The sequence below is a fragment of the Plecotus auritus genome, assembly GCF_963455305.1.
Source record: "Plecotus auritus genome assembly, chromosome: 9".
NCBI lineage: Eukaryota > Metazoa > Chordata > Mammalia > Chiroptera > Vespertilionidae > Plecotus > Plecotus auritus.
Window position 1 is genome coordinate 150,756,304 of NC_137783.1, and position 133,204 is coordinate 150,889,507.

Consider the following 133,204-nt stretch of genomic DNA (forward strand, 5'->3'; position numbering starts at 1 on the left):
CGTGACCCCCACTCTTGTCTGGCTAACTACAGATTTAAGGGTGCCATCACCCCCTCCTCAGGTTTGATAATTTAGTACTTAGGCTCACAAAATGCAGGCAAGTGCTTTACTTACTATTACCAGTTTATTAAAAAGGATACAACTCAGGAACAGCCAAATAGGAGAGATGCATGGGGCAAGGAATTGTTAGGGGCAGAAATAGGATATTGGGGACTATGGGTTATAAGAAATATTAATCATAAAGAAAGAAAGAGCCAAAACCGGTTTGGCTCAGTGGATAGAGGGTCCACCTGCAGACTGAAGGGTCCCAGGTTCGATTCCGGTCGGGGGCATGTACCTTGGTTGCGGGCACATCCCCAGTGGGAGGTGTGCAGGAGGCAGCTGATCGATGTTTCTAACTCTCTATCCCTCTCCCTTCCTCTCTGTGAAAAATCAATAAAAAAATTTAAAAAAAAAGAAAGAAAGAAAGCACATTCTAACCTGGCTGGGTGTTGTATGCCCTGGGACTTGGGAGTCAACCTTGGAATGTGGTCCAAACTGCCTATGATCATGGAAAGATTAACAACCTTGTTGCCCAAATAATGGAGTCCCACCTCAGCCCCCAATGCCTGTCATCTGTAACCATTATATCCATTAAAAAAATTATCACCTTTCTTCCTGTCATTTTTTATTTTTATATATTTTTTCTGTCATTTAAAAAAATAAAATATGTTGTTCTTGACTTCAGAGGGGAAGGGAGAGAGGGAGAGGGATAGAAACATCAATGAGAATCATCAATCGGCTGCCTCTGGCACGCCCCCTACTGGGGATCGAGCCTGCCATCCTGGCATCTGCCCTGACCATGATCTCCTGGTTGATAGGTTGATGCTCAACCACTGAGCCACACCAGCCGGGCTGTACCCACTTTTTATCCCTTTGCCTACTTCCCCGTGTAATCTTTGTCCTACTCCATATAAGCAGCTGGCTTATGGGGGCTGCAGAGCAGATTTTTGTGGGTGACCTGCTGCTCTCCCATGCTGCTGGCAGTATTGGAATAAACGCTCATATAATGATTCAAACCTGTCTGCTTAAATGGCTCCAGTAGTGACAGGCAGCCCGGCCCCATGGTGGTCTGGTTTCAGTATGGGGGGAGGGGTACAGCGCTTCCATGCCTCTCCAGGCCAGCCACCTCCCAGCACACCTGTGTTCACCAACCCAGAAACTCTGCTCTCCAGTTCCCGGGCCCTGCTGGAGATGGGGGGGGGGGGGTGTTTGAAAGTTCCCACACCCTCTAGATTGATCTAAGTCACTCATCAGCATAAACTCAGGTGTGGTCCAAAGGGGACTGGCTCTCCTCCTATGACTCAGGAAATTCTCAGGATTTCAGGAGCTCTGTGCCAGGAACCAGGGACAAAGACCAAACATATGCATTTTTATTATACTGCATTTGGTTATGTATGTCATTGCTCCCGGGACAGGAACCAGGTGGCTAGGAATCAGGAATAGGAGGTGACTTTTGGTTCAAAATTCAAAATGTGCAAAACTCAAATGACTGTATCACCTGTTTGAAAAATAAAAAGACTCCGTAGTCCTTGTCTTGGCTTCTAATGTCTGCAGCCTCCAGGCTTGCTTTTCTTTTTTTTTTTTTTTTCTTTTCTTTTTAAACAAACTGCACGCCATAGTGTTTTTGTGGGTTTTTAAGGTATGTTTTTTATTGATTTCAGAGAGAGGAAGTGAGATAGAAACACTGATTGTCTGCCTCCTGCACACCCCCCACTGGGGATCGAGTCCACAACCCAGGCATGTGCCCTTGACTGGAATCAAACCCAGGACCCTTCAGTCCACAGGTTGACGCTCTACCCACTGAGCCAAACCGGCTAGGGCTGTAACACATATTTGAGCTCCATCCTTTTTTTATTATTGATTTTTTTTTTAGAAGGAGAGAGCAAGAAACATCAGTTTGTTGTTCCACTTATTTATGCATTCATTGGTTGCTTCTTATATGTGTCCTGACCAGGGATCGAACCCACAACCTTGGCATATCGGGACGACGCTCCAATCAATCCAGCTACCCGGCCAGGGCTGTGCTCTACTCTTGAGGCAGTTCTAACCCCTTCTAGGGTTAGAGCATTCAAAACTCATCTTGGTACAATACCCATTTACAGATGAGGCAATGGGGGAGATTAAGTAACATGCCAAGGTCACGCAGGAACCTGGACTTTGAAGCTGCCTGGCTCAGAGACCGAGACTTAAATCACTACTCTGGGCTGTCTCTCTAAGAATCCCCTTCCTCAGAACCACCTCCCTCGCCAACCCTCATGCAAACCTGACATTGTCGCCCTAGCTGGTTTGGCTCAGTGGATAGAGCATCGGCCTGCAGACTGAAAGGTCCCAGGTTCGATTCCTGTCAAGGGCATGTACCTTTGTTGAGGGCACATCCCCAGTAGGGGGTGTACAGGAGGCAGCTGATCCATGTTTCTCTCTCATCAATGTTTCTAGCTCTCTATTCCTGTCCCTTACTCTCTGTAAAAAAATCAATAAAATATATTTAAAAAAAAAACAAACAAAAAAACCTGACATTGTCCAAGGCCAGTTCAAACGCCACCTCCTCTGGGAAGCCCTCCCTGCCCTTCATTAACAAATAGCCTTGCCGAAACCGGTTTGGCTCAGTGGATAGAGCATCGGCCTGCGGACTGAATGGTCCCGGGTTCGATTCCGGTCAAGGGCATGTACCTTGGTTGCGGGCACATCCCCAGCGGGGGGTGTGCAGGAGGCAGCTGATCGATGTTTCTCTCTCATCGATGTTTCTGACTCTCTATCCCTCTCCCTTCCTCTCTGTAAAATATCAATAAAATATATTAAAAAAAACAAACAAAAAAAACCCCACAAATAGCCTTTTCGGAGGGGGTGTCCTACCATGATCATCACATTCTACTTGACTGCAGCCCAGGGCAAGGACCTAGTCCTATTCCTCAGCAGACCTCAGACCTGCCCCGCGGGCATTTCGGGATGAGGGTAGAGCTGGGTTTCATCTGAGCTTTTTGAGCAGTAGGCTCCAGGGCTGCGCACACCTCACCTCAGCCAATGCGATCCACACGGCAGATCTCGTCTCCCACAGGGGAGGCCAGAGAGGGGAAACTGAGGCTCAGCATGACTGCCACCAGCGGCAAGGAGAAGGGCGATGACAGAACTTGTGCTCATGGGTCTCAACCACAGATCTGAACGTGCCAGACGCCTCTCTCCCCACTCCCTCCCTGCCCCACCCTGGGCCACGGAGCCAGGCCTAAGCACAGTGGACATGAGTTTATTAGAGGGGGGCAGGGTCAGAGTGGGTGCAAGTTGTAGGTTGGGAGGAGGGGCAGGGGGCTTGGGCAGCACTGCCAGCCAGTGATCAACAAGACAGGAGGCCAGGGGGCCACAGGGCAGGCAGGCCAGCTGCTCTTCACCCTGCGAGCGGTGTCCGCCCATCCATCTGTCCGTCTGCACCTAGGGCACTGGCAGCGGCTCCAGGAGGACTGGGGGAAGGAGGGAGAGAGGCTCAGAGAGGAAACTTCCCAGCTCACACAGCTCGGAGCTGGCAGAGCTGGGGCCTGCACCCAGACCTGCCGGTCCCGGCCCTTCCTCTCGTTCTGTCTCCCAGGCGCCCAAGCCCACCCCCAGCTCCTGCCCGCAACTCACTGTGAAGGGTGTAGGTGCCTGGCTCCAGAAATAGCTGGGAGGGCAGCACCACGAGAAAGCCCCCGGCCCAGGGGTCTTCAGCCCCTGAGAGACAGGCCTGGGAAGGAGAGCCGTACCACTCGGGGTTTGGGGAAGGGCTCTTGGGTAAGACAGGCAAGGGGCAGGGTTGGTGGGAGTAGTGACTATGGAGAGGGGGCGAGCCACAGAGGGAGCAGCAGGGTGGTGAGAAGCCGGGGGCCCGGGGGAGGGTGATCCCGGCCTTTGAGTAGCTCCTGTGAGCCCCGCCGTGCTGGGGGCACCGCTCCCGAGTCCAGGCCCAGTGGGATGGCTCCGTGGCCATGACCTGGCGGAGGTGGAGTAAACGGTAAATGGGGGCTGGAGGGTCCCCAGCCACTGTTTCCCACCCCGGGATGCCATCAGGGCCTCACCTTCTCACAGTGCCAGCGGCTCACTAAAGCCCGGAAGCCCATCCTGGCCCACAGCTTGTCCCTCTGACGCAGGAAGTCTGCCACCTGATTGTGCCAACCCTCGCCCAGGGCCCACGGGAAAATCATACACTTGGCTTCCTCCAGGTCCTCCTCCATATCGTTTGCAAGGTACCTGGCCACAGGGGCGGGGTGGGCAGGGGTTATAAGCATCTGCCCTGCCCACCCTACAACAAGCAAGTAGACGGGCAGAGAGTGCCCACCCCCGCCGGGCGCTCACAGTGCTAAGAACAGGTTGCTGCAGGTGTACTCGCTGAGCTTCAGGTTGGCGCGCCGGAAGTAGACCAGCACCATGGCCAGGAGATACTGCGGGCACAGCACGGGGGAGAGGTCAGAGTGGGCACGGTGGGGGGGGGGGCGGGGAGGGGAGCTGCACCAGGCCTATTTGCACCCAAGGAAGTTCTGTGGGGGTTAGAGAAACTGGGGTTAAATGGTACGGAGGGGTCTGCAGAGACATGGGCTAAAAAAGCAGGCGGGCCCTGGCTGGTTTGGCTCAGTGGATAGAGCATCAGCCTGCGGACTGAAGAGTCCCAGGTTCGATTCCGGTCAAGGGCATGTAGCTTGGTTGCGGGCTTGATCCCCAGTGGGAGGTGTGCAGGAGGCAGCTGATCGATGTTTCTCTCTCATCGATGTTTCTGACTATCTATCACTCTTCCTTCCTCTCTGTAAAAAATCAATAAAATATATTTTAAAAAAAATTAAAATAAAAAAAAAGCAGGCGGGCCCTGGCTGGTTTGGCTCAGTGGATAGAGCGTCAGCCTGCGGACTGAAGGGTCCCAGGTTCGATTCTGGTCAAGGGCACATGCCCAGGTTGCGGGCTTGATCCCCAGTAGGGGACGTGCGGGAGGCAGCCAATCAATGATTCTCTCTCATCATTGATGTTTCTATCTCTCTTTCCCTCTCCCTTCCTCTCCGAAATCAATAAAGATATTTTTTAAAAAAAGCAGGCGGTCCCTCCACCAGACCAGGGGACCCAGTGAATCAGCAGCAGGCGGTCCCCACTGAGTCAACCTTCCCCAAGTGGCCGCAACTTCGACTCGAAGTGCAGTGTCCCCTGACCTTATCTGAAATCTGGAAACAGGGATCTCTGGCGAGGAATTCCTGAAGGAAGCTGTGCTCTGCGGGTAGAGAGGAGAAAGCGTCAAGTGGGGTTACCACCCACCTCCCACAAAACAAGAGTGGCAGGAAGCTCCGAAGCCCCAGACTCCACGGAACCCACCTGCCAAACCAGGGCCACCTGGGAAGGGAGGGGCAGTGAGCCCACCTCTCAGGTCTGTTTCCAACTGGGTCCCTCCCATGCCGTCCCCCGTCTCCCGTCCCCCGTCAACTCACCCAGAAGGCGGAGGAAGGCCCGCAGCTCCAGGTGCTGGCGGGCAGGGAGCGGCCCGCTGCCCCCATCTTGACAGCTCCAGCCCCACAGCTTCACCTGCATGGCAACCTCATAGGCAGGGGCTCGGGCTTTGCTCATCTCATAGGGGGTGGGGCGGGTGGGGGGGCGGGGGGGTGACCTGTAGAGAAAGGAGCCCCAGGACTTAGCAGCTTTCCCCTTGCCCCCAGCAAGTCAAGGGAGCGGTGAGGCTGGTCTGAGAGAGGCCCTCCAGACGGTGGAGGGATGAAGATGGAGACTTGGGGGTTTGGAAGAGAAGGAAATTGGGGGGCCTGTAGGGTGGGGAGGCCAGAAGAGCAGAGATCCTAGAGGCTGCAGGTCCCCACCCCCGGCCCGGCCCCTCCAGGCTGGGCCAGAGAGTAAGAGCAGCAGCAGGCAGCACTGAGGGACCCTAAGTGCCTGGACCTGTGCTAAATGCGTTGAGGGCATCGCCTTATTCCCCCCTGGTAGGCGGCCAGAACCGAAGACCCATTTTGCAAACATGGAAACAAGTGTGAAGCTTCACGGCCACCTAAAAGTGGAGCCAGTCTGACCCCCAAAACCAAAGAGTTGGATGGTTCCCCAGGCTCCCCGAACTCATAACCACCCTCTCACCGGGCACCAAAGTGGCAAACTTTACGGAACCACTCACCCCTTATTTCACAGGGGGAAACTGAGACCCAGAAGGAGGGATGTTACACAAATGCTTGGGTTTAAGCAGGTTGAGTTGGGACCACCTCCAACTGATCAAGTTCTGCAGAGAGACGCCACCTAAAGGACTCAGGAGAAGGTGCCGCCCACCGCCCCGCGGGGAGCCTCCCCCTAGGACCCCGCGAGCAGCCCAGCCTCCTCCTTTGCTCTCCAGAAGCCTCACCTGGGCTCAGGGATGACCTACAGCGTAGCCAGCAGCCTCCAGTTACCGCCTTTATATAGCCTCACAGCGGCCCGCCCACAGCTCGCTGCCAGCCCGCCCCTTCCTGGGAGTGGGGACTTGGGCCAGCCCCACCTACCCACCTTTACCAGGAGTCAATCCAGCCTCCACCGCTCCCTCGCCAGCTGCCCAAGATACCAACTTCTCCAAAGCCTCATCACCTGCAAAGAGGGGGCCCCTCCCCACCTCTTTACAAATGCAGATCCAGGTGCAGGGCTTGAGGCCAGGACTGACGTGTGAGTTAAAATTCACCGACTGTGCCTCGCCGGGCAGGGTCGCCGGGGCAGGGTCGCCGGGGCAGGGTCTCCGGGTGTGCCTGTGTTTTCTTCAGATCCAGGAATCCCAAAACCTGGGAGCCAGAGAGGAGATGATCCTGGCGTGAGACTCCCAAGAGGCTACATCCCCTTCCCAAGCTCCTCTGAAGGAGGGCGGGGGAGCCTGACCGACGGCTCAGAGCTGGTAGCGGAAGCCTTTACCCAAAACCACTAAGCCACCCTGACCCGTTGCTCAGTGGTTAGGGCTTCTGGTTAGAACCCGGACTGAAGGGTCACGGGTTCGATTTCGGTCAAGGGCGCAGGTTCCCCAGCCCTGATAGGGCCGAGTGTGGGAGGCAACCAATCGATGTTTCTCTTTCTCTCTCTCTCTCTCTCTCTCTCTCTCTCTCTCTCTCTCTCTCTCTCTGTCTCTCTCTCTCCCCCTCTTCCCCTCCCATTCTCTCTGGAAATCAATTGAAAAAATATCCTCAGCCAAAACCAGTTTGGCTCAGTGGATAGAGCGTCGGCCTGCGGACTGAAAGGTCCCAGGTTCGATTCTGGTCAAGGGCACGTAACTTGGTTGCGGGCACATCCCCAGTAGGAGGTGTGCAGGAGGCAGCTGATCGATGTTTCTCTCTCATCGATGTTTCTAACTCTCTATCCCTCTTCCTTCCTCTCTGTAAAAAATCAATATATTAAAAAAAGAAAAAAAGAAAAAATATCCTCAGTGAGGATTAAAAAACAAAAAACAAAATCACTAAGCTACCGCTGCCCTGCCCACCCCTCCCTCACCCACCCCGTCCCCTCGGGCCAGCAGCATTAGGCCCTTTGGGCTTCAAGTCTTCACGGGCTCATTTACTGTCGACACCCCTACCTACAATCAGCTCCCACATTACTTTCCACATTTGACAGGTGACTTTTTTTTTCCCTTTTTTTGTGTGTGTGTGTGGTAAAATATACATAACAAAATTTACTACCTTAATCGTTTTTAAGTTTATTGGTTTTTGTTGTGAAATCAACCCCCACTATTCATCTCCAGAACTCTTCATCTTGCAAAACTGGATTTCCCTGCCATGAAACACTGACTCCCCAGCCCCTGGTGCCACCTATTTTCTTTCTTGTCTTTTTAAAAGAATTTCTTGCTTTTTAATTTTTATTTATTTGTTTTGGAGAAAGAGAGGAAGGAAAGGAAGAGGGGGAAGGAGGGAGGGAGAGAGAGACATCGGTTTGTTGTCCCATTTATGCATGCATTCATTGGTGGATTCTTGTATGTGCCCTGACCAGGGCTTGAACCTGAAACCTTGATATTTGGATGACATTCTAACCAACTGAGGTCCCCGGCCGGGGCCACCGTTTTATTTTCTGTCCCTATGAATTCAGCTACTCTAGATACCGCATGTCAGTGGAATCATACGACACCTGTCTTTTTGTGACTGGCTTATTTCACTTAGCACACTGTCTATTGGTTCGTTCATGCTGTAGCCTTTGTCAGAATTTTCTTCCTTTTTTAAGACTAAATAATATTGATTCTATGTATATGCCACATTTTGTCTGAGACTCTGCTTTCAATACCTTGGGTTATATACCCAGATGTGGAATTGCTGCATCATTTGGTAATTCTATTTTTAATTTTTAAGGAAATATCAAATGGTTTCCATAGCGTTTGAACCATTTTACGTTCCACAAACAATGCACAGGGTTCTTATTTTTCCACATTCTTGCCAACAGTTGTTATTTTCTGTTTTGTTGACAGTAGCTATCCTAACAAGTATGAGGTTATTGAGAGGTGACTTAAAATGTGTGTTTGGTCCTGGCCAGGAGCATCGTCCCATGCACCAAAAGGTTGTGGATTTGATTCATTCACTGGTTGATTCTTGTATGGACCCTAACCGGGGATTAAACTCCCAATCTTACGTATCTGGTGGATGCTCTAACCAACTGAGCGACTCAGTCAGGGAAAATAGCAAGGATTTAAAAGGCATGAAGAATATGGTTGCCGAAACCGGTTTGGCTCAGTGGATAGAGCGTCAGCCTGCGGACTGAAGGGTCCCGGGTTCGATTCCGGTCGAGGGCATGTACCTTGGTTGTAGGCACATCCCCAGTAGGGGGTGTGCAGGAGGCAGCTGATCGATGTTTCTCTCTCATCGATGTTTCTAGCTCTCTATCTCTCTCCCTTCCTCTCTGTAAAAAATCAATAAAATATATTTAAAAAAAAAAGAATATGGTTAACAAATATGACCTAGTGGACAAATAAGAAGCAGGGTACCCAGCATGCAGAAAAACATACATGCAAAACATTTTCCAATAAAGTCTCAAATTCTAAACCATAAAGTCACTTAACTAATTTCAAAAGATTAAAATCACTCAGGCTGTGTAGTGTTGGTTTGTTTTTTACCACAAGACAATTAAGTCAAACATTGACAACAAACAGATAAATGAGGGGTTAGGGTGGGGAAGGGGGGATCCTGCATCGAGGTGAAAAAACACACAACGTACGGTAGAAAGTAGACGCCCGGCCGGCCGGCGTGGCTCAGTGGTTGAGCATCGATCTATGAGCCAGGAGGTTGCGGTTTGATTCCCCGTCAGGCACATGCCCAGGGTGTGGGCTCCGTCCCAGTGTGGGGTGTGCAAGAGGCTGCCCATCCATAATTCTCTCTCACTATTGATGTTTCTATCTTTTTCTCCCTCTCCTTTCCTCTCTGAAATCAGTAAAAAATATTTTTTAAAAAAATAAAGTAGATAATAGATTGGTGGTGTTTTAGCTTTCAATCATAAGGAAAATATTGGATGTCAAAGTTGAGAGGCACAGCTAACAGTTCTTAGAGAGGAATTTGTTACCTCAAATGCATACAATATTGGATAATAAAAAAGATAATTCAAGCTAGTGAGCTAAGCTCTGTCTTAAAAAGTCACAAAATAGGAGCTGAGGGCCTCAAGTAGCTGAGGGCCATAGCGGCTGCCTAAGTCTCTATCTCCGTGTTTCCTTCCAAAACAAATCAGAACAAGAATGGGAAATAGCTGAAACCGGTTTGGCTCAGTGGATAGAGCGTTGGCTTGCAGACTGAAGGGTCCCGGGTTCGATTCCGGTCAAGGGCATGTACCTTGGTTGCGGGCACATCCCCAGTGGGAGGTGTGCAGGAGGCAGCTGATCGATGTTTCTCTCTCATCGATGTTTCTAGCTCTCTATCCCTCTCCCTTCCTCTCTGTAAAATATCAATAAAATATATTTAAAAAAAAAAAAAAGAATGGGAAATAAAAGTCTGCCGAAAACAGCCTCAGCAACTTGAAAGCAGAGACCGTGCGAAGTGCAGAATAATAAGTGTAAATAACAAGAAACACCGGATCCCGGTGCCGACCCCTCACGCCTCCGCCTCACCCCCACCTGCCACAAGGCTTTGTGCCAAGAAAACCGGAAGAGGGAACAGGAAAGTTGGCAGCTCGGCCCAAGGTTGATCTGATCGAGAACCTGCATCGGAAAGACGAGGTCCTTCCGCAGTCTTAAAATACCAGGAAAAGCTTAGACTACAGAGAAGGCATGTGGGATTTGAAGGGTTAGTCTTTAAAATGCATAGGTTCTGGCCCTAACCGGTTTGGCTCAGTGGATAGAGCGTCGGCCTGCGGACTGAAGGGTCCCGGGTTCGATTCTGGTCAAGGGCATGTACCTTGGTTGCGGGCACATCCCCAGTGGGGGGCGTGTAGGAGGCAGCTGATCGATGTTTCTCTCTCATGGATGTTTCTAACTATCCCTCTCCCTTCCTCTCTGTAAAAAATCAATAAAATATATTTAAAAAAAAAATGCATAGGTTCTGGGATATGGGATAAAGGCCAGAAAAGAGAGACAGAGAGGAGAGAGAGAGACAGAGTGAGGTGCACTTAGGCAATTGAGTGATGAAGGGAGGAAAAAAAAGGGGGGGGGGAAATGTAGGGTCTTGCCAGACAAAAGAGAAACAAAAAGAGTGGAAGACACAAATCCCTCCTCCCACCAAATAAACAAAAATCCACTAAAATATCTGGACTTTGCTATATTGACATCAGTGTGCTATTGGGGAAAAAAAAAGAGTGTGCTATTGAACTAGGAATATTGTAAAATGCCCCAATATCACACAAATGAACAGGAAGAAAAGTAACAGAAGCTATGATTCAAAACAAAACAAAACAAAAAAGCCCAGCCTGGGTAGCTCAGTTGGTTAGAGCAGTGGTTGGCAAACCGCAGCTCGCGAGCCACATGCAGCCCTTTGGCCCCTTGAGTGTGGCTCTTCCACAAAATACCACAGCCTGGGCGAGTCTATTTTGAAGAAGTGGCGTTAGAAGAAGTTTAAGTTTAAAAAGTTTGGCTCGCAAAAGAAATTTCAATCCTTGTACTGTTGATATTTGGCTCTGTTGACTAATGAGTTTGCTGACCACTGGGTTAGAGCATCATCCTGGTACACCAAGGTTGCGGGTTTGATCCCTGTCAGGATACATACAAGAATCAACCAAGCCCATCCAGCACAACTCAGTGGTTGAGCATTGACCTATGAACCAGGGGTCAGGGCACATGCCCAGGTTGCGGGCTCGATCCCCAGTGTGGGGCGTGTGGGAGGTAGCCAATCAATGGTTCTTTCACATCATCGATGTTTCTATCTCTCCCTCTCCCTTCTGTGTGTGTGTGCACACACACACACACACACACACATATACTAGAGGCCTGATGCACGAAGATTTGTGCAAGAATGGGCCTTCCTCTCCCTGGCTGCCAGCACCGCCTTCACTCCAGCCTGGAGCCGCCTTTCCGCCTTCCCAGGCTGCCCAGAGGCCTTGAGCAGCTGGGGCGGTGCAGAACGCCTGTGTCCCACCCGCCCCCAGCTGCTTGTGTATGTAAATTAACCCGCCATCTTTGTTGGGTTAATTTGCATACTCGCTCCTGATTGGCTGGTGGGCGTTGTGAAGGCACGTCAGTTTGCATATTACTCTTTTATTAGTGTAGATATTAAAAAGGATAAATCTTCATGTTAAAAAAAAGTGCCAATATTGAACAAAATTAGTTTTAAAAAAATAATAATAGAAGAAACTGTAATCAGAGGTGGAGATGTGGGGGAAGGGATATGGAACTCTGTATTATGTACTCAATTATTCTGTAAATCTAAACTGTACCCCAAAATCTATTACTTGTTTATTTGCATAAACTCAATGTATCTCCCCACAAGATGTTTACTAGTCACACAAAAAGAGAGTAATTTTATAGTAGAGAAACCCGGCAGATAGCATCTTATCCAGGTGATCAAAGTTCATATGACCAGAAGAAGACATACCAACATCATGTACCATGTAATGTGCTCTGAGAACACATCACTTCCTTACTATCCTTGCCCCAAATGAGTAAGCCCAAAGTAATCATTACAAAACATCAAATAAATCCAAATGGGCAGAGATAGTCTACAAATAATTGGACAGTACTCTTCATAAATGTCAAGTTCATGGGAGAAAAAAAAATCTGAGAAACCCTCCCAGATTGGAGGAGACTACGGAGATATGACAACTGTGGCAGCCAGCCTCCAAGATGGTCTCCCAGTGATCCTGGCATTCCTGGAACAGCGCTGACCTGTGTACCTACAGGATAGTGTGGAAATGACACTGATTTCGGAAGCGAGTCCTAAAAGACTTTGCAACTTCAACCTTGCTTTCTCTGGGAGAAGCCAGCTGCCATGTCATGAGGCCATTCAAGCAGCTGTCTGGGGAGACCCATGTGGGGAGGAACTGAGGGCCCCTGCCACTATGTCACCTTCAAAGCAGATTCCCCAGTCTTAAGAGGTCAGATGACCGCAGGCCTAGCTGACGTCATGAATGCAACCTCACCAGAGACCCTGAGCACGATCTACCCAGCGAAGCAGCTCCCAAATTCCTGACCCACAGACACTATGAGATAATGAATGTTTGTTGTATTAAGCTTCTAAGTTTTACGGTATTTGTGACACAACAGTGAATGACTAATATAGCAGTTACATGCAATTTGGAATTCTTACATTGGATCCTGGACCAGGAAATTAATGTTAGTGGGACCATTGGCACAGTCAAAATAAGGTCTGTAGATTAGCTAACAGTATTATAGCAATGTTAATTTCCTGGTTTTAAAACTGTCTTATGGTTGTGCAAGATGTTAGCATTAAGAAATGTTTGGTGAAGGGAGTACAGGGACTCTGCAAAGTTTTTGCAATTTTTTTGTAAATCTAAATTATTTCTAAATAAATAAATATTTTACAAAGAACAGAAAAATATACCTAATGAAAGTAGAAGGAATAAAGGAATAAAGAGCAGAAATTAACAAATTAGAAAACATATAATGGAAAGAATTTAAAAAGTAAAAATGTTTCTTCGATAATACCAATAAAATTGACAAATCTCTGGCAACATGGATTCAGATATAATTTTTTAAAAAGAAGGCACAAATTAACAATAACAGGAATGAAAGCCCTAGCTGGTTTGGCTCGGTGGATAGAGCATCAGCCTTTGGACTGAAGGGTCCCAGGTTCGACTCCAGTCAGGGGCACAGGCCCGGGTTGTGGGCCCGATCCCCAATGTGGGACCAAGCCCCAGTGAGGGGCATGTGGGAGGCTGCCGATTGATAATTCTCTCTCATCATTGATGTTTCTCTCTTTCTCTCTCCTTCCTCTCTGAAATCAATAAAAATATATTTTTAAAAAAGGAATGAAAGGGAAGATAAAACTACACCTGTTAGACAATAAAATATATGAAGATATTATGAAAAACCTCTGCCAACTTTATATTTATACTAGAGGCCCAGCGCGTGATATCAGGTGGCCCTGCCCACCCACCCACCCACAGCCCCGCCTGCCTGCCTTGCCGCACCTACCCACCCACCTGCCAGCTGCCAGCCTTGCTGCGATCAGAGCCTGTGGGCCTCAGCGAATTCATGCACGGGTGGGGTCTGGCCAGCCCACCCCAATCGGGGTTAATCAGACCAGGCTGGCCGGGAGGAGGGGCTGCAGGGCAGTTGGCCGGCTGGCCCCACCCCCTGCTCAAACTCCGGATCGAACTACTGGTTGAGCGGACAATTTGCATATTAGCCTTTTATTATATAGGATATGTAAAATATTTATTAATTTCATATGTTTATAGTTAAGGTTATCTGAAAATAGACAAGTCTCTATAGAAAAATGTAATTCAGCAAAACTAAAACAAGTAGAAATAGAAACCCTAGTTAGTCCTATAATATTAAACAAATTGAATCAGTAGACAAAAAAACTTACCACAAAAAAAACTCCAGGCCCATATGGCTCCACCAGTGAGATTATCCAAACATTCAAAGAACAAATACTGCTATCTTATACAGATCCTTCCAACTTCCCCTACACATGTCATAAAGGTAGCATGCTTGACACCAAAAGTTAACAAGGACTGCCTCTGAACAAGGAGGTCACGGTTTGATTCCCAGTCAGGGCACATGTCCAGGTTGCAGGCGTGCAGGAGGCAACCGGTCAATGATTCTCTCTCATCACTGTTTCTATTTCTCTCTCCCTCTCCCTTCCTCTCTGAAATCAATAAAAAAATATTTTTTTTTTTAAATAAGGACTGCATGAGAAAGAAATACTGCAGGCTCATAAATAAAGATGTAAATAGCCTGAACAGATCATTGCTAAACTGAATCTAGTAATGTATAAAATAAATAACACACTGTGCCCAAGTGGGATTTATTATAAAAATGCGAGGTTAGAGATAAGAAATGTAATGAATGCAATTTACTCTTTTAACAGGTTAGAGGAGAAAAGTTGTACCATCTCATTGAATCCAGAGTGCATGTTGCCATGCCCAGTCAGACAGACAGACCCAAAGGGCACATCACACCAGGAGGGGACAGGTGGCTAAGAGCAAGAGGAGAGGCCGTGGCTGGGCAGAATGTTTGAGCCAGTTGTTGAAATGGGATCTAGATACGGGCAGCTTTCTCTGCAGTGCCGTTTTGCACTGAACTATCAAATCCTTTCCCTTCTGAACTGGAACATTTTTATAAGCATAGTTATAATAAAATAACCACTGAGTTTATGAGAAAAAGAAAAGCAAGGTAATGAATTGAGAAATAGAAAATTGGGGGTGAAGTATCTTGGGGTGGGAGACAGAGAGATGTGATGGGGAGGAGGAAATAGGGAAACTTTGTGATACTGTTAATGTTCTGTTTGTCAAATCGGGGGCTTATTTAATTATTCATTCCACTATTTATGTATAATTGACATCAATTACTTCGTACATATCACATAGGTCATAATTTTAAAAAGTGGACTCAACATGCTGCCTCCAAACCTGCTATCTCTGGGGTTCTCCATCTTACAGAATAATTTCTTTTTCAAATATATATATATTTAAATATATTTTATTGATTTTTTACAGAGAGGAAGGGAGAGAGATAGTTAGAAACATCGATCAGCTGCCTCCTGCACACCTCCCACTGGGGATGTGCCTGCAACCAAGGTACATGCCCTTGACCAGAATCGAACCTGGGACCCTTCAGTTGCAGGCCAACACTCTATCCACTGAGCCAAACCAGTTAGGGCTCAAATATATTTTATTAATTTTTACAGAGAGGAAGAGAGAGTTAGAAACATCAATGAGAGAGAAACATCAATCAGCTACCTCCTGCACATTCCCTACTGGGGATGTGCTCGCAACCAAGGTACATGCCATTGACCGGAATCGAACCTGGGACCCTTGAGTACGCAGGCCAACGCTCTATCCACTGAGCCAAACCTGTTAGGGCTCTTATAGAATAACTAGAGGCCCAGTGCATGGATTCATGCACATTCAAAGGAAATTAATTAGAAGGTGGCTGGTGGGGCAGGACTGGGCGAGATGTGCTGGACATGCCCTGGAGCCAACCTTCTGCAGTCTCTCTCAGGCCAGCCGCACCTGGGGCAGTGCTGGGGCTCGAAGGGCATCTGCGGAGTGAGCCGGGTCCCTCCAGTAGTTGGGGTCCCTCAGCCTGGCCTGCAGTCAGACATCCCCCAAGGGGTCCGTCCTGAAGTGAGAGAGGGCACTCTGCAAAGCTGCTGTCACTCGGCAGCTCCTACGTTGAGTGACTGCCCCCTGGTGGTCAGTGCACGTCATACTTACTGGCTGCTCAGCCAGTCAGCCAGTTGGCTGGTCACTTAGCCCAGTGGTCGGCAAACTCATTAGTCAACAGAGCCAAATATCAACAGTACAACGATTGAAATTTCTTTTGAGAGCCGAAAACCGACTTCTGCGCATGGGCCACGAAGTTTTAATCGCACTGTACGTGCGCGCCCGCACGTGGTATTTTGTGGAAGAGCCACACTCAAGGGGCCAAAGAGCCGCATGTGGCTCGCGAGCCGCAGTTTGCCGACCACTGACTTGGCCTTTTATATATATAGATTTTATCTTCCACACAGGGCCACTCTGCTTCTCCCTTTCCCTCTCCCCCACGCTTAATCGGATACTGAATTCTGGCCCTCCACACCTTCGGCACCTCCGTGGTCCACCCTGTCCAGCCCAGCGCAGGCTGTCTTTATCCCTACATGAGCCGCTGCATCAGCTTCCCGACCGTTCCTCCTGCTCCATCTGGCACTCCCCTCCCTCCTTCAGCGCCCCCCTCTACTGAGGCCAAGGATAGTATCTCCCAACGCAGATATGCTCAGCCATCTCCTGCTTAGCCCTGGGCAGTATCTTTCCACTGACCCCAGTGTAAACCCCAGAGTGATTAAGAGGCTGTTTTCATGGGCCAGTGGATCTGGCTCACCCATCTCTTCAGACTCATTTTCTGCCATTCCCAGCCTCACTCACCAATCTTCAGTCCCCCTGGGATTGATTCTCTTTGCTTCCCAATAGACACCTAGCCTTTACATTCAGGCCAGAGGGTCTTTCCGCTGACTGATCCTATTCCTTTCTCCCTTCCACCCACCCTACCCTCTAATCATCTTCTGGTTTCATCTAAAATGTCACTTCATCATCCCACTTTTATTATTTTTTTAAATATATATTTTATTGATTTTTTACAGAGAGGGAGAGGGATAGAGAGTTAGAAACATTGATGAGAGAGAAACATTGATCAGCTGCCTCCTGCACACTCCCTACTGGGGATGTGCCTGCAACCAAAGTACATGCCCTTGACCAGAATTGAACCTGGGACACTTCAGTCTACAGGCCGAAGCTCTATCCACTGAGCCAAACCGGTTAGGACTTTTTAAAAAATTCTTCATTGCCAGGTGTAGCCTTTGAAAACCTCCCTCTCTTATGATCTACCTCACTTTTCATATCCCTGACTTCCAGCCAAATGCAGATCTCCCAGGAACTCCAAGGGCCCCTAGGAAATGGCAGAGCCACATGATAGAAAGAGCCTGGGCTCCCCAATAATCAGGTGGGAGCTTGACCTCCAGTTGTTCTCTGTCAAAGAGATGAATTAGTTGTCTATTGTGTAAAAATTACTTCAGAACTTTGTGGTTTAAATTAAAAAACACACAATTTTTTTATCTCGTTCTGTGGGTCAGGAATTCAAGGGCAACTTATCTGGGAGAGACGCACAGTCATTCATGAGGTTGCATGCAGTCAAGATGTTGGCCAGGGCTGCAGGCACCTGAAAGCTTGCTTGGCTGATATGAACATTCATGTACAAGTGTTTGTATGAACAGATGTTTTCAAATCTCTTAGATATGTATCTAGGAGTGGAATATCTGGGTCATATGGTAACTGTATGTTTAACTTCTTCAGAAACTGCCAAACTGTTTTCCAAAGCATCTGTACTATTTTATCAGAAATGTATGAGTATACCAATTTCTCAGCATTCTTCCTAAAACTTGTTATTGTATTTCGTTATAATATCCTAGTGGGTCTGAAGTGGTATCTCATTGTGGTTTTGATTTGCATAACCACGATGTGCTATTGGCCATTTTTATATCTCCTTTGAATAAGTTTCTATTCAAATCCTTTGCCCATAAAATTGGGTTACTTGTCTTTTTATTAGAGTTATAAGAGTTCCTTATATATTACAGATACAAGTCCCTTGCCAAATATATGATTTGCAAATATTTTCTCCCATCCTGTGGGTTGTCTTTTCACTTTCTGAATGGTGTCCTCTGAAGTACAACATTTTAAAAAATTTTGATAAAATCCAATGTATCTAGTTTTCCTTTTGTTGTTGTGCTTTTAAGCTGTCACATGAAAGAAACCATTATCTAGCCCAAGCTCATGAAAATTTATGCTTAAGTTTTCTTCTAATATTTTCATAACTTTACGTCTTACATTTAGGTCTCTGATCCATTTTGAGTTAATTTTCGTGTGTGGTGTAAGGTAGATGCCCCAGCAGCATTTGTTGACAAAACTATTCTTTCCTCCATTGCATTGTCTTAGCAACTGGTTGAAAATCAGTTGACCACACTGGCTGGTTTGGTTCAGTGGACAGAGCGTTGGCCTGCGGACCCCAGGTTTGATTCTGGTCAAGGGCACATACCTCAGTTGCAGGCTCCTCCCCGGCCTGGGCCCTGGTCAGGGTTTATGCAGGAGGCAACCAATCGATGTGTTTCTCTCACATTGATATTTCTCTCTGATTTTCCCTCTAAAAATCAATGGAGCCCTGACTGGTTTGGCTCAGTGGATGGAGCGTTGGCCTGCGGACTCAAGAGTCCCAGGTTCGATTCCGGTCAGGGGCATGTGCCTTGGTTGGGGGCACATCCCTGGTGAGGGGAGTGCAGGAGGCAGGTGATCGATGTTTCTAACTCTCTCTCCCTCTCCCTTCCTCTCTGTAAAAAATCAATAAAATATATTTAAAAAATAAATAAAATTAAAAAAAATAAAAATCAATGGAAAAACATCCTTGGGTGAGGATTAAAAAAAAGGAAGAAAATCAATTGACCATAAATGTGTGTTTATTTCTGGACTCTTAATTTTATTCCATTGATTTATTTGTCTATCTTAATTAGTGTGGATTTGTAGTAAGTTTTCAAATCAAGAAGTATGAATACTACAACTTTATTTAACCAAAACCTGTTTTCTCTATTCTGAATCTTGTGCATTTCAATATGAATTTTATGGAATGCTTCTCAAATTTGCATGTCATCTTTGCATAGGGACCACAATAATGTTTCTGTATCCTTCCAATTTTAGTATATGTGCTGCTGAAGCGAGCAGTCAACGTGAATTTTAGGATCACCTTGTCAATTTTTGCAATAAAGGCAGATGGGATTTTGATAGGGACTGTTGAATTTTTAGATCAAATTTGGGGAATATTGCTATTAAACAATACTAAGTCTTAGAATCTATGTATATGAGGTATTTATTTAGGTCTTTAATTTACTTCAATTATGTTTTGTAATATTCAGTGTACCAATCTTATACTTCTTTTGCTAAATTTATAAGCATTTTGCCCTGACCAGTTTGGCTCAGTGGATAGAGCGTCGGCCTGCGGACTGAAGAGTCCCAGGTTTGATTCCAGTCAAGGGCATGTACCTTGGTTGCGGGCACATCCCCAGTGGGGGGTGTGCAGGAGGCAGCTGATCGATGTTTCTCTCTCATTGATGTTTCTAACTCTATCCCTCTCCCTTCCTCTCTGTAATAAATCAATAAAATATATTAAAAAATAAAAAATAAATTTATAAGCATTTTGTGTGTGCATTATAAATGGAAATGTTTCCTTGATTTCATTTTTGGACTGTTCATTACTAGTGTATAAAAATACAATTGAGTTTTGCATATTAATCTTCTATCCTGCAACCTTATTAGACTTGTTTATTAACTCTAATAGTCGCTAGAAAGTCATAGATGGCTTCATGGGAATCAACTAAGTGACAGTTCACAAGCAAAACTGACTAGGTCAATGTTGTAGCATGTAGCAGTACTTCAATCCAGTCAACAGGTGGTGGGGAAGATGGCTGAGGCAACAGGACGGGACTCAACGCCAACCGCAGGACAGGTCTCGTTAAATCTCCGGACCTCAATTGCCTCACGTATAAAATGAAGATAGCACCACCTAGCTCATAAACTTGAATGATAGTTAAGTGAGATGACAAAATTGCAAGGCACAAAGTGGGTGCACTAGCTTCATTCTGCCAATGAACAGACTGGGTTGGCACAAACTGAAATACCGGGCAGCACGAGACGAGAGGGAGCTGCGCCTATGGCCCAGAACTGAACAATACCAGGACAGTAAAGCTGCAGGCGCGGGAGGGCAGCATGAAGTCAAGCCTTTTAACAGGACAAACCCACCCGGCATTACAGGTCTGCCTTCTCCTCAGTCCGTGGCACACCGGACCGCCCTCTCCTACAAAGTGCAGCAAACGTTCCCCCAAGGCAGACACTCACCCCCGACCCGTCCCCGACAGCGCCTTCCCCACTCTCGGCCCATTGGGGTTGGACCTAGTCCTAGGCAACGCTGCCTTCCGCCCCTAGCAACCGCTCACCTGCTTTCCTCTTCCTATAGGCCAGCACATTTCCCTTCTTTTTTTTATTGGTCCGCGTAACTACATCTCGACCAATCCGTAGCAGCCACGGGGAGCCAACTTACTCCCACACAATTTGGGGTGCTCTTGGGGGAGACGAGTTTTTCCTTTTCTGAATCCAGTTTTCCCAGAAAGCATCTTATTTGTCAAACTATTGTGACTCCCCCTGGAATTAGTTTCAAAACATTTTATGTCCTAGGCCTGTCTATCCCTTGCCTACTCCCCATTCCCAGTGGCACGGCCCCCATAATGCTCCACCTCCCAGCCACTCGGAGAGCCCGAGTCCTCCGCTAGGTAGAGGCCACTCAGCGGCAGAGACGATACCATCTGTGACTAATAAATAGGGGGACTTTAGCCACCCCCAGGGTTGCCCTATCCCGCACCGGCCACCTATTGCATCTCTTGCTCAACCGTGGGCACGAACCCCAGACATGGTGGTGGGACGACGGCTCCCGGCGCCAAGGAAGGCACGCGATGCGGGCAAGAGAAGGGTGCACTTGGTACGGCCCACGCCGCACCCCGCGCTTCCGGAAGTGAGGTGTCTCACCCTCGAAGTTCCGGCTCGCAGGGGGTGGAGGAGTGTTGTTAACCGGGACGCCTCCGCAGTCGCGGGGTTTGAGCGGGCTCGCGGCGGTGGGCTCCTGGTGAGTGCGCCGGGGTCGGGCCGGGGTGTGGTTGGAGTGGGGACCTGAACCTTCCCCTGAGGTCTCCGGGGTCGGGCGCCCCTCAGCCCGCCGCCCGCTTTCGGTCTGTCAGCTGGCGGTAGACCTCAGGCACCCGCGCGGCCGCTCTCTGTGAGGCCGGGCCCGCCTGCGACGCTCGCAGTTCCTGGTGCTTACAGGTGCGTGATCGCGGGCGACCCGGCTCCCTCCTGTCTCGCCACTGCATCCTGTCGGTCGGCCGTTTCTCAGGTGCCCCGAGTGGACACTGCCCCGAGGGTTGAGGGGCATCAGGGTTCCAGACTGACGGACCCGCCCGCTCCCTCGGGGCGCGTGTCGGAGCTGCCCACCCTGGCCGAGCTGTCACCGGCCCGGCTGCGCCCCCCAGCGCCTTGGCTTCTCCCGGTCCCGGCCGCACGTTCCCGCGGCTGGAGAGTCATGCCTTTTGCACCCCACCGTGTCATCTTCACTTTAGAGTCAGTGGTAGCAGTTCGCCCCCCTCCAGCGTTGATGCTTGTCCTCCTTCCTCCCTAGGGGCGGCGGCTTGGCAGGCAGAAAGAGCCCTAGATTTGAAACAAGACTGACCCAGGCTCCAGGGCTGGCGTCAGTGGGATCAATGAACCACTTTGAGTCTCAGTTTTCTGTTTGTAAAATGGGGGAATCTATGCTATTCTTGATGTGATGATTGTAAGGGCGGAGTGCGTTTTTATTTTCTCTCTCTTTACTGACTGGGCGTTCCAGGCACTGTCTAGATCGCACCGTATGGGCATCACACAAGTTACTCTTTCCTTTCCGCATGCAGGTGTCCAGGCCAGGGCGATGTTCCGCACCGCAGTGATGATGGCGGCCAGCCTGGCGCTGACCGGAGCAGTGGTGGCTCATGCCTACTACCTCAAGCACCAGTTCTACCCCACGGTGGTGTACTTGACCAAGTCCAGCCCCAGCATGGCAGTGAGTTGAGGGCTCAGGGAGGGAGGAACCCCTGGGAGGGAAGGAGGAGGTTGCTTGAGACAGAGGCGGGGCTAGAGGTAAGGGAGAAGTGAGGTAGCCACCAGCTGCCTAACTTTGAATAAATTGTGATGGGGATGTGGGGTGCTCCTGAATGATGCGTGTCAGGCAGAGCAAAGCCAAAAGTGACCTCAAACCATTGCCTCTTTCTACTCCTAGGTCCTGTACATCCAGGCCTTCGTTCTTGTCTTCCTTTTGGGCAAGGTGATGGGCAAGGTGTTCTTTGGACAGCTGAGGGCAGCAGAGATGGAGGTAAGATGGTTGTGGCCCCAAAGGTGAGGGCCAGGGAGCTGGGCAAGAAGAATGTCTGAGTTCTACATCATGCCCTGCCCAACCCCCAGCACCTTCTGGAACGTTCCTGGTATGCGGTCACTGAGACTTGTCTGGCCTTCACGGTCTTTCGGGACGACTTCAGCCCCCGCTTTGTTGCGCTCTTCACTCTCCTCCTCTTCCTCAAGTGTTTCCACTGGCTGGCTGAGGACCGTGTGGACTTTGTGAGTAGGGCCAGGGGTTCTCTGGAGCAGACAGAGCCAGAGAGTGGCCAGTGGGCAGGCTTGTGGACTGAGGGGGGCTGGGTTGGGGGTATGGGGTGAGTCCCAGCCTTCCTGACAGGACCCCTCTCTGCTCTGCCTCAGATGGAACGCAGCCCCAATATCTCCTGGCTCTTTCACTGCCGCATTGTCTGTGAGTGAGACCCACGCGAGGGGAGAGGAGGGGGAAGAGGCACCAGGACCTGTACTCTAGTGCACAGGCTGCCCAGCTGTACAGGAAAGATAATTTAGGAAATTAATTTGCATCATCTCTGCCCTGTTCCACTCCAGAGCCTCTCAACTGCCTGGCCCCTTAGCTCTTTGCCTCCTCACCTGGAGCTTGGGCTGCCCCAGTGCCCCACTAGGCAGAATTGGAGTTCCCAGGGGGCCAGGTTCAGTGGTATGTGCCCACCTGACTAGAGGCTGGGACCATCCATTATGGGCTTGAGGGTGGGAGCTGTCTTAGAGCATGAGATGGCTGCCAGGCCCTGGGCTGACCCCTCCAACCCCCCATGTGGGGGTCCCCACAGCCCTTATGTTCCTCCTGGGTATCCTGGACTTCCTCTTCGTCAGCCATGCCTATCACAGCATCCTGACCCGTGGGGCCTCTGTGCAGCTGGTGTTTGGCTTTGAGGTAAACTGGCTCGGGAAGTTGGGAGGACAAGCCTGAGGTGGCACTGCATGTGCCTTGAATAACCCAACAAACTTCACTGAGCACCTGCTCTGTGGCCAGCCCCATGCGGGCCACCAAGGAGCAGCCTTCAGTCAGTCCTAGCTCCCTACACACCCACTCCTAGGCGAGTGGGGAAGGAAGGCACAGAAAGAGGCACGTGTGGAGGAGGATCCTGACCTGGTCTCAGGGAAGGCTTCCTGGAAGTTGATGCCAGAAGAGCTGGCTGTTGATGGACAAAAGGAGTTAGCTTGATGGACAACTGGGGAGGTGTGTCCCTGGCAGAGGAAGAATGTGTTCATTGACAACAGCTCACTTTGTTGAATGCTTATTGCGGGCCAGGCCCTGTGCTGAGCACTTGACCTGCATCTCTTTTAAATAGCCAAGTAACATTGTTATACAGGAACAGCTAATTCTTTCATTTTACAGACAAGCAAACTGTAGTTCAGAGAGGTCTATGGGTTGCCAAAAGTCAGACCAGCTAGTGAGTGGAGGGGCTAGGAAGACCCCGGCTGTGTCCAAGCCTGTGCTTGTACTATTGTACCTGCTGTGCAGAGGCCTGGGGTGGCAGTGTGGCTGGAGCACGCAGGGGCTGCATGCTTATGCCTCCCCCCTCTCTCTCCCCTCCAGTACGCCATCCTGATGACTATGGTGCTCACCATCTTCATCAAATACGTGCTGCACTCCGTGGACCTTCAGAGCGAAAACCCCTGGGACAATAAGGCCGTGTACATGCTCTACACAGAGCTGTTTACAGGTGAAGGAGCCCGGGCCGCCCCTGACCTGGACTAGTGTCCCGAGCTGTGCCTCCCAGGCCCCGTGACCTGCTGCTCTGTGCACCTTTCCCTGCAGGCTTCATCAAGGTTCTGCTCTATCTGGCTTTCATGACCATCATGATCAAGGTGCATACCTTCCCTCTGTTTGCCATCCGGCCTATGTACCTGGCCATGAGGTGAGCCCAGCTGAGCCGGGCCCTGCCACATCCCTAACCCCTATTTGATCCCTCCCCTTCCTCTCCCAACATTCACTGAAACTGTCCTTTCAGGCAATTCAAGAAAGCTGTGACAGATGCCATCATGTCTCGCCGAGCTATCCGCAACATGAACACACTGTAAGTGGGCCTGGCCTAGGTGCTCTCCTAAGCTCTTCCTCAGCTCTGGTCTTGACATGTCCTTGGCCTGTTCTAACCAGGTACCCAGATGCCACCCCAGAGGAACTCCAGGCAATGGACAATGTATGCATCATCTGTCGAGAAGAGATGGTGACTGGTGCCAAGAAACTGCCCTGCAACCACATTTTCCATACCAGGTGGGAGGTGCCCTGGGGAGTCTGCGCATCAGGGGACAGGCTCTGGGGGGCAGGTCCCTAGGGACCTGGGAATCATTGCCTGGTCTTGACCCCCAGCTGCCTGCGCTCCTGGTTCCAGCGGCAGCAGACCTGCCCTACTTGCCGTATGGATGTCCTTCGCGCATCGCTGCCAACCCAATCACCACCACCCCCTGAACCTGCGGATCAGGGACCACCACCTGCCCCCCATCCCCCACCACTCCTGCCCCAGCCCCCCAACTGTGAGTGACCCCTCATTTGGCCATCTGACACTGTCTAGTACTTGCCTTGGGCTGGGTATGGGAAGTCAGAGTCCCTGCCCACTAGGAGCTCAGTCTGGGTGTGGTGAGGGGGGGTCATGGGAGGAGACAGAGATGGTTGCTGTCATGTGTAGTCAGTGCTGAGCTCAGAGAGGACCTGTAGGAGCAGAGGACGTAGCTCCCAGCAAGCAGCCCCTTGCCTGTGATTTGGACTTTTTCTCATTACCTCCTGTCCTCTCTCTGCAGTCCCCCAGGGCCTCCTGCCTCCCTTTCCACCAGGCATGTTCCCGCTGTGGCCCCCCATGGGCCCCTTTCCACCCGTTCCACCTCCCCCCAGCTCAGGAGAGGCTGCGGCCCCTCCATCCACCAGTGCAGGTGAGCCTTTTGGGTACTGCGACAACCAGGGCGGGCGGGAGTAGTGGAAGCACAGGCCCCTCAACACTCACCGACTTCCTGTTCTTGCTCTTCAGCAGCCCTTTCTCGGCCCAGTGGAGCAGCCACAACCACAGCTGCTTCTGCTGCCTCTGTCCCGGCACCTGGCTCTGCCCCCACCTCCGAGGCTGCTCCCACCCCGGGCTTCCCCTTCCCCCCTCCCTGGATGGGTATGCCGCTGCCGCCACCCTTTGGTAAACAGGGACTCTCGGGGTTGTTCTGGTGGGTGAGGGGTGTCAGGCCCACAACCCAGGCTGAGCCTCTACCTCTCTCCAGCCTTCCCCCCAATGCCTGTGCCCCCTGCCGGCTTTGCTGGGCTGACCCCAGAGGAGCTGCGGGCTCTGGAAGGCCACGAGCGGCAGCACCTGGAGGCTCGGCTGCAGAGCCTGCGCAACATCCACACGCTGCTAGATGCTGCCATGCTGCAGATCAACCAGTACCTCACTGTGCTCGCCTCCTTGGGGTATGTCTGCCCAGGGACCCAGGGTGGGCAGCAGAGGCATGGAGCTGCCAGAAGGCTCCCAGGATGGTTCTTGCCCTTTTTCTCGGGCCATCCTGAGATACCTGTTGATTCAGGTCACCTGGCTGTAGGCCCTCTTGGTGCCTTTTTACCCTCCACTGCAGAGGGCCTGTTTGGATCTCAGTGCAGTAGAAGTGTGGGTTATTAGAGAGCTGACTTTGAATCTTGTTACTTTATCTTTTCCTCAAGTCAAATTCCTTATAATAATTCTCAGTGTTTTAGTTCATCACCTGCACCCTCCTGACATATGGTGACACTGTGACTGGGAATCAGTGTCCCTGACCTGAGACGGCAAATAGTTACTGGGAGGCAGCCTGGCTTGCGTTCAAGTCCTGGTGCCAACACTCAGGTGCTTTGTGGCCACCATTACCTTATTTGAATGGAAGAGGATCTCATTCCTGTTCACAGGTCATACGTACAAAGTGCCTGGCACCCAACAATGACAGCCCAGGAGTGGAGGGGAGCCGAGACCTGAGTGCTGTTGTATTCAGTGGGATGTCTTAGTTGGTACCTTAGGAGGTACCCAGGGTGGAGACTCCGCAGTGTAAGTGAACAGGCCTGCAGTCCCTGCCTGCAAGCGGTTTCCAATTACTCTGTGAGGTAGTCACAAGAATTCCTGCATGCGTTCACTCGTGTCTGGTGGTCACTGAGCTGCAGAGGCACGTCGATGCTGTACTCTATTTTATTTTATATATTTTTATTGATTTCAGAGAGGCAGGAAGAGGGAGAGATAGAAATAGCAGTGATAAGAGAGAACCATTGATCGGCTGCCTCCTGCATGCCCCCCACGGGGGATTGAGCCCACAACCCAGGCATGTGCCCTTGACCAGAATCGAACCCGGGACCCTTCATTCCGCAGGCCGACCCTCTATCCACTGAGCCAAACCGGCTAGGGAAGTGCTGGACTCTATTTTGCAAGGCTTGCCAAGGACAGGAGAATCTGCCCAGTCATACCAGGATGCCAAAGCTGGGCTTACCTCTTGTCCCTTCTCTTCCTAGGCCCCCCCGGCCTGCCACCTCAGTCAACCCCACCGAGGAGACTGCCCCTACAGTTGCTGCTGCTGCCTCCTCCACCAGCATCCCCAGCTCTGAGGCCACCACCCCATCCCCAGGAGCTTCCCCACCAGCCCCAGAACCTGAAAAGCCTCCAGGTAATTGTGGTCAGCCTACAGGGGGGTAGGGTAAGGGATTTCTCTGTGTTCCACTTCTGACCTCTCTGTCCCCAGCTCCCGAGTCAGTGGGCACCGAGGAGCTGCCTGAGGATGGGGAGCCTGATGCAGCAGAGCTCCGCCGCCGCCGCCTGCAGAAGTTGGAGTCTCCCGTTGCCCATTGACACTGCTCCAGTCCTGGCCCCTGCTCCCACGCTCTTGAGCAGCCCTTGCTGGAACATGTCCTGCCACCAAGTGCCAGCTCCTCTCTGTACCAGGGAGTAGTAACCCCCACATCTGAGACAAAGGAGGTGGCATCCCCTAGGCCAGGTGGAAAGAGGCCTCAGGCCCCAGTTGACTCCAGCCCTTGGGCAGCCCAGGGGATCCTGAGTCAGGTCCAGCCTTCTCCAACCCTTCAGCCCTGTGTTCCGCTGGGGCCATGAAGGCAGAACAGCACAGCCTCTAAGAAGCCCTCTGAGCCCCACTTGCGTGTGTGGAGTCACACTGCCGTGCCGAACAGTATTAGCTCCCGTTCCTAAGTGTGGACTCACGGGTCTGGGGGCAGGCCAGGAACTTGCTCCCTGGCCCACCAAGACTGGTACTGGTGTCCATTTTTTACCCTAAACTCCCTGGAAGCCCTTCGTGGTGGTGGCTTGTGGCCCTTATGCCCTGTGACATTTCCATGTCTTACTGGCAACCACACAACTCAGGGAAAGGAGTGCCTGGGGGCAGAGAAGCAGGAGGGCAGCACTGAGGGACACTGCCTACGAGGCCCCTCTCCCTGTAGCTTGTCTGAAGTGAGACTGTCTCTGCTCTGACCCAGCAGCCACTGCCCAGCCTCACTCCAGGCTGAGGGCTTGTGTGTCTGCTCCGGAACCACTGCAAGCCCCAGGATCTACGGAAGGCCACTTCTCAACTTACAGAACGTGTCTTAAGTTTAAAGAATTGGAGTAACTTCCTTGTATTTTCTTGGGCTTAAAATTTGTCTTTGGATTTGAATGCTTGACCCCAGGGAAGAGGAGCAGGAGTGCCAGACTCCTGGTCTTCCCAGTTCAGAAAAGGCTCTGGGCAGGTAGGGAACAGGAGCCAAGGCCTGCCTGTCCCTGTCTTTTCCCCCTTGGTTTTGTGTTAAGTGAGTTGCTGGAGAGTTTCAGATGATTATTTAATTTGTAAATATTGTACAAATTTTAATAGCTTGAATTGTATATACAGCCAAATAAAAGCTTGCATTAACAATTGGTAGATACGGTGTCAGCATCAGTGAGCTGGGCTCCATTTTCTTGCTCAGGCTGCAGGCTTGAGAGTGGCCTGGAATCTTCAGGGATGAGGGTTTATTTATACAACCCAGCACTGTCCTTGGGCCCATTGTCATTAAACTATTAGGAAGATATACCCATATTACATAAAAAACAGCTCCAAAAAGGTTAAGTACCCTGCCTTAGCCCAGAGGGAGCTAGGCTCTGAACCCTGACTTAGCCAGTCTGATACTGCGGTGGGGGTGGGTTTATGGCCCTCATTACAGGACAAGTGTGAAGGTTCATTGTGTCGATGGCAGGGGCAAAAGGCCAGCACCTTCATGCCTGCAAACCCCCTGTCCAGCCTTGATACCAGGTCATCAAGTTGGGAAGCATGCCATGTGCTGGGCTGCTAAGAGCTCCCAAGCACCCCCTTGTGGGCAAATCAGCTACAGCGAATCACTAATTACTGAGCTGGAAACCCAATCAGACCTAAATCTGGTCTGGAATAGAGCAGAGGCGAGTGCGCCTGCTGCCTCACCATGGGTAGGAAAGGTGAGCTCGGGCTGACAAGGGCATGCTGTGCCCCATGCCCAGCACTGCACACGTAATTGAAGGCTTCCAGGACCCAAGTCCGTCATCTGTGTTCTCCGTAGCCTCTAGCCAGACGCTTGGGAATGTTTGCAGCCGCTAAGTCTAAGGACCAAGGAAGGAGGAAGGTTCCCAATGGTTCTGTCCTGTGCTACCCTCCCCTAAACACCAGAGGGGCAGCCAGCAACCTCCAGAATTTGAATAACTGACCCAAGGAGCTCTAATGAAGAAAAAGCAAGAATAGACCAAAATCAGGGGCAGGGGGGACAGCAACTAATGCCCCCCACTAGCTCAGCTGTTTGTAGTGGGTCTCCAATGTTAAGATAGCCCTCCCTCAGTGCTGGGATCTGTGCAGATGGTCCTGTTTCCCCTTTATGCAAGCAAGGTCTGCTCCAAAGCCCTTTAGCCCTCACTCTACCTTGCCCAAGCCCTCACCCTAGTCTGTACCCCAATCCTAGTTGCTTCAACACCCGCCTCCCTCCTGAGGTCCCCTGGACTCCAGTCCGTGGGGGATGCTGTCATGCAGGCTATTCAGCTAGGCCTCAGAAGCCCTTCTCTAAGAGCCAGGTTTTTAGTTGCTGGTCAAAGTAGCCCTTGATCCGCAGGGTACCTGTCACCTCATTGACCTGGGTGATAGGTGTCTTCCCCAGCAGTGGGCTCAGAAAATCTTCCACATCCTTCTGCAGGGCCTGGGGGAAGATGACAAATCAGGCCTGGTCAGGAGACCCGTCACCTCTAGAGGACTCCCATCCCTTCAGCCCTGAAAAGACCACAATCAGACCCTGACCCACCCACACACTTACCCAAATGTCTCCCTCCACCTTCCGGATCACAGTCATCTGACGGTTGCCATGTGTGATGTCTGTATAGACAGGGAGGTTGTGCATCCGAGAGCGCCGCACAAAGTAAGGCAGGTTGGGTGGAGGATCTGGGACAGGGAGGGATGGTGATAAGCCCAATCTTCCCAGGCTTCATCCCACCTCAGCCAAGGCCTTTCTCCTCACAGAGTCTGCAGAAGTCCACGGCAAAGCCACCTCCAGACTTCAATCAGGAGACCCGCTCTTTCCCTAAGTTTAGAGCCAGGACACTAGTAGCCCAAAGCCCAGACAGGTGCCTCAAGAAGGTGCTCAAGAAGAAATTAAGTGAGGGCCAGGCCTCCCTGGATATTCGGGTCCCCCTGTGGGACCAATCCTTGCTCTTCTCCTCTGGGTCAGGGAGACTAAAATGAATCTCTGGCACAAAGGCATGGAGATTTACAAGTACTGAACACCCACCACATGCTGGGCTCTGCACTAAGTGCTTTATGGTGCCAAGCAGATCATCTCCATTTGACTGAGACTGAGGTTGGGAGAAGCTGACCCAGAACTGCCCAACTCCCAAGCTGAGTTCTCAATTATGGTACATGGATTACTGGGGGTGGGGGTGGGGAGAGAAGGAGTCCAAGAACCTAAGTCTCTATGCTTCTTTTCCTGCATGGGAAGACCTTAAACCAGTAGTGTGGATGGATGGTTACGTAAAACAGGGCTCCATTCCTGGGCCCTTCCTTGAACACGAAACAGGTACTAGTCCTGTGAGATCTCAAAACAAGTCCTGAAACCACTGAGTTCAGTGTCAGCTGGGGCAGGCCAACCACCAAGGAGGGGTACTTCCCTGTAGCCTTCAAGCCATCCCCATTATCTAGCTCACCTCTGGGGGGCTGCCAGCCACTAGGAGTAGGATAATGTTCATGCTTCGGGGGCTCTGGAACGCTGGTGGGGGGTAATAGGCGTTCCACAAACTGGTATTCATCCACAGACTCCACGAAGCTGGGATAATTGGGAGGCTTTTGGGTCTGGCTCTGAGGCAAAAACAAAAAGCAACCATCAGCGTACTCACCACCCACCCAACAGAACAGAACTTTAGTAAGTAGTGAAAGGAAACATCACAGGTGGAGAGAATGGTATAAATAAATGGCTGGAGATAGAAAAGCACCAGACTTCAGTTTGTCAGGGTGCAGGTGGGACTGGAAAAGAAATTCAAGCATTCTGAAGGTCTGCCTCTCCTACCTCTCAGTCCCTCCTGGGACTCAAATAACAAGACAATTAACTGGAAATCTGAGCAATATGGCATAATTCAGTATGGAAAGTTTCTTTTAAATATTCTACTGAAATATTCTAGTTCTGGGTTAGGCACTTTCAACAACCCTGAGAGTTTTCCACTCACACTCATCCCACGTGATCCTCCTTTACCTGGAAGGTTTCAGCCTCATACACACACGGCCAGGCATCATATACTAAGCGCTCTACAGGTATTGTTTTCATTTAATTCTTATAATTCGGCGTATTTTATCACACCCATTTTTAATCCAAGGAAGATCAAGACATTCAGCAATCTACCCTAAAGTCACACTCCAAATTCTGTCCTCCCATCATCCTGCAGCTTTAAGATCCTTTTTGGACACTTATCCCGACAGATACCACGGAGTCCTGATAGGCGCCGGGGTGACAATGAGAACAGGGAAGCAGGATGAAGTGGCCTGTATGTCATGAGCTCTAAGTTCCCAGTAGTGTCGCCAATGATAGGGTCGATCTGTGGACGCGTTGGTTTCCCCTTCAAAAAGTTAGGCAGCGAGAATCGATGTGTAGCCCCTCCCAGTGCTGACTCACCGAGGTTGTCCTCCAATCAGGTTCTAACCCCCACACCCCGAAGCGCGCACCAGGTCCTGTCACCTCCCTTCTCAATCTTGTATCTCAGCTACAGAAAAGGTCTCCCTGATCAGATGGGAAAACTAAGGCCCAAATGGGAATGCGATTTGCAGGGCTAAAAGGAATAAGAGTGAGCCTCACACCCAGCCCTCTGCCCGCCTCTCCATGCTCAGTACTCTCACCAGCCGCCGTAGCGCGCAGCCCGGCTGGACGCCGATCCTCCAGCGCCGCAGCAAAGCCGGGAACACGGCCGCAGCCATCTTGAACTCCCCCAACTTCAGCTTTCTGCGCGCGCAACCCGCCTAGTCCCACGCTTCCTGCTCACGCCCCGCGAGACCGAAAGAACGCCTACGCGAAGCGTCAAGGGGCGGAGTTACGATGCCGTGGGCGGTACAAATAGCCGAGGTTATGGTCGGCGCGCAGCAGTGACGTTAGACGCAGCAAGCGCTTAGGACGTGTACGCTCCTCTTCCTTCCTCTTTCTCGACTCCATCTTCGCGGTAGCGGCACAGGCCACAGTTCAGGTAGAGTTGGGGGCATGGCTGAATCCGGGGGGGAGGGCTTCATAGCAGTTTGGCTGCGAGGGCAGAGGGCGCGGGAAAAAGAGAGGTGCTGTGTGGGCCGGGTTCTTGTCTCCACCCGACCTCCCTTGCAGGCAGGCCGGCCCTGTCTTACCCACGTGAGACCTGCGATCGCACCCGGCCCGCCACCGATTCCCCGACGCCCTCTCGCCCCGAGTATTACTTCTCTTACAAGCATTTCTTTTCCTCAGTCGCCGACATGCAGCTTTTTGTCCGCGCCCAGGAGCTACACACCCTCGAGGTGACCGGCCGGGAGACGGTCTCCCAGATCAAGGTAAGGCTGCGTGGTGCACCTCGGGCATCGTACTCTTGTGTTCTTGAACCTCACTCCCTGCGGGAACGCTAATGAGCCTCATTTTTGCGTGTAGGCTCATGTAGCCTCTCTGGAGGGCATCGCTCCGGAAGATCAAGTCGTGCTCCTGGCAGGCACACCCCTGGAGGATGAGGCTACCCTGGGCCAGTGTGGGGTGGAGGCTCTGACCACTCTGGAAGTAGCCGCCCGCATGCTTGGAGGTGAGTTGGGAGGACTGTCCTTTGAACTGCCTGTAAGCACATAATGAGTGGAGATCAGTGTCCTTAATCCAGGGTGGTTCTTCCCGTTTACCTCAGAATTAACTCTTTTTGTTTGTTTTGATATTTTTTCCATTGGTTTTCAGGAGAGTGGGAGGGAGGTGGGGAGGGGGAGAAAGAGAGAAACGTTGATGTGAGAAAGACACATCCACAGTATGGAACTTGCAACCCAGGTACATGCTCTTGACCGGGAATTGAACCGGTGACCCTTTTGTGTGCAGGCTTGGCGCTCTAACCACTGAGCACGCCAGCCAGGGCAGAATTAACTCTTTTTAAAAATTCTTATTGTTGTTGCCCTAGCTGATTTGGCTTAGTGGATAGAGCATCGGCCTGCGGACTGAAGGGTCCCGGGTTTGATTCCAGTCAAGGGCATGTGCCTGGGTTGTGGGCTCGATTGAGGAGGCAGCCAGTCAATGATTCTCTCTCATCATTGATGTTTCTATATCTCTCCCTCTTCCTTCCTCTCTGAAATCAATAAAAATCTATTTTTTAAAAACTGCTGTTGAAAGTATTACACGTCTCCTTCCTCCCCCCCCATTGACCTCTCCCCGCTTGTTCTCTTCCCCTCCCCGCCCCCAACACATGTCCCTGCCTCCCTGTGTCCTTTGGCAGAATTAACTCTTGGGAGGTCCCTGGAAGACTGAACTAGAGTGTAGTTCTGTTTCAGTCACTTACTAGATCCTTGCCTATTTCCCAGTTTCCTCATCAAAATTAGGTTAGGCCAGACCCCTTTCAGTTCTTATTTAAAAGTCAAGGGGCTAGAAAATCCTAAAGTGAAACCTAGAACATGCTAGACTAACATTCCTGGTCAGATGTCAAATCACTGCAATTTTGTTCTCATTTCCTGTTGAGCCCAGCTCACCTTTAAAGGCTTGAGTTGGGGGAGAAAGAATTCTGCTGGGTGGGGCCTTCTTGCTCTCCTAAGCGCTTGCTGTCCTTTTCCACCACAGGTAAAGTCCATGGTTCTCTGGCCCGTGCTGGGAAAGTAAGAGGTCAGACCCCCAAGGTAAGTGAGAGCATTACTGGTGTCTTTGGACTTAGTTTTTTACTATCACAGATAAGCTAAGACCCTTGGCTTTTGACCAGTCTTCTCCCTCCCTGGAAATGAACCTGAGGGAAGAGATGGAAGATGTCAGCCAGGGTCTGATCAGCCTTCCCTTTTCCCAGGTGGCCAAACAGGAGAAGAAGAAGAAGAAGACCGGTCGGGCCAAGCGACGGATGCAGTACAACCGGCGTTTTGTCAATGTTGTGCCCACCTTTGGCAAGAAGAAGGGCCCCAACGCCAACTCCTAAAGTGCTTTGTAATCTGGTTTTCTCTAATAAAGCCACTCAGCCCAGTCATCTCGTTTCATCTTAGTTTGCAGGGCCCCGGGGTGAGAGAAGGCTTCTAGGGCTGGTGGTATGTCCACTAGAGCAGTGAGGTCTCACTTTGGTTTCTTGGTATTGCCAAGTGAGGCAGAGGCCCTTGATGGGCAGAGGGTGGGAGGGAGGTGGTAAACTACTAGAAAAGGCTTCCCATGAAAACAGGTGCCAGTCCTTCCTTCAAATGTAGAGTTAGGGAAATTTCTGATCTCAAAATAACTTGATAATTCCCCCAAATCCTTTCTTTTTTTTGGTTTTTGTTCTTAGTCTTTTAAACAGAAGATAGGAGTCATTGCTGTGGGTGTTTTATAGAGGCAGCAATGGAAGGGAGGAGTTCTAGGAGAAAAAAATGGCAGGGAATGCCAATCCGGCCTTTTCCTGAACTTGGACCAGCTGTGGCCTAGTGGGGCTCAGTGCAGAAATTCAGTTTGCCCAGCTTCGGAAAGTGCCACTGATGATATTGGCGCCGTGGGACCTTGTTTGTGCTTCTGATTGCATGACTGGTCTTGCTAATCTAATCAGAACTCGGGCTGGTCAGCTGGTTGGTTCACTGTTCCCAAAAGGTGAGTTCTCTGGAACTGATTTAAGGTTCCCGCTAGCAACACATGCATACCCACACGTTTATTCTAAGGTTTTTGAACCTGCTGCTGCTTAGAATAAAGCCCATAGGGCAGTGGTCGGCAAACTCATCAGTCAACAGAGCCAAATATCAACAGTACAACAATTGAAATTTCTTTTGAGAGACAAATTTTTTAAACTTCTTCTAATGCCACTTCTTCAAAATAGACTCGCCCAGGCCGTGGTATTTTGTGGAAGAGCCACACTCAAGGGGCATATACACTTTTTTTTTTTTATTGCTTTCAGAGAGAGGAAGAGAGAGAAACCTGCAACCCAGGCATGTGCCCTTGACCGGAATCAAACCTGGGACCTTTCAGTTCGCAGGCCAACGCTCCATCCACTGAGCCAAACCAGCCAAGGCAAAATACATATATATTTTTAAACTAATTTCTGCCATTATCTCTGAAGAAGCCAATATTCTCACCGAGGATATTTTTTGTTCATTGATTTTTAGAGAGGGCATGGGGGGAGAGAGACACATCAATTGCTTGCCTCCTGAACTGCCCCAACCAGGACTGGGGAATGAACCCCAAGCCAGGGTACAATGTACCCTTGATCAGAAATCAAACCAGAGACTCTGAACTGAGGGCTGGCGGTCTAACCACTGGTATACACTGGCCGGGGCATCTGCTACCATCTTTTGATGCTGTGAGGATTAAAGAAAGGCTTGGATCAGCACTTGCCACATAGTAAGTACAAATATATTGGCTGTTTTTGTCTCTGAAGTTAGACCTGGCACCCTCACTTCTAGGAATTTAGATTCATGTGGAGAAAGTAAGTGTAGGGCACTGTAATGAAGGGGGTTGGGTAAACACATACTATCCTAGGAAAGGTCTCTGAAGACCTGAAACAAGGAGCTAATCAGATGGTAAGATGGTGAAAGTTCCAGCGGAAAGAACTGCAGTCAGACATGGAGTTTAGGTCCAAGTACAGTGGAGAGTCATCAAGGGCAGGGCTGGGTTTTAAGCAAGGGCCTGATGGGATCTGACTTGTGGCCTAACATTTCAACTGGCTGATTTCTGGAGGGCCGGCAAGAAAGTGAAGGTGATGTCATCCAGTTGATTGGCAAGGACCTCCGAGCACCAGTGGTGGTGGAGATGTGAAAAAATGAACAGACTTGTCTCACTGCTTCACTCTTCAACTCACTTTAAACAGACTTGAAGGTCATCAAACCCATCTAGATCTTGGAAGAGAAATATATGATTGATAATGAAATAAGTACAAGGTATTTTGAAGGCAGAACTGACGGTAGGTGGGATTGGATGTGAGAGGTGAGGGACTAAAGAACCAGAGCTTCCTATCAGGGGTGCCATGGACCAACTCCTCACTCTACCACAAACTGTAAGCTCCACTGTGATAGGGCCGCATCTCTGCTCAATGTGGTCCACTTTATAGGTGGATGAACGATAGGTTTGGAGGAGGAAATCAAACAGGAGCGCAGATGTTAAATGTTGCTTTGTTTTGAAGAGGGAACATGCCGCCAACACACACCCAGTCTAGGCGAGGTACCCCACCTTGGCCTTTCCACGCTCTCCCCTTTGTCCTCTAGTGTAATGGCTGTCCCCACAGCGCGGAGACCCGGCACAATTAATGGCCCAGAGGAGGTGCGTGGCAAAGACCTACTTCTGCCCCTGCGCGTTGTAGCGCCAAGCAGTCGCGCTGTGGCGGGTACCGCCTTCCCACCTCTCCCTGCGCAGGCCGGGCTCCTGCCTCACCACCGCCTCCTGCGCCTGCCCAACCGCGACGTGAAGGCGGGGGTTGGATTCCGAGTGTGGGCGGAAGTTGCCGAGAGTCTTCTGGGAGCTTTCACTAGGCGCTCGGTGGGCCCCACGAAGAGGCGGAAGTAACCGAGGAGCGCCGGAGGTTGCCGAGCTGCGGCCTCTGCGTTCGCGGGTGGCACGCGGCGCCAGTTGCCATGGAACCGGCCGGGCCCTGTGGTTTCTGCCCGGCCGCGGAGGCCCAGCCGGCGCGCTACATCTGCCCCCGCTGTAATGTGCCCTACTGCTCGCTGCGCTGCTACCGGGCGCATGGCACCTGCGCCGAAGACTTCTACCGGGACCAGGTGCTGGGAGAGCTCCGCGGCCGCAGTGCCTCTCCCAGCCGCCTAGCCAGCGCCCTCCGCCGGCTGCGTCAGCAACGCGAGACCGAGGACGAGCCGCAGGACGCAGGCCTCAGGCCTGGCCCGGCGCCCGGCGGCCTCTTAGGACTCTGGGAGCGGCTGGCCCCGGCCGAGAAGGCGGCCTTCGAGCAGCTGCTGAACCGTGGCGAGGCCGGGCGGCTGCTGCCCCCATGGCGGCCGTGGTGGTGGGGTAGCGGGACCCGGCCACGACTTCTGGAGGAGCTGGATGATACCCCGGGCGGTGAGGCCGCGGAGCTGGAGCCCGACCCTGCGAAGGCGCCCCCAGAACCCGTGAAGGATGCCGCTGCCGCGGAGTCCCCGGCCGCTGAGGAGGCGGTTCTTGGAGACGCCCCGGGGGTCTGCACGCCCGCCGTGCCCACCCGGATCCCCACGCTGGCCAGCCTGAGCCGCGGCAGGGTCTCGCCGCTCGTACGCTTCCAGCTGCCCAACGTGCTGTTCGCCTACGCACACACTCTTGTCCTGTATCATGGCGGCGACGATGCGCTGCTCTCCGACTTCTGTGCCACGCTGCTCGGCGTTTCGGGAGCCCTGGGTGCCCAACAAGTCTTTGCCTCTGCAGAAGAAGCCCTGCAGGCCGCAGCTCACGTGCTTGAAGCGGGCGAGCATCCACCCGGGCCCCTCGGCACACGGGGTGCCATGCGTGAGGCCGCCCGCATCCTGCTGGGCGAGGGCCCTGCCAACCAGAAGGGCTACACGCTGGCAGCACTGGGGCACTTGGTGCAGACTCTGGGCCGGGCCCGGAAACAGGCCGAGGCTACCGAAGTGCGAGACCGCCTCTACCGGGCCCGAAAGAAGTGCCAGTTCCTGATGGCTTGGACCAACGAAAATGAGGCGGCCCTCCCAGCCCTGGCTCTGGACTGTGCCAGGGCCCACCGAGCTCACACTGTAGCAGCAGAAGAGGTGGCAGCCCTCACTGGGGAGCTGGAGCGGCTTTGGGGAGGTCCTCTACCACCTGCCCCGAGGACTCTCATTGAGGAACTCCCTGGCTGAACTGTGGACTCCATGTCATCAATAAACCTGTGAATGGTCTGACCTGTTGGGAGTGCCCATTTCTCAGAGACAGCTGTTGTCCCCCCTCCCCAGATTCTTGGGCCCACAGACCTCTCAGCTTCTCCCTAATCAGGGCTGACCCAGCCAATATTTAAACACCCCTGTCCCAGAAAGGGAGAGAAGTGGTACCAAGGGTTCCAGATGTTTATCCAAGAAGTAAGAGCACCCTCTCCACTCCGTTTTTGGGTGCTGCCTTCATTTTCTCCTTGCTCCCAACCACCGCTCTGCGGCTGTCACCCCGCCTGTTGGAGCTCGGCAGGATCGAGTGCCGGCTTTTGAGTCCTAGACGTGTCCGGGCTCCTGCTGCAGGCTGTGCTGGCCGATGGGTGGCCACGTGCTTCGACCTTGGGTGGGTGGAGCCACTTCAGTAGATGTAGGGCACAATTCGGTAGGGCACACGCCGGCAATATTCATGCCAGGCCAGGCCGTACTTTTGCAGGCACTGCTGCTCGTCCCGGGCCTCACGGTGCACCAGCAGCGCAGTGAAGTAGAGGAGGTAGAAGTAGGGCAGCAGGTGGGACACCCCTGTGGGGAAGGGGACTCTGTGACCACTCAGCCAGACCCCCAGTTCACAAAGGTTTCCATACCTAATAGCTCATGGGCATTAGGGCTCACTAGTGAAAGGTCCCGGGTCTGCAGCCAGGTGCCAACAGTGCTGTCTGTCCCAGTCACATCCTGAGTCCATCTCCAGCCCCCTGACAACTCCCTCATATGAGGCGCACCCCTATTCATTCTACACGCAGACTGGGTATCCTGTGGTTTCTAATCCATCTGCCCCCCCACACATGCAGTACCTACCCAAGCTACTTACCACAGGGCAACGACCAGGCCAGAGCCATAATGAGGTCTCCAAGGTAGTTGGGATGGCGGACCATACCCCACCACCCAGACACTAACAGCTGCCTCCCCGTGGCTGTAGAGATGGTCTCAAGGCCTGGGGGAAGACAGATAGTGGGATGGGTGACCCCAGGAAGCCCAGCTGCCCCACCTCACTCATGGCAACCTAGAAACACAGCTCACCGGCCACTCTGGGGTCAGAAGGATTCTTTCGGAAGGTGTTTTTCTGGGAATTGGCTCCACGGAAGATGTAGTAACCAACAGCTGAGGGGAAGCATGAGCAGGCAGTCAGGGTTGAGGGCCACATGCTTCCGCCTGACCCTGATCATCCCCACAGAGCCCAAAACCAGCTGCCTGGACCCCAGGGCCCCGCCCCCAGCTTTAGAGAAGAGCGTGAGGCTTAGCCCCTACCTAGTGGGTGCTGAATAAACAATAAATGAGACCGGCTGGTGTGGCTCAGTGGTTGAGTGTCAACCTATGAACCAGGAGGTCACAGTTCCATTCCTGGTCAGAGCACATGCCCAGGTTGTGGACTCTATCCCCAGTGTGGGGCGTGCAGGAAGCAGGCAATCAATGATTCTCATCATTGATGTTTCTCTCTCTCTCTCCCTCTCCTTGCCTCTTTGAAATCAATAAAAATATATAAAACATAAGAAAGGGGAGGGAGAATGATGCATGCACCCAGCCTGCTGCCCGTTCCTGACTGACCATTGACAAGGCAGATGACGGAGGCCATGGGTAACTCCAGGGGCTGTGGGTGGTACAGCAGGAACTGGGCCTGTAGGCTGTAGGTGAAGGGTACCCAGGCCAGGTCCCCAAAGGCCAGCATGAAGCCAAACCCGTCGTGTGTGATGTCCATGGTGGTGAGTACAGCTTCCTGCAGGGACAGGACCCAGACACACCTGTACTCCCTACAAGGTCCTCAGGCAGTTTCCCCTGCTTCCCCTGAGCAGTCCAAGCTCACCTCGTGCCAGAGGGCATCACCCACATAGAGTAACTGGAAGCCATTGACCAGCCACATGGCCAGGGAGGGGCTCCCCCGAAGTTCTGCTTCCCGTACCAGCAGAGCCAGGTTGATGAGGACCTGGGGGTTGGGAGGAGACAGGACAGTCTGTCCCTAGCCCATCTCCACTGAGTGGGCAGCACCTGGGTAGGGCAGTGGCCAGCTTCTCCCCATCTAAGTGTCAGCCACTAACTCTCCAGCTCTTTGTCAAATGAACCCAGCCCCTGTTCCCAGAGAGCCTGCAGTGGAGGTGTTTCCAGCCGTTTCCTCTCGCCGTATCCTGCAGTGTTCCCTTTGGGAGAGCAGCATAGGGCATAGACGGGTGCTGCAGGCTTGAGAGTTAAAGCACATCTGGTTTTGAATCAGCTTCCTCACTTGGGCAAGTTGCTTACCCCCTCTAAAGCCCTCATGTGGGAAATGGAGATAATTACGGAGCTGCCTGAGGACTCACGGGAGTGATGGGTGACACACAGGAAGTGCTCACAATGGTGGCTAGCAGCCAGCCTGACTGAGCACCCCCATATGGTAGCAGTAGGCTAGGTGCTGTTCCCCCTTCCAATCCTCATAATAATCTTAGGAAGAAGATCTTTATCCCGTTCCATACATCAGGACGTAGCGTGGCACTTGGCGTTCCTCCTGCCTCTGAGTGGGGGTTCCGGGATGGCATGAGGAACCGTTGGGAAACCCTGACCACAGTCCAGCACTGATTATAACCAAGAAACACAGCTGGCATGTCAGTCAAAGACACCAGTGATGGACAGGTTGTAAGCTCAGTGCTCAGATCTAAGTTCTGCACTACTTTCACTAGCAAGCAACATAGGACCACTCTCCCGTCTCGAAATAGATTTTTGCACTTGACTGCTTCATTTAAAATTGCACCTCGCCCTGGCTGGTGGCTCAGGTGGTTGAAGCATCATCCAAAAAGTTTGGGTTTCAATTCCGGGTCAGTGCAGTTTCCATCCCTGGTCGGGGCGCAAATGGGAGGTAATGGATCAATGTTTCTCTCTCACATCAGTATTTCTCTCTTTCTCCCTTCCTCTCTCTAAAAGTCAATAGAAACATAGCCTTGGTGAGGATTAAAAAAAAAAATTGCACCTCTTCTTTCCTGCCTTGCTTTTCTCCACGGCACTCAGCACCCCTTGACATGCTATATATACTTATTTTTTTGTCTGTCTTTTCCATGAGAATGTAGGTTCCATGAGGACAGTTTTTCTTTTCTGTAATTTTTTCTTATATCCCAGTACCTAGAGCAGTTCTTAGGACACATAGTAGATTCCACAAATATTTGTGGAATGAATGAATGAATGATGTCTGGGCAATACTGCACCTGCCCTGCCCAGGAACTGCTCATCCATCCCACCCCTCCTGCTGGCGCTAGTCCCGCTTAGCCCTGCCCAGCATACCCAGCCGATGAGGCCAGGCCGCAGTTCGCAGAAATATTTGCAGTCAAAGAAACCGATGCGCGGGTTGAGCTCCCGTCCCAAGAAAAAGTCGTAAATGGGATTGCCTGGAGAACAACGGAGAGTGAAATTGCAAGCAAGCACCCCTAGCTGCCTCCATCTGTACCCCACTGGAACCCCTCTCACCTGAGTTCCCTCCAGGTGCCAGGGCAGAGGCAGGGGCCATTAGAGCCTTCAGATATAGAAGGACGCTGAAGATGAAGGCGGTGAGAGTGGCCACCGACGCCAAGGGCAGGAGCATTTCCGTGAGCATTCCCAGGGGCAGCCCAGCTGACACCCCCAGGCCCACCAACAGGGCTGTCAGCACCAGAGCCTGGAAGCCTGAACCCCAGCACAGGTTGAGTCCTGGGGACTACGCGCCCCCCCCCCCCCCATCTCCGTCCCCAAACACCCAAAACACACAAACACTGCTCAAAGCCAAGAGGTCACAGACCTCGACCCAAGCCATTAGGCTGACACCTTGGCTTTCAGATCACGTCAGCTGCTGTGGTGCAGAGCAGCAGCAAATGCTGTAGGGAAGGGTGGAGGGATAGGGGTGTGCAGGAGAGTGAGACCCCCAAGACCTGGAGCTCCACCCCACCCGCGCAACTCCAGCGAAAGGGCCCAGCCCCAGGCACCGTTAATGGGGTAGCGCAGGCGACTCTTGTCCTTCAATTCCTGGCCCTCAGCCATCTGCAGGCACAAAGGGGTCTGGTAAGGGTTGAGGGTGCCTTTCTTCTCGCTGAGCCCTACCCTCCGCCCTCCTCCCACGCGCGTCCGGAGGCAGGTCCACACCTTGCCCGCCGGCAGCAGGTAGAAGGCCGCCTGCAGGCCAAGCCAGGTGAGCCACAGCAGCAGCGCCCCCGGGCTCCACAGCGCCTCGGGTGTCGGCAGGTGCGGGGGGAGGCCCAGGAGGCGCGCCGGCCCGGAGCGAGCCACCAAGAGCAGATGGAACATGGTGGCAGGGAGCAGCAGCATCAGCGCCGCAGCGCCTGGGGAAGGGGCCGATCGCGTCAGGTGTCTGCTCCCCAACTCTCCCTGACCCCCGTCAGCATTCCCCTCGCCCTGGCCCACATCCCGTTCCCAGCCTCAGCACCTTTCTCTAACTTCCTTCTTGGTCCCCGCCTCCAGACTCCCTGGAAGACCCTCCTCCTGCTCCCCAGACTGTCCACTCCACAGACCCCACCCACTCTGCAGCCCCCAGAACGGTTCCTCCTCAGCCCCCTCTCCAGACACTCCCTCACAACCCCCTGCCCCTGGATACCCCTCAAAGCCTTCCAATTCTGCCCCATCCCCGTTCGTAGCTCCCCCCTTCTTTGCTCCATTACCCAGGGGTCCCCCGAATTCCAGCGGGGCCCGGGAGCCCTGAGGGGCCATGGTCTCTGCTCCGCCGGGAGGTGGGGTTCACGAAAATCCGTCAAGAAAACACCCTCCACCCCATCCCCCAGATGGGCTCGGCGATGCGAGGAATCCGTCCCCTGTGGCCTGCACCTGTCCCGGGCGGAGCTCGGACACAGCGCATGTCCATCGTGAGGTCTTTAAACGGGTCCGCCCCCGGCCCATCCTGGGCCCAGCCTATCAGCCAATCGGCTCTTGGGGGCGAGTCCGACGCAAGCACCTCGGAGGCTGACTTAAGCCTCAGCCTCACAACTCCACCCCCTCAAGTCCCGCCCCTGCAAGCGAGAGGGAGGAGACAGCACATCTTTTATTTTGTGGGTCTTGAGGTAAGAGGGGAAGGGCCACGGGGACAGGAGGTCCAGGGATGCGCGGATTGGAGCAGCTGGCAAGCCTGTGCATGACAATGGCCTGGCCTAGCCGCGCTCGCAGATGACCTCTACGACACTGGGTTCCATGGGCACCGGGTCCGGGCATCGCAGGGCAGCTGAGGCCACCACCTCGTCCAGCAGCAGGTGCACAAGCTCCTCGTCGGCCACGAAGCGCCACAGGTAGAGCTGCAGAAAGTGGCAGTCCACCTGCACCTGCTGCAGCCCAAAGCGCCCGAAGGTGCGCAGCCGCACACACTCCAGCAGCGTCTTCAGGCTGATCTTGATGATGCCGGTCAGCACCGACACCTGCAGGAAGGGACACGGGGATGCAACTCTCGACAGCAGGTGTTGGGGAAGGGCACCCATGTTAGGGCCAGGGAGACAATAAGATGCCAGTAGCTGTGATGGCATGGAAAGCCCAGGGAGGGAGAGACACCAGATTAGCCCCATCATCTGGAGGGAAACGGACAGGGAGTGCCAGCAATCATAGGCAGAGATGGCGTCAGCAATGACAAGGGGAGTGGGGGTTTACTGAGTCAGAACACCATGTCCCTGAGTGTGGGCTGGGCGGGGCTGGACCATGGTGTGAATAGGAAACCTGGGGAGGACCCAGGACTGCTGTGGGAAACAGCACAAGAGCCAGAGACACACTAGATCAGCACCCACACCCAGGCTGGGAGCACACCAAGGTCGGGGCAAAGGGCCATGGGATGATGATGGTGGGGCTCTGGATACTGATTCCCGGAAACGCCCCTCAGAGAAAGACTGGGGAGACAGAATGCTAGGACTCCCTGAGCCAGTGTGGGGACCCTGGAAGCGGGGGTTCACTGGGACTTCAAACCTTGTTGAACTCAACAGGGCTGAACACATCAATACGCTCAGAGAACAGCTTCTGGATGTTGCTCAAGAGGTTGGTGTCCATTGGGGCACTGGATGGGGGGTGGGGGGACAAGCATTCAGAGCCCACCCTGCACCCGTTAACCTTTGTCCATTCCCCTAGGGGCTAGTCTGACCAGCAGACCTGGGTGTATAGCTGGGTGCATAGCGTCCCTGCTGCCGGGAGCTGCTGTACACAGAGAAGGTCCTCTTGCTGGAGTCACTGCTCTGGGCCTTGCGAACACCCTCTTCGTACAGGAGCCCCACCTGGTGGTGGAAGGAGACACTGCAAAGAGGCCAGAGTACAGGGGACCTCCAGCTCACCAGGTGCCCGGGGCAAGGGCTAAGGATGCCCTAAGCTACACATTAATTTACTACAAGTCACATTTGTTACAAGAATCACAGGTAGTCCAGGCTTGGTACCTCACTGTCACCCAGTCACTATTTACAGAAGTAGTGGAGTGGGGTAAAGGTGGACACAAAGATACTGAGGCCCTGATTTTCTGGGTGACTCGGCCTCACAGAAGGAATGGGGGTGATGATGCCACAATCTGGGGCTGAGGAGGAACGAGGCCATGGATGCAGGCACCGCCTGGCCCCTGCAGTCTTAACCCTCAGAGGGTGTTTCCCAGCACCCCCTCACCCTGCACCTTCAGGGCTCCCTGGCCAGCACCTGCACGTCAATAGCCGTCGTGTCCTCCACCACCCGCTTCATGACAGCGCGCACGTTCCGGGGCTCCAGGGTACTGAGCCAGTCCCGCGTCTCCACGCTCTTGCGCAACATCTGTGATATGACCAGGCCCTGCACCTTCACATAGTGGGTCAGCAGCCGCCGTGCCGTCTCCCTGGCCTCTGCACACAGTGTGCTCACAGGTGTCACTGGAGACTGGTCCTGAGCCAGGGATGCAGAGGACAAAAAGGTAGTGGGTGCTGGGGGAAGCTCAGGGGGCACTGCCAACCAGGAGCTGGGCACAGGCTGGGCATGGGGGAGGCTGGGTTGCGCACAGGCAGCTTGGCCTGACCATGAGGGCACTGCCTAGCCTCCTGCTTTCCCAGCACCACCATCCCCTACCCTGCCGTGAGCTGGGAGTTCACCTGCACCAGAAACTGTTCATCAGTGAGGGTGAGAATGTAGGAGATGGTGGCCGTCTCATAGTCCAGGCAGAGGCGGGAGAGGAGCAGGAGCAGGGCGGGTGGCGTGGCACCCCCCTTCTCCCCAGGGCTGTCACAGAAGCTCTGAGCCGTCTGGCACATGGACCGGATGAAACCCACGATGAGGCCCTCACGGACACCCTGGCTGCAGAACTCGCCCTGTGAGGAGGAAGGGCCGGATATACAGCAGGTCCCCTCTTCCAGGCAGGGGCTGCTAGTGACCCTCTGCTGGAACCCTCAATGCCCTGGCCCTTCACCAAGGGACAGCTTCACCCTGCACTCCAGTACCCCAGAGCAGCTGCTCTGCTTAGGGAAGGGACCAGCACTGGGGACCCAGCTAGCAGATGCCCTCACACCCTTCCCCATCCCTCCAGGCTCTGCCAGTATTCCTCATGACAGCCTGAAACCACGTCTAGAGTGCCCGAGGGCAAGGACTGTGTGCCCTGGTAGCTACCAATCTGCAGAATGAATAAAAGAATGCCCGGGGAAAAAAAAGAAAGCGCCCAGGGGCAGGCCATACCCGGAAGTAGGGCTTGTTGGAGAAAGACACCTCCTTGGCGGTGAAGAGGTGTACAGCAGCCAGCGAGGCCTTGATGTGGCTCAGGATGGAGCTGGCCACATTGGCCAGCAACTCGGCCAGGCCAGGGCCTTCCTTCCCAGCCAAGCGAGGTGCAGCCAGCGCCTGCCGCACATCGGTTAGGCAGCCCAGGAAGGCCGCCCGCAGGCCCTGCAAGTGGTGGCCCAGGCGCTCCCGGGCTACTCGCTCCACGATCTCCGTGGCAGCGTCGGCCAGCCCAGCAGCCGCAAGCAGAGCCCCAGGTGCTCGCAAGCGCCGGTGGAAGCGGTCTAGTGCCCGCACCAGCAGCGAGTTGTCACTGCCACCTTGCTCCTGCGCCAGCCGCCTCTCCACCAGGGCAAAGTAGCAGCCGCCCAGCTCCTGGGCAAAGGCTGCCAGCTTCTCTGCACCTGCTGGGCCCTGGGCCGCAAACAGCTCCTGATAAGCTGCGGCCACCTGGCAGAGGCCACCCACAAAGCCGCTGCCTCCATGGTCAGTAAATTCTAACACATCAGGGGCAGGAGGGGAGGGCCCCAGCTCTGCCTCCAGGCTTCTCAGCTCTTCTTCCAGCCGCCCTCGGGCATGTGCCAGGAACTCCTCACACAGCTCCTCTGCGGGCTCGCCCAGGGCCAGCAGCAGCTCCACACACTCCGCCTGCTCAGGGGCACCGGAGCCGCCCTCCCTACCGGGAGGAAGATGGCAGGGTAGAGCAAGAAGACAGAATTTGGGGGGGGACTGGGGGAGAAGGGAACGTGCAGGGCAGGGGTAGGATGGGGGCCCAGAGGCCACACCTGAAGCGCTGCCGTAGCTGCTGGGCCAGGCGAGCTGTGATGACCTGGCAGTCATCCTGGATGGCACGGAACGAGGGCAGGTGCTGGTACTGCTGCAGCACGGCTCGCGCACGGCCCTGGTAGCGCACCGCCTGCCCATAGGCGCCCAGCTCCACGCACTTGGTGAGGCGTGAGGGCAGCTCAAAGAGGAACTGCAGCTTCCGCAGCAGAGCGTGGACCCCTGGGGGGCGAGGGCAGGTGGTGTCAGCCTCAAAGCCCCGAGGGCGGCCCACTTTAGCACCTTCACTGGGGCAGGGCCCACCTGCCAGCTTGGTGATGCGCTCGTGGCGGTCCTGCAGTGTGGCACTGATGCGCGCGCTGAAGTCTGTGATCACAGCCATGTTGGTGGCCAGCCGGTCCATCTCATCCTCCATCTTCCGGAAATCATTCTTCATCTTCCGAATGGTGTCTGCGAGGGCAAGGGCGCAGAAGAGGGAAAAGGAGATGGAGGGGCGCAGTGACAGGCGCAGCACTCAGCCTGAGGACACAGTACAGGTGCTCTCACAGCGCCCTCTTCCCAAAGGCCCTGAGCCCACTACTGCCCTGAGGCACCGAGGGCCGCGTTGATGTCTGGTGTGATGCGGCTGCAGTGGTGCTGTGCCACAGTAAGTGGGGGAGGGGTATTATGCCAAGGCAGCAGGTGTTTTCTGAGCACCGCTTGTATGTCCCTAGCCCTGGGGCAGTGGGAAGGCAGCTCACAGCTTCTGCCCTCGGGATGTGCCCAGAGCCAAAGGGGGGCACAGGGCACCTGTAGAGACCTGTCTGCTCTTTCCCAGGGGCATCCTGTGCCCAGTGCACTGCCTGGCACTGGGGAGACAATACGTACTCGTTCAGCTTTATCTCCTTCAGACTTCCCAAACCCTTTCACCCGCCTTCCAGAACACGGTCAAGCTTTGCAGAAGGGTCTTTCCCTTTTGTCCGACAGAAACCTGGCCAAGGAGGCTGTCCGTCCTTCACACCCAGGCACCTCAGGGCCTGGCCCCTTAACGCTTCCAGACAGGTTCCTCTCCTCCTCCCTGCAAGGCCCCTGCTTCTTTGAAGACCACGCCATCAAACTACTGCCCCCCCCCCTTGCTGTCCCTATGTCCTCTTTCCATGCCTCTCAGTCCCTGATCAGTCACCTCCTTGTGGACTCAAACACCCCTAGAGATGAGTCTGGCAGACATCCTTGACTCTGTTCTCTGACCGCCTCAATTCCATCCATTCTCGCCTCTGCCTCATCTGTGCCACCCTCCCCTTGTCCTCAGCAAGAACTGCCTGCCCTGACCAGGGATTGGCCATGCAACCTTGGCATATTGGAAAGACACTCTAACAGAGCTAGCCAGCCATGGCATCGTTGTGTCCCTTAATATCATACATTTTCTGTTTCTCTGCTTAATTAAGAAGATGCCCTGGCCGGTGTGACTCAGTGGTTGGACACTGACCCAGGAACCAAGAGGTTGCTGCTTCGATTCCTGGTTTCCCCAGTCGGGGCCATGCAGGAGGCAGCCGATTGGTGATGTTCCTCTCTCATCAATGTTTCTATCTCTCTATCCCTCTCCCTTCCTTTCCTGGAATTAAGGAAGGCAGGAAGGAAGGAAGGAAGGAAGGAAGGAAGGAAGGAAGGAAGGAAGGAAGGTAGAGGCAAGCCTATCCTCAAGACAGACCTGGACCAGAGAAGAAAGCTACCACTAATGAAAGGAACGAACGCTTACTAAGGCATCCTTAGTGCCAGGTATTCCAAGTACAACAGATAAATTAACTTCATTTTCTCCTTCCTCCCCCTTTGGTCCTCAAAACAACACTCTGAGAGCAGCTATTACCTCCACAGTCGCCTGACCACAGAAGCTCTGACAGAGAGAGGTGAGAGTGGGTTAGTATCAGGGCAGAGCTGGAATTTGGATCTCCTCCTCCTAAATCCACTGCTAGCTCTCCCAACTCAGGGAAGGAACGGGGCGGGGGGGGGGGGGGGGGGAGGTGGGACGGAGAGGGGCGTGTCCCAGTGGGAATCACCTGTGGCTGAGATGAATTTGTTGTAGTTCTCATAGACCAGGGTCTGCATGTCGCTGTCTAGAGCCCGGATCTGCCGCACCATGTCCGTCTCACTGTCCATCAGCTGAGCCAGGGGGCATTCTCTACGCAACTGGAGGAAACGGGGTGTTTAGTGCTCAGGTCAGAGGGTACTCGTGTCCCCAGCCCTTGCCCCTAACTGGAAGGCTTTCGGTGCAAGAAAACCCTTCTCCCACCCCTATCAGGAATCCGAAATGGAGTCTCTAAGTGGCATAGCTCAGGAGTTACTAGGTTTGGGGAACCACATTTGGGGTTTGTCAGCCTTTGAAATCCTCAGATTCATCCAAGGCCCAGTCCAGAGCCTGTCAGCGGCGGGGCCACGCCCGCCACCCGGGACCTGTCAAAACATCAGGGGACCTCAGACTCCAGGCCAAACCCGCCCACGCCCCCTTAGACTCCAGCTTTGTCCCAGCTGCCTGGCCGAGGGTCGTCTTCCTTTTACGAGCCCCTGCTTCTTTCACCTCCGTAACAGAGTCGGGGGCCTGTTCTGGGGGTGCAATATGTCGGGGCCTGGTCCCCCCCACCCCCGCATAAACTTACCTTGTCCAGATACACTTCCGGGTCGAAGTGCGCCCCGTTGAGATCTGTCGGGTCCAGGGGGTCCGACCCTGGGGTGCGCCCCGCCACCTCCCCCTCCGAGAGGCCGTAGTAAAGCTTCAGCATCCCGTGCGCCTTCCTGCGACGCTCCGGAGCCTCGGCCTCGGGCCCCTCCGGGGAGTCCCCAGGGCCAGACCCCGGGACAGGCCCCGCGGCTGCAGCCGCCATCGCGCCAACTGCAGCCCACCGGAGTGAGGCTGGGAAGGGGACTGGGAGGAGGCACTTCCGGGAATCATAAAGTTGTTGAAACGAGGTAGTCCTTCAGGAGAAACGTTCCTCCGCCGTCCTGGGTCCTTCGAGATTAGAGTTCCCCCGCATCTTTCCTCCTCGAGCGAAGAGGTTCCGAGAGAGCCCTTGGTTCCCCCAGCTTCTCAGGTGGAGGGAAGGCAGGTAGTTACTCCCAACCCTGCTCCCCCGCTTTCTCCCCCCGCGCCCCGAAGACAAGGACCTGCTTTCTGTAGAATCAGAGAGCTTGTGCCTGGCCTCCTGCCACTGCCTGGGTTCCATTGCCACCCCAATTCTTAAAATTGGGGTACATTCTTCACAGGAGAGTTGTGAGAATTAAATGCACATACCGTACGCCACACGGTGCCTCTAGTGCAGCCTCTGGAAGCCTGGTTACCTGGGGTGTGTTTTAAGATGGGGCTTCCCCCAGACCTAGCTCCTTTTTAAAAAGTCCCCAAGGAGTTCTGACGCACTTAAATATACCGTGTTTAGAAGACAGACTCAGCAGATCTTAAGTGACTGATAGGATGTGCTGAGTGAGGGGTTGAGTGGAGACTTGACCATAATTCTCAGGTTTCTGACTTGGGTACCGGTGCCGGTTCACCAAGATGAAGAGCTCAAGAGGACGGGATGACTAGGAGTTCAAACTGAGACGTGCTGAGTTTGAATGGAACTGGTGACCTTTTGGTGCAGGGAGGACGCTCTGTTGGCATAGCATCATCCCATGCACTGAGAGGCTGCAGGTTCAATTCCCAGTCAGCACTTGTGTCCAGTTTTCCGGCTTGATCCCAGTAGGGAACATGAAAGAGGCAGCCAATTGATGTTCTCTCTCTCTCTAAAATAAACAAAAGATTTCTATTTTATTTTTTTAAATATATTTTATTGATATTTTACAGAGAGGAAGGGAGAGGGATAGAGAGCTAGAAACATCGATGAGAGAGAAACATCGATCAGCTGCCTCCTGCACACCTCCCACTGGGGATGTGCCCGCAACCAAGGTACATGCCCTTGGCGGGAATCGAACCTGGGACCCTTGAGTTCGCAGGCCGACGCTCTATCCACTGAGCCAAACCAGTTTCGGCAAAGATTTATATTTTAAATGTCATTTAGCTAGGAGCCCTAACATGTAAATGTTGATTTGTAGTCAAAGGAGAACTGAGTACAAACAATTGTTTCAACAGTGGGACCATGGCTGGGCATTGGGACATCACCCCTTTAATGTGTCAGGAGAGAGCTCTGAGGGGCTGTTGTGATTAATGACACTGGGCAGCAAGCATGGATGGTGAGGTCAGGCTCTAACCCAACCCATTGGAGGCGGAAGACTTTGGGCCATGACCTGACCTAGGCCCTAATGTCTCAGGCAGACAGGCAGGTGGCAATGGGGGTGGACAAGTTCAACATTAAATCCTCCCTCTTCTACTTTAGTTGCTGGGAACTTACATGTCCCTTTACACCATTTCTGGCCATTTTTCAGGCTTATTTTGTTGACAGTCTTGGAGTGTGTTTTTTTTAGAAATATATTTTATTGATTTTTTACAGAGAGGAAGGTAGAGGGTTAGAAACATTGATGAGAAACATCGATCAGCTGCCTCCTGCACACCTCCTACTGGGGATGTGCCCGCAACCAAGGTACATGCCCTTGACCGGAACCAAACCTGGGACCTTACAGTCTGCAGGCTGACGCTCTATCCACTGAGCCAAACCGGTTAGGGCTAGGAGGTTTTTAAAAAAAATACTTTTATTGATTTCAGAGAGGAAGGGAGAGGGAGAGACAGAAACATCAATGATAAGAGAGAATCGTTGATTGGCTGCCTCCTACACTCCCCCACTAGGGGCTGAGCCCACAACCCAGGCATATGTGGAATCGAACCCATGACCTCCTGGTTCATAGGCCGATGCTCAACCACTGAGCCACGCTGGTCAGGCGAGTTTTTTTCTCTTACATGTGGGGAGGAAATGTTTTCTTCTTGGCTTCTAACTGTTCCTTCTCATTCCATAGCCGCAGGTAGAATTAGATCTTAGTCTCAGTACTGACTCTCACTCATTGGCTGTGAAAGCTTGAGCTGACAATCCCTCCCTGTACCCCAGATTCCTGTGTAAAATAGGATTTATGCCACCAGCCCCAGCTTTCTCATGGGACTCTTGGAATGAGAGACAATGGGTGTGAAAATGCTCTGAGCGCAGGAAGGTGGCAGAGGGGGAAGCTGGTCAGATCAGGTCCTTGAACATCTGGGGAGAGGATTGAAAAGCCAGTTTTTCGTAGGGTCACATCTAAGGAGGGCACGGGGAAGGTCCCAGGACAGCCATGGGGAATCTGTTGTCCCTCCCCTTCCCTTAGTTCTTCTGGTAGGTGTTGAAGCAAATACCTGGAGCTTGTGAGCCCAGGCCTCCCCTCACTTGGGACACCCCCCCACACACTTTCCTGAGCTGCAGTTCTTCACCTGTAGTGTGCCCACGCTAACTCCTCAGTGGATCTGTTGAGAGGACTCGGTGAGAAGACATGCAAAGTATAGAGGTGGGATGATGTGGAGACGCTGTCCCTTCAACACAAGACCCTACTGATCTGTACCTTTAGCCCACCACCCCTCCACAATTCAGAGCTCCCCTGGCCACCCATGAAACACTCCTCTATTGGCTGGAACCAGCCTGTGTTCTAGAATCTTGTCTCCTAAATGTCCTCCTGGTTCTAGAATCCCATTGCTATTTGAGACAGCGCACTCTAGAAGCAGAGGGGTCAGCAGCTCTTCCTGGGTGTTGTCTGCTCGCTCAAGCTCTACTGACCTTAGTCTGTGCTGCTGCCAGGATGCGGTGGCGGGACCGTATTGCGATGCTATTCTTCCCGAAAGGCATGGTGCTCACCATGGCTGCAATGCTGCTCTTCTTTATACACCTGCTCATCTTTGCCAGCGACGTGTACAACTTCTGCTTCACCTACTACTACGACCGCATGACCTTCCGCTACACAGTTGTCCTAATGGTAGGCGAGGGCAGGGGCTCAAGGGCTGGTTGGGGGAAGCCCAGGGGCTGATGGAAACCCCAGTTGTGCCAGGGGGTCACTCTCCCACTGGATGGGGCCTACAGTTCTCTAAGGTGATCAGCATCTGCTGGGCTGCCATGGGGTCACTCTACGCTGAGATGGAAGATTACAAGATTGCTCGGTGCTTTGCCCTGGTCATCCTGAGTGAGTGAGGGAATGGGGACCTTTGGAACCCTGAAAAGTGCAGGGAAGGGGCAGGGAAGGCTGATGGGGGCTCTCTCCTCCGCTCAGTGCTTAACACAGCCATGTTCTTCAACCGCCTGTCCCTGGAGTTTCTGGCCATGCAGTACCGGGAGGAGAGCCACTGAGGCTTGGGGATTGGGTTGAGAAGGGGGAAGGAAAAGGAGGCTTTGGGAATTTTAATAAAGTCTGCCATTTATTTCCACCTGTCAGCTCCTTCATGGGTTGGGGGTGGGAGGCCAGAGACCCAGGGGAAGCAGGTCAAGACAGACACTTGATCTGCAGGGAACCCAGGCCCAGCCTACAGCCTACAGCCACTCTAGTGGACTCGGCTTTGGATCTGGGATCTTAGTGTCTCAGACTTGAGAAAGAGGAGCGGCGAAAGGGCCCTCAGACCTGCCCATCTCCCCTTTTCAGGGCCCCAGGTCCTAGGCTGGCCCAGCCACGAGCAAGGGCTCAGGAGGGACCCACACGGATGTGAGGGTTCATGAGTGGGTCCAGGTTGGGATCATTGTCAGCTGCAGCCCGGCCTAGGCGAGACATGAGGGCAAGAAGGGCCAGGAAGCCCAGCAGTCCCAGCAGCAGCAGCAGCCCCGCCCGCTGGAGCAGGGTCAGCGGCCGTTTACGAGACCCGTCCCGGCTCCTGGGAGGACGAGGGGAAAGTCAGATCAGGCCCCCAGTCCCTGGTGGCCCTGTGGCCTGGAGAAGAGCCCTGATCATGACACTCATCTTCTGACCCCAGCGCCACCATTCCTGAGCCTCACTCATTTCCTCAAGTGTGCCATGGGGAAGACCATCCCCGTCCCTGCCCACTACAAGGGTGACTGTGCAGCTTGAACCAGCTGAGGCAATGACTGTTCCGGAAACTGGAATGTGTCAGGCATGGGGACAGTCATAGATTGGATGGTGTTGAAGCAGGAAGGGACCTCAAAGAGCCCGAGTCCAAACCTCATATGTAAAAGCCAAGGGACAGCCCGAGAGGGCAGACCGAAGACTTTTATTGTCAAGCTGAAGCCTCTCTACACAGCCCAACACCTGGGTACCCAGGTCAAGCCCCTTTTGTCATGAAATCGTTGTGCCCGGGGCCTCTGGCTCTCACTCCTTTCCTCCCCCTTCCTGGCATCATAACCCTGTGTACCTGAGCAGCTGCGCCAGCCAGCCCAGGGCAGGCCGGCGACGGTACTTGTCGTCATCGCAATCCCTGTGGAGGCCTGGTGCCCGATCATCATCCCGTGTGTCATACACCTTCCTTGGGGCGGAGGCTGCAAGGGCAGAGCCACGAGCATTCACAGGCTCAGGGAAACTGCCCCACAGCAGGGGGAGAGGGGAGAGTAGGAGATCCTGGCCCTTCGAAGCCTGACATTATATCTCAGAATTGTGGGTAGGTAACGTCTGAGCTTGGAGTGAGGAAGGGTCCCTCTGGTGGGTCTCTGGGGCCCTGAGCTCCCTCCACCCCACTCCACTCCCCTGGCCCGGGGAATCCCCTGGCTCACCGTGAGTCAAGGGCTCAGAACTGCCCATATGGATCACTGTGTGCTGCTCAGGTCGGTTGGGGGACGCGGGGGGCCGGGGGACTTGGCTGTAGAAGGCTGGGGCAGTAGAAGTGCTGGCTATCTCTTCTTGTGCAGGGGTACTGGCTGTGGCAGGAAGACAGCTGTCAGCAGAGCAGGGAGGCAAGGGCCCCAACAGTAGGTGGAGACCACCACTCACCATTAAAGCTGGACCAGTCAGAGAAGTCGGAAGTGTTGAGGGGCTCGGGCTCCGGGCTCACCACCTCATCGATCTGGAGGAAGGAACCTGTCTCACCAGCTGCTCAGTGCTGTCCCCACTCACTTATTTGGCCCAAGACAGATGGACGGACAGACAGAGGGACTCTCACCAGAGGAAGGCCCAGTCCTGCCCGGGCCCAGTTGACCGTGGTCAGCTTCTCTCTCAGCACAGAGGCCACAGGACCAACCAGGTTGCTTGGGGGGAAGATGGGGCCACTGCAGCTGGGACACTGGTAGCCAGCAGGTGCTGTATTTCGGGGTAGCTGGGCAGCACGTTCATTGAGGCAGGCCCAGTGGAAGAGATCTTAAGGCCGAGGAAATAGCAGGGAAGAGGCATGAGGAAGAAGACACTTTAGGCCTCTCGCCCAGCAACAGCCCCCAGCCCACTGCAGGGATCTACACACATATACGTGAGCCCAGAGCCTCCTCCTTCCCATCCTCACCCTAGGTCCATTTCATCAGTGTTCCCTAAGCCTTCAGCCTTATTGGCTGCCACCGTCTCACTAAGTCAAAACAGATGCTACAAAGCTCCTCAGCCCACTGGGGGGTGGGTGTGGGTGGGAAGAATTTGCCAATCGAGAACAGTTTCAGAAAAGCTTCCTAGACACACACAGAGACACACGTGTGCTTGTACACACCTATGGGCACAGATATACATAGGCTTATATATACATAATCAAACACAAATGCCAACTCACACATACACATCCATACATGCACTTGTTTGCTAACACTTGAGCACCCTCACCCACACATTCTCCTGCAACCCCCCAACACACTTGTAGTCACATTCACACATATTTACCCACTCACCTATAAGTACTAATGAACACACTAACACTTATGCAAAGACACAATGCACATAAAATTCATGCACATATATCCACATCCCGACATTAAACAACACTTAGTGGAGTTCACTCTTTTGCACTAGCTCCTTCAAAAAGTGGGACTAAGACCAATTGATGTGTCTCTCTCACATCGATGTTTCTCTCTCTCTGTCTCTCCCCCTACACTCTCTAAAAATCAATGGAAAAATATCCTTGGATGAGGATTAACAACAAAAAAAGTGAAACTAAGACTCTTAGACCAGAGTCAGGTCAATGTCATGACACGTCTGCTGACTTCTTTCAGCAGACTTTACTGTGGGAAACTCATTTCTTCTCTATTCAATTTTGGAATCAGCAATGGATCTTTTTTTTTTTTAATCCTCACATGAGGATTTTTAAGAGAGTGAAAGGGAGGGAGGAGGGGGGAGAGAGAGAGAAACATTGATGTGCAAGAGACACATTGAGCCCTAGCTGGTTTGGCTCAGTGGATAGAGCGTTGGCCTGCAGACGAAGGGTCCCAGGTTCAATTCCAGTGAAGGGCACATGCCTGGGGCTGTGGCTTGATCCCCAGTAGGGGGCGTGCAGGAGGCAGCCAATCAATGATCCTCTCTCATCATTGATGTTTCTATCTCTCTTTCCCTCTCCCTTCCTCTCTGAAATCAATAAATATATATACATACTTTTTAAAAAGAGACACATTGTTTGGTTGCCTCCCGCATGCACCCCAACCAGGGCCTGGGATCAAACCTGCAACCAAGCTATGTGCCCTTGACTGGGAATCGAACCCAAGATCCTTCAGTTCTCAAACCAACACTCTAATCACTGAGCCAAACCGGCCAGGGCTCAGTAATGAATCTTGAATGCCTGAAAGCCCCATGCTTTCAGCTCATGCCTGGTCTGGCCATCTACTGCTCACAGACACAAACACACCCACACGTCTGACTGATTTTCCCTCAACCCTCAAGATTGGAGGGCTAGCAGCTTCAATTTTTAGGGAAAGACACTGAGGCCTAGGAAGGGAAAATGACTTGCCTGAGTTAACACATGTAAGTAACCTAGCAAGACTGGAACTCCAGCTCCAACCTCCTTAGCTAGGCAGTCTCACTGTCCTGCTGTTTGCGGAGGGCGTGGAAACCAGCCACCAAGATGGGCCTGTCCTGAAACCCCCAGGACTCACCATAACAGACAAGGCGGGTCGTCTCTCGCGAGGCCAGCGGTGTGTTGCACAGGCGGCAATTGGAGCTGTAGTCGCTATCTTGGAGCCACTGCAGGTAAGATTGTACGATGCACTGGAGTGGGAGAGAGAGGTCTCAACTGAGCAGGGGCTCCACAACCCAGCTACCCAAGACCCAATGGTCTCTCATCGCGAAGACTTCTTACGTTTGTTCAATCAATAAACATTTACTGAGCACACACTGTGTGCCAGATTATATCGTAAGGGCTAGGGGTATAGCAATGAGTCAAATAAATGAAGTCCTTGCCCTCGTGGAGCTTCCATTCTAGCGCCTGGCCCTGCCCTCCCAGTGCCCTGCTCAGCCGCTCTTTTAAAGGCCCCACCTTGGCGTGATTGGCTACCAGGCAGTGCTCGCAGACGTTGACCCGGTGTTCGAAGCAGAATAGGTTTGTCACCTTCCTCTTGGGGCACTTGCAAAGCCCCATGGTCCACCCTGAAGAAGGGGCCTGAGTTGGTAGGGAGCCAGGTTCTGGTGGCCGCCACTAGACACTCACCATCCAAGTTCGTCTCTACTCCCCTAGACACTCTCATATCGGTCGGTGCCAGCCCCAATTTTCGGACCAGCGCCCCTCTTCACTCCGGACCACGCCCCCAGCATAAATCCCTCCTCCAAAGACCCCCCTCATTCCTCCTGAATCCCGCCCCGGCCAGGCTCCTCCATCAGCGTCCCTCAGATACCACCGGCCCCGCCCCCAGGGGCCCCTCCTGGGTCCCACCCCTCCAAGCCCCGCCCCCACTTTCTCCACAGACCCCACGCTCAGTGTTACTGATGCACCGCGGCACCGGTCCCGATGAGCGGGAGCGCTGGTCGGAGGGGTACACACGGTGCCCAGTCGACCTCGGGCTCAGCTCTTTCCAGCTCCGGCCGCCCCGACGATCCCTCCGCTGCCACGTCTCTTCCGGGTGCGGCGCGTGCTGATGACGCAAGCACGCCACTGGCCCCGCCCCTGAGACGCTTTACGTGGTGACGGGTGGAGGTGGGGAGAGGGGACCATCTTTCCCCCACCCGCCTTGCGTCACTTCCGCTTCCTCACGGGTAAGGCGGGTAGTTCGAACGTTTCTGCTTCGAAGGAGCCTTGCGGTTGGCGCGAGCCCCACCACCCGCGGTGGCGGCGCGGCGAAGGTCGAGACCAAGATATGTCCGAGAGGCGAACGCGGTCCGGCGGGGCCGCCCAGGGCTCCGGTGAGCGGAGGGCGCGCGGGAGAGATGGGGCCCAAGTGTTTGAGGGACGCAGTTTCGTGAGGGAGGCCCTCCCCCTACCGCCAAGAAGGGGCTCGGACCGGGAAGGCGCCCCCGACGGGCCTTTTTGGGAACCTTCTGTCTCTTTTTTTCCAGGGCAAAGGGCCTCACCTCCTACTCAGTCTCTGCGGAGGTCTCAGCGGAAATCAGGCTCTGATCTTCCCAACATCCTCCCTGAAATCTGGCCGAAGGTGAGCCCGGGATTCCTCAGGTCCTTCCACAGAGGCGCCTCCTTCCCCAGAGGCCCCTGGGCTAGTACAGAGCTCACGGTCACCCTCTCCTCTCCAGGCACCTCATGCGACTCCAGTCAGAAAGCCCATCGTCTTGAAGAAGATTGTGGCTCATACTGTAAAGGTGAGGGCTGAGAGAGGGGTTGTGGGTGGGGAGCAAGATTGGGGGCTGGCTATGTGATTAATTAGTGTTGTCTCCACAGATCCCATCTGTGCACTCGCCTCGAAGGAGCCCTAGGGTGAGTTCATTTTCATTTGCTTTGCTGCGTGGAATCCAGGACATTCGAGAGCTGGGAAGGGGCATAGTGTCTGCTCACATCTGCTTAGGGGGCTGTTTGCAGTATTTGGAAAGTTTGTCTTTCCATATCTGTATGCATTGCTTCCTCCTGTAGACTTACTAGGTCTTGATACCCTGGTATCCTCTACCATTTTCCTTCTAGCCCACCCCCACCCCCCACCTAGGCCTTTACCACTCTATTGTCTTTGTCCATGGGTTATGCATACAAGTTCTTTGGTTGATCTCTTCCCACCCACCCACCCTCCCCCACGTATTATCTATTTCCCTCTACTAGAATGCTCCATGGAGACGGGTTTTCTCTGTTTTATTCCCTGCTGTACTGCTCTGTTTTATTCTCCGGTCACATTTTGGAGACAGAGCTGGCAGCACCAGTAGGCGGTGGTGAGTCTTTTTGAGTTACAAAACCACACTCCTCAGAAGCAATGCCCAATTGTTCTTTTCTCCCCTTCCCCACATCTATCTTAGTCTGATTTCTCACCTAACCTGTCTCCTCTTTTCCTTTTAAACGTGTATGTCCAGTGGATCTTTCCTTCCACCCTAAATCTCCGGCTTCCTGGAAGCAATACAGCCGAGTAACAGGGAGGCATTCTCTCTTCTGTCCTGGTAGATTGCGTTTTCCTTGGAAAAAGAAAACAATCCTCCTACCAAGGAGCCTACGAAGGAGGAGCTCTTCAAGAAAAGTAGTGTCCCTGCCACTCCTGTGCACAGCCCAGATGTTGAATCAAACTCCAGTGAAGGAGACCTGGACACCAGAGACTTGGACATGTCCAAGAAAGTCAGGCGATCCTACAGCCGGCTGGACCCCCTTCACTGTGCCTCCACCTCCACCCCAGGCCGCCCATCCTGCTTTGGCTTCGAGAGGCTGCTGGGGACAGAAGACCTGGCTGGAGTCTCACCTTTGGTGTGTTCAAAGTTAACCGAGGTCCCCAGGGTCCCTGGGAATCCTTGGGTCCCAGACACGACTCTCCCTGGAATTTCCCCACCCGTGAAAGAGAAAAAAAAGAAGAAGAAGGTGCCAGAGATCCTGGTGAGTGAGGGGCAGGGGCCTTCCTCTGCTGTCATGCAGACATACTGGGAGATGCCAGGACACTTGAAGGGCTGGGGCTCAGTTCTGGTTGATTTGGGGGAAAGATGGCACCTACGTGCAGGGTGTGGGTAGTCATGCTCCAGACAACATGTCTTCTTCCCCACTCACCTGCCTCCCATTTCTCTTCCCTCAGAAATCGGAGCTGGATGAGTGGGCTGCAGCCATGAATGCTGAGTTTGAAGCTGCTGAGCAGTTTGATCTCCTGGTTGAATGAGATGAAACTGGGGTGCACCTAGCCAGACTTCCTTCCCCTGTACATAGCCTCTTCTTCCTGTGCAACAGACACTTGGGGTCCCCTTCCCTGGCCTTGTTACCTGTGCATGTGCTGTTGCTGCACGTGAGGTCTGCTCTTGAGTGTTTGTGCAGTGGCAGCAGCGGTGGCAGCTGTAGGAAATAGGGTTCGCCTGGCCGGTGTCCTGGCTATAGTCGGTGACCCACCATCATCTCCTCCCTACTTCCTGTAGTGTCATGGCCACTTTCCAGTTGGGCTACAGTCTTGGGAGGGAGAATCACTGGCCCAGCAGGAGGAGGTTACGGGGCTGAGGATTGTGGGTGAGAGCATCTCTACTGTTGTTGCGGAATGTGGCTGCCCTGTGCCAGCCCCAACAGAAATGCATCCCAGCCCAGCCCGTGTGGCTCAGTGATTGAGCATCCACCTATGAACCAGGAGGTCACAGTTCAATTCCTGGTCAAGGCACATGTCTGGGTTGCGTGTTCAATTCCCAGTGTGGGGCGTGTCGGAGGCAGCCGATCAGTGGTTCTCATCATTGATGTTTCTTTCTCCCTCTACCTCTCCCTCTCTGAAGTCAATAAAAGCATATTTAAAAAGAAAAGTAACAGGCACCCGCAGCCAGGGCAGCCTCAGGCTTTCTCTCCTGAGTTGCCTTCTGTTGGTGGCTTGGTTCCATCTATGTAAAAGGGCTTGGGTTTTCTTAGATTCTGTAGATGGTTCAGGAGAGAATTTGTGGATTTGGGACAGTTCTATCTGTGAGGAAGAAGCTGGACACTCAGGCAGTAGAATCGGGTTTAGGAGAGTGGGAAAGCCTTAGTTGGCTTCCGACCATAGGCATTTACTCCTTAGAAGCTGTATTTCATATTTCTGTGTTCTGCTGTTGAGATATTTGGTTAAAAACAAGGCCGATGGAGTGCTGGCCATGTAGGGCAAAGGGTGAGTTTGGGGGTGCAGCACCAGGTACCACAGGTTCCAGCCTCTATAGAACCTGAGGCTCGGCTGGGAAGGGGCCCATGGCAGGAGGTGACCCCTCTTGTCATGCACGTCTGTGTTTTACAAACTAAAGTTCACAGTCTATTCAGCTCTAGAACAAATACATAGGTTAAGCAGTTCTAGTCCCACTAGCATTTTGCAGCTACACACGCAAAGTTTTAGGAAGCTTTTCTCACATTCCAGAAGGGGCAGGAGTCGATAGCAGTGTTAACCTTTAGCTTCCTTGGTGCCCTGTCACAGGAGGACCCTGCCTGAGGCAGGTGCTAGGAGTTGAGCTAGGGGGCAGAGAAAGATCATCTTCCTGTCTTCAAGGAACCCTACTCCCACCATTTCTCTCTCAATGCTGGTAAAAGGTGTGCTTTCAAAGGCTGCCCAACTACACTTTGCTCCACCCGAACCTTTGCACATTGACAGGTTTGTGGAAGTAGAGGCTTGTGAATAGCAGAGTGTCAGGGAAGATATGCTTGGTTCAGTTTCCTGCACGGCACTAATGAAGCTCTTCACAAGGCCTGGGAGTCCCAGACTACCTGTTCCACGCTTCGTGCTTTGTCAGACCTTACAAACAAGCCCCTGTGTCAGGGTGGGCCAGATGTCCTTGAGCTGGACCACACCTGAAGAATCCTCACTGGCTGGTGGGCAGGACTCCTGAGAATTGTTTTAGTCCTGTAGAATCAGGAGTAGCCAGATGATGTTGAGTTGATGTCACTGCTGCAAACTTCTCTCCCTGAAAAACTTAAGAATGTGGAGTTTAAGGGAGTTTTGTTGTCTTTTTTTTTTTTAATAAACCTGGTTGAAGAGTTTGTTCCGAGATTGTGTTTCTTTCATTGGGTCAAAGGCGGAGTTGAGGGTGTGAGGCCCAGGAAGCAAAGCCTTTGGGCTGTGTCACAGGGTTGATCCCATCCCCCATGTCTTTCCAGTTGCTCACACCATTCTTCCAAGGCTGGGCTACCTGCCTCAAGGGGAGTTCCAGGGTAAGACTGCTAAAAGCTTCGTCCAGAGCCAGGGAACAAACCCTCCCCCCCATCCTGAGTCAAGCCCTTGTTTCCCTGTCCCCTGTCCCTAGGACCCCGCTCCTCTCCCCAGGACCCCGCCCCTCACGCTGGCCCAGCTGGTGCAGCAGCCCCTGGGGAACTAGTCAGGTATCCATGCATTTGCACGTGGGTGGCACAAACCAGTCTTGTCAGGTCTCTACATTTGTCCTTGCCTCCTAGACCGAGCAAATCAAGACCTTTAAATTCTTAAGTTTTTGTTTTTTTAAAAATATATTTTATTGATTTTTTACAGAGAGGAAGAGAGAGGGATAGAGAGCCAGAAACATGGATGAGAGAGAAACATCCATCAGCTGCCTCCTGCACACCTCCCATCAGGGGTGTGCCGGCAACCAAGGCACATGCCCCCGACCGGAATTGAACCTGGGACCCTTCAGTCTGCAGGCCAACGCTCTATCCACTGAGCCAAATCGGTCAGGGCAAAATTCTTAAGTTTTTACAGCCTCCCCACACCTCCCTTCTACCTCCTTACCTCACCCAGAGGAAAGCAGGTCCCTTTTTTCAAGGCCAAGCTTTCCACTTTGGCTTTTGATCCAATTCTGTCATCTGAGCCCTTGTGCCTGTCACCTACAAGTCCTAAACAGGCTTATGTTCATTTTATTAGAAACAACCACCCTGACCCAAAAAAAGTTTTGACCAGCCTACCATTATTCCTTTTGAGGTTAAGCTCCTTGAAAAAATGTTGGGAAATTGCTCACTGCTTCTGTCCCATGCACTCTAGGTGCCCTCACTCATTTACTGCTCAGTGACCACATAATCCGCAATGCTACAGACTCAGGCCTCTGCACCCTGGGCCAAGAGCACCCTTCTTGGGGCTGTGGCACTGCTGGGCCCTTTCTTTGCTTCCACTGAAATGTCAGGACACCTAGGTACAGTCCTGGACCTCTTTTTTTTCTTTTCTTTATTGATTAAGGTATTACATATGTGTCCCTATACCCCCATTGCCCCCCTTTACCCCCCCCCCCAATCATGCCCTCACCCCCCTGGTGTCTGTGTCCATTGGTTAGGCTTATATGCATGCATACAAGTCCTTTGGTTGATCTCTTCCCCTTACCCCCACCCTCCCCTACCTTCCCTCTGAGGTTTGATGGTCTGATCAATGCTTCTCTGTTTTTGTTCATCAGTTTCTGGACCCTCTTTTCAATCTGCTTGACCTCAAGCTCTCTAGGCCACCTTGTTGCCCAAGATTTGCCAGTCTTTCTCTCCCACCCATATATCTCTCCTGAAATTCAAATCAGAATCTAGAACTATATTCTAGAACTGTATCTCTACTCAGAAGTTACCTCGAACTTAGCTTATCCATCAGCTTGCCTCTTCCTGTGCTCCCTACGTCATTAGCATCACCTCGAGCTGACCCAATCACACAAGCCAGGACATTGGGGGTCATCTGCAGCGCCACACTCTCCCTCACCCCATCCCTTCAGCCCAGTCTCAACGTCCCTCCATCCCCACGGCTACTGGACAATCGCCTTGGCCTAGTGATTTTCAATCTTTTTCATCTCATGACACACCAATTACTAAAATTCTGCAGCACACCAAAAATAAATTCCTTGCCGATCTGACAAAAAAAAAAAAAAAAAAAGTGTAATTTTGATTCATCCACACCAGACAGCTATTCTGTTGGTTGTTGTCTTTTTTGTTTTTGTTAATCCTCACTCAAGGATATTTTTCCCATTGGTTTTTTAGAGAGTGGACGGGAGGGAGGTAGTGGAGAGAGAGAAAGATCATTGTGAGACACATTGATTCATTGCCTCCTGCACACGCCCTGACTAGGGCTGGGGATCAAATCAGAATCCAGGTTGTGCCCTTGACCACAAATCAAACCTGCAACCTTTCAGTTTGAGGGCCAATGAGAAACACTGGCCAGGGTGATCGTTGTCAATTTTTTTGTGTTTTTAAAAATGTATATATTTTAAAAAATAATAAAAATAAAAAAAAATAAAAATGTATATATTTTAGCCCTAGTTGGTTTGGCTCAGTGGATAGAGCGCTGGCCTGCAGACTGAAGGGTCCCAGGTTTGATTCCTGTCAAGGGCACATGCCTGCGTTGCAGGCTCGGTCCCTGGTAGGGGGCGTGCAGGAGGCAGCCGATCAATGAGTTTCTCTCATCATTGATGTTTCTATCTCTCTTTCCCTCTCCCTCTCTGACATCAGTAAAGATATATTTAACAAAAATAGAAAATACATAGATATTTTTATTGATTTCAGAGAAGGAGATAGAAACATCAATGATGAGAGAGAATCATTGATTGCTGCCTCCTGCATGCCCACATTTGGGAATCAAGCCCACAACTCAGGCATATGATCTGACCAGGAATCGAACCAGCGACCTGGTTTATAGATCGATGCTCAACCACTGGGCAACATTGACTGGGCCATTTTTTATTTTTTTTATTTTTTTTTATTTTTTTATTTTTGATAAAGTTTAAATCACTTTATTTTATTTTATTTTTTAAAAATATATTTTATTGATTTTTTACAGAGAGGAAGGGAGAGGGATAGAGAGTTAGAAACATCGATGAGAGAGAAACATCGATCAGCTGCCTCCTGCACACCCCCTACTGGGGACATGCCCGCAACCAAGGTACATGCCCTTGACCGGAATCGAACCTGGGACCCTTCGGTCCGCAGGCCGACGCTCTACCACTGAGCCAAACCGGTTTCGGCTGGGCCATTTTTTAAACTTGACAATCTAAGTTGAGGTCAATGCCCTGACTAAGTAGTCATGTGTTGCATGTTTTAAAAGTTCTTGCAGCACACCAGTGTGCCATGGCACACCAGCTGAAAATCACTGCCCCGGCCTAGTAGCTCTTCAAACCACACTGCGGCCTGAATCAGTTTCCAAGAGAAAAATATGGTGTTGTTTTCCCCCTGCTTAAAGCCTTTTAAAAAATACATACATACATATGTATTTTTTTTATTGACTTCAGAGAGAAAGGGGAGGGGAGAGAGAGAGAGAGAAACATCAATGATAAGGGAATCATTGATCAGCTGCCTCCTGCATGCCCCCTCCTGGGGATCGAGCCCACAACCCGGGCATGGGCCCTTGACTGGAATCAAACCTGGGACTCTTCAGTCTGCAGGCTGATGTTCTATCCCAGTGGTCGCCAACCGGTGGTCCATGGACCACTGGTGATCTGTGAGGTCCGAAAGGTTGGCAACCACTGCTCTATCCACTGAGCCAAACCAGCTAGGGCTGCTTAAAGCCTTTTGATACAATTCCATTTCTGGTGTAATAACCAAAAGAATTAAAAGTAGGGTCTTGAAGAAATATTTGTACATCCATGTTCATAGCATGGCTCACAATAGACAAAAAAGGTGGAAACACCATAAATATCCATTGATGGATGAATGGATAAACAAAATGCAGTATGTAGGTACAATGGAATATTATTCAGCTCTATCAATTTCAAAAGGAATGAAATTCTGATACATGCTACAACATGGATGAACCTTGAAAACACAGTGATAAAGGTAATGGGCTATACACAAAAGGACAAATATTATATGATTCCACTAATAAGAGATACTGGAAGCAGTCAAACTCATGGAGACAGAAGTAGAATGATGGTGGTTGCCAGGGGATGGAGGAGGGCGAATGGATTATTAACTAGCGGCCCGGTGCACAGGATTGGTGCGCTGGTGGGGAGCGTGGCCTGGGGAGATTGGCCCGCTGTGGGAGCAGCTGCTCCCAGTCAGCTGAGGAGCACTCCACTGACCACCAGGGGGCAGCTCCTGCATTGAGCGTCTGCCCCCTGGTGGTCAGTGTACGTCATAGCGACTGGTCGATCGGTCTGCCTTGGTCACTGGGCTTTTATTATATGGGATGAATATAGCGTTTCAGTTTGGGAAAATGAAAAAGTTCTAGAGATAGATGGTGGTGATGGCTACATGGCAATGTGAATGTATTTAATGCCAATGAACTGTCCACTTAAAAGTGGTTAAAATGGTAAATTTTATGTTATGTATTTTGTCACAATAAATTTTTTGAAAAATACCCTTTGGTGACTTTCCATTGTCCATGCAGTATCATAATGATGGTTAGTGGGTTTTGGCTGCCCAGTGTCTCTCTATAAGTGAGCTGGCTGCATGGGACATGCTTACACAAAAATTGTTCATTGTTTATCCGGCATTGAAACTTAACTAGCTCATGCTGTTTCCCAGTGGAGTGCCCCACATCTTCTACACCATCCTCCCAAGCTGTTCCTTCTGGATTGCCCTTCACTGGCCAGGATACCCCACTTGTTGAAGATCAAGCAGCACCTCCCTGATGGAGTCTGCCTGGAGCTCCTAAGCCAAGTGTGTGGCCCCCTCCTCTCGAGACCAGGGCTTTCTGTCCAGGCCTCTTTATGGCACATCTCCCTGCACTAGGATCCCCTGTGAACCTGGGCCCTCTGGCAACCCCTGAAGCTTCTCTGGGGCAGAACCAGATCACGATCATCTATCTGTATGTTCTCAGGACCCGGCCTGTGGCCTGTCCTGCAGACCTGTTGGTCATCCAGTGCTTACTGGGGACCATTAATTGCAGAGTGAATTGTATTTTATTACATTTGTACATCATAATTTATTTACCTTTTCTTATATTGTGCCCTTTAAGCCAGTTTTAGTTTTTCTTCTTGGTGTAAATCAGCCACTGTGGGCCTCTGTACAAATTTTTATTTCTTTTGGAGTCATTTCTTTAGACCTAGTTTCCAAAGCGAAGCTACCTCGGAAGCATTCTCAGGCTCAGCCCAGCTCCGGCTCCTCTGCCGACCCAGCTAGGGAATACCAGGGGAGGCAATTTTGCTCAGCAGAGAAAAGTATGGTCCGAATTCAGATTGCAGAAGGGGATGGGAATGGGGGAGGGGTGAACATTATGGGCAAGAGCATGGCACTGGAGAAGGTTTGGCATGGTGTTGGGAAGTGAGACTCCTGGCTGGTATGAGCAGAGTATGATGTGGGTTAGAACCAATGGTGTCCATAACAGAGGGTCTTGGATGCCCTATTAATTACTTCTCAGTGTCCAACTAGTAGATGATTTCTATACCAAAAATGAGAGGCATTCTCCACTTTTTACAAGTTTCTCTAGGGTTCCATTAAATAGTGCCATCCCAGCCCCCAAATCCAACTCCCATCCCTTGCGTTTGCAAGGATCTGGTTGGCTGGACAAGAATTGGTGACAGAGACTCTCCAGGCTGGAGGCTGCCCCAAGATAACCAGATGAGGCTGGAAAGGGGAGGCCCATGGGTTGATGGATGTTGTGGCTCACCAACTGGGCTTCTGTCTTCCTCAGTCTCCCCAGAGCAGACTAAGGGCCCATCCTGAGCCCATTGAGAAGCCAGTGGCGCAACCTGTTGAGCAGCAGAACCTGGAAGACCCTCAGGTCTGTGGGGAGCTGGGCACAGAGGTGGCAGGGGGGCTGGGGAAATTCTTCTTTCCCTGCTGGGAGGAGACAACTCCCAGCCAACACTCCAGGGGGTGGGAGGACCCAAGCTCTGGGGCTGCCAGCCCCGTGTCACTTTGGTCACCATGACACCTTCTCTGCCAAAGCCACCTTCTTCAGAGTCAGAGCTGGACCTGCAACCAGAACCCACGGTCAAGTTCCTGTTTACACTCCTGAGCTCGGTGGAGCCCCCTGAGCCCAAAGAACCTCAAGAGTAAGTCTGTGTGAATGTGTGAAGGGGAGGGAGGCCCATGGTGCTTCTCTCCCTACTCCCAACCCCCATGTTAACACTCAGATCTGGGTCAGGGCTCAGCCCTGGGGTGGGCAGAGGGGAAGCCCAGATAGGACTGAAGGAGCCTGGGCCTTGGGCTGCCCCAGCTCTCTGACCACCCAGTTCTCTCCCAGCCTATTGATCCTCCAGTCCTACCCTCACTGCAAACCCATCCTAGGGACTTGGAGATCCTGGAGAGCCGGTTCCTGGATAAGGAAGACTGGGGCACCCAGCAAACCTCGAAGGAAATTAACCATTTGCAGAATGCTTGCATGAGGTGAGCCAGGTCTGGGCAGGTGCAGGCAGGCAGGTAGGGTGACAGGACTTTTCCCCAAGGAGGTCATGGCCTGGGGCTTGATGGCCGCAGGCTTGCACCTTCTTGCCCCTCTTTCTTCCCTCCTTCCCTGTTCTACTCTGGAGACCTCCTTGGCCCGTAGTCTCTTTCCTCCCAAGCATCATGTCCTTGTATGTTGGTGGACCTGCCCTACAGGTATGGGGGCCACAACTCTTCCCTAGCAATTGACTGTGTGCCCACATGCCTGCCTATTGGGCAATCTCCTAATAATCAGCTTAAAAATCAATATCCCAAAAGGCAATGTTGGGGTGGTAAAACTTTGGTTCCCCTCAATAAGACTGGACTCTGGGTGAAACCCTGGTCTCAGGTGGCTGTGCCAGGTCACACAGCTCACGCACGAGGCATGGATTGGGGGTGGGGCTGCCTAGGACAAGAGCCTGGGGACTGAGGGGGCATCTCTTTCAACCCTAGGCTTCAGGAGTCCCTGAGCACTATTCAAGCAGACAATGTGGCCCTGAGGGAGAAGCTGCAAAACCTGGTGAGGCCCTCAGCCAGGACTTCCTTCCTCTTCCATACCTCCTCCCTGCCTCCCAGCCCAGCTCCCTGCTGGGGCGCCTCAGGCCATCCTGCCAAGCTCAGCTACCCACCTCTCACCCCTGCAACCCTTTGTTCTAGCCCGACTTGTTGTACAACATCCTAATGGAGGAACTGAAGGCTGTCCCGGAAGAAGGGAAGGCTGCCCAGGAGGAAGAGCAGGCCGGCCAGGAAACAGGGCTGTTCCAGGTGGACAGGCAGCCCCACGGCGAGTGGTGAGGGGGGCACACCTCTCTCCCCTTGCCAGCAACAACCCAGCGTCCAGAAGGCAGCCCTGCTCACCCTGTAGCCTGATGCTGCCCATGACCACAGAAACCAATGTCAGCCTTGAACAGCCCGAGGCCAGAGACGGGCACCTCCTCAGGAAGCCACTCCAACAGCAATAAACTTCCCTAGAGCTGAGCGGGGGCTCCCCCGTGTGTCTGTGAGACCCCGAGAAGCAGGTGGAGCAGGAAGCCACCAGCTCCAAACTGAGCTTGGTCCCTGGAAGCCCTCTGGTGTCTCCCACGTGGTTTGCTGGTGCCGAGCTTCTCCCAACCCTGAGGAGGCTCCAGGTCTGGTTAGTGTCTGCCTCAAGGCCCGTACACCTGTGATAAGCACTGGGGCAGGGCTGGAAGGGGGCCACACCCCTTTCGAGGAGGATGAAGGTACCAGGTCTAACTCCAAAGGGCAGATGCTCTAGGGAGGGGCAAGAAGAACCACTTCCCACCTTGTGACCCCACTGGATCAGTCTCTTCCCCTTTGTCAGTCATGTTATGGGGGCGGGCAGTTAGTAAGAGCTCCCCAAGGGCCCAGCACCCTTCAGGCTGGAGTTGCATCTGGAATTTGAATCCCCACTCCCACCCAACCTTCACCCTCCAGCCAGGGCTTTCTGGGGCCTCCCATGAGACCTCACTCCCTTCATCTACAGGGCTCTCCTTCTCCAGGGCCACCGGGCTGGCCCCCCCCCCCCCCCGCCTCAGGACTGGCTTCCTGAGCTCCCAGCTGTGCACTGTGTCCTGGTCACCCATGTCCACCGCCTTGCTGCCCTCAGCGCCTGTCTAGTCCTAAAGAGCCTTTCCTTCTAGGCCCAGGATTCTTGATGTAAGGAGAGAGAGAATAGGTAGAATATTCAAAAACTTAGAAATAATTCCCATACAACTAGACAAGGACTGTGCTTCCATCTTTTTGTGATTTTATTTTCAACTCCTTAAGAGAGAGAACAGCAAGATGACAAAGCTAGTTTAAATGAGGATACAAGAAACTGACACATATATGTAGTCAAGTGGGGGGAAAAAGAAGGAATCCTGAAATTTTGCTAAATTGGATACAAAATTGGTCAATACCATCCAGGGTGATTTTTTTCACAGCCCTGTAAGCCTGAGGGTGACATTACTTACTGGGCAGAAATGCTCCAGTACGTCATGAAAGGACTGGAACCATTTTTCTGCTTTATACCCCCTGCAGGGGGACACTAGCCAAGCGGATGGAAATTCAGGTTTGTGGCCCCTCCTCAGATCTGACTTAACCCAGACCCCATGACCATGCCCAGACCAGTAACTGATGCCAGACTTGATTAGTGAAGGATTGATTTGCTCACAGCTTCAGGCTGAGCTGAGCGGAGCTCTGCTTAGCAGCCCACCCCTCCCAAGACCCACCCTGCCTGCCCGATGGCTTTAGGTGCCCCAGGCATCCCTCATACCACTTCCTGACCAGTTCCGGACCACTGTTCCAGCCGACCAGTGACCCATTTTCCCGAAGGGAGTCATCTAATGCTGAGATTGAGGGAGGACAGTTGGACCAACAGCCTAACGGTTAAATAAATTTAACCACTTAAGGACCTCTAGCAACAATACATAGTCATCAGGATGGCCCCGGTAGAGCTGCTTCCTCTAGAACAGCGGTCGGCAAACTCATTAGTCAACAGAGCCAAATATCAACGGGACAACGATTGAAATTTCTTTGGAGAGCCAAATTTTTTTTTTAATATATTTTATTGATATTTCACAGAGAGGAAGGGAGAGGGATAGAGAGCTAGAAACATCGATGAGAGAGAAACATCGATCAGCTGCCTCCTGCACACCTCCCACTGAGGATGTGCCCGCAACCAAGGTACATGCCCTTGACCGGAATCGAACCCGGGACCTTTCAGTCCGCAGGCCGACGCTCTATCCACTGAGCCAAACCGGTTCGGCGAGAGCCAAATTTTTTAAACTTAAACTTCTTCTAACGCCACTTCTTCAAAATAGACTCGCCCAGGCCGTGGTATTTTGTGGAAGAGCCACACTCAAGGGGCCAAAGAGCCGCATGTGGCTCGCGAGCCGCAGTTTGCTGCCCATGGTCCTAAGTGCATCCTGGCTACTGCCCAGTGGCCCAGGGCCCCACACTGCACTGCCCTGAGTCAGTCCCTAACAGCCACTCCTGCTGACACCAAGTCCCAGCAGTGCAGCCCAGTCAGCACGGCCCTTTTCGAGGGGAGCTCCCAATGCAGCCAAGCTGCCGGGGCCCTAGGGCACTACCAGTCCTTTAACTCTCTCTCTCTCTCTCTCTCTCTCTCTCTCTCTCTCTCTCTCTCACACACATACACACACACACACACACACACACACACACACACACACACACACACTCTCTCTCTCTCTTCCCAGAACTGCTCGTCAAAGTAGGCTGCTGTGTCAGTCACAAGCTTGGCTCAGATCTTCCAGGCCTCTGTTATTAAGACATTGGGGCTGCACCCAGCTGGTGTGGCTCAGCGGTTGAGCGTCGACCTATGAACCAGAAGGTCACGGTTCGATTCCCAGTCAGGACACATGTCTGGGTTACGGGCTCAATCCCCAGTGGAGACGTGCAGGAGGAAGCCAATCAATGATTCTCTTATCATTGATGTTTCTCTCTCTCTCTCCTCCCTTCCTCTCTGAAATCAATAAAAATATACTTTTTTAAAAAAGACACTGAGGTTGTGTTAGAAAACAAAAAAGACACCAGGGCTGGGTTGGCAAACCCCTTCCTGTGTGTCCCCATGGTCCCATCTCTCTTGTGAGGCGTGGAATGGAATCCTTTCTCTTGCCTGGTGTCTGAGAGGTGGTATAGCTCCTGGATAAGGCTGCAGGAGATGTGGCCTCTCCCTGAACTCTAAGTTCAGCCGGGCGAATTGCTAGCATTCAGTGAATGTCGGCGATTTTGAGCTGACCTCCAGTGGATCCACCCCCTCCGAGAGGCCCAGTGGAAGCAGGTTGGGGTACCTGTGCTCCCTGCAAGCTCCCCATTCCTGCCCAGCCTAAAGGTCCTGCCATTCCTGCCTGAGGATGCCCGGCCCTGCAATCTGGCAGCATCACCTCCATCCCATGGCATCACCCTTCAGAAACACCTGCTCTGGAGGCCTGTGAGGTCCCACATCGTCTCATGAGGGCACCTGTGTGATGCAGAGCCCCACCCATGGCTGGCTGCAGTCGTGTTGGGATCTATTTCCCAGGGGTGTTTTTGTATCCCTGTTGTTGCCCTGGACACTCCTTAAATCCCAGACAGCTGGAGCACGAACACCCGGTGTTGAGGAGCTGAGCTGCTTCAGGTCGGCTTCTCAGCCATTCTTCGGAGACCTGGTGGGCGCCTCCTGGAGTTGGGGCCAGGATGAGCTCCAGATTTCTTTGAAGGCTCAGCCAGCAGGATTTACTGAAAGACCCAAGGTAGAATATGAGAGAAAGCAGGGTAAACGTAACACCAAGATTTTTATATAAAAAATAAAATTAAAAAAGGACAGAACTGGATTTGGCAACATGGAGCAAAGTTGACCTTTTTTAAAAATATATATATTTTATTGATTGTTTACAGAGAGGAAGGGAGAGAGATAGAGAATTAGAAACATCAATGAGAGAGAAACATCGATCAGCTGCCTCCTGCACACCTCCTACTGGGGATGTGCCCCAACCAAGGTACATGCCCTTGACCGGAATCGAACCTGGGACCTTTCAGTCTGCAGGTCGACGCTCTATCCACTGAGCCAAACCGGTTTCGGCGAAAGTTGACCTTTTTTAAAAAATGTGTTTTTATTGATTTCAGAGAGGAAGGGAGAGGGGGAGAGAGATAGAAACATCAATGGTGGGAGAGAATCATTGATCAGCTGCCTCCTGCACACCCTACACTGGGAATTGAGCCTGAAACCCGGGAATGTGCCCTGACAGGGAATTGAACCATGACCTCCTGGTTCACAGGTCGACTCTCAACCACTGAGCTATGCCAGCCGGGCAAACTTTATTGAAGTTGACCTTTTTAAGAGCAGTTTTAGTAAAATGGTGGGTAAAGCCCCAACTTGAGCAGCTCAAGAGACAACGGAGGCGAGGAATTGGAGACAAACATGGATAACTCATTGAGTTTTATCATAAAAGGGAACAGGAAATTGGAAGTTACTGGGGGAGCAAGTGGAACTGAGAGGTTTTGAAGAGATGGTGTTCAACACCATGAATGCGTGGGAGTGATCTACTGAAGAAGAAGCGGAGCAGGGCGCTTACTGGGGCCATTGTTGAGCAGTGAGGGTGGTGGGCTCTGGTGTGAGGTAGAGGTTGGTCCTAGATGGGCACAAACCATTCACCCACAGTGACAGGAGAGAGGACCAAGGAGATGGCGGGGTGAGCAACTCAAGTGGTGAAGTTCCCTCTGACTTTGTCAGTGAAATAGGGCAGCACGGGGGGAGGACGTAAGAATCAATCAAAGGACTTGTATTGCATTAAGCATAGCCAGTAGACACAGTAGGGAGTGAGGGCCTGTGCTGGGGGACGGAGGAGGGCAGGGAGAGGTCATGGGGGGGAAAAGACATGTAATACTTTCTACGATACATAATTTAAATAAAAAGAAGCAATCAATTCTGTGTGTGTGTGGTGGTGGTGGGGGGAATAAGGAAGCACAGTCACTGGCTGAGAGAGAGGGTGGAGGGGACCATGTTGGAGGCTTGAGAACAGAGGAGAGGGTGTGGCGTCACCATCTAGGAGCCTGGGAGGGAGAGTGAGTGGACCAGGAAAGATGGCAGGACGAGGGCCCGCTTGAGGTGTGGGATCATAAATTTAAAGCAAGATCAGTGGGGTCGTATGGCTCTGCAGGCACATTAAGGGTCAGGGTGCAGCTGCACAGTGACTGGTGGGTTGGATATAACCAGGTTGGGGTTTTACCCAGTGACTGTGACCAAAGCAGAGAGGATCACAAGGGGTGAGAGGCTTTGCAAGGGACTGAGTCTGGGCAAGGAGGGAGGTGAGTCCACGTGGGAGGTGAGGGAGAGTGGCAAGGAGCTGGCACAGATGGATTGGCAGTCCCGGAGAGACTGAAGAACTCAGAGTCAGCACGATCCTGGGAGAAGATAAAGGGAAATCAAATGCATTGCCTGCCTCAGGTGATCTTCATCAACACCCACAATTCAAAATGCTCAGGGAGGGGCCACACCATCCACCCAACTAAGACAGGGGAAGGGCCGAAACCGGTTTGGCTCAGTGGATAGAGCGTCGGCCTGCGGACTGAAGGATCCCGGGTTCAGTTCCGGTCAAGGGCATGTACCTTGGTTGCGGCACATCCCCAATGGGAGGTGTGCAGGAAGCAGCTGATCGATGTTTCTCTCTCATCAATGTTTCTAACTCTCTATCCCTCTCCCTTCCTCTCTGTAAAATATCAATAAAATATATATTAAAAAAAAAGACAGGGGAAGGAAGATTGATCAAATTAATGTCTGCTGCCTACAGCAGTGTAGACACCAGCTGACTCCCACAGCCTGCCCCAGAGTTCTCGGGGGTCTCTATCTCTCTCTCTCTCTCTCACACACACACACACACACACACACACACACACTACACTCAGGTGGTGTAGCCCACTCAGATGTCACATACTCTTGGTCACATACTCTTGTGCAGGTGTCGTGTTCGTAACTTCACATGTTCAAGGGACTAAATCCTTCCAGGAGGGGGGGTGGGACCATAAAGCTGTACCTTGTGGTGTCATCACCATGTCTCTGTCTCAATTATCAGCTGACCTTGGCGTCCCACTGCCTTCCTGGTGGTAACTGTCCTCCTGGGTCCTCATAAGGAATGTGTGTGCTCTCCATGCTGACAGCCTTCTGATAAGATCCAAGGTCAATAACCGGGGTGCGGATAACCACCTCGCCAAGAACGGTGGCTTCCTGGTGCATGTCCCTGAAGTCACTGATCACACTCCCCCCGTCTCCCCTCCCCCACCTCCAGTCCTCCTATGCTAACATGCAAACCTTCCTCACCAGCAGCACAGGGGAGATGCCATGGTGGGGCCTGGGGCAGGTGAGGTTGTGAGCGGAAAGGGGGCAGCTCCTAGAGGGGGCTGTGAACCTCACACACACACACACACACACACACACACACACACACACACACACACTCCACCATGGCCCAGCTCCCTCAGCTCTTCAGGCATCTTTGGGCCTGTCAATGGGCAGCAGCCTGGCTGTGCCAAGGCAGGATAACGTGGGAGGTGGGAGGAGGCGCAGCTTGAAACCCAGGGACCTTCCCAGCGCTGCTTGGCGCTCTGTGAGATGGGGAAGAGGCTCATTATTTGTGCTGAGTACATTATTTGTGTCTCCCTCTCCCTATCTCCCAGCCTTTGCACATGCTAGGCCGTCTGTACAGAGGGCCAGTCCCTTGCCCTCTCTGTGTCTAAATTCCTTCTCATCCTTGGAAGATCCCCTCCATGGTCCCTCCCAGACAGAATTCCTTGTTCTCCTCACTGGGAGCACACTGGTCCTCCTTCTGTAGGGCACTTCCCACATGGTGGAGTCCAAGGCCTGTCTGTCTCCCCTGCTGGACTTGAGTTCCTGGCCACCTTTGCTTCCTTGGGGCCTGGCATGGATCTGGCACAGAGCTGAATGCATCAATGATGCTTGCAGGTATAAGTGATGGAGAGAAAAAATGGAGAATGGATGGATGGATAGATGGACGGGTGGATAGGAAAGTGGGTTGGTAGATGGATGGATGGGTGGATATGGGTGGGTAGTGGATAAATAGGTGAATGGATGATGAACAGATGAATTAATTCTTTTTTTTAAAAAAATATGGTGTTTATTGATTTTGAGAGAGGAAGGGGGAGAGAGAGAGAAATAAAAACATCAATGAGAGAGAAACATCTATTGGCTTTCTCCTGCACAGCCCCCACTGGGGATCGAGTCCACAACCCAGGCATGTGCCCTTGGCCAGAATCGAACCTGGGACCCTTCAGTCCGCAGGCCGACGCTCTACCCACTGAGCAACACCGGCCAGGGCTGAATTCTTTTTTTTAAAAAAATATGGTGTTTATTGATTTTGAGAGAGGAAGGGAGAGAGAGAAATAAAAACATCAATGAGAGAGAAACATCTATTGGCTTTCTCCTGCACAGCCCCCACTGGGGATCGAGTCTACAACCCTGACCAGGAATTGCAACTATATCTCTTGGTGAATGAGTGGATACTCAACCACTGAGCCACACCAGCTGGGCAAATGGATTCCAAATAGGGCCAGGAGATGGAGGAGGAACCACATTGCCAAAGAAGCGTGGGCTTCCCCTCTGTCTTCTAGAACAGCCTCCCTCTCTGAGTTTCCTTTCCTCCCATAAGCGGGGACCCCTGCAGGCTAGGTACAGAGGATTCTTCTGGGTCCCCCTTCTCCCTTTAAGGGGTCAAAGGAAGCAGGAGTGGCTAAAATGTACTGAGCTTCCACTATGTGCCGGCCGCTACGCGAGCTGTTTCTATACATGAGGTCTTCTTTAATGAAAACAGAACCACCGTTTTGTGAAATAGTTTTATTATCCCCATTTTACAGGCCAGAAGAACTAAGTGAATTGCCCCAGGTCACACTGTTTATGTCTAGAAAAGGTGGGATTTATTTTACTGTTTAAAAAATATATTTTTATTGATTTCAGAGAGGAAGGGAGAGAGAAAGGAAGATAGAAACATCAATGAGAGAGAATCATGGATCCGCTGCCTCCCGCACGCCCCTTACTGGGGATCGAGTCCACAACCTGGGCATGTGCCCTGACCGGGAGCCAAACCTTGACCTTCCAGTTCATAGGTCGATGCTCAACCACTGAGCCACGCGCTGGGTGGAAGGATGGGATATATTTATTTTTTAAAATATATATATTTTATTGATTTTTTTTACAGAGAGGAAGGGAGAGGGATAGAGAGTTAGAAACATCGATGAGAGAGAAACATCGATCCGCTGCCTCCTGCACACTCCCTACTGGGGATGTGCCCGCAACCACAGTACATGCCCTTGACCGGAATCGAACCTGGGACCCCTTAGTCCGAAGGCCGATGCTCAACCACTGAGCCACACCGGTCAGGGCGAAGGATGGGATTTAAACACAAACCTGCTCAAGCAGCCCGTGCTGGATGTGCTGGGATGACAGAGGCAGGGGTGACGGGCAGCAGGCGCAGCCCGGTCCGGACATGGGCTCGGAGTCCTGGCATGGCCTCTGTTTTACTGAGCACCTGGGTCCCTCTTTGGGCCTCAGTGTCCCTGTGCGGAGGTAATGCCCCGGGAGGGGAGGTCTTTTCCAGGTGAATGATACAGACACTGGGGGAAGTGAACAGCTCCAGGCCCTCCTGCATGGTTTTCCCTCACTCCCTGAGAGCATGGAAGCCAAAGGGCAGGGCCATCCTGGGGTAATGGTTAACTAGGCCTGACACCCCATCTATAAGAAGCCACCCTAGCTGGCCAACACTCCACAGGATGCAGTGGGTGAAGGTGCTTGGGGGGGTTGCGGGGGCCGCTGCCCTCTTGGGGCTAGGGATCATCCTGGGCCACTTTGCCATCCCCAAGGGAGCCAACCCGCCAGCATCCAGTGCTTCAGCCTTCCAGGACCTGGACCCAGAGGTCCTTGAGACCGTCATGGGGCAGCTGGATGCCAGCAGGATCCGTGAGAATCTTAGGTGAGAGGCCTATCTGCCAGCCCCTTCTGTTTGCCAGAGGCCCCTCCCTGACCTTGGGCCTGCCCCCCTCTGCCCACCCTGCAGAGAGCTCTCCAGGGAGCCGCACCTGGCCTCCAGCCCCCAGGACGAGGCGCTGGTGCAGCTGCTGCTGCGGCGCTGGCAGGACCCAGAGTCAGGTCTGGACTCGGCGGAGGCATCCAGCTACGAAGTGCTGCTGTCCTTCCCCAGTCGGGAGCAGCCGAACCACGTGGCCATCGGTGAGGTCCTGCCCCACTGGCTTAGGGATGCCTGGGGGGTGGGGAGCTGTGGGGCCCCAGGGCAATGCCTCAGGCACATACCTCGGGCATGTACCTCACACCTTGGTTGCAGGCTCGATTATAAGCTCCTAACACTGCCCCCCTTCCACAGTGGGTCCCACTGGGGACATCCGCTTCTCCTGTCGCCAGAGCGAAGAGAACCTGACTGGGGAGCAGGGGGGGCCTGATGTGGTGCCACCCTATGCTGCCTACGCCCCCCCGGGAACCCCACAGGTGGGCCTAGGATACACCCTCCCACTGCCATGGCCCAGCCGCCCCGGCTCCCACCCCAGCTTCTCCCATCCTGACTCAGGGGCAGTTGAGAAAATGTCTCAACTGGGGCTCAGCTCCCCCCACCCCAGAGTTTACTCAGCTCCACACTCCATTGCTGCTTGTATCGCCCATCTCTTAGTAACTCAACAGATACTCACGGCTCCTGCTCAAGGCCGGGCCAGATCCATGGTACCTGGACACCAGATGTGACTGACCTTGGGAAGCTTACAATCGAAACCCTTTATCCTGCCACCCAGCTGCCCCCTCCTTCCCCATTCCATCTTCCCTGGGCCTGGCTCTAAGGTCACCTCCTCTTGGGACTAGGGCCTCCTCGTCTACGCCAACTGGGGCTCAGAAGAAGACTTTAAGGAGCTACAGGCTCAGGGCATCCAACTCAAAGGCACCATCGCCCTGACCCGCTACGGGGGTGTAGGACGCGGGGCCAAGGTGAGCAGCAGCCCCAGTGCAGGGTGCTGGGTGGGTGAGGGGCCCAGCAGTGGACAGGAGGAAGTGTGGGGAAGGGGAAGAAGCCATACTGAGCGGTGGGCTGAGCTGTATTTGTATTTTACCACTGATGTGCTGTGTGACCTTGGATGCCTCCCCTAACCTCTCTGAGCCGCATTAGGCAAAATTTTCAGCTTTGATATATTTTTTTAAAATATATTTTATTGATTTTTTACAGAGAGGAAGGGAGAGGGATAGAGTCAGAAACATCGATGAGAGAGAAACATCGATCAGCTGCCTCCTGCACACTCCCTACTGGGGATGTGCCCGCAACCAAGGTACGTGCCCTTGACCAGAATCGAACCTGGGACCCTTGAGTCCGCAGGCCGACGCTCTATCCACTGAGCCAAACCAGTCAGGGCTCAGCTTTGATATTTTAGGAGTCTAAGACCTCCTGTGAAGTAATTCTTCCCAACATTCAACTTAAATACCTCCAGTTGCCCTCCCCACAACCTGCTTCTTGTCACTTAAAATTTTTGACTAAATATTACATGTCTATAGTTTAAAAAGTTTAAAAATATATACAGGTATAGCGCGCGAGAGAGTGTTTAATGGATATGGAATTGCAGATTTGCAAGACGAAAAGAGTTCCAGAGATGGATGGTGGTAATAATTGCACAGTAATATGAATGTATTTAATACCACTGAGCGGTACACTTTAAAATGGTTAAGATAGCCTCGCCGGTTTGGCTCAGTGGATAGAGCATCAGCCCTGGAACTGAAGGGTCCCAGGTTCGCTTCTGGCCAAGGGCACATACCTCCACTCCAGGCTCCATCCCCGGCCCTGGTCAGGCTGCCTGCGGGAGGTAACCAATTGATGTGTCTCTCTCACATCGATGTTTCTCTCTCTGTATCTCTCCCCCTCCCTTCCACTCTCTCTAAAAATCAATTAAAAAATCCATGGGTGAGGGTTAACAATAAAATAAAATAAAGTGGTTTAGATAATAAGTTTTATGTTATGTGTACTTGATCATAGTTTTTAAAGAAGTGCCCATAATAAGAGCTGAAAAAAAGAAAAAGAAAAGGGAAGAAAAGAACAGAATAAAAGGGGGTGGGGCCAGGCATGATGGAATTTCCAGTTTAAAAAACACTGTATGAAATGAAAAGTTCTCCTGTGAGGCCATCCTCCGAAGAGGCTGCCACTCTTCCGGCTTCTGGGATATCTACCCAGCCTTGTTTTCTTTCTTTCTTTCTTTTTTTTTTTTTTTTAAATATATTTTATTGATTTTTTTACAGAGAGGAAGGGAGAGGGATAGAGAGTTAGAAACATCGATCAGCTGCCTCCTGCACACCTCCTCCTGGGGATGTGCCCGTAACCAAGGTACATGCCCTTGACCAGAATTGAACCCGGGACCCTTCAGTCCGCAGGCCGACGCTCTATCCACTGAGCCAAACCGGTTTTGGCTACCCAGCCTTTCTTTTGGAGGAAACACATAAACTCTGGTACACAAACTCTGTCCTTGTACTGCCTTTTAAAAAGGCACTGTTTTGTTTTTATTGTAGCAAAATGTACTATTTTAACCATCTTTAAGTGAACAAGGCAGTGGCATTAAGAACATTCACAAAATGGGGCAGTCACCACCACCAGCCACGCCCAGGACTCTGGCTCCATTCCAAATGAAACTGTCCTCATAAACTAACTCTCCTTTCTCCCTCTCAGCCCTGGTAGCCTCTAGTCACCTTTCTGTCTCTCTGAATTTGCCTATTCTTGGTATCTCGTATAAGAGAAATCATACGGTATTTGTTCTTTTATGTCTGCCTTATTTCCCTTGGCATAATGTTTTCAAGGTTCATCAATGTTGTATCAGAATCTCCTTCCTTTTTGAGGCTGAATGATACGTTATATACCACATTTTGCTTATTCATCCATCCGTCGATGGCCACTTGGGTTGTTTGTACCTTTTGGTGATTGTGAACAGTGCTACTGTGAACATGGGTGTGCAGAACATCCTTGTTCTTTTATACAGCTGCACAGTATTTGTGGGGCGCGGCTACAGCGTTTGGACAGGTTCAAGCCTCAGACTGACGAGAGGGCACAGTCCTCATGGCCACGTGCAAGTCCCAGCTTGGAGGGCAGAGCCTCCCAGCACAATGATAGCCAACAGCTGTAGCTGTGAGCTTGAACCTGTGGTCCGAACACGTGGCCCCACATGCCTAAGTGAGACAGGCTGCAAGGAAACAAAGCTTGACCAGGTGCATGTCACTGAGTAGGATCGAAACCCACGAGAATGTTGTAAACATCTTGACCACGCCCTTCCTTTGCCTCGTGGCATCTGCTATAAAATAAAGACACGGCTTGTAGTCCGTGGCGCTGTCTCTCGGGGAGCAGCATCTCACCGAGACCCAGCTTTCATTCTCTTGTCTGTCTTTTCTAAGCCTTTCAGCCCCCCACTCAGGGTCACTGAACCTGGCGGAGCTGGCGTAACACATAAGGCGCCCTGGGGCTGAGTATGCCATGGCCGTGCCGGCCCGCCACAAGTACTCCCTTGTGAGATGCAACCGCTTATTCAACCAGCACCACCCCCCCTATAAGCACTGGCTTGCCTATGTCCAAGCAGAACTGCAATAAATGACTTGGGTTAGCATCATCCTGCCAGTGGGAAGATAGATCTGCCCTGGCTTCCACAGCCAGAACAATAGGTGTGCATCCTCCTCACCCCTCCCCTAAACATAGCCTCCTCCTCCTCCTCCTCCTGCAGGCTGTGAACGCTGCCAAGCACGAGGTGGCTGGGGTGCTGGTGTATACGGACCCCGCAGACATCAATGACGGGCAGAGCTTGCCCAACGAGACCTTCCCTCACTCCTGGCACCTGCCTCCCTCTGGGGTGGAACGAGGCTCCTACTATGAGTATTTTGGGGACCCCCTGACTCCCTACCTTCCAGCCAACCCCTCTTCCTTTCGCCTGGACCCAGCCACTGCCTCTGGATTTCCCCCAATTCCCATTCAGCCCATTGGCTTTGAGGATGCCAAAGTCCTTCTCTGGTGAGCTTGTGCCCTGGGGTCTCCTGCCCTTCCTCCAATGGCCTCCCAATTTCTACCCGTATTTGCTCTGAAGGCTCTCCCTCTTCTCCCCAGTAACCTCCAAGGACCCTCAGCCCGGGCTGCCTGGCAGGGAGCTCTGGGCTGTGACTACAAGTTGGGCCCGGGCTTCCAGCCTCGTGGCATCTTCGCAGGCAGGTGAGCTGGGCCCCTTCTCCCTCAACTGCTCTCCCCTCCCTAGTTATGCTTCCCTGACCCTGAGTTTCCCCTCTGCCCACTTCAAGGCCTGGCCTTTCCCTTACTTCTCTCCCAAGACCTCCCTTTACTCCAAAATGTCTGTCTTGTCTTTGGGGAACCAGTGAGACAGCTGTGTGGCCCACAAGTCCCTGTGGGGTACCCCTGCTTTATCTCAGACCTCCACTCTCCAGTCACCCCCCCCTCTCTTTTTTTAATATATTTTTTTATTTTAGAGAGGAAAGGAGAGGGAGAGAGAGATAGAAACATCAATGATGAAAGAGAATCATTGATTGGCTGCCTCCTGCATGCCCCCTGCTGGGGATCAAGCCCGCAACCCAGGCATGTGCCCTTGACTGGAATCGAACCTGGGACCCTTCAGTCCTCAGGCTGACGCTCTATCCTTTGAGCCAAACCAGCTAGGGCTCTTTTTTTTTTTTTAATATATATTTTATTGATATTTCACAGAGAGGAAGGGAGAGGGACAGAGAGTTAGAAACATCAATGAGAGAGAAACATCGATCAGCTGCCTCCTGCACACCTCCCACTGGGGATGTGCCCGCAACCAAGGTACATGCCCTTGACCGGAATCGAACCCGGGACCTTTCAGTCCGCAGGCTGACGCTCTATCCACTGAGCCAAACCGGTTTCGGCCACCCCCTCTCTTGAGCACACCAAGCTCATTCCCAAATCAGGGTCTCCGCACTTGCTGTTCCCTCTGCCGGGAACACCCTTCCAGGCGCTCCTGCCATTCCTGCCAGCACTAACCTCCCTGCCACCAGGGAGCCTCTCACACGTCCACTGCAGTTGTTCGCTTCCTCATGGTCTGGCTCAGGAGAGGGAGGCCCCTAGTGGGGTGCTGGGTACACCAAGTATCTGATAAACACCGAGGGAGAGGGGAGAGAGGGAGGGATGGGGGAGGGGGGAGGGAGGGAACCAATGAAAAGGAGACCAGGAATCGGAAGAGCTGGGTCTTGCCTTACTGTCTCTCCTGGTACTTCTGGGCATGTGATCTTGCCCTGTCCTATTCCGCCCCAGCCTCAGTTTCTCTTGCAGTGGGGCAGAGAGCGGGGCCGTAGACGTGGGGGTGGGGGAGCAGGGCCAACACTCTGCCGTCCCCTTCACTCCGCAGCCAGGTGAACATGAGTGTTCACAATCGCCTGGAGCTGCGGAACTCCTCCAACGTCCTGGGGATCATCCGCGGGGCTGTGGAGCCTGGTGAGCCCCCCAGGAGCAGCCCTGCTCTGAGCCCCCTGACTGCGCCCCCTCCACGCTGCCTGGCTGACCCACCCTCTTCTCTGGTTTCTGATTGCACTCCTCCCACCAGACCGCTATGTGCTCTATGGAAACCACCGGGACAGCTGGGTGCACGGGGCCGTGGACCCCAGCAGTGGCACTGCTGTCCTCCTGGAGCTCTCTCGCGTCCTGGGGACCCTGCTAAAGAAGGGTGAGGCCCCTCCCCTGACCAGGGACTCTCCCCAGGGAGGTCGCCTCCAAACCCACTCCTTCCTAGCTCTGGACATCCTGTCCCACCTCCTGTCTCATTCTCCCGTGCCCACTTGTGCCTGAGGGCCCTGGAGGCAGACACGCGTGGACACCAGCCCTGGCCTCGAGTAGCCCAGTGGGGTACAGGGAACGGAACGGACCATTGATGAGTTCGTACAGTAGCTTCTGAGCGCCTGTTGTGCCCCTGGATGGAAGGAGGCCTAGATGCTGCTGTGAGCAAGGCCGTGTCCAGGCTCTGCCTCCGCGAGCTTCAGCCCAGTTGAGGCAGGAATGACAGTCCTTAATTCAGCAGATGTGTCTCGGTGCCACTACATGTCAGGCCGGTTCTAAGCACTGGGGGTCCCACAGTGAACCCCCCAGAGCGCCTGCATGTAATGACAATTGGGATGGGGCACAAAGAAACGTATCTGAGGGGCTTTCCAGGTGCAAGCCGGAGGGCAGTTCAGGGAAAGAAGTTAATGTACTGTCGCCAGGTGAAGACTGGGCCAGTGTTTCCTAGAATGATGGGTGGAGAAGGGAGTTGGAGGTGGAGGGTCAGGAGGCCTTCTCAAGCATGCCTCTAGCGAAGAGGGAGGCAGGGCGTCTGGGTAAGGGACCACCTGACTGAGGGATACTGGTGTTGGGGGCAATGTTGGGGGGGGGTGGTGGGGTGTCACAGCAGAGGAGGGAGCCTCTGGGAAGACTTGGCTGGAGAGGTACCAGGACCTACCTCCAGCCCTCCGTCCTCTCCACATCCCCAGCCTGTCTGTGAGTCACCCCAGGATCTGGGGGCCCCTGCCCTCTAACCCTTTACCCCTTCCCCAGGCATCTGGCGTCCCCGCAGATCGATTGTGTTTGCGAGCTGGGGAGCAGAGGAGTTTGGGCTCATAGGCTCCACAGAATTCACGGAGGTGAGTGAGCCTCCATGGTAGGCGATCAAGGGGATCCCGGGCCGGGCAGTGCCGGGCTGACGTCGCCCTCCCCGCAGGAGTTCTTCAGCAAGCTGCAGGAGCGCGCCGTGGCCTACATCAACGTGGACATCTCGGTGTTTGGTATGGGGGAGACTGGGCTGACTGAGGCGCGGGGGGAAGATAAAGGGGCTGGGGTCAGGATAGAGCCCTTCTCTGGTCCTCCCTCAGCCAACGCCACCCTGAGGGCGCAGGCGACACCCCCGGTCCAAAGCGTCATCTTCTCCGCAGCCAAACAGGTGAAGGGGGTGGGGCGGTCGGAGGCGGGGCTACAGGGGTGGGCGGGACCTGGTACTTATTGTAGGGGCCGGGGGTGGGACTGAGACTGGAGGCGGGCCTTGTAGGACCCACAGGACTGTGCGTTGGCAGGAGACTAGGGTGGGCCGGGCAGAGGACCCGTTAATTGTTGGGTCGGGGAGGGGCCAACCCCGAGACTAGATTCCCCTCTGGTCAGATCCCTGCACCAGGCCCTGGCAGCCTCAGCATCTACGACAACTGGATCCGGTATTTCAACCGTAGCAGCCCAGTGTATGGCCTGGTCCCCAGGTGAGCCCGGGGCTGGGGCTGGGGCTGGGGCTGGGGCCGGGGCCGGGGCCCCGGGGTGGGCGGGCCGGCCCAGCAGCCTCTAGCCCATCCATCTTCCTTCCCACAGCTTGGGCTCTCTGGGTGCTGGCAGCGACTATGCACCCTTCATTCACTTCCTGGGCATCTCCTCCATGGACATCGCCTACACCTATGACCGGGTGAGCGGCACCGCTCCGTCTCCCAGCTCTATACTTTGCTCCACTCGACAGCCCCCTCCTCTCCTGGCTTCTCTAGAGCAGCCTGAATCGGGCTCCATCACTCAGCAGCTGTGCTACCTCGGCCAACTTTCTTCTCTGAGAATCTGCTTATGCTAATCTAACTTACCAAATTTAAGATACTATTGACTGTAAGATGCACTATTATGATATGCACTATTCAGGAGGGGGGGGGACTGCACTGCCAATTAGGTGTAGAATAACACTGACTGTAAGCATCTTGATTCCAGAATCCTTAAAATATGAAAAAAAGTTTATCTCAGAATAGATTAAATGACAGTGTAAAAGAAGGCAACTCATAGCATTGGTGTGAGTGCAATGAGATGGCGGTATATAGAATACCCAGCCTGTGTCTCCAAAAGTAGTCTCTCCCCTTCCTGTTCCTGGGGAGTGAGGCTAGATTTAAATCCTGTCGGACTCCAAAGCTCCGGGCTCTTCTTCATGTGAAACAGGAAACTGGCACCTGACCCAGCTCTGCCACTTATTAGCTGTGTGATAGCAGGCCGGTTACTTAACCTCCCTGAGCATCAGTTTCTTCCATGAAGTGGGAATTCTAAAACTACCTCATGGATGGGGCAATGATTTGAGGGAATGCCTCTACATGGTAGCTCACTGTAGGTACACCTCCTCCCACTTCCCATCTCAAGCCTGTCACCTCTGGACTTTGTTTCTCCAGAGCAAGACCTCTGCCCGGATCTACCCCACCTACCACACAGCTTTCGACACCTTTGGCTACGTGGACAAGTTTGTGGACCCCGGTGAGGACAGGGTCAAGAGCATCCTGAGGTTGGAGGAGGATGGGCTGAAGACTGAGCCCTGGCCTTGTCGCCCTCTCTGCAGGCTTCAGCAGCCACCAGGCCGTGGCCAGGACGGCGGGGAACGTGCTTCTTCGGCTCAGTGACAGCCTTTTCCTGCCTCTCAATGTCAGTGACTACAGCGAGACCCTCCGAAGCTTCCTGCAGACTGCCCAGCAGTCCTTTGGGGCCCTGCTGGAGCACCACAGCATCAGCCTGGGTACAAAGGCCCCCTGACAAGAGGCACAGGGAAGCCTGCACTCCCCGGGCTAAGATGCTGGCTGTACCCACAGGGCCTCTGGTGACGGCAGTGGAGAAGTTCGAGCGGGCAGCTGTGGCCTTGGGCCAACACATATCAGCGCTGCAGAAGGGCACCTTCGAGTGAGCAAGGGCAGCAAGCAGGTGTCTGGGAGGGTGGCATCCCAGGGCAAGATGCAGGCTGGCAGCTGGGCTGCTGGCTCCAGAGTGACTAGCAAGTCCTGCCGCCTCCAGCCCCCTGCAGGTACGGATGCTCAATGACCAGTTGATGCTCCTGGAAAGGGCCTTCCTGAACCCTCGAGCCTTCCCAGAGGAACGCTACTACAGGTGAGCCTGTCCCAAAGCTCTCGGGAGGTGCAGTGGGGTGAGGCTGGGTAATGGGCACTGAGGGAGGAGAATGTCAGCATTTCACTGGCCTTTAAGGGAATCGGGCTCAAAGGAAGGGATGTAAGTCAGTCACGGTCACCCTGGGACTAGAATTACCTCTGCTACCAGTAAGAGCCACAGCTTTTAGAGACAGTGGGAGGTGCTTTTGTGCCTAGCTCTATACAGGAGCTGAGCCCATTCCAGGCTGAAGCAAATAACCCTGATGCTCCCTATTTCTCCTGTCAGCCACGTGCTCTGGGCGCCTCGTAACAGCTTCGTAGCTACATTCCCAGGCCTGGCCAATGCCTGTTTCAGGGCCTTGAACACAGACCCAGGATCTGCGGCCTGGGCTGAGGTGCAGAGGCAGCTCAGCATTGTGGTGGTGGCCCTGGAGGGTGCAGCAGCCACCCTGAGGCCTGTGGCTGACCTCTGACCCCAGCCCTCCTTCCTCAGCTCACCACTACCCCCCTTTATCTGAACCCTCTCCCACTCCAGTTTTCTTTGGGTGTCCCAGTCTTCCCTGATGCCAAAGAGGTCATGACTGTGGGATCCTTTCAAGCTTCTGGGGCAACAGCTCAGGGCCCTACAAGTTGTGGTCACCTGAGGAGAGTGACAAGCCCTGAATGAATCTCCCTCATCCTGGCTCTCGGTTGACAGAGGGTAGAGAAAAGGAGGCAGGGATGGTGGGAATGGCAAAACCCGCAACTGCTCTTGGTGGTGGGTGGGTGAGGATAGTATACATGCCAACCTTAGATGCCAGCTCAGAGTCCACCAGGGCTACTCCTCAGGGACCAGCAGGGAAACTGAGGCCCAGGGTAAATAGGGCCTTGTCCACTCTGAGTTCCTCCACCCTCATACCTCACATTTCTCAACTCCTTCCTTCCCTTCCCCAAATAAATCAAGCCTAGCTATTGTCCTTACAAAACAAGTTCCTTTTATTGTGTGGGAATCATGAGAAAAGCAGCCTGAGTGTTCAGACCCAGTCCTGGGCTCCGGGAGACTGCACAGTCCCTCCTCCTTACTCAAGGGGCTTGGAGCTGTCCGCACCCACCTCTTCCTCCTCCGCCATGACTACTTCCTCCAGGGAGCGCCCTCCAAGCTTGCTTCCCACCAACACTTTGCAGGTCCCTGCTGGTGGCAGCCCTTCCTCAGTGTAGTAACCCCTCTGGAACACAACTCTGTCCTGTCCAACCAAGGGCAGTCCATGGGCCTGGCACAGGTCCCGTGCCTCCTCGGGCCCATCCAGGGCCAGCAGGTGGACCATGTATCCCAGGGGTAAGGTCTGGCCCTTGGGGGTGCTCAGGGCACGAGCGAAGCAGGCCAGGGCTCTGCGGCGGGCATGGCCGACGTGGCACTGCACGGCACAGCTCTGCAGGTATGGCAGGGTCCGGAGCAGGCGGAATAGGCGGGCAGCATTGCCTTCTCGGAAGGCTGCGTCCACAGCCAGGGCTGTGCGTAGGGCTGGGCAGCAACGCAGGGCAGCTGGCAGCTGCAGAACACTGTGAAGGGCCTCCACTGAGCCTGTGAGGGCAGAAAGCTGGGATGAGGACCAGATGAGTCCTTCCAGGCCCAGGCCCAGCTTTCATCCCATCCGCTTCTGCCTCCCGCCCCCACCTGAGCACCCAGGGGCTCCAGTCCTCCACCAAGCCCATCTCCCCACGCCCCTCCCCTAGGCCAAGTGCACCTTCACCTTTTCCCATCAGTCCTTCCTGAGACATATCTGACTGAGGTTGCCCTTTCAAACAGTTTGGATCCTTATAATAAAGTGAAGCAGTGTTTATGGACGAGGGAAAAAGGCCCAGATAATTTAACAACTTGCCTGAGACTTGAACTGTCCTACAGTTCATATGTAGTAGAACCAGAGCAATCAAATCCAAGTTTTCTGACTTGAAACCCAGTTCTTTCTCCACTGCCCTACCTGCCCGACAGATCGGGGCACCGGCTCGGCCACATCTTCCCTGTCCCTTTGGCAAGGCCATTTCTTCGAGGAGATACTGCCCCTGCTTCCCTTCCAAAAGAATCAGACACTTGGAACCTTTGGCCACTTTTGTAAGCTGAGGCTTCTGACCCATTAGTGGGTTGTGAAGTCAACAGCATTTTATTACATTTAAATAGACTATTACTTATTAGAATGCACCATCCATCCACAGAAAGGATCTAAAAGTCTTGGTTGGTGGATCTTGTGCTTTGACTTGACACACATTTAAGAGGCAGGGGGGGGGGGAGAGGGCTAAGGGTGAGATTTTAAAGCTCTTTCCTTCCCGGCATCCACTGTCCCATACAGGATACCCCACCTCCGCGTACTGTCCCGCCGCTGGGGCCCCGACTCACCCAGGTTATAGAGCAGAAAGAGGCCCTGGAAGGCAGCCTGGCGGGGGTGCGGCCCTGCACCCTGCTCGTAGCAGCGCCGCAGCGAACCAAAGCCCTCCTGCACCTGGGCCTGCAGCAGCACCGGGTCCACTAGCCCGTACGCTGCATTGGGCCGGAGCTGCGCCACCACGGCCAGCAGCACAGCCAGCGCCGCCTCCAGCACCACCGCTGACTCGGCGTCGCCCGCGCTCTGCAGGGCCAGGTCCAGACGCACGGCACGCAGCCGGTCCGCCACGAAGCTGGCCACCTCCGCGCGGGATGCGTCGGTGCGTTCCGCCACCTCACTGGCCAAATAGCGCACGGTGGCCAGCAGGACGGCCGGCGGACGGAGCTGGCTCGGCTGGGGCCGGGTCTTGCCGGCGGCTGGCCGGCTGTACTCCTTCACAGCGCGCTGCGGGTCAGCGCGGGGCCAGTTCCCGCAGCACCCTGGCGCCACCTCGAAGCGATGCAGGCGGCCCTCCTTTTCGCGTCGGGCGCGCTCGGAGGCTGGGCACATGTCCAGGCATGTGCCCACAGGCAGCTCGCAGCCGGACATGGTGGGCTGGGGAGAGAGGATGGGCGCTCAGCATCCCGAGGACAGCGGCGGCCCCTCGCCCCATTCTGCAGGAAGTGGGGGGCACGCCGAGACCGACAGAGGATCGGAGAAGACTGGGCGGGGTATAAACGTCCCCGCCGGCGTCGGCAACCGCCCTCCTCTCACCGAGTCAGTTGCTTCCCACAAAGCTTGGAGCAGGCCTCCCGAGATGCATTGCGTTGTAGTTCAGTGCCGCATGCTCAGGACCGCAAATGCCCCCATAATGCGCCGCGCACAGTCTGGGCCACTCCCATGATGCACCGGCTTGTAGTCCCTCCCACAACCAATCGCTTTGCAGCGGGGCGGGCAGGAGTAGAGCCACGCCTTCCCAGGATCCTGCGCACTTAAGGGTCCTTGTTGGCTTTGGAGACCCACCTCTGCAAAATGGATAACCCCGCTTCGGGTTCCTCTCCATCATCCATCCCCGTCGGCCAATAAACTGGCCCAGTCAGCCTTACTGTCATTCTCCCCTGTTTCCCTGGAGACTATTCTCCCCATTTTCTAGATCCAGGGTCAGCGGGTAAATGTTTGGGACTACATACCTCTGCTACTAGTCAACCCTTCTGGTGTAGTGAGAAAGCAGCCATGGACAATACTAAATGAAGGAGCCTGGTTGTAGTCCAATAAAATTGTATTTTTAGAGACTTAAACTTCATTTTCACCGGTCACAGAACATTATTCTTTTGATTTTTTTCAACTATTAAAAAAATGTAAAAACTATTCTAGCTCACAGGCGTTACAAATAAAAAGGTGGTGGGCCAGATTTGGCTGCAGGCCGCAGTTTGCAGACCCCAGTTCTAGAAGGATAAACAGCAAGTTTAGAGCTACTGCCCATACATCAAGATAGACAGGCAGGATCAAAAGTGTGAGTCCCTGGTTCCATGCTGGCGGGTGTGGTCAGGGAACTAAGTCACTGTTTTTCTCATTCTTGGTCCAGTTACATACAGAAATGGTCTCTTGATTTACAAGACCAGGAGATAGGGCAGGCTCCAGGGAGAGGAGAAGGGGGTGGCTGGCAGTGCTGGAGTCCTGGGGAAGGGTCGCTCCCTCTCAGGGTGGGACTTTGGATAGGTGTCGGTGCAGGATTTCCTCTGCCCGCTTTAGGTACTCGGCTGCCTTCTTCTTCACACCTTCCCGCCGGGCAGGCGATGGGTCACCTGTGGAGAGAGAATGGCTCAACTGGGGTACTGGGTTCAGAACCCTTGTCTAGCCCCTTATAGTTCACAAAGCATGCGTCTTTCCCCTTCCCTGGGGATCAGATCTATCTTCCCATTTTATAAACAAGAAAACTGAGGCCACAAGAGGTAGAGAAACTGCCCAAGGCTTTACAGCTGGTCAGTAAGGAGCAAGTCTCATCCTTGACTTGCTTGTTCCTCACTTTCCCTTCCCTTCACTGCACCATCTGGGACCCCAGGCCTGACCCTCATCTCTCCGGTCCTACTCACCAGGAACTCCCTGAAGCAGGATGTGCACGCCGTCCCGATAGCCCTGCAGAGCTGCAGGGTAGGCGCCTGCCTTCTCATCCCGCAGGGCCTGGGTGATGAGCTCAGTGGCTTGGCTCAGATAGGCAGGGGTGGGCCCTCCTTCCTTGTCCTCTTCCTCCTCCTGTCCTCCAGGCTCCCAGGCTTCCTGGGCCAGCCTCTCAGACTCTGCCTCCATTGCTGTCAGCTCACCTATGTGGGTAGGACTGGGGCCTGCACCTTCTGCAATCAGATATGGAAGACTCAGGCTATACTGGCCGTCCCTTTCCCAGGGCCTGCTGCCCACCCCCAGACCTCTCTTCCAATTAGCGGACCAATTTGTTCCAGGTGGAAGGAAGCAGTGCGTGAGCAATTCAGAACCACTGTGCATAGAAAACTAGCCATGATCTATTTGACTGGTGGAGTTCATATGCTTTTGTGAAAACAGCCCACCTTCCTAATTCTTTCTTTAAGTACACATTAACGTTCATTTGCAAGCTCTGGGCCACCAGTCTTACTTTCCTCCTGACTACAGTTGATCTATCAATCCAAGAATTCCCTCAATAAAGTTTAATTGAAGGGTGCTAGGCCAACTACGCCAGGCCAAGGGTAGAAATACTCCAAGCCTTGGAATCTTAGTGCTTGAAAAAACACACACATATTTTTATTGATTTCAGAGAGGAAAGGAGAAGGAGAGAGAGACAGAAACATCAGTGATGAGAGAAAAATCATTATCAGCTGCCTCCTTCATGCCCCCTACTGGGGATCAAGCCCGAAATCTGGGCATGTGCCCTGACCAGGAATTGAACCTTGACCTCCTGGTTCATAGGTCGATGCTCAACCACTGAGCCATGCTGGTCGGGCTTAGGGCTCTTGTTGAGGCCCCACATGTGAAGACACTGGGTATCCTCACATCCCAGAGAGAGGGCTCATATCCCCCCAGAACTGGCAAAGAGGTGGTTGAACATCCCCTTTGTAGCTTACACAAAAGAAGACTAGACGCCCTGACCGGTTTGGCTCAATAGATAGAGCGTCGGCCTGCGGACTGAAAGGTCCCCGGTTCGATTCCAGTCAAAGGCATGTACCTTGGTTGCGGGCACATCCCCAGTAGGGGGTGTGCAGGAGGCAGCTGATCGATGTTTCTCTCTCATCGATGTTTCTAACTCTCTATCCCTCTCCCTTCCTCTCTGTAAAAAATCAATAAAATATATTAAAAAAAAAAAAAGAAGAAGAAGACTAGAGATCTGGTGAATCTGTGATGAAAAGGCCTTTGGAGACAAGGGGCAGGAGCAAGAAGCACCATGGCACACCGCTGGCCCAGAGCGGGAAGTATGGGTATCTCGCCAACCCCATCCAAGTGACCCCAGGAGCAGCCCAGGGCTTCCTGCAGGAAGGGAGGATGGCCTCTCACTTCCCAGCTGTGCCTGCAGTCCTCCCTGTGTTGCTAATGGAGAGGAGGCAGAAGAGGCCTTGGGATGCCCCAGTACTTGAGTTCAGGAGTTTGGTGTGAGATGGAGAGGCAGTGCCACTCTTGTCTGGAGATTCTGATGCTGAGGGGCTTGCTGAGAGGCCCACAAGAGTAGGGCGAGAAGATGAGGCAGCCTCTGAACAAACTGCAGTTCCCGGCTTTGGGGGTCAAGGGTTTGCGAGTTCTCCCACAGGCTGAGGGAATGTCCCATGGGAGCCACCTTGGAGGAATCTTTTTATTTTATTTTATTTTTTTAAAGATATATTTTATTGATATTTTACAGAGAGGAAGGGAGAGGGATAGAGAGCTAGAAACATCGATGAGAGAGAAACATCGATCAGCTGCCTCCTGCACACCTCCTACTGGGGATGTGCCTGCAACCAAGGTACATGCCCTTGACCGGAATCGAACCCGGGACCCTCCAGTCCACAGGCCGACGCTCTATCCTCTGAGCCAAACCGGTTTCGGCTTGGAGGAATCTTTTTTAAAAAAACCACATATTTTATTGATTTTTTTACAGAGAGGAAGGGAGAGGGATAGAGAGTTAGAAACATCTATCAGCTGCCTCCTGCATACCTCCCATTGGGGATGTGCCCGCAACCAAGGTACATGCCCTTGACCGGAATCGAACCTGGGACCTTTCAGTCCGCAGGCCGACGCTCTATCCACTGAGCCAAACGGGTTAGGGCGCCTTGCAGGAATCTTAATAGGGCTCCTGTCTAAGCGTCTGACCACCGGGCAGCCCAGGATGGGGCAAGGCAGAGTATTTGGACACTTGCCTCTCAGAGCCGGCATATCAGTCCCAGTGACACCACTCCTGCCTTGCCCCTCCAATTCCTTCCTCCTCCCCAACCCTGGAGGGGCCAGAACAGGAAGGGGAGGGAGCAAATTAGAAGAGCAAGAGGACCCTCATACCTTTGGTCACCATGGGCCTGGTCACCAGGACCAGGGGCCAGGCCCCCAGTCAGGACTGAGCAGGGTCGAGGGGGTGAGGGTGAAAACCGGATGAGAGACCGAGGCCCTGGTTTGGACCAGACCTGAGGGTGAGAGAGCTCAAATGTCTGAAACTGATCCGAAAACTCAGGATCTGCCAGGAGGTCACCAAAGGAAGAATAAGAGAAGCCAATAAAATGGGCTTAAAGGCTGCTGAGGAATCCAAATGAAGCTGATTCATGATGATCCCTCAGTGAGATCAGCCACTTCAACACAGCAGCTGCAGGAGCAGCAAAAACCCAGAGAATTTCACCATGAAGAGATGCAGGGTCTCAGAGTCCAGGACTGTTAGGTCCCCCGATCTCAGTGCCAGGAGCTCAGGACCTGGACCTCTATGGGGGTCCCTTCCATCTTGGTGCCCCCACAGGCCAACAGCTTCTCCAGGGCCTTCCCCTGCTGCTCTCTGAGCCCAGGCCTCACCCGCCTTGACCAATAGGCCTCTCCTGACGTCAGGGTCTACAGCCAGACCCTGCGGCAGCCAGAAGCAGGGTGGCCCCTGCTCATTCCAGAGCTTTTGCAGGGAGAAGATCCACCCTGGGGAGTGGCTTATTTCATTCCTCCACAGTTGCTCACTGTACAAGGGCATCCAGCTTGCCACGCCCTGGCACAGAGCTATGGGACCTGCTTCTAATTCTCATGGAGGCTGCCATTTGCCAGAGGGCAGCTTTCTCAGATTTACACTGGCACCACCGCCTACCTGGTGGCACTGCCTGCCTCCCTTCCTCTGAGCACCTTCTGCCCAGCCCTCCCTCTGACTGTCCCAGCTTCTTACCTTCCTTGGAGAAGGGGTCGAAGAGGGCAAGCTCGGCCTCAGTGAGGGGGCCTCGGGCAGGGGCGCTAGACGCCTCCTCGGTGCTCCCACAGTTAAAGAGGAGATCCAGGGCCTCCTGGGCAGGGCTGGACGGCAGGGGGTCCGCTGAGGAATAGATCATGGGGGACATTTACGTCTGCCCTTATGACTTCACAGCTTTCAAAATGGAGCTATCTCACTGAACCCTGGCAGCAACCCTGAGGGCAGACAAGCCCATTCTTAGGGTTTGTGCCCGTTTTACAGATTAAGACACTGCAGCCCAGGTGCCCTGGGCAGAGCTCCCGGCAGGTTAGTGGTAGAAGAGCTGGAACACGCCCCAGGCTTTTCACTAAGATCACTGAGGAGGGAGTGGGCCCCCGCCCCACTCGGGACCCTCCAGCCTTGGCTCCCTCCCCCACCCCTAAGTACCTGGCACCTCCAGCTCCTCAAGGCCCCTCTTCTCTGTGGGGAGTGGCTGGGGTAACCAGGACTCATCAGGTGGTGGCTGGAGCTCCTCAGGGGGCGGTGTGGGGATCAGAGGGGGTGGCAGGATGTGCAGGTCCCTGGACACCTGGGAGGGCCGTGTCACCTCCCCACCCTGCAGGAGAGAGACCAGCCAGGAGAAGTCACAGGGTGCGGCCCGGGAGCAGGAAGGTTTCCCAGGTGCTGGGGAGGGGGGCGAGCAGGTGCACATACCCGGAAGAACTCCTTGAGTTGGGGGCTGTTGTTGAGCGCGGGGATATGCACAGTGAAGCGAAGCAAGTCCTCAGCCCCTTTTCGCCGCTCCTCAATCACAGAGGCTTCGAACCTGCCTGCAGCCCCCAAGAGAAGGAGCCGGAAGAGAAGCAGTGACTCACGGGGCCTGTGGCCCCCAGGCCACTTCTGGTTCCGCCTGAGAGGATCTGCACAGCCCATCCGAGCTCCCCATTCTCCCAGCAATCTTCCCCGACTCCTCCAGGGTGGGGGGCACTTGAAAGAAGGGACCCATCTCCCTGTTCATCCATTTACCGGATGCTTACTGAACACCTACTATGGGCTAGGTTCACAAGGTGAATGAGAGAGAAGCAAGCTCTCTGCTCTCCTAGATATCACATCCTAGACAGGGGGAGGCAAGCAACCAACAAGAAACAAAATAATTTCAGGTGGCTTTGATGTAATGAGGAGCAAAGTAAGGCTCAGAGAGGGGAAGAGACTTGCCCGAGGTCACACAGCAAGTAGCCCCCTTTTATTACAGTTCCACTGCTCTGTTCCAGGTGGCTGTCTAACTCTAGCCTAGATACCATGCTGCCCTGCTCACTCCCCACTGCCTGGCACAGCGTGCCAGCAGAACCTTGGGGCAGAAAACATCTCATGTGATTCTAGAGAACCACGTGCAGATCAGCCCCGTCCAACAGAAATATAATATGTAACTTACAATTTTCTAGTAGCCACATTAAAAAAAAAAAAAAAGTGAAAAGAGCCCTAGCCAGTTTGGCTCAGTGGATAGAGCATTCGCCTGTGGACTGAGGAATCCCAGGTTCTATTCCGGGCGGGGGCACATGCCCAGGTTGTGGGCTCAATCCCCAGTACGGGGTGTGCAGAAGGCAGCCGATGAATGATTCTCTCTCATCATTGATGTTCCTATCTCTCTCTCTCCCTCTCCCTTCCTCTCTGAAATCAATAAAAAAATATTTTTTAAAAAAAGTAAAAAGAAACAGATTGTAATATTTTCTATTTAACTCAATATATTCAAATGATCCTCATTTGAACATATACTCAATACATAAATTGTTGTGATAGTTTACATTTCCCCGTGTATGTGACTCAAAAAGCCCATCATATCTTTAGCGCTGCCTGGCCACGTGTGGCTCATGGCTACTGTTTTCGGACAGGGCAGGTCTACTGGAAACCTGGGTTTGTGGGTAGGAATTCTGGTTCTGTCACTTACAGGCCCAGCCCCTTCATTTCCCTGAGCCTCAGTTGCCTCATCTTGAAAAGGATGCTAATGAGGACAGGAATGTTAAAGGGTCTGACACAATCAGGGCGAGGCTCCTCTGAGCCTCCCAGCCTCCATCGGTTACAGGAGGCCAGCTCCCAGGGCCCTCCCAGCCTCTGGAATGTCCCCGCAGGGAGTGTCAGGCCCTGTCTCTCCAGCCCCCACCAGCAGAGGTCCCCTGTGCCCAACTCTTCCACCATCTTTGGCCTGAATGCCTAGATCCACTCACCGAACACCTGGGCCCGCGGGAAAGCAGGGAACTCCTCCAGGCGGCGGAAGAGGTTGCGGTGGGTGTAGGCCAGGTCTGCGTGCAGCTTGCGGAAGTCGCTGTACCGCTTCCAGACCACCACCTGCGAGGAACAGGGACTTGACGGGCCCAGCAACGCGGGAAGAGGCCTTCCCCACCCCCTGCCTGGCCCAGGGTCAAGGGGGCTGGTCTCCGCACAGGGTTACCAGCGGCTACTCCTTTCCTGTTGCCAGATCTGGAATGGGGGAATGGGCCCCCTTCTTCCCGGGAGCCTCACCTCTTTGACATCCTCTGGGTCTCTCTTGGAGATGAACTGAGGAAGAAAGGCAAGAACCAGGTGAGACCAGAGACTGACATCTGTCATCCCATCACCCTGTAAGATCCTAGGATGCCCCAGGTACCTCCCAGCTCCCTCAAAGGGGCAGTCAGTGGCCACTGGCCACTGGTACCCAGGTGTCCTGGCTTGCAGGCTTTGAGTGTGACCTGGGGCAGTTTTTCTATCATGCACCTCGGTTTCTTCATCTGTCAAATGAGAGGATCCCTAGAGGCCGCTCCAGACTCCTCCATCCTCAGCCCGACTTTTATGTCAGTTCCTTCAAAGGGCCAAGTCCCTGCAGCTCCTTCTGAAACCAAAGAACCCCAACTTCTCTAAAAAATGAGGTTCTGTCCCAGGAGCCACTCCTTCCCAAAGGAGGGAGCCTCTGTGGATGGACACTCCTGGACAAAGAAAAACCACCACTGGGTTGTGACCCCTGGTCCAGCAGACAGGCCTGAGGTAGTAAGAAGCTCCTCAGGGGGCGGTGTGGGGATCAGAGGGGGTGGCAGGATGTACAGGTCCCTGGACACCTGGGAGGTGTCCACAGTTTTGTTCATAATCATTTGAAAACAACATCCTACAGCTTGGAGCACTTGACAGTTTTCAAAGTAAAAGAAGCTTGTTTTAAAACCCATTGAGGAATATGTACCTAACAAAGGACTCGTATCCGGAATATAAAGAACTACAAAAAGATAAGACAAACAACCCAACTTCAAAAATCGGGCAGAATGGGCAGAATACTGGAATAGACACGTCCCTCAGAAAAAGACATATGAGTGGCCCATAGATTATGTTGTGATGTTGTTGTTTTTTGTCAATCCCTACCCAAGGATATTTTTCCCATTGATTTTTAGAGAGAGTGGAAGGGAGGGAGGGTGGAGAAAAGAGAGAGAGAGAGAAAGAAAGAAACATTGATGTGAGAAAGACATATCAATTGGTTGCCTTCTGCACATGGCCTGACTGGGGCCTGGGACTGACCTGCAATCCAGGTACATACAGGGAATCAAACCTGAGACCCTTTGGTGGGGGGGCTGACACGCTGCCACTGAGCCACACCAGCCAGGGTGCCAATAAGATTATGAAAATACACTTAACATCATTTCTCACCAGAGAAATGCAAATTAATACTCCAATGAGATATTCCACACCCACCAAGAATGGCTAAAATTAAAGATGCTGATGATACCAAGTGCTGGCAACAATGGGAGTATAAAATGGAACAATCACTTTATTATTTTTTTTAAATTTTCATTTATTAATTTTAGAGAGAGAAAGGAGGGAGAAACATCAATTTGTTGTTCTACTTATTTATGTATTCATTGGTTGCTCTTTTTTAAAAAAATTAATATGTGTTTTTTTAAAGTTGATTTCAGAAGAAGGGAGAGGGAGAGAAACATCAATGATGAGAATCATGGATGGGCTGCCTCCTGCATGCCCCCTACTGGGGATCAAGCCCACCCCCCGGGCATGTGCCCTGACTAGGAATCGAATCCTGACCTCCTGGTTCATGGGTCGAGGGTCAGTCACTGAGCCATACCAGCCAGATAAACTGTATGAATTTTTAAAGTCATAGACAAGTGTGTTTGGGTTTTTTTGTAATTAAAAAAAAACTCTTTAGAGGGCTTTTATGTAAATATCCAACAAACCAAAAAACAAAACTTACTTTGAGAGATTGGAGAACTAACTATTTGGGTTGAGCCAGAGATTTCATGTTAATTTAAAGAAATTCACAGCCTGATGCCCAGACACCACACTTTGGGCGTGGGTACCCCAACTCTCAGGTCCAGGAACTGCAGTCCACGCCCCTTTAAGAGGACAGCGCCCTCCCAAGGCTCCGCCCCCTGACGGCGACAGCGGCCCCTGAAGACTCGCACCTAAACCTCCGCTTAAAGGGGACACCTATTTCTGTCCACCAAAAACGGAGCTTCCAGCAGCGACTTGCCTTAAGGTCAAACACGGCCCCTCTCTCGTTAAAGGGGTAAGGTCCCCCCGCCGGCCCCACCTCACCTGCGCGGTCACTTTATACTCGGTGTAGCCCTTGGGGTGCGTCCGGGGGTCGGAGACTGTGTAGTGCCGCAAGAAGTCGTCCTTAGCTCGACGGGACATGGCAACCCAGCTGGGGCCGAGCCGCCCGCCGCCCGCCGCCCCCTCCCCTCCGGGTCAGCCGCTGCCAGCCGCAGCCTCTCGCGGGCCTGCGCCCAGCATCTTCCGCCCAGGGAGCTGGTCGCAAGTGACGGCGCACTTCTCGGCCGGGCACGCGGCCAAGGGAGCGTCTAAAAAGGTCTCGGAAGTTGGTAAAGCGTAAACTAGGTGATGTGAGGATAAGGATTGGGGAGGTTGGGTCACTCCTCCCTGCCAAGCGATCAAGCCCACCCCCTCCAAGAGTGAACCCTCGTCACACATCTCCACAAGGCTTCTCCTCTGCTTCCCAACCCCCTTTCATCCATTCACCCAATTTTTATTGAGTCCAATATGTGCCGGACATAGCTAAATTATTTTTCTGTCCCCCTCCATAGGATTCCCTAATTCATGTTTTCTGGAAGGATTGGGGGAGCAAAAAGAACTCCGGAGAAGCACGTTGGTGTCAAGGGTTTTGAAGTTACACTTCTTACTAGTTGTGTGACTTTCCCATAACGACCCGAGCCTCAGTTTCTCATCCCCAGAATGGGGATATTGATAACAGACTCTACTGCCGTGCGTGTTTCTTTTCTCCCTTCCTGTTAATATCATTTGGGAGGTAGTTCTGTAGTATGTGTAGCCTGTCAGCCTCCTACTCCGGAATCTAAAGGTGTCACCTCCTTTTCTTGCCCCAGGTCCCTGGTGGGGGTGAGGGACTCTCTCCTGAGACCTTGAATCTTGAGTGAAGGACAGAGGGCACAGTGCCTGGCAAGGAGACCAGCGTGTCCCTGGAGTACAGTATTGGCTGTGGGTTGGCTGCCCAGCCCCTGAAGCCCTCTGTTTTCCAAGCCTGGACATCCAGTCTCCACTGGGATGCCGTGAGTCCCAGTATCCTTCCAAGAAATGTCCTTTCGGCTAAAGGCAGTTGTACTCTGCTTCTGGGGCAGGCCATCACGGACCCTGACTATGGGTCACTTAAGCATTCATGACCACTCTTGTTACGAGAACTCAGATGTGTGGACACTGTTTCTAGAAAGAAACACACAGCAAAATCCCAAATCAGACTCTTGGAAACTCAGAAATGAGGTAGTTCATGTCCTAACCAGTTTGGCTTGGTGGATAGAGCGTTGGCCTGCCGACTGAAGGGTCCCAGGTTCGATTCTGGTCAAGGGCATGTACCTTGGTTGGTTTCTCTCTCTCATCGATGTTTCTAACTCTCTATCCCTCTCTCTTCCTCACTGTAAAAAATCAATAAAACGTATTTTAAAAAAAGAAAAAAGAAATGAGGTAGTTCATCTAGGAGGTATTGGGGAGTTGGCTGGGATGGGGTTCCTCTAAAGACCCCTTTAGACATGGCTGCTGCTTTCCATACCTTTCTGGGCAGGGCTGTGGCTCCAAGTCTCCTTCTCACCCATCATTACCTCCCTTCCTGACCCAGTAGCTCCCAATGCTCCCCTTTCTGCTTTCTTTCTTCCCACCCCTCCAGAGCCTTTCCTATCTAGATCAGTGTAATCTCTGGCCTTCTCCAGATCACCAAACTCCACCAGTTCTGTTATTAGGAGAAGCAAACACAGGAGCCTTCCAAGAAGGTAGGGAGAGGGAAGAGCCGCCAGCGTGCAGCTGCTGGGAGCCTGCTCCCCACAGTCGCCCTGCTTGACCACGTGATGCAGACTTTCTGCCTCAGCTCAAGCTCCCCGTCCATAGGCCTTTGTGATGAGTATAATAGCCTTGTTATTTTCCTAACATGCATAATTCACACTTTAAATCAAGGATGCTGCTTACCAAGGGCCTCCGGGAAGACTTGAACACGGGTGACTCACCCAGATCAGTGGATGGCTGAGTTCATATTGCTTGATCTGTTTGAGCTCCTACTGGCTCATGTAATGATAATTATAGCTAGCTTTATACAGTGCTTAAGACACAAGACACCCACCCATTTGGTCCTCATCACAACCCTAGGCGGTCGGCGCCATTATCTTTCCGTAGATGGGGAAACTGAGGCACAGATAGGTTAGGCAATTTGCTCAGCATCTTCCAGTGAGTAGCACAGCTGGGGTTTGGCCCCGGAGCCCCAATGTGGTCACTCAGCACAAGATTTGGGAGTGTGGGGTCCATGGTGTGTGTCTTGCATAGAGGACAGGGCACGCGGTTGTAGTGTTCCACCCTGAAGGACAGTTGATGTTCGAAGGTTGTCCACCCAACTCCCACTTCCCTTCTTTCACCCCAACAGAGCCCAGGTTTTGCACAGGTTTCTACCCCTCCAGGAAGGGGTCCTAGAGCTAATTCAGGAGGAAATCCAGTGTCTCTTCCTCCTTTCCCCTGGCAGAACTACCTGCTCTCATTAGACCCTCCCCTGCAGTTTGAATTTTGAGCAGAGAGACAAACACTAAAGTTATAGGGCTAAGTGTGCTGGGCCCAAGTCTCAGCTCCCCCACTTCCTCACCGGGTGGCTTTGAGCAGGTCATGTAGCCTCCTGGAAGCACGTTCCCATACACTGTCAATGGAATACTGAGAGTCTGTACTCAGGACATTCTCCAACGTGGCAGTGAGTGCAGGTCTCTGGACAGAAGCCTGAAGGGTAAGCAGCCACTGCTGAGACCACAGCACAGGTCCCTGTGGACTATCATCCATCCTGCCATCCTGGGGTGCCCTTGTTCCCACCCTCTCAGACCAGCCTCTACTTCAGAGAGTGCCCTCGAGCCTTCAGGAAGGCCCTTCTAGGCTCTGCTCTTGGTTAACTCGTCCTGCCTGCATCCTTACCACTCCCTATTTCCCAAGAGCCCTTGCTCTTTATTCCTGTCACGTGATTTCCTCTGCTTGAACCTGTGCTGCCTTGTACAGCCTGCAGGCTGTCCACTGCATGTGGGTTCCTGGCTGCCGCAGGAAGTTGGGAGCCGAAATTCAGCCCGTGTTCCATTCAAGAAGCTGCGAGTCCTGATGTAGAGGTGTATGTGTATCCTTTTTCTAATCCATACCTCTGAGGGCAGCAGTCGCTCTGTTAAACTGTCCTCTTTCCTCTATCCAGAAAGCTCCTACTCACCCTTTACTCCCAGCTTTAATGTCACCTCCTCTGGGAAGCCTGCCTGGACTCTTCCAAATGGCAATACTAATTGCAGCCCGGTCCTATGCTTCTATACTCTGCACATCCCTTAGACACAGCATCAGTTAACCTCAGACTGCAGTGATCTGTCCCTTTGTTCCCTGCTGGATTGTGGGCCCTAGGTGGTCTCTAAAGCTGTGGAATTAGCAAATGACTCAGCCAGGAATCAGGACAAGGAACAGTTTATTCTCACAGCTGAGCAAGGACGAGGCCCACAGCTTGGATAGCAGCAGAGGCAGCCCCCTCCCAGCCTCAGCCCTTGCCTCTTGGTATGGCAGCTGCAGGAGGGCCGGGTCATGAGCCAGGGTGACGCCCGGGCAGTAGCCACCCGCCATGGGATCTGGGCTGGCCATGGAGCAGCAGTGGGCAGCAGCAGCAGCAGGTTACGGAGGGGGCGTGGAGTGTTAGTTGGGCTGGCTGATTCCCATCCTCCCCTGGGTGGTGCTTGGTGAGGGTCTGGGGTCGGGGGGCCCGGACTGTGAAGGGGGGCATCTGGAGCGGCTCAGTCGGCTGTGAAGATGCGGCTGGAAATGTCATCTAGGAGCCAGTCGATGCCGGGCAGCAGGTTATCCCCTGTGACAGCGCTGCAGCCCTGGATGCACCAGTGGTGGCTTCGGATGGAGTCCAACTCCAGGGCCTGAAAGGGTGGGAAGTGCTGGTGGGGCCCGGGGAGCTCCCAGCCCGCCCGCAGCTCCTCTCCTCTCCTCTCCTGGCCCAGGGGAAACCGGCGCTGCCTCCAGGTCCTGCCCTGGGAAGTCCCCCTGCTCCCCAGTGAAGAGCTCCCGGGCAGCGGGCTCTCTGCACACTGTCAGGCCAGCACCACCCCTTAGGAAGAGAATAGCAACCCAGGCGTCCAGGCGTCTGTTAGGGTCCAGGCATTGTGCCGTGGGCCCCACAACGTCCTCTCATCCACTCCGCCCAAGGCCACGCTAGCCAGCGCCTGTGCTGGCCACTGACCAAGGAGGAAACCCCAGCTGAGAGGTTTAGCAGCCTGTCTGAGGTCACACAGCCAGTAAGACGCAGAACCAAGCTCCTAGCCCCACTCTTTCTCCTTCCGGTGCTGAAGCGCCAGAGTCAAGGTTAAGACTGGGGTCAGATAGGCCTGCGTTTAGATCCTGGCTTGTTGGCTGTGTGACCTTGGGCGAGTTACCTAGCCTCGCTAAGCTGGCTTCATCATCTGCAGAGTGATAACAGTTCCCATTTCGTGAGGTGGTTGTGGGAACTGAATTGATTGGACCAGGCAAAGAGCCTCGCACACAGAAAGCGCTCAGGACGCGGCTACTTTACCCTGTGGAATGACCTATTTGCGTCTGCCCCCCACAGCCTGGGAGGCCACTACTCTTACTGATCACAGACTCTCCAGTGCCCCGAAGAGGTCCTGCCACATAGCGGGGGCTCACAATGCTTTTAAAATAAATTAACAAACACGTGCCTCTTTCCCTCCATGGGCCTGCGCCAGGGCCTGAACTCACCTCCCGAATGGCGTTAGAAGACAGTGCTCCAGGCAGGTCCTGCTTGTTAGCAAAGATGAGGAGCGTGGCTCCAGCCAGGCGCTGGGGGAGACAAACGGGGTTGGGGCTCAGAGAGCAGCCCGGCTCCTCATCTAATTGCCCAGAGCATCTGGAGTCAGAGACCAACCTGGAATACCAGGGCAATGCACCGTGGCGGTGGGAGTGGGGTAGGCAGTGTGGACACTGCCTTTGAGGCCGGGCGCTCATGGGGGTGATGGAGCCCTGGGTTGGGCCAGGGCCCTGGTTCTAGTCCAATAACCACCCAGTGGGCACCTTTCTCCTCCATGCCTCAGCTTCCTCTTCCATAGTGAGGAGGGGGTGATGGACACGATGACCCAAGAGCCCGTTGTGGTCTAGAATGCTCCCCCTGATGGGCTGACGTGTACAAAGGCCCAGGGTCTGCTGGGAAGGGCCTTTCCCTCTTGCACGTTCACAGAGCCCTTCCACTGCCCACCGCCCTGCCCGCTGCTCTGCCTCCAATTCCAGTTTTTCCTTACATGTGTGACACGTGTTCAGTCCCGGGAGCCGCTCCACCTGGATGGATCTGGCTCGGGCTGGGCATTTGATCTCACTGGACCTGCTCGACACCCCTGGGAGGCACCTACTGTTATGCCAGATGACCAGGTGGCCCTGTGTGCCAGGACAGCCCCACTCATGCCTGTTGTCCCCTCATCATTAGCAACTCCCTCTTTCACTCTCAGAAGTGTCCCTGTTTTCATCCAAATGCAGGGTAGTTAACGATCACATCCCGGAACAGAGAAAGGGCATCGTGGAAAAACAGGTGAAATCCAAATAAAATCTGGTTCTTGAAGAGTAGCTTCCCAGTGCTAATTTCTCAGTTTTGACATATAGTGATTATGTAAGATATTAACATGGGGAAGCAGGATGGTCTCTCTTCATTATCTTTGCAATTTTGCTGTAAATCCAAAATTTTACTTTTTAAAAAGTGTTTTGGCCCAGACAATAAATTATAAGATCACTCTAATTATAATGCCCACCTTAGAGATGAGGAAGTGAAGGTTCAGAGAGGTTAAGGGCCTTGCCTGAGGTCACACAGCGAAGAGGCTAACTCCTGAGCCAGGCTCCACTGCTTCCCAAAGCTTCACACACTGGCCTGCAGTCATCCTCCCTAAAGCTGGATTGGGGTGGGGAAACTGAAGCTCAGTGTGGTGGAGCAGTGACATCACAGGCGTGTGAACTCAGGTCTCGGCCCATAGCATGAACTACCTGTGGCACCATGGGGCACCCTGGACCAGGTGTACAGGTGGCCTCTGCCTCCCCAAGGGCGCTGGGCACACGGGGCGGGCTCAGGGAATGTGCTGAGGCAGGTGTCCACACGTCCATGTACGCGCACAAAGCATGGGGCCTGGATGCAGGTGCAAGCCCAGCTCCCCACCCCTCCTTCGCGCTCAGCCAGGCCCCCTGCCCACCTCCTCCACCAGCAGGCTCTGGAGCTCCCGCTGGCAGTCCTGCATGCGCTGGCGGTCGGCGCTGTCCACCACCCAGATGAGGCCGTCAGTGCTCTCAAAGTAGTTCCGCCAGTAGGACCGCAGGGACTTCTGGCCGCCAACATCCCAGATGTTCAGCTTGAACCTAGGCAGGGAGCGGTGGTGGAGGGTCAGCCTGGCCCCTTACCCACCCTCCCCGCCTTGCTCTGGGCTGGCCCGCCTGCAGGGACCCCGCTCACCCCCGGTGCTCCAGGGTCTTGATGTTGAAGCCCAGGGTCGGGGAGATGGTGTCAATGTCTTCTCCATTGAACTTCTTGAGGATCGTTGTTTTGCCGGCGTTGTCCAGGCCGCTGGGGCACACCAGGTTAAGGAGAAACCCCCTGTCCGCAGGGTGGTGACTCGGTGGGTGACAGTGCCCCTCTCTTACGGGACAAATCATTTCCCACCAGGTATCAAAATCAGTTGAGCACATAACCGACCCACGATAAACGTGGAAGTATCAAGAAACAAGACTCTTATCTTCTCCTGACCAAAGGCTCCTTAATTAACTCCATAATATTTACTGAATACCCACTAAATGCCAGGCCCCCTTCGGGTGCTGGGGGCCCCTGTGTCAAAGTCCGCCCTAGTGCAGCTTAAGTAAGGTCTCATGTGGAGACAGTGATAGAGTATCAGCCAATGAGAAAGTTGTCAGATCCTGGTGAGTGTTAGAAAAACAAAGAAGAGAAACACAAGAAATACACGGAAGATGTTTTGGAGAGGGCCATCGGAGGTGCTTCCTGTAGCTCACGCGCCAGGGAAGGCCTCTTGGAGGGTCTCAAGGTTTTTGGAGGACTGGGGAAAGAATGTTCTAGGCAGAGGGAACAGCAGGAGCAAGTATCTGGAGGCAGCCACCTCACTTGTTTCTGGAATGTTCCAAATCTCTTGCTGCCGAGTGAGTGTGCAAATGTGAGTTCACCAGCAGGAGAGATCCACCCTCCTCTTTCCTCCTCACTTACGGGGCTTGCAGCTGGGACGGGGCCCAGGCCCTGGGCTCAGCAGCCTTTCGGCTCACCTGACCTAGCAAGTGACTCAAACCAGTGACACAGGGGTGACAGAACACCTCTCTGAGACCCAGCCTTAGCCCCTGATAGTTGGCCACTGATTATCCCCTCTTCCTCCCCACCCTCCAACTTCATCACCCACATTTCCTTCTCCACTGGATCATTCCTTCAGCGGACAAACTCTCTGGCACCTCTCCCACCTTAGAAGAAGCAAACATCCTCTTTTTTTTATATATATATAATTTAAATTTCAGGCCCCAGGCGATGAGCAGCAGGCCAGTGTAGATGATGTTGCTGCAGCCCCCCAGCTCCAGCACCTCCAGGCCCTTGAGCCACTGGGACATCCTCCTCTCTTGATCCCTCTTCCCCTTATCCCTTTATATCCCTCCCTTAAAGCAACTCTCCTCGAAACCTTTCCATTCTCACCTCCAACTTCTGTTCTGCTCTTTCTGGAACCCATGAGGCTTTTGCTCCTACTTCGTCCCTGCAACTGCTCTCGCCAAGGTCAGTCCCTGAAGCATCCATCTGGGTTCCTCCTTCCAGGAGTTTGCACTTGGTGCCCCTCTGCTTTAAAGAATGTCCCCAGATATCTACATGGTTCAACCCTCACCTCCCTGTCTTCACTCAGCTGTCACTTTCTCCATGCGGCCTTCCTTCTCCATCCATACTATACATTTCCTCACTTATTTTATTAACATCTTTCTCCCTCCAGCATTATAGAATGTCCATGAAGGTCGGAATTGTTTATTTTGCTGTTTTACCCCAGCCCCTAGGACAGTGCCTAATACACAGTAGGTGCTCAATATTTATTGGGTGAGTGAATTCTCTGTGTCTTTCTCAAGGTTCTTGAGAACAGACATGATGTGAATATTATTTTTGAGTTATCTGCGTAGGTCAATGTCTTCTCTCCCAGCTAGCGGAGTCGGAGTCGGGGTGAGGGCAGCCCAGCTCTTGGATCTCAGAGTCGTCCCCCATGAGGCCTGGGGTAGAGGAGGGCGAAGAGTGCAGACGCCTGTTAATGGGACTCGGAAGGTCGATGGCGCCCTCGGGGTCCACTGACATCGACAGGCCGTGGACAGCAGAGACTGGACAGTTCGACCCACCCGCGAAAGGACCCTCGCGGAGGCTACACCCGCTTCTCCAAGGAGCCGAGGGCGGGGCGACCCCGGGATTCCGATCTTGAGGGCGGGGCCGAGGCCTCACCCCTCGGACAGGGGTAGGAGGGGAGAGCCGAGGACAGCGGCCCCACGCTGGGCCAGATCGAAGGGTGGTGGCGGCCAAGTCACTTCCGGGCCCCCTCCCTCTACATTGGGACACCTCTCCGGCCGCTGCCCCCTGAGGCCCACAGCTCTGGCCCTGGGAACAGAGTCTGCTCGCCCCGAGCCGCTGGTTCGGCCTCCTCCCGGCCCCCCGCCAGAGTGATTGGTAGAACCCACGTGCGTGACGCACAAGGGGCAGTTGGCACCCCGCGCCCGGTAGGGGGCGCCTAGCTCCGCCCGCCCGGCCGGGCCCCGCTACCCTGGCGGCTCCGGCTTACGGGAGGATACAGCATGAGCAGTCGCAGCTCCCGCTCTTTCTGCTTCATCTTCTTCAGGATGGTCAGAAGGCCCATGGTCCCCGAAGCCCCCTCCCGGCTGCTGTTTCTTCCTAGTCCGGGGACTCCTCTCCCTGCTCCTATTGGCTATCACGCCCACCGAAAGCACAGCCTATTGGTCGACCCCTCACTTAGTCCCGCCCTCGCTCTCACGTGACCGTGAGGTGGCGGAGCCGTGCTGCTCGGGCCCCTCTAGTGGCGATGGGGGCTTCCGCGCTGCCACCTGCTGTAACCCTTCGCACCCCGAGGGCTGGACTTACCGAGGGCACTGCCATTCCTCCCTCCCCAGGACTCCAGGCTCCGCTGGGGACGGAAACCTGAAGTTCCTGGGTTTGTCTTGGCTGCAGGGAGAGTAACCGATAGCCCCGGCTTGCTGACGAGCTCATCCCGGGGCCAGTGTAAGGCTCTGTTCCCCAGAAACGTGGTCCAGACCTTCCTCATCTTGGGCCTCTGGCGTCATCCTGAACCTGCCAGTTACAGGGCCTCCCCTTTCCCTGGCACCTGCAATCGTGGAGGGTGAGCTTGGGCGGTGTTTCTTCATGGAGGATGGAAGTGCCCCCTAGGGGGCATTTGGAAATGTGCGATGGCGTCATCGTGTTCATGTCAGGGCGGGAGCAGGTCTGCCTCTGGACCGAGAGCATGCGGGTTCTTGACTTCCTGCAGGAACAATTTCACAACATGAGTCCAGGTGATTCTGCGAGTTCGTTTATTAAAGCTGGGGTCAGTGAAACAGGACGGGCTTAGAATAGAAGAAGCAACAGGAGAGAGATTAGACTGGGCTGCTTGGCTCTCTAGAAACGTTATGGAAAAGAAGTTAACCGCCCCCGACCCCCCCCCCCCAGAAAAAAAAAAAAAAAGAAAAAGTGAGCCAAGGCGGGCAGTTGTCAGCTCAATGGAGAGTCAGAAAAGGGGGCCTTGGGGACAGGTTCAGGGGGTTAGCAGGGAAGAGCTGCCGCTGCCCATTGCTCCCCTAGTTGCAAGTCTCATAGGTCCAGCCCTTAGAATTTAGGAGGTGCTTGTCTGTGGGGGACCAAGAGGGGAAGGGAGAGGCTCAAGTGTGCTCTCAGGAGGGAGAGATATGCTGGGTCCTTAGTCGTGAGGGGTTCAAAAGCTGGGAATTTAGGGGCGGTTCTTTGGGGAGGTTCTCAAGCGAATATTCACCAGCTTTTCCAGGTTATCCTTTCAGGTCCGGGTCTCCACTGATTGGGGGTCGCCGGGGCAGGGGGCCATTATTCATCACAGCTGGTCCTGGTGTCACTTGCCTGCTTTTGCTGCTTTTCTGGGCGTGGAGCTGAAATACAGCTGAGGCCTAGATGTTATCTCTAGGGAGGAAAGGTCAGGGGGTCTAAACTGCATGGCCAGCCATATGCCGGGGGAGGAAAGGCCACCCCGGGGCCGAGGTCTGGCACCAGTTTTGCGTGTTGCTGGACACCCTGGGCTTTTCCTGGCTGTAAGCTGCTCAGCCAGTTTGTTCATCTATTTGTGTTTCCCCATTCCACTTGCCAGGGAATGTTCTTGGCTTGTTACTACCCTGCCTCAATTGGATTGTCCCACTTACCAGATAGGTACCCGTTGTTTAGAAAGCAGGGGACAGACCTGCACAAATAATTATTTCGCTCAAGATGCCCACCATTTCTCTATTACGAAGCACAATTCTTTGATTTACTGATGAGAAAGTTGAGGCTCACATGGTGCTTGGCATAGTGACTGGCAAATAGTAGATGCTCCATAAATGTTGGTTGTTGAAAGAATGACTGTTCAAATGTTTGGTTCTTTACCTTAATGATCAAGTACAGAAAAAAGTGAAGCTACTGAGGCCGGGACTAGGCAAATTGTAAACTCAGAAAGGTGTGTCTTACTGTCTTATTTTGAGCCCTTTCCCCAGCCCACTGCAGGGTAAATGCTAATGGGCAGCACAGAGAAGGCTCTGTCTCATGCTTGGGGAAGAAGTCAGTGGTTAGAGCATTGGCTCACGGATCGAAGGGTCTGAGGTTCAATCCCCCATGTGGGAGGCAACCAATAGATGTGTCTCTCATTGATATTTCTCTCCCCTCCCCCCTCCACTGGTCTGAAAATCAATGGAAAAATTATCCTCGGGTGAGGAGTAAAAAGAGAAGTCAGGCCCTGACTGGTTTGGCTCAGTGGATAGAGCGTCGGCCTGCTGACTGAGGGGTCCCAGGTTGTATTCCGGTCAAGGGCATGTACCTTGGTTGAGGGCACATCCCCAGTAGGGGGCGTGCAGGAGGCAGCTGATCGATGTCTCTCTCTCATCGATGTTTCTAACTCTCTATCCCTCACTCTTCCTCTCTGTAAAAAATAAATAAAATATATTTTAAACAAAACAAAACAAAAAAAAACAGAGAAGTCAGGCACCAGTGGAAGGTAATGGTGGACTTCTCTGTAATTGTTTATAAAGCACTCCGAGTTTTCTATTTCATTCTCCCGGCAGGATGAGAGGTTTATTTCCTTTTTGTAGATGTGATGGTGGAGTCCAGAGAGCTTAAGGTGTTTTAGACAGCAATTTAAACTCACGTCTGGTTGACAGTAATGTGCAGTGTTTTCCGGGTCCCTAAGAAATCTAAGTATAACCCTGGCTGGGTATCTCAGCTGCTTAGATCATCCTCCTGATACGCCAAGGTTTTAGGTTCGATCCCCATTCAGGGCACATACGAGAAGCAACCAATAAATGCATAAATAAGTGGAACAACACACTGATGTTTTTCTCTCTCTCTCTCTAAAATAGATAAATAATTTAAATTAAAATCTAAGTGCCTTCAGTGGGGATCAGTTACCTAAGCTGGGGTATGTGTGTGTGGTAGGTTCCATGAAGCCTTTGGGAAGTGTGAGTTGGGGCTATAAAGTTCCTGGAAGCCAAAACCGGTTTGGCTCAGTGGATAGAGCGTCGGCCTGCGGACTGAAGGGTCCCGGGTTCGATTCCGGTCAAGGGCATGTACCTTGGTTGCGGGCACATCCCTAGTGGGGGGTGTGCAGGAGGCAGCTGATCGATGTTTCTCTCTCATCGATGTTTCTAACTCTCTATCCTTCTTCCTTCCTCTCTGTAAAACATCAATAAAATATATTAAAAAAAAAAAAAAAAAAAGACTGGAACCCATTCCAGATCTTTCCTTCTTAAAAAAAAAAAAAATAAAAAAATAAATAAATAAAGTTCCTGGAAGATGCCCATGCCATATTAAGTGAAAAAAGGGAACTTCGATCCCATTTTAATGTTAAAAATAACAATAACCCACTAAACAATGTTTTTCAAACCATGGGCAGCCCATTAATGAGCTTGTGAAATTAGTTTAGTGTCACAAATAAGTCGAACCATGTGAAATCGCCTGTAAATAGAGTGACAGAGTGAGGGCGCGTCGTGTTTGTCTCAGATATTTATACGGATGTGTGTACTGCTCCTTAAGAGTCAGAGGCACAAACATTTGAAAACCATTGCCGTTCCACTGCTACCTCTGGAGTAGGTTTAAGGGAAACTAGAAATGATTACCGCAGGCACTTCTGGGTTGCTTGACTTCACCGTGGCCACCAGCGCGGCAATCCTGGTTTAAATGTCAGGCTTCGAACCCTGTCCTGTCCACGCTGTTGTTATGGCTTCCCAGGGGCCACGTAACAGGGTTACAGTGAACATCAATGGCAAAAGCCTGGAAGCTCTGTGAAATCGTAGGAGACCGGGAAGTGGCTGTGTTTCACTTTGGAATAATAATTGCCTATTGCTAGAAGTCCAGGCGGGGGAGCAGGGGCTTTTAAAGCCAAGGGTAGGAGCCTTGTGACAGGCAGTATTCTCATTAGCCTGGGAGAAAGGAGGAGAGGGTGCTCTTAGGGGAGTAAAATCTGTAGGGAATACCTTTGGGAGAACACTGGGAAAGAAGATCTGTAGTTATATATAACCGTGAATATATTCACGAGACAGAATCATGAAATTAAAATACCTGAATTCTGACAGCTGTGAAATCTGCTTCTGAAGGGAGGGTTTCTAAGTGGATTGTAACTTGAGGGGAGAGTTCTAGCTGCCTTTCAGAGAGGTGTGTTTGCCCAGATGTTTGGGGAGGACCATTTGGCACTGTAGTTTTACACTTAAGAGAGAGAGCCTTTTTGATCCAGCCATGCACTTCATGTATCACCTTTCAATCGTGAAATAAAAATGAAACTTCTTGCCGAAACCGGTTTGGCTCAGTGAATAGAGCGTCGGCCTGCGGACTGAAGGGTCCCGGGTTCGATTCCGGTCAAGGGCATGTACCTTGGTTGCGGGCACATCCCCAGTGGGAGGTGTGCAGGAGGCAGCTGATCGATGTTTCTCTCTCATCGATGTTTCTAGCTCTCTATCCCTCTTCCTTCCTCTCTATAAAATATCAATAAAATATATTTAAAAAAAAAAATGAAACTTCTTATCCTGGACCACCAACACCAACACAAAGCCAGGGCAGGGACCCTGCTTGACTTATAATTGCTGATCATGAAGCATTAGCAAGAGGTATAGCTAAGAACTTTATTTATTTATTTGTGTATATACACATTCATTGTTAAGCTTGCTCTGGGTGAAATTTCTATTTGATTCTTTAAGACTATAATGTACATATATGAGGTTTAAAGTTACAGGGGTTTTTTGTTTTTTTAAAAATATATTTTATTGATTTTTTACAGAGAAGAAGGGAGAGGGATAGAGAGTTAGAAACATTGATGTGAGAGAAACATTGATCAGCTGCCTCCTGCACACCCCCCACTGGGGATGTGCCCGCAACCAAGGCACATGCCCGCCCTGGGAACTGAACCTGGGACCCTTCAGTCCGCAGGCCGATGCGCTATCCACTGAGCCGAACCAGTTAGGGCTAAAGGTACAGTTTTGATAAGAGAAATCCTATGTTTTTTCTCTGGTGAAACACGTCTGTGACACAAGTTTTCTTTCTTTGGACCACGTGCTCCTGACGGAAGCACCGACCAGCAAGCGGAGGCAGCACACCCAAGTGTAGGTTTTGTCCTCCTTGTTTGTAAACCGAGAACTGGATGTGTGAACGTGCGGCCTGCTCACTGAGATGGCAGCTGAACTGGATGTGTGAATGTGCGGCCTGCTCACTGAGATGGCAGCTGAACTGGATGTCTGAGCGTGCGGCCTGCCCACTGAGATGGCAGCTGCCTGTGGACCGCCCTGCCCTGGCCTGCTCTAGGAGTCCCACCCCGTAAGGATGCAAGGTGGCCTGTCCCCAGCCAGTGTGCGCGTTGAGCAGGCCACAGCGGAATGCCTCAAATGGCACGTCAGAGTCTCCAAGCACCTTCCGTCCAGGTGTCAGCCCAGCTGCCTGGCGTGGGAGGCGGAGGAGGTGTCCTCTCCAACTCCAGATGACGAAATGAGCTGTGACTCACACCCTGCCATCCGCTCCATGGCACATGACCTCCTTAGGCCTTTCCAGAAAGGAGGAATGGGGAAGGATTGAGAATCTGGGCTCTTCCAACAACTGAGTTCATGTCCACCTCCCCGTGCCTGGGGCATCCTCCAGAGCAAGGCTGTGCCGGACTTTCTCCCAGGGCCTGGCAGGGGCCTGAGGGGCAGTTTACTGAGCCTTCTCAGCAACCTGAGAGCCAGGGGCCCTGTTATCTCCACGTGACAGGTGAGCCAGGAGCTCCACTCGCCCACGAGCCGCAGCAGTCCCCCGCTCTCAGCCAGTCCCCCGCTCCCCTTCCCCAGCGCGTTCCCACTGCCCCCGAGACATACCTCCGTGTCACCTCCCCCTCTTCAATGCTTTGCTCAAATGTCGAATGTCTCAGAAAATATTTTTCAAATATCTCCATGAGGCCCAGCCTGACCATTGGAAACTGCTTAATTCCCCACCCACATTCCCCAAATCATTTCTTTCGCTTTATATTTCCCCACAACACTTAAGGCCTGCTGCCAGCCTATACCATCCCCTTAATGTATTACATTTGTTCTCCCCCATCCCTCCGTCCCCGCCAGAAAGGAAGCTCCGCAGGGCAGGGATTTGGCTCTTTCTGTTGGTTTGTTTTATTGAAAAGTCATTGATCTATCACTATGTAAGCTTCAGGTGTGCAGGATGGTGGTTTGATTTACATGTGTTGTGATTACCACAAGCTTCAGCTAACATCCATCTTCTCTTACAGACACAATGAAAAGGAAAGTGCCCGACCGAGGTGGCTCAGTGGTTGAGTGTTTGGCACCTAGCTGTTTATTTTATGAGCCCGGAGGTCACGGTTTGATTCCCGGTCAGGGCACAAGCTCTGGTGCGGGCTCAGTCCCCAGTGTGGGGCGTGCAGGTGCAGGAGCAGGAGGCAGCCGGTCAATGATTCCCTCTTCAATAGCACAGCCCCCTCAGGCCCGGAAGTGTCAGTTTCCCAAGAGGCTTCGGGCTGGCCACAGCCAGAGGGGCCCTGAAAGGGACACATCCCTTCATTTTACATGTAGGGAAACTGAGCCCCAGAGAGTGCATGAAGCTGCCTGAGGCCTCAGGCCTCTTAGCACGTGAGCTGCTGGTGAACCCAGTTCTTCTGGGACCCCCTTCCCGGCTTCAGGACCCACCCGTGGGAGGCCCCGTCTTCACTGCTGCTACACTGTGGCTCAACAACCCTTCCCATGCTGACCCCCAGCGGGTTTCTGCCTTGGGTACGAGCGTCCCTGCCCTTCTGAGGGCCCTGTGTCCCCGTTATTTCCACTCCAGGGCCAGGAGACACTAGCGGGATTGGTGAGGCATATCCAGTCGGCCAGGCTCTGCCGCCTTGTACTTGGCTAAGTCCCCTCCTCTTGCTGAGTCTCAGACAATCCAGTTTCCTCTGCTCTTGGCACCTTTGGTGTGGCCCTTTGACTGGGTGAGCCGCGGCGGGCGCTCTTGTCTGTGGCGTGGAGTCCCTGGCCGTGCTGGGTTGGGCCCCATCCCCCATCCAGCCTTCCAGGCCCCTGATTGTGACCCTGCCTGACCACTGCCCCACACCAGCCTCTTAGAGCCTTGTAGGAAGAGAAGGGGGAGAGCTGAGGGGCGGAAAGGCTCCCTCAAAGGCCAGGAGACAGTTCTTTCTCTCCAGTGTCAGGATCTCGGCAGGGTGCCCAGCCGGGGCTTCTCTGCCATTCACAGTGGACAGTGGGAATGTGACATCACAAGGAGGCCCCGCCAGGGACACTGGACAAGAGGGTCTCACTGGTGACTGCGTTCTGTGTGTGGTTTCAGTTGTCATGACAGCCCTGGCAAAGCAAGGGTATTATCCCCGTTTTACAGACAAGGAAACTGAGGCCCAGAGAAAGCCAGGGTCTTGTTCAAGGTCACACAGCTAGAAGTGGCAAAGCAGGGATTTGAACCCAAGCCTGTCGGGGACCCCCCAGGGGAAATCCAGGAGCTATGGTCACCACTGCCACATCTCACAAAGCACTGGGAGGCTCGAGGACACTTTGGCACCCAGCTGTTTATTTTATTTATTTATTTTAAATATGTTTTTATTGATTTCAGAGAGGAAGGGAGAGAGAGAGAGAGAGAGAGGATAGAAACATCAATGATGAGAGAGAATCATTGATTAGCTGCCTCCTGCCCGTCCCACACTGGGGATCGAGCTTGCAACTCGGGCATATGCCCTGACCAGGAATTGAACTATGACCTCCTGGTTCATAGGTCAATGCTCAACTACTGAGCCACGCAGGCTGTGCTCAGCTGTTTATTATTAATGCTTCCTGCCCACTTCCAAAAGTTGGCGCCAGTTTCCTGGGAAGATGTGTATGTTAAAGGACCAGGAGAGAATGAGAAGCACAAAGCTCTGGAGGTGGCAGCCTCCCGCCTCCGCAGGCCTGGGAGGCAGGGACTGGCACACACTTGCTAAGGACTGGGCGTGATGGCGCCATAGAGCCCTGGCGAAGTCACCCCGCTCCCGGGAGGCCCGGCTATTTGCAGAGTCCGTTAATGAGCACTCGCAGGTCCAGTGCTGAAGTGAGTCAGTCCTTTCCTCCTGTGCCCTGGGGAGTCCCCACAATGTCACTGCCCCCCCCCCCCCCACCATCCCTGCCCACATTCAGTGCACCTGGCACCGTCCCCTCAGCAAGACTTAGCTCTCCTGCCCACAGTCCCTGTGAAGCAGGATGAGGATGCCTGTCTTGGTGAAAGAGACGCCTGGCGCGTTGAGTTTGTCCCGCCGGGGATGTGACTCGGCCAGGGGATGTTCTTCTGAGCAGCAGCTTACTCGTATTCGAGTCTGAGCCCCTTCTCTCACCAGTAGCACCCGGTACCCTTTGGTAGTTGCCCCTTCCATACCTCTAGTCCCTACGGGTAAGACGGTGCTGCCCTACCCCCCGGGATCCAGGGAGGGCCTGGGACTCTGCCTGGCCTATCTCTCTCCTCTTTACCCCCTGGCCACAGTGACTCATGTCAGGAATTAGCCGTGTGACTCAAGTCAGACCAGGGAGACCCAGGCCTGGGATCTTTGTTGGAGCTACTGTACTAGGGAAGTAGTAAGGGGGAGAGAGATGCGCCCCCGGCCTAGGACAGCTAAGCTGGTGTTTCTGGTAGCCATCTTCCTGCCACAAGTGGTCTCTGCCCGAGGATCTAGCCAGCCTAGAGCAGAGCAGGTAGGGTGAAACACTGACCCATTCTGACCCCATTGTTTGGGCATCATGATCCAGCCATGCCTGAAGCTCAACACTCGAGACTTGTCAGTGACTTAAACTTGAGTTAGATTATTCTTAAAACTAAGAAGCCAGAGAACCCTAATTTCCATTTCTTACTGAGACTCCTTTGTAAGCTTGAGAAATTTTGAGCAATTTATGTCAAATATTAAGTGCTACTTCTTTTTAAAAAAATATATATTTTATTGATTTTTTACAGAGAGGAAGAGAGAGGGATAGAGAGTTAGAAACATCGATGAGAGAGAGACATCGATCAGCTGCCTCCTGCACGCCCCCTACTGGGGATGTGCCCGCAACCCAGGTACATGCCCTTGACCGGAATCGAACCTGGGACCCTTCAGTCCACAGGCTGACGCTCTATCCACTGAGCCAAACCGGTTAGGGCTTAAGTGCTTCTTCTTTTTTGTTGTTGTTAATCTTCACCTGAGGATATTTTTTCCATTGTTTTTAGAGAGAGTGGAAGGGGGCGGGGAGAGACACAGAGAGAGAAACATTGATGTGAGAGAGACACATCATTTGGACCGGGGCCTGGCATGGAGCCTGCAGCTGAGATGCGTGCCCTTGACCGCAACTGAATCTGGGACCCTTCAGTCTGAGGGCTGACGCTCTAACCACTGAGAAAATCAGCTAGTGCAAGTGCTGCTTCTTACACATGGACACAGTCATTAACTTTTTTCCATTACAAAGGTATTTCATTAGATAAATAATCTCATCCCTGTTCTTATACTCCACCATTTTTTCCTTAAACGTAATAATAATAATGAATAAAATACAAGCCTATTTTTACGTGAACAAAAATTTCATCAGGAATTTATTGAGTGCCTTTGTGAAAAGTTTAATGGATGTTTAACAGTGACTGACTGTGTCAGGCACTGTTCTAAACCCTTTACATACATTGCTTCATCAAATCCTTATATTTATTTTATTTATTTATTTATTTTTAACATATATTTTATTGATTTTTTACAGAGAGGAAGGGAGAGGGATAGAGAGTTAGAAACATCGATGAGAGAGAAACATCGATCAGCCGCCTCCTGCACACCTCCCACTGGGGATGTGCCCGCAACCAAGGTACATGCCCTTGACCGGAATCGAACCCGGGACCCTTCAGTCCGCAGGCCGACGCTCTATTCACTGAGCCTCACCGGTTTCAGCCAAATCCTTATATTTTATTGCCTCATTTTACAGGTGAGGCAGAAAGAGGTTAGTTAAGTGACTTGTCCAAGATCAAGTTCCAGGCCCGGGAGAGCCCACCCACTTCTCTGGAAGGCCTGTGCCGACTCCCCAACAGGAAGTGCACCTCCTGCCCTGCCAGTCCATGTGCCCCGTGTGTGTCCCAGCTGAGGCTTAGTTCCCGCAAGGCCCATCCACGGTTGCTAGTGGGAAGTCGATAGCCAGCCTCCGCCCTGCCAGCAGCCATCTGGCCTCTTTCTCTGCTATTCATCGTCGGAAGCTCCTTCAAGATGCCCCGAAGAAACCAGGTCCCAAAGGAGGGGTACACATGGTGGGGGGCCTAGAAAGAAGGCTCTCATCCCTGGGCAGCCGGAAACCCCCAGAGTCTCTCCACCTTCAGGTGTGGGAAGGAATTGGGACAGAGCATCAGTGCATCTTAACTTCTCCCAAACCAGCCGTGTGACTGTCCCCTCCCTGTGCCTCAGTTTCCTCAGTGGTAAAATGAGAAGGTTGGTTCGGGAGAGTCTCCCCAGGAACCCAGGGCAGGTCCTGGAGAAATGAGTAAGGCAACAGTTTCTTTACTTGTCCAGGAAGCTTTTGGGGTTCCTGGATGGCAAGCTGTCTGCTGGACTTTGGTTCATTTATTCATTAATTGAGCACCTATTACGTGGAGGCAGTGTTTGAGGCACCGGGGGATACTTCAGAGAGTAAGATAGGTTGTGATCCGATCCTGCTGCCCAAGAGCTTACCCTGTAGCCCTGGTTTTGGAGGCTTCCGAGCCTTCACCCATCCGGGCTGCAGGCTTCGAACCAGGCCCTTCCACAAGCCTGATTCAGAGGGAGGGCCGAGGTGGGGTGAGGGGAGAGAGGTGTGTCCTCCCTCCAGCTCTGCCCTCTCCCACCAGACAGCCTTTCAGGCATCAGTTTCCTCACTCTTAAGGGAGAGGCTGGACTGGATGGCCCTGAAGCCTGCTCCGCCAGCCTGGGAGGGGTCCCTCCCTGTGGGGAAGCCTTGCACAGCCATTCATGGTTAAACATTACCCACCCCTCCCTACCACTTCTCAGCGACATCAGGCCATAAACACTGTCTTCTCCGGTTTTCCTCCAGGGTCATGGCCTCCTGGGAGGGGCCACAGGCACACTTGCTGACAGTTCCCACCCAAAGCGGGGGTCTGGAGAGGGGAAGACTGGGGTTCTGGTCTGGGGCCAGGGACTCCCGCCCTAGCCACCTCCTCCCCGCAAGATGTTTTTTCGTTGTTACATCATGCACATGGCTCCCTGGATCCTTCTGTGGACTGCCTTAATGAGCCCCGTAGGTGCTTGTCTTAGGCAAGACGCCCACCCCTCCTGGTTTCCGGGAAACAAAAATAATTCTGAGAAATCTGGGCAGTCTCACTGCCTGGGGTGCCCCACTCCAGTCTCTGCTCCCAGGCCCCTCAAGCAAGGAGTGCCAGGCCCAGCTGTCACACCCAATCCCATCCACCAAGTCGTTTCATTAAAAATATATTATTTTTAAATTTGATTTTTAGAGAGAGAAGGGGAGAGAGAAAGAGAAACAGCCATGTGAGAAGGGAGCATGGATTAGCCGCCCCAACCAGGAAATGACCGGGAAACCTCTCTGTGCAAGAGATGACACCCAACAACTGAGCCACCCCAGCCAGGGCCACCCCGTCCTTTTGAATTATGAGCCTGCATGAATCCTGAATTCCCACACAATCTCGGGAACCAGGATGAATTCCGGCTGAGCTTTCTTCTCATTTCCTTCTTTTCCATCTTCAAAACAGCTTTGTAAAATAGGTATGATTTCTTAGTCAGGCCCAGCATATACATGAGAACACAGGTGCCAGGCATAGACCTGGTCAATAGAGAGTTAGCTGTCAGATCTTCTAACTCTAAAGCCCAGACTGGTTCCATCCCCAATTCTAGGCGGCTCAGGGAACTATCACTCTCAATGCTCTGCTCATGACAGACATCACTAATCAATCATGGCCTGGCAGGCATTGCTAATCAATTGAAGTGCTCTTTTATAAAAATACTAGAGGCCCAATGCACGAAATTTGTGCACGAATAGGGTCCCTAGTGGCTGCTGGCTGTTGGCTGGGGCCTCCCTTCCTCTGCTGCCTGTCACCACGGCTGGCTGGGGTGGGGCCAGTCGGGGAGTGGGGGCTGGGGAGAAGCCACGGGCAGTTGGCTCTGCCCCCTGGTCAAACCCCCAGTCAAGGGGACAATTTGCATATTAGGCTTTTATGATATAGGATCAGAGGCAGCTGCGCACTCCTCAGCACAGTACTCGAGGACACCATCTCCAGGAGATCAAATCCACAGTATGGCCATTCTTTAAATCCCACACCATCAGCCTTGGGCCTTCAGGACTTAGGCACCACTCCCAGATGCCTTGGTCACCAGACCACAAGAATGCATTGCCCGTGCAGTTCTTGGACAGGGGTTACTGGCTCCTACCCCCCAAAAGATGTCCCTGCCGAAACCGGTTTGGCTCAGTGGATAGAGCGTCGGCCTGCGGACTCAAGGGTCCCGGGTTCGATTCCGGTCAAGGGCATGTACCTTGGTTGCAGGCACATCCCCAGTGGGAGGTGTGCAGGAGGCAGCTGATCGATGTTTCTCTCTCATCGATGTTTCTAGCTCTCTATCCCTTTCCCTTCCTCTCTGTAAAATATCAATAAAATATATTAAAAAAAAAAAAAAAAAAAAAAAGATGTCCCTTCTAAGCATGGTCTCTCTCAGCAATACAACCACCATTCCGGTTTGCCTGGGGCTTCCAGGTTTGCTAGTAGAATTTTTAAATTATAAAACATTTCCTATAGCCCTGACCAGTTTGGCTCAGTGGATAGAGCGTCGGCCTGCGGACTCAAGGGTCCCAGGTTCGATTCCGGTCAAAGGCATGTACCTTGGTTTCGGGCACATACCCGGTGGGGAGTGTGCAGGAGGCAGCTGATCGATGTTTCTCTCTCATCGATGTTTCTGACTCTCTATCCCTCTCCCCTCCTCTCTGTAAAATATCAATAAAATATATTTAAAAAAAACACATTTCCTATATACCCTAAAGTGCAGACAATATCATCACATAGAACCGAGTTCCCACAGCTTAAGCAGCAAAACACCACCGACACAACTGAAGTTCCTGTGTCCCCCTCGGCCCATCTCCCTGAACCTTTCTCCTGCACAGTTTATACTCATTACATATTTACATATGCACATTACATATTTACATATGCATATTTACCAACCTCACAGACATTCTATTCAGATCTTGTTGCCGCTGTCACTGTCACACAATTGGATGTTACGGACTCACAGGCCTGGTGATCAGTGAAGCTTTGACTCTCCCAGCGGGTCACAACTGTGAACATCTATGGAGCCCTCACTCTGCAGCTGGCACGGCTGAGGTGCCTCACCTGCCTTAACTCATTTCATCTTCACAAAACTGTTTTTATCCCCACTTCACAGCTTGGAAACAGCGGCACGGAAGGTGAGTCTCCTAGCTGCCTGGCAGCTGTGCTGCTGACACATTCTCCACTGCCGTGTGGTCTGTTGAGTGAGAGCCCAATGCTTTATGCATCTGCTCGCCTATTTAAGGGCCACTGATTATTTTTGCCTCAACATTGGTCTCAGAGGGTTTGGGGTGGTTGCATTATCTCTCACGGTTCCTACATCAAGCCTGTGAGTGGGTATTTGTATCATCCCCCCAACACCCTTTACAGTTGAGGAAACTAAGGCTCAGACAGGGTGAATCACCTTCTCAGCTGCATAGCTCCAGTGTGCCAGAGGTGGGCTGTAACTTCCGGTCCCATAGCCCCTCTGAGCCTGCGGTCCCCATTGACTTCCCTTGACACTGTCCCTGGCAGCCTGCTCTCCCTCCCCCGGAGCACCCGCCCCACACCTGGGCTTTGATCTCCCTCCTCTGGCCCCCTCCACTGCCCTCCTCCCAGAGAAGTGGCCCAACCGGAAGGCCCGTGCATGTTAGGAAATTCCAGCCACGTGAGCCAACTGAGCTAGGGATTCTGGGCAGCCCGTGGCTTTAGAAGAAACTGAAACTTGGCTTGCTGGGGGCGGAGTGGTCACTGGGGATATAAAAAGCCACCACTTCCTTGGGTTCCCAGAGGGCACTGGGAGGTCACAGCAGCTGAGGGACACCCTGAACAGATGTGAGCCTTTGTCACACTGCCCAGGCCATGCACCTCTGTGGGGGGGAAGGGCTGCTGACCGGGACGGTGAGTACAGGGATCCAGGGAGAGGGGAGGAGAAGGGACATGTGCCTGAGAGTCCTCAGGGCCTGGGGTGGGGCGGGGGGGCAATAGGGTTAGAGCTCCTCATCCCAGTCTGTACACGGGCTGGGCTCCACGCCCCCGCTCCGGGCTTCAGTTTCCTTGGGGATCAGAATGAGGGCTTTCCAGCTCTCACGTTGCAGATCCAGCCTCCAGGTTAGAACTTGGCCTCAATAGTGCTCTCTCCTAACCCACCTGTTCTCCCTTCACTGCCCTTCCTCTCTTACGTCCCCAAATTATCTGGAGTGGTTTCCCTTGAAGGCCCTGCCCCTCTCCCAAGACCCAGGACCCAGAGGCCACCCCCTTCTCTCACTGGGGATCTTTCCCCCAACCTCCAGTCTCCCCTCCCCTGAGACTCCTCACCCCCCCACCCCCACCCCCAGCACTTGGGATGGGCCTGCTGTGGCCATGGACCTAGGAGCAGAGCATCCTCAGCCAGGGAGGCCAGGGTCTCACCTGCGCTCCCTACACTCAGGACACACCTCCCCGAGGGACCTGAGTGAGGGGAGGTTGGGTTGCGGGGGCCTCCAACATTCCTTCTTGCCTGACCTTCCAAAACTCTGGGCATTTGGGTTAAATAGTTCATCTACGTATCATGGACCCCTCATCTGGGGCTTGGGGGCAGGGAAAGGTCACAGCTGTCCACCTTTGAGTCCACTCTTTCATCAGAACCAATTTCATACATTCATTCTAGGTTGTTGCCCTGCTAGAATGTGAGCAACTTGAGGGCGGGGAAGGAAAGGGCCCTGCTGTGTCGCCCTAGCTCAGAGCCTGACACACAGTAGGTGCTCAATAAATATGAGTTGAGTAGGTGAATATCACCTTTGGGCCTGAGTTGAGCATGGGCTCATGGAGCAGAGTCAGGCCCCGCCCCCTCGCCCTCACGATGGAGCTGGCAGCCAGGGAACCACTTGAATGTGCCGTGCCTGTGCCTGCGATGGGGTGTGTGGGCTCCAAGGGAGCCAGAGGTGGCTTCTGGGAGAAAGGGGACCTTTGGGGACTTGACTCGGGGAGGGCATGGCTTTACAAAAGGCCAGGATGGAAGGCACAGGCCGCTGCGGGGGCCTGAACCCTTTGCTTGTGCCCTGCAGGACCCTGAGGGGCATCAGAGGCAGCTGAAGAAGAAACAGAAGAACCGGGCATCTGCCCAGCGCAGCCGGAGGAAGCACACGGACAAGGCAGACACCCTGCACCAGGTGGGGATTCTGCCCTTTTCCTCCCTGCCTGCACTTACCTAGCCCAGCTGCCTCTTCCCCATCCACCTGTGAGCAGACCCCCACACGGCTGTGTGTCTATTAGAGAGACAGCTGTGAACTCAGCAGCCAAAAGCAGCCCACCCTCCCCAGGGCTCATGTTGACATGGGGAGCCGGGCAGACAAATGAATGGTTCGTGAGGTGATTGGGACGTCAGTGGTGATAGCTGTGGGGACAAATTAAAGTAGGGAAGCCAGGGGACGTCAGTGGTGATAGCTGTGGGGACAAATTAAAGCAGGGGGCGGGGGTGGAAACCTAACAAGGGACGCCCTCCTTGAGTGGGTGACATTTGAGCAGCATAAGGTGGCGACTGAATGAATGAATGAATGAATGGAGTGACTCCATCTCTGGAGGTGAATTGAAGCCTTTGGAGAATTTAGGTGGAGGGTGACCTAATGACATTTTAAAAATGTCATTCCACATGCAGAGACCAGCCTGGTTGGGGCTGCTGGTGGCTTTGATGCCGGTTAGGACTTTGAGTCCATGACCTAAGCAACATTTTTATGTAAAACACTCTTTCAACTTCTTCTTTCAAAAAGTGTCCACAAGAGTAGGGTGAGGGAGGAAACCAGAGGAAGTCATTCAGCCTCATGAGCCGAAGAAATAGTTCTTTTTTTTTTTTTTAATATATTTTATTGATATTTTACAGAGAGGAAGGGAGAGGGATAGAGAGCTAGAAACATCGATGGGAGAGAAACATCGATTAGCTGCCTCCTGCACACCTCCCACTGGGGATGTGCCCGCAACCAAGGTACATGCCCTTGACTGGAATCGAACCCGGGACCCTTCAGTCCGCAGGCCGACGCTCTATCTACTGAGCCAAACCGGTTTCGGCCTTTTTTTTTTTTTTTTTTTTTTAATTCTTTATTGTTTAAACTTTAACTGGTGGTCCCTGAGGTCTGAAAAGTTGGCGACCACTGGTTTAAAGTATTACATATGTCTCCTTTTTCTCCCAAGAAATAGAGTTCTTTCTGCTTTTTTCCATCTCTGCTCATAAGTGGTTGTTTAGAAATGGAAGTTGATTTTTGTCCCCGTGGGTTCTCAGAACCCAGCAGGACAGAACCTGACCCAAGCTGACTCAGGGATGCTGAACAGAACCCAGGGCGCTGGGGAGGTCCGGCAGGGCGCTGAGCAGCCTGGAGTGACCAGGATAGGAGGAGGCTCAGCTGCATGAGAAGTCATCATCAGGACTGGCCCAGGGGAGGGGGCGCTGGACGATGTCCAGACAGAGGAGACAGGAAATGCTATGAGGAAGCAGAGTCCTTCGAGGGACCGGAAGTGGGAGGGGTGGGAAAAGTTGAGAGAGAAAGCTGGAAGCGTGAGCTGGGATCACCACGCGCAGGGAGCTGTGGGAGCCTTTAAAGGCGCCGGTGTTTGGTTAATGACATCGTTGCCCAGTGGTTCCTCCGGCCAAGAAAACAGGGTGGTCTGGGGAGTCGCCCAGGTGAGTGGAAATAGCAGGCTGGGAGAGACCACCGGCCGGGGGAATTGCGGATAGGGGCAAGCACACCTGAGCCCCGGGAGGAGGTAGAGGGGGGAGACTGGGTGGTGGTTGTGGAGGCCTGGCCAGAGGTAGCCAAGGGCCCCAGCTTGCACACGGTGGTATGTTTTCCCTCGTCGGGAACCCTGAGGGGCTGGTGGTGAGCGGCGGTGAACAGGGCTCGTGGTGAGCCCCCAGTGCTGGCTGACCTCCCTCCTGCCCCCTGCTTCTCCCCGCAGCAGCACGAGTTCCTGGAGAAACACAACCACGCCCTGAGGAAGGAGATCCGGGGCCTGCGGGCGGAGCTGGCGTGGTGGGGTCGGACCCTGCACATGCACGAACGCCTGTGCCTGCTGGGCTGTGCCTCCTGCTCGGCTCCTCTGCCCCCTGGCTGCTGGGGCCCAGCCAGGCGGCCCCTGGACCCCGAGCCTCACAGGCAGCATGGCTGCCAGGAGCAACCAGGCCTGTTCCAGCCCCCAGTCTCCTCTCCCTCGGCTCAGCAACTCTCTCCACACCCGCAGCCTGGTGGCTCCCCTGGCCTCCTCCGGTCCCCTCTGCCCTGGCTGTCCCTGAGCCCGACCCCATCTGCCTCGCCCTCTGGCTCCAGCCTACGGGCACCTTCCTCCGAGCTCAAAGCCCCCCCGCCCCACTCATCAGCCCAGCCTGCCCCTCACCAGCCCTGTGGGCCCGAGCACCTCAGCAGCGGGGAGCTGGTGCCCTCCCCGCTCAGCCCCTCGGCTGCTCCGGGGCTGGCCTGTCTGCAGGACATGGAGCACAGGCCTGCTTTCTCAGCAGCAGACCAGCACGGGCTGGGTGTGGGCCTCGGCCCCCACCCGCTCCAGGCCTTCCCCCTGCTCTTCTCTGCTCAAGTCCACTTCTAACCCGGCCCCCGGAGCTGGGCTGGCCCTTCCGCAGGCTCAGGAAGCAGCCTTGGCACACAGCATCTCCTCCATGGCCCCCGGAGGCCGCCCTTCCGGGCTGACCAGCTGGCCCACGACTTCCCCAGGAAAAGGAAGCCGTCACCGTGTGCCTGCCACCCACCAGGCGCTGTCACCACGGCTATCTTATCTCAACTCCATGGTCATCCTGCAAAGTCCAGATCAGGCGTCCTCAAACTACGGCCCGCGGGCCACATGCGGCCCGCCGAGGACATTTATCCGGCCCGCCGGGTGCCGCTGCCTGTCCCGCTTAGCAGCCGACTCGTCCTGAGCCCGCAGTGCGCATAGGAATTTGTTCATAGTTTTTTTTTAAACTATAGTCCGGCCCTCCAACGGTCTGAGGGACAGTGAACTGGCCCCCTGTTTAAAAACTTTGAGGACCCCTGGTCCAGATTATCACTTTTTCAGAGAAGGAGACAGAAGCTCAGAGAAGGCAGCGACTTGTCCAAGGGCACACAGCCTTTCTTGGGACCCAAAACGCCACTGTCTGCCCCTTCCTCTGCTGGCGGGATCCTGGCTCAGGCACCTTAGGGCTGAAGTCCCAGAAACTGCAGGCTGGTGTGATGTTTAAGTGCTGGGAGCAGGGAGGAGCTCGCCCTTCCGCTTTGTGATTCCCAGGGCCACAGGGCGCTGAGTCCCTGAAACCTTGTCCTAACGAGGGCGTCCAGAGTCCAAGCCTGGGTGGGGAGAAGCCTGGCAGGAGCCTGGAGGGGACTCTTTCTTCCGCTAGCAGGTTTTCAGTTTCAGAACTGAATCTGCGGGGGTGCGGGCGGGAACTGGGGAGAAGCCTGGAATAGTCTCCCCTGGGGTTTCTGCAGGTGAGGTGCCTATACTAAGACCTGGGGAGATTCGTCAGGGTCGGCTTTCCAGGCTTTTCCGAATAGTTCCTTGCCTCCCTCCTGCCCCCCAGGCCCCGTGGGGGGAGGGGTGTGTGATGTACTAGAGAGCACTGCACATGTGCACAAAAGGCTGAAGGAAAGAGTGAGGGAAGGGCCAGGTGCAAGGTTCTGTTTAAGCAAGTGCTGGACCTGAACCTGGCAGTAGTGAGCCCTGTCTTCTTCACCACCCCCATCCTTGTGCAGCCCCCAGGTCCCTCTGATCAGTGACCCTCATTGTTCTTTGGTCTGATGGTTCCTGGAAGAACAGGGCCTGGGGACCAGGCTGGAGCACGGCTGCAGTGTCTGCTCCAAATGGGGTTCTCATTCAGACCCAGGACAAGCACTGTAAGGGGCTTCAGATGAGAAGATCCCACTCTTTGTCCAGATGTGCAGCAGACGCTAGCACGTGTTAGACACACTGCAGGATGCTGAGCCTAAGCCTCCGCACATTGCTATGGTAAATAAAGTGTTTTCTGATTCCTTTTGCTTTGGCTAATGGTTTAAAGCTCTGCTTGTACATTGCACTATTGAAAACAAAGGGCTCTGAAAGAAGAGGGAATTGTCTAGAATCTTAGGGGTGGGCAGTCCCTCATGGACCTCCTAATCTACCCCCCCCCATATTTCAGATGAAGAAACGGAGGCCCAGAGATGAGGTGGACTTGCCCAAGGTCACTCAGCAAGAGTAGGTGCGATGGTCACAGGATTGTGGGTGGCAGCAGAGCTGGGTCATCAGAAGTTCGGGGAGAGCAGACTGGTGGGAGGGAAGCCGAGATGTTAATTAGAGGGACCAGAGTTGATATAATGCACATGGACCAGGACTCGATGGGGGATGAGGATGCCCGGGTCTGACTTGTGTCGCTATACCTAAAATTTGTCAGGCACCTGCTTGCTTTACTTGGGTTAATTCAGTGACACCTCTACTAACACTGTTCAGAAGGGGAAACTGAGGCCCAGGGGAGTTAAGTACCAAGTTCAAGGTCACACAGCTAGGAAATGGCATAGAACGGATGCAACATCAGGACTATATGGCCACAGGCAATCTTGCCTCCCCATCTTCTCCCTGTAGGCCCTGCATGGAGGGACAGCCACAGGCTGATAGACATGACCCAAGGAGGTCTAAGCCTTCCTTAAGTTTATAACAAATAGAGAAGGGTGTGACTAAATTAGCCTTGGTACACTCATATGATGATGACTGAAGAGGTCCTAAGAACAAAGAATGCTTTGAAGAATATTTAATGAGATGAGAAAATGCTTTGACATATTAAGCAGAAAAAAAAAATAGAATGTGCAACTGTCACTATAGTTTGATATTCTGCTTGTTTAAAAAATATAAACTGAATCGAAGAAGTGGGCGGAGGTAGGGTCGATTTTGGAGGGATATGTGCTAATATCTGTGAAGCCATCACTATTGCAGGAGTCTTCCACATGCTCAAATAGATGGGAAGAATCTATATCTGAGTGTATCTATTGCTACATAACAAATTACTCCAAAACTTATCCTCTCACAGTTTCTGTGGGGGCAGGAATCTGGGCGTGACTTCGCTGGGTGCCTCTGGCTCAGGACACAGGCTCCAACCAAAATATTGGCCCCGGGCTGCAGCCACTCGAAGGCTCGACTGGGGGAATTCAATTCTAAGCTCTCTGCGAGGGCTGTCTTCAGTCAGGCCTCAGAAGGTCCACTTCCAAGCTCACTTACAAGGTTGGTGGCAGGATTCTGTTCCTTGCGGGCTGTTGGACTGGGGAGCTCAGCTTCTTGTAGGCTGTTGGCTGGAGATGTAAGCTCCTTACTGCGCGGACCTCCCCGCAGGGCAGCTCCACATACAAGCTGGCTTCTCTAAGCTAGCTTGAGAGCAAGGAAAGGTGAGCACGTGGAAGCCACAGTCTTTTTGCAACCAAATTTCAGAAGCGACATCCTGTCACGTTGACTGTATTCTAGCATTAGAGGCAAGTCTCTGGATCCAGCCCACACTCGAGGAGAGAGGGTTACACAAAGACACAGAAACCAGGAGGGGGGTCGGGGCATCCACCTGAGAGGCTGCCTATCATCCTGGGTGAGAACCAGCACTTCCCTGGGTCTTTCTATTTATCACCAACTCTAGCAGTTGGCTTTTTTTCAGGGAGCCATTTTTCAGAAGGGAACAACTTTGTCCCCTCTCCAGCAGTGGCAATGCCCCCAGCAGTGAACAGAGAGGAACTGGTGGGTTTGGGGCTGAGAAATCCGCCCCCTCCCCCCCTCAACTCCTTCCTTAGAGACACACAGCCTCAAATTAGCCTTGCAGCAAGCACAAGGCAGCCACTGCCTCCTCAGAACAACCTTTGAAGTCACGCATGGACAGTCAGGGCTGAAATCACCAGTACGCGCAGGCCAAAAAGTCTCCTATGCTTTGGAAAGTAATCACTCATGGAGGACTAAAGTTTAAACTCAATTTAAACTCTTTTAGCTGTCTCCCCCCCCGCCCCCATTCACCTTTGTAGTGGGTTGAACAGTGGCTCCCTAAAAGATCTGTCCACCCAGAACTGTGAATGTGACCTTATTTGGGAAAAGTATCTTTGCAAATGTAATTAAGCTAAGGAACTAAAGCTGAGGTCATCCTGGATTATCCAGGTGGGCCCTAAATCCAATGACCAGTAAAAGCAGGTCACCAATAACAGGAAGAGAAGACACCGAGAGACACCCTGTGAAGACAGAGGCGGAGACTGGAGTTTGGCAGCCCCACGCCAAGCAACATCCGGAGCCACCCGAAGCTGGAAGAGGCAACGAAGGCTGCTCCCTCGGGCCTTCAGAAGGGCGCATGGACGCAGGGAGGGCGCTGAGGAGGCTGTTGCAGTCGTTCAGGTGAGCGATGGTGGTGGCCATGCTGGGGTGGTGGTGAGAGGTCAGAGTCAGGTGTGCTTCACAGATAGAGCTGATGGGATGTGCTCACAGATAGTGCTCACGGATTGGATGTGGGGAAAGGGAGGAAGAAAGTATGATGTTGTGATTTGGGGCCTGAGCAATTGGTGGTTGGTAGTGCCAGGGACCAAGAAAGATTGAGAGAGGAGCAGTTTAGAGTGAGTGTGTGTGTGTGTATGTGTGTGTGTGTGGTGGGGGGGATCAGGAATCTTGTTTGGGCCATGTTCAATTTGAGATGCTTATTTGTCATCCAACTGGATAAAAAAGAGGGCATGTGTTGGGGGTGGGTGGGGAGCGGCCGGGGAGAGGTAAATGGGGGAAAAAGGAGACTCATGTAATACTTTAAATAATAAAGAATTTAAATAAAAAAATGTTTATATCGATAATACCTACATTTCAGAAAACTGAAAACAATCCAGATGTTCCATCAATAGTACAATGAATACATTGTGGAATATTTTGCTCAAGGTAATGCTACAGGGCAAAGAGAATGATCAAATTACAACCACTTAGAACAATATGAATAAACTTCACAAACCTAATGTCAGGCTATAGAAACCAGACACAAAAGAGGAGACAGTTTGTGTAATTTGTTTATATAAAGTCCAAAAATAGAAAAAAAGAACCAAATCTACACTGTTAAAAATCAAGGTTATGGTTACAGTGGGAGGACAGCACCTAGAGGAGGACACAGGGGCCTTCTGGGTACTGATATGTTCTGTTTCTTGATCTTTGTGGTGGTTACGTGAATGTATCCACTATATGACAATTCAGTGAGCTGTATGTTTATGATCTGCGCTCTTTTGTGTTATGTCTGATATACTTCAATAAAAAGAGGGTGGCCCAGCTGGTGTGGTTCAGTGGTGGAGCACTGACCCATTAACCAGGAGGTCACCAGTTCGAATCCTGGCTGGGGCACATGCCTGGGTTTCAGGCTGGATCCCCAGTGGGGCGTGGGGTGTGCAGGAGGCAGCCAATCATTGTTTATCTCTCATCATGGATGTTTCTCTCTTTCCCTTCATCTCTGGAATCAATAAAAATATATTTAAAAAAGTGAAATAAATAAAAACATCTTTTTTAGCCGAAACCGGTTTGGCTCAGTGGATAGAGCGTCGGCCTGCGGACTGAAGGGTCCCGGGTTCAATTCCGGTCAAGGGCATGTACCTTGGTTGCGGGCACATCCCCAGTGGGGGGTGTGCAGGAGGCAGCTGATCGATGTTTCTCCCTCATCGATGTTTCTAGCTCTCTATCCCTCTCCCTTCCTCTCTGTAAAATATCAATAAAAAAAAATATATATATATATATATAAAAAAAAACACACAAAAAAACCCCATCTTTTTTTAAAAAAGAGAAAGAAAATAAAAGAAGGTGAATGGAAGAAGCATGTCACAGCCCCTGACAAAGTAAGTGCCTCAATAAACATTAGCTATTGCGAAGGAATGAAGGAAAACCCGTGCCTTGGGGTGGGGGTGGGGGGGGGCTGTAAGAGATCAACTGAAGGACTTGTACGCATGCATATAAGCATAACCAATGGATAAAAGACACTGGGGGGGACAGGTAAAGGCATGTACTGGGGGGAAGGGGAGGCCAGGGGGAGGTCAATGGGGGAAAAAAAAAAGGAGACATATGTACTACTATTTGTAATACTTCAAACAATTAATAAAATAAAATAAAATTAAATTAAAAATTAAAAAAAAGAAACAAATAACTACATTACTTTGCACTTTGCTGACCCAGCCTTTCATTGCTAGGTAAAATTACTTGCAACTATTGAGGCTAAGAAATTATTCTTGCTTTGAATAAAATTCTGTCTATTCTCAGTCTTACTCGGTTAAGTTCAATTGTTTGCAAATTTAAAATGGAAAGGCTTTCCCTGTTATCCTTTTTCTTTAGGAATAATTTCAAGGTATATCACTCACTGGATAAGTTACTGTATACAATTCCAAACCAAAAATCACAGGGGTCTTCAGGCAGCTCTGGCATTATTAAACACTCAGCGTTGTACTGCACCATGATGGACACTAAATAAGCATTTGTTTAATGAATGAATGTATGAATTCAGTGCATGAATTAAATAGGTGGTCTTATCATCTTGCATTTGTACATTGCCTTACAATTTGTAAAGTGCTGTCACATTTGTCTTCGCAATAACACTTTGAATAAAGAAGAAATTCAAAAAAAAGAAAAAAAGAAAAGAAAACCTGTGCCTTGTCCCCAAGTGAAATGCATGAGCAGTCAGAACCATGGACAGATTAGGGTCTGTCCCCAAGGAAGGCTGGAGGGAAAGCAAGAGGTTCGGGTCTGATGCCTGGGACAGGACCGAGGACAGACTGTGAGGCCTTTTCCGTTAGTCAGCGGTTCAGTGCCTCGGGGCAGGGCTACCATGCAGAAAGGAGACTCTTCCTGGGGGACCGTGGGTATCTGTGTGCGTGTTCCTGCAGATTTCATCCCTTTTTAAAATGTCTGCAGCGCCTTGTTTTTCTAAGCCAGTGAATGCCGAAAGCTCCCTAGAGAGGCTAGGCCCAGATCTCGTCTACCTAATGGTTTGCTCAGGCTCCTGCAGGCTTTCTCACGGTCCTGACCTTGTATTTATCCGGTTAGGGGACAGGAAGGAGACTCCAAGCGGGGTAACCTGTGACAGATCTTCTCTCAGTCATGCCCCAGGTCCAGGAAGAAGGCATATTTTCTGTCGATTTACTGAGCGGCTTTACTTGGTAGTGAGTTCCCTGTCACTGAGAGCATCCACACAGAGGCTGCACAACGACCTGTCAGGGTATTGCAAGGAGCACTTACTTCTACAACATGAAGAATTTGCCCAGATGCCAGCTGAGGGCACTCCAAGGCTAAAATTCTGCTATTTAAATCAACACCAAATTTCCTTGAAGGCATGAACTGCTTCTTTCTGCATTGCCACCCCCCACCAGTGTTTTCCCTTTTTCCTAAAAATTGAAATATATCATGTTCAGCAGGAAATTTGAAAACCAAGGGGGAAATGTATCCATAGCACTGAATGCTACTCAACGAGAAAAAGGAATGAATTATAGATACGCGTAATAACTTGGATGGAGCTCAGGGGCATGCATTATGCTGAGTGAAACGAAAAGCCAATCTCAAAAGGCCACATACTGTATGCCTCCACTTACGTAACATTCTCGAAATGATAAAATCATAGAGATGGAGAACACATGAGTTAGAGATGGTAGGGGGAGGGGAGGGATATGATATCTCTTAAGAGATATCATAGACACTTTTTTTTTAAAATGTATTTTTATTGACTTTTTTACAGAGAGGAAGGGAGAGAGAGTTAGAAACATCGATGAGAGAGAAACATCGATCAGCTGCCTCCTGCACACTCCCCACGGAGTATGTGCCCGCAACCAAGGTACATGCCCTTGACCGGAATCGAACCTGGGACCCTTGAGTCCGCAGGCCGACGCTCTATCCACTGAGCCAAACCGGTCAGGGCCATAGACACTTTCTATGTCATTAACTACTCCACACAACAATCACTCTAATAGTTGCATCTTCGAGGTGATGGGACATTCTTTATCTTGTGGTGGTTACACAACTCTACAGATATGCTAAAATGACATGGACTAGCCCTGGCCGGTTTGACTCACTGGACAGAGTGTGGACTGAAGGGTCCCGGGTTTGATTCTGATCAAGGGCACATGCCCTGGTTGTGGGCTTGATCTCCAGGAGGGGTTGTGCAGGAGGCAGCCAATCAATGATTCTCTTTCATCATTGATGTTTCTATCTTTCTCTCCCTCTCCCTCTCTCTCTGAAATCAATAAAAATATAATTAAAAAACAAAAATAAAATAAAATGACATGGACTATACAACACTGATAACAATGACGATTTTCTGGTTTTGATGTTGAATTAAATCACATAAGATGTAATCATTGGAGGAAATGAGTAAAGTCTACAGGACCCCTTTGTACTGCCTTTGCAATTTCTTGTGAATCTATAATTATTTCAAAATTAAAATAAATAGTCTTGGCCAGGTTGGTTAGAGCATCATCCTGATATGCCAAGATTGCAGGTTCCATCCCTGGTGAGGGCACATACAAGAATCAACCAATGAATACATAAGTAAGTGGAATAATAACAAATCTCTCTCTCTCTCAAATCAATCAATAAAAATAAATTTAAAAGCATGGAAAACCCCACTGTTAACACTTTAGCATATGTCCTGTGAATGATTTTCTTCACACAGGATCATATTGTATATAAATTTTATGTCCTGAAATTTTCCCTTAATAGATATCATAGGCACTTTCTATATCATTAACTACTCCATAAAACAATCACTTTAATCGTTGTGTAACAGATCAATTTCATGGATAAGTCATAATTTACTCAGCCATCCATTCCTTATGAACACTTGGGTTGTTTCCAATTTTTTATCATGCTAAATAACCTCATGATGAATATCTCTGTGCAGAAATGGTTAACTACATTTTGAATTCTTTTCTGAGGCTAGACTTCAGAAGGGAAATTATCATCGAGTCAAAGGAAACAATTAAAGCAATTAAAATAGTCTCGTTGTGATAAACTGCAGCAATGACAGCCCCTTGGGAATGCCCAGCCCAGGGAATGGAATGGAAAGCACCAGAGTTACGACCACAGCCACATCCAAGGTTCTCTGAAGGTGGTCCCCACCAGCAGCAGCAGCATCACCTGGGAACTTACTTTGCAGGTCCCACATGCAAATTCTCAGGCCCCCTCCTTCCCAGACCTATGCATCAGAGACCTGGCTGGTTGAGTGTTGTCCTATGTACCAAAAGGTCGCTGGTTCGATTCCCAGTCAGGGCACATACCCGGGGGTTTTCAGGCTCAATCCCCAGTAGGGGGCCTGCAGGAGACAGCCGATCGATGTTTCTTGCATCAATGTTTCTCTCTCTCTCTCAAAAATCAACAAAAGCATTTTTTTTAAAATGCCAGCCTATTTTCCAGAGCAGCCTTTTGCATCCCCACTGGCAGTGAATGCGAGTTTCACTTGCTCTGCATCCTCGCCAGCACTTGGTATTTTCAGTTTCTCAACTTTTTGCCATTCTAATAGATGTTAATGGTATCTCGGGGTAGATCTAATTTGCATCTCCCTAATGACTAATGATATTGAGCATTTTTCATGCATCCTTGGGATTCTGGAGAATGAATAAACCTGTACCCCAACTCAGAAACCAACTTACAGTGCCACAGAGACTAATCTGGATTCTCACTTGGCTCG

At 52.6% G+C, this 133,204-nt stretch overlaps 15 protein-coding genes across 25 annotated transcripts; 7 read left to right on the top strand and 8 right to left on the bottom strand.

Moving 5' to 3' along the window:
• Window positions 1–3,267: 3,267 nt before the first annotated feature.
• On the bottom strand, window positions 3,268–20,406 carry SPDYC (speedy/RINGO cell cycle regulator family member C). 2 transcript variants are annotated; one of them, XM_080641345.1, is made up of 8 exons: window positions 20,088–20,406; window positions 6,626–6,788; window positions 5,475–5,650; window positions 5,202–5,260; window positions 4,363–4,448; window positions 4,086–4,257; window positions 3,658–4,000; window positions 3,268–3,494 (listed from the first exon to the last, which is right to left on the bottom strand). In XM_080641345.1, exons 3-8 carry the CDS (start codon window positions 5,608–5,610, stop codon window positions 3,466–3,468), a joined length of 825 nt encoding a protein of 274 aa, XP_080497471.1. In that variant the 5' UTR covers window positions 5,611–5,650; window positions 6,626–6,788; window positions 20,088–20,406; the 3' UTR covers window positions 3,268–3,465. The 2 variants fall into 2 exon arrangements, with proteins under 2 accessions (XP_080497471.1, XP_080497470.1); XM_080641344.1 differs by lacking the exon at window positions 20,088–20,406 and having other exon boundaries at window positions 3,447–4,000; window positions 6,626–6,721.
• Window positions 20,407–20,685: 279 nt separating this feature from the next.
• SYVN1 (synoviolin 1) lies at window positions 20,686–27,922 on the top strand. Of its 2 annotated transcripts, none has more exons than XM_080641098.1 (16): window positions 20,686–20,770; window positions 21,588–21,736; window positions 21,953–22,045; window positions 22,135–22,287; window positions 22,429–22,477; window positions 22,854–22,957; window positions 23,624–23,750; window positions 23,846–23,945; window positions 24,039–24,104; window positions 24,185–24,301; window positions 24,398–24,561; window positions 24,826–24,954; window positions 25,050–25,205; window positions 25,288–25,474; window positions 26,531–26,682; window positions 26,758–27,922. In XM_080641098.1, exons 2-16 carry the CDS (start codon window positions 21,605–21,607, stop codon window positions 26,862–26,864), a joined length of 1,836 nt encoding a protein of 611 aa, XP_080497224.1. In that variant the 5' UTR covers window positions 20,686–20,770; window positions 21,588–21,604; the 3' UTR covers window positions 26,865–27,922. The 2 variants fall into 2 exon arrangements, with proteins under 2 accessions (XP_080497224.1, XP_080497223.1); XM_080641097.1 differs by having other exon boundaries at window positions 25,053–25,205; window positions 26,758–27,920.
• Window positions 27,825–31,509, bottom strand: MRPL49 (mitochondrial ribosomal protein L49). 3 transcript variants are annotated; one of them, XM_080641101.1, is made up of 5 exons: window positions 31,372–31,509; window positions 30,192–30,342; window positions 29,309–29,433; window positions 29,132–29,194; window positions 27,825–28,610 (listed from the first exon to the last, which is right to left on the bottom strand). In XM_080641101.1, exons 1-5 carry the CDS (start codon window positions 31,447–31,449, stop codon window positions 28,605–28,607), a joined length of 423 nt encoding a protein of 140 aa, XP_080497227.1. In that variant the 5' UTR covers window positions 31,450–31,509; the 3' UTR covers window positions 27,825–28,604. The 3 variants fall into 3 exon arrangements, with proteins under 3 accessions (XP_080497227.1, XP_080497226.1, XP_080497225.1); XM_080641100.1 differs by having other exon boundaries at window positions 27,832–28,055; XM_080641099.1 differs by having other exon boundaries at window positions 27,838–29,194.
• Window positions 31,510–31,551: 42 nt separating this feature from the next.
• On the top strand, window positions 31,552–33,680 carry FAU (FAU ubiquitin like and ribosomal protein S30 fusion). Its single transcript, XM_080641102.1, has 5 exons — window positions 31,552–31,712; window positions 31,961–32,043; window positions 32,138–32,282; window positions 33,290–33,345; window positions 33,507–33,680. The coding sequence occupies exons 2-5, from the start codon at window positions 31,969–31,971 to the stop codon at window positions 33,630–33,632; spliced, it is 402 nt and encodes a 133-aa protein (XP_080497228.1). The 5' UTR covers window positions 31,552–31,712; window positions 31,961–31,968; the 3' UTR covers window positions 33,633–33,680.
• Window positions 33,681–36,067: 2,387 nt separating this feature from the next.
• On the top strand, window positions 36,068–37,563 carry ZNHIT2 (zinc finger HIT-type containing 2). The gene has a single exon (XM_080641094.1). It carries the CDS (start codon window positions 36,235–36,237, stop codon window positions 37,447–37,449), a length of 1,215 nt encoding a protein of 404 aa, XP_080497220.1. The 5' UTR covers window positions 36,068–36,234; the 3' UTR covers window positions 37,450–37,563.
• Window positions 37,564–37,572: 9 nt separating this feature from the next.
• On the bottom strand, window positions 37,573–42,343 carry TM7SF2 (transmembrane 7 superfamily member 2). 4 transcript variants are annotated; one of them, XM_080641093.1, is made up of 10 exons: window positions 42,117–42,343; window positions 41,584–41,780; window positions 41,427–41,481; window positions 40,936–41,130; window positions 40,753–40,856; window positions 39,311–39,430; window positions 39,055–39,223; window positions 38,530–38,610; window positions 38,321–38,443; window positions 37,573–38,034 (listed from the first exon to the last, which is right to left on the bottom strand). In XM_080641093.1, exons 1-10 carry the CDS (start codon window positions 42,163–42,165, stop codon window positions 37,874–37,876), a joined length of 1,254 nt encoding a protein of 417 aa, XP_080497219.1. In that variant the 5' UTR covers window positions 42,166–42,343; the 3' UTR covers window positions 37,573–37,873. The 4 variants fall into 4 exon arrangements, with proteins under 4 accessions (XP_080497219.1, XP_080497217.1, XP_080497218.1 ...); XM_080641091.1 differs by having other exon boundaries at window positions 37,637–38,034; window positions 41,373–41,481; XM_080641092.1 differs by having other exon boundaries at window positions 37,637–38,034; window positions 41,427–41,499.
• Window positions 42,344–42,480: 137 nt separating this feature from the next.
• On the bottom strand, window positions 42,481–48,937 carry VPS51 (VPS51 subunit of GARP complex). The gene is made up of 10 exons (XM_080641095.1): window positions 48,558–48,937; window positions 47,961–48,090; window positions 46,231–46,377; window positions 45,930–46,149; window positions 45,103–45,820; window positions 44,526–44,741; window positions 44,104–44,322; window positions 43,576–43,697; window positions 43,396–43,483; window positions 42,481–42,860 (listed from the first exon to the last, which is right to left on the bottom strand). The coding sequence occupies exons 1-10, from the start codon at window positions 48,780–48,782 to the stop codon at window positions 42,600–42,602; spliced, it is 2,346 nt and encodes a 781-aa protein (XP_080497221.1). The 5' UTR covers window positions 48,783–48,937; the 3' UTR covers window positions 42,481–42,599.
• Window positions 48,938–49,726: 789 nt separating this feature from the next.
• Window positions 49,727–56,826, bottom strand: ZFPL1 (zinc finger protein like 1). Of its 2 annotated transcripts, none has more exons than XM_080687747.1 (8): window positions 56,640–56,826; window positions 56,213–56,322; window positions 55,833–55,944; window positions 53,936–54,129; window positions 53,767–53,839; window positions 53,550–53,693; window positions 53,195–53,318; window positions 49,727–52,699 (listed from the first exon to the last, which is right to left on the bottom strand). In XM_080687747.1, exons 2-8 carry the CDS (start codon window positions 56,312–56,314, stop codon window positions 52,513–52,515), a joined length of 936 nt encoding a protein of 311 aa, XP_080543873.1. In that variant the 5' UTR covers window positions 56,315–56,322; window positions 56,640–56,826; the 3' UTR covers window positions 49,727–52,512. The 2 variants fall into 2 exon arrangements, with proteins under 2 accessions (XP_080543873.1, XP_080543874.1); XM_080687748.1 differs by having other exon boundaries at window positions 51,639–52,699; window positions 56,657–56,780.
• TMEM262 (transmembrane protein 262) lies at window positions 51,643–52,408 on the top strand (the record flags this gene model as incomplete). Of its 2 annotated transcripts, none has more annotated exons than XM_080687750.1 (3): window positions 51,643–51,816; window positions 51,921–51,997; window positions 52,120–52,408. In XM_080687750.1, the coding sequence occupies 3 exons, from the start codon at window positions 51,643–51,645 to the stop codon at window positions 52,406–52,408; spliced, it is 540 nt and encodes a 179-aa protein (XP_080543876.1). The 2 variants fall into 2 exon arrangements, with proteins under 2 accessions (XP_080543876.1, XP_080543875.1); XM_080687749.1 differs by having other exon boundaries at window positions 51,921–52,020; window positions 52,108–52,184.
• Window positions 56,827–56,899: 73 nt separating the features above from the next.
• CDCA5 (cell division cycle associated 5) lies at window positions 56,900–60,776 on the top strand. The gene is made up of 6 exons (XM_080640828.1): window positions 56,900–57,072; window positions 57,226–57,320; window positions 57,418–57,483; window positions 57,563–57,598; window positions 58,265–58,684; window positions 58,878–60,776. The coding sequence occupies exons 1-6, from the start codon at window positions 57,027–57,029 to the stop codon at window positions 58,956–58,958; spliced, it is 744 nt and encodes a 247-aa protein (XP_080496954.1). The 5' UTR covers window positions 56,900–57,026; the 3' UTR covers window positions 58,959–60,776.
• Window positions 60,777–76,288: 15,512 nt separating this feature from the next.
• Window positions 76,289–86,236, top strand: NAALADL1 (N-acetylated alpha-linked acidic dipeptidase like 1; the record flags this gene model as incomplete). The annotated part of the gene is made up of 18 exons (XM_080641977.1): window positions 76,289–76,488; window positions 76,573–76,745; window positions 76,897–77,018; window positions 77,382–77,504; window positions 80,261–80,544; window positions 80,638–80,739; window positions 81,908–81,993; window positions 82,103–82,222; window positions 83,086–83,171; window positions 83,249–83,312; window positions 83,400–83,467; window positions 83,683–83,774; window positions 83,881–83,971; window positions 84,705–84,786; window positions 84,869–85,042; window positions 85,116–85,203; window positions 85,315–85,407; window positions 85,693–86,236. The coding sequence occupies 18 exons, from the start codon at window positions 76,289–76,291 to the stop codon at window positions 85,877–85,879; spliced, it is 2,235 nt and encodes a 744-aa protein (XP_080498103.1). The 3' UTR covers window positions 85,880–86,236.
• Window positions 86,237–86,357: 121 nt separating this feature from the next.
• SAC3D1 (SAC3 domain containing 1) lies at window positions 86,358–88,617 on the bottom strand. The gene is made up of 3 exons (XM_080641978.1): window positions 88,517–88,617; window positions 87,778–88,357; window positions 86,358–86,967 (listed from the first exon to the last, which is right to left on the bottom strand). The coding sequence occupies exons 2-3, from the start codon at window positions 88,349–88,351 to the stop codon at window positions 86,465–86,467; spliced, it is 1,077 nt and encodes a 358-aa protein (XP_080498104.1). The 5' UTR covers window positions 88,352–88,357; window positions 88,517–88,617; the 3' UTR covers window positions 86,358–86,464.
• Window positions 88,618–89,004: 387 nt separating this feature from the next.
• SNX15 (sorting nexin 15) lies at window positions 89,005–97,875 on the bottom strand. Its single transcript, XM_080688103.1, has 8 exons — window positions 97,647–97,875; window positions 95,601–95,636; window positions 95,306–95,426; window positions 93,798–93,913; window positions 93,531–93,699; window positions 93,084–93,227; window positions 89,836–90,093; window positions 89,005–89,547 (listed from the first exon to the last, which is right to left on the bottom strand). Exons 1-8 carry the CDS (start codon window positions 97,743–97,745, stop codon window positions 89,441–89,443), a joined length of 1,050 nt encoding a protein of 349 aa, XP_080544229.1. The 5' UTR covers window positions 97,746–97,875; the 3' UTR covers window positions 89,005–89,440.
• A 3,148-nt stretch (window positions 97,876–101,023) lies between these two features.
• Window positions 101,024–107,007, bottom strand: ARL2 (ARF like GTPase 2). 2 transcript variants are annotated; one of them, XM_080688105.1, is made up of 6 exons: window positions 106,714–107,007; window positions 106,407–106,540; window positions 104,056–104,166; window positions 103,799–103,961; window positions 102,330–102,410; window positions 101,024–101,494 (listed from the first exon to the last, which is right to left on the bottom strand). In XM_080688105.1, exons 1-6 carry the CDS (start codon window positions 106,837–106,839, stop codon window positions 101,360–101,362), a joined length of 750 nt encoding a protein of 249 aa, XP_080544231.1. In that variant the 5' UTR covers window positions 106,840–107,007; the 3' UTR covers window positions 101,024–101,359. The 2 variants fall into 2 exon arrangements, with proteins under 2 accessions (XP_080544231.1, XP_080544232.1); XM_080688106.1 differs by lacking the exon at window positions 106,714–107,007 and having other exon boundaries at window positions 106,407–106,553.
• Window positions 107,008–120,275: 13,268 nt separating this feature from the next.
• Window positions 120,276–125,562, top strand: BATF2 (basic leucine zipper ATF-like transcription factor 2). The gene is made up of 3 exons (XM_080688104.1): window positions 120,276–120,474; window positions 121,620–121,724; window positions 123,502–125,562. The coding sequence occupies exons 1-3, from the start codon at window positions 120,436–120,438 to the stop codon at window positions 124,141–124,143; spliced, it is 786 nt and encodes a 261-aa protein (XP_080544230.1). The 5' UTR covers window positions 120,276–120,435; the 3' UTR covers window positions 124,144–125,562.
• Window positions 125,563–133,204: the final 7,642 nt, after the last annotated feature.

Excerpts from the sequence above, each read along its gene's own strand:
- SPDYC (XM_080641344.1), bottom strand. The coding sequence starts at position 5,610 with ATGAGCAAAGCCCGAGCCCCTGCCTATGAGGTTGCCATGCAGGTGAAG. Across the intron at positions 4,449-5,201 it reads GTTTCCAGATTTCAGATAAG|TATCTCCTGGCCATGGTGCT; the intron begins GTCAGGGGACAC and ends CTGTGCCCGCAG. Across the intron at positions 4,258-4,362 it reads AGCAACCTGTTCTTAGCACT|GTACCTTGCAAACGATATGG; the intron begins GTGAGCGCCCGG and ends CCCTGTGGCCAG.
- SYVN1 (XM_080641098.1), top strand. The coding sequence starts at position 21,605 with ATGTTCCGCACCGCAGTGATGATGGCGGCCAGCCTGGCGCTGACCGGA. Across the intron at positions 21,737-21,952 it reads AGTCCAGCCCCAGCATGGCA|GTCCTGTACATCCAGGCCTT; the intron begins GTGAGTTGAGGG and ends TTCTACTCCTAG. Across the intron at positions 22,288-22,428 it reads CTGAGGACCGTGTGGACTTT|ATGGAACGCAGCCCCAATAT; the intron begins GTGAGTAGGGCC and ends GCTCTGCCTCAG.
- MRPL49 (XM_080641099.1), bottom strand. The coding sequence starts at position 31,449 with ATGGCTGCGGCCGTGTTCCCGGCTTTGCTGCGGCGCTGGAGGATCGGC. Across the intron at positions 30,343-31,371 it reads GCTGCGCGCTACGGCGGCTG|AGCCAGACCCAAAAGCCTCC; the intron begins GTGAGAGTACTG and ends TTTTTGCCTCAG. Across the intron at positions 29,434-30,191 it reads TGGCTGGCAGCCCCCCAGAG|ATCCTCCACCCAACCTGCCT; the intron begins GTGAGCTAGATA and ends TCCCTGTCCCAG.
- FAU (XM_080641102.1), top strand. The coding sequence starts at position 31,969 with ATGCAGCTTTTTGTCCGCGCCCAGGAGCTACACACCCTCGAGGTGACC. Across the intron at positions 32,044-32,137 it reads AGACGGTCTCCCAGATCAAG|GCTCATGTAGCCTCTCTGGA; the intron begins GTAAGGCTGCGT and ends TTTTGCGTGTAG. Across the intron at positions 33,346-33,506 it reads TAAGAGGTCAGACCCCCAAG|GTGGCCAAACAGGAGAAGAA; the intron begins GTAAGTGAGAGC and ends CCCTTTTCCCAG.
- ZNHIT2 (XM_080641094.1), top strand. The coding sequence starts at position 36,235 with ATGGAACCGGCCGGGCCCTGTGGTTTCTGCCCGGCCGCGGAGGCCCAG.
- TM7SF2 (XM_080641090.1), bottom strand. The coding sequence starts at position 42,165 with ATGGCCCCTCAGGGCTCCCGGGCCCCGCTGGAATTCGGGGGACCCCTG. Across the intron at positions 41,781-42,116 it reads GGAATTCGGGGGACCCCTGG|GCGCTGCGGCGCTGATGCTG; the intron begins GTAATGGAGCAA and ends CCCCTTCCCCAG. Across the intron at positions 39,224-39,310 it reads GTGATGCCCTCTGGCACGAG|GAAGCTGTACTCACCACCAT; the intron begins GTGAGCTTGGAC and ends CTGTCCCTGCAG.
- VPS51 (XM_080641095.1), bottom strand. The coding sequence starts at position 48,782 with ATGGCGGCTGCAGCCGCGGGGCCTGTCCCGGGGTCTGGCCCTGGGGAC. Across the intron at positions 44,323-44,525 it reads ATGAACAGTTTCTGGTGCAG|GACCAGTCTCCAGTGACACC; the intron begins GTGAACTCCCAG and ends TCCCTGGCTCAG. Across the intron at positions 43,484-43,575 it reads GCACCCAGCTATACACCCAG|TGCCCCAATGGACACCAACC; the intron begins GTCTGCTGGTCA and ends CCCCCCATCCAG.
- ZFPL1 (XM_080687747.1), bottom strand. The coding sequence starts at position 56,314 with ATGGGGCTTTGCAAGTGCCCCAAGAGGAAGGTGACAAACCTATTCTGC. Across the intron at positions 53,840-53,935 it reads CAGGACTGGGCCTTCCTCTG|ATCGATGAGGTGGTGAGCCC; the intron begins GTGAGAGTCCCT and ends TCCTTCCTCCAG. Across the intron at positions 52,700-53,194 it reads TGGCTGGCGCAGCTGCTCAG|GAGCCGGGACGGGTCTCGTA; the intron begins GTACACAGGGTT and ends TCGTCCTCCCAG.
- CDCA5 (XM_080640828.1), top strand. The coding sequence starts at position 57,027 with ATGTCCGAGAGGCGAACGCGGTCCGGCGGGGCCGCCCAGGGCTCCG. Across the intron at positions 57,321-57,417 it reads TCCCTGAAATCTGGCCGAAG|GCACCTCATGCGACTCCAGT; the intron begins GTGAGCCCGGGA and ends TCTCCTCTCCAG. Across the intron at positions 57,599-58,264 it reads CGCCTCGAAGGAGCCCTAGG|ATTGCGTTTTCCTTGGAAAA; the intron begins GTGAGTTCATTT and ends CTGTCCTGGTAG.
- SAC3D1 (XM_080641978.1), bottom strand. The coding sequence starts at position 88,351 with ATGTCCGGCTGCGAGCTGCCTGTGGGCACATGCCTGGACATGTGCCCA. Across the intron at positions 86,968-87,777 it reads CTTTCTGCTCTATAACCTGG|GCTCAGTGGAGGCCCTTCAC; the intron begins GTGAGTCGGGGC and ends CTGCCCTCACAG.
- SNX15 (XM_080688103.1), bottom strand. The coding sequence starts at position 97,745 with ATGTCCCGTCGAGCTAAGGACGACTTCTTGCGGCACTACACAGTCTCC. Across the intron at positions 95,637-97,646 it reads AGTATAAAGTGACCGCGCAG|TTCATCTCCAAGAGAGACCC; the intron begins GTGAGGTGGGGC and ends TTTCTTCCTCAG. Across the intron at positions 90,094-93,083 it reads CGACCCCTTCTCCAAGGAAG|AAGGTGCAGGCCCCAGTCCT; the intron begins GTAAGAAGCTGG and ends ATCTGATTGCAG.
- ARL2 (XM_080688105.1), bottom strand. The coding sequence starts at position 106,839 with ATGAGCTCGTCAGCAAGCCGGGGCTATCGGTTACTCTCCCTGCAGCCA. Across the intron at positions 106,541-106,713 it reads GAGGAATGGCAGTGCCCTCG|CCAATAGGAGCAGGGAGAGG; the intron begins GTAAGTCCAGCC and ends TGGGCGTGATAG. Across the intron at positions 101,495-102,329 it reads CTTCTAACGCCATTCGGGAG|GCCCTGGAGTTGGACTCCAT; the intron begins GTGAGTTCAGGC and ends CCACCCTTTCAG.
- BATF2 (XM_080688104.1), top strand. The coding sequence starts at position 120,436 with ATGCACCTCTGTGGGGGGGAAGGGCTGCTGACCGGGACG. Across the intron at positions 120,475-121,619 it reads AAGGGCTGCTGACCGGGACG|GACCCTGAGGGGCATCAGAG; the intron begins GTGAGTACAGGG and ends TGTGCCCTGCAG. Across the intron at positions 121,725-123,501 it reads AGGCAGACACCCTGCACCAG|CAGCACGAGTTCCTGGAGAA; the intron begins GTGGGGATTCTG and ends TTCTCCCCGCAG.